Below are 134,231 nucleotides of genomic sequence, written 5' to 3' on the forward strand. Positions count from 1 at the left end.
TGTCACTATGTTAAGGAAGTTAACAAAGGAGTCCAATGGAGGCATTTCAGGCAAGGGGTGGAGTGAATAGGAGAGAAATACCCTCTGGAGGGAACTTTGGGATGTTAGCCTTTTACAGACCATTTACATGCACACAAACAAATTCAGTTAATCAATTTACACATAGCTCTGCTTTAAAAAACATGAGCCCTTAAACTCCAAGACCTATGCCTGGTAGTAAATTTGGTCTCGCTCTGAGGTGCAAGAGGTGAAGAATATAGGCTTTTAAAATCCCAGGATTAACTCTAATTTTAAAGAAACTTGTGTCACTTGAATAGGTTTTTTAGCTAGGAGACAAACATTAAACTGCCCTTTATTTGGTTGTTACTTCTCCTCATAATGTGTCCTACATCTGTAAGGCTGGATAATGTAGTACAATTCCATCATCATTTCCTAATCAAACTGTCATTTAATAGTGGAAGTGTTTTTTTTTTTGTCAATATCGTTGGTCGAGAGAGCACTGCTGCCACAGACCGGGCCAGTAACACTGCCAGACATGCAGTAGCCGGATATCATTAATGTGTGGGTGACATTGAGAGAATCACCTCTGCGTTTATATAATTTGTTTTTTATAATGCGCAGTACATCACTGTTTTAAATCCTTTTCTGATCTTGATCCAGTAAAAATTAAACCAAATCCTAAGACATTAAAAAGCAACTATTTCCAATGATGTCACCCCTCCCTGCAGTCAAACCCCCAAAAAGTCTACAGAGGAATGAGGTCACTGTTGATCAGAGGCGCTGAGTCATTACATAGGATTTTTGCACCGTCTTTTAAATGGTAGCAGAGAAGCAACATGCACTCAGAAAGTGATCTTTTTGTAACAAAGCTGTACCCATTTCCCTCTGGGTCCTATATGTTTACGTTACTTTCCTTTCCTCTTTGGGACCAGTCTAGACCAGATGTTCGGCCCAGCTGAGCTCAATACGCCTAACCTGGTGACCGAGTGAAGTGAAGACATAAGTGTAGTTGGGAGTATTGCTTAAAAGAAAAAAAGAAAGTGAGGAAAAGTGTAAGGAAGTGAGGCACACACGTTTACATGTGTGTTTTAAACTTTTCCTCACATATGTTTGCCTCATTAACTCTCTGCTGCAGCTCACTCTATAGGAATGCAGGACAGCAAACACATGGCCACCTCCTATCCCCCAGTGGCACATAAACACACAAAGACACACACACACACACACACACACACACACACACACACACACACACACACACACACACACACACACACACACACACACACACACACACACACACACACACACACACACACACACACACACACACACACACACACATACATTAACGAGACTCTGGATGGACCTCAGTAATCAGACTGTTTGAGTTAACTGATGCTGGAAGGAGAAAAGAAAATCCTGCATATTCAACTGACAAAAAAGAGATGAGAACGAAGAGATGCTGCTAATAAAAACCACATGGCTCGGTCTGAGTGCAGTTCTCTCAACAATAGCAGGGTGGGTGGGAGGCAGAGGAGAGATGTGGGCTCTGTGGGGCTTTCCCTAACAGGGGTGCAGTGTTCACAGCACTTCTCAAAGACTTCTCATATCGAGACTCGTACAAACAAAAAGGCAAACATGCACATGCACCCTTGTCTATTTGAGACAAACATGCTCAGTCTGCTACAATACAAAAATAATCACACTCTGTGACACAGCTCAGAAACATGAAAGAGCCCGCAGTCTTCCTGAAGGAATTAAGATTAAACCCCACTGGCTCTGAGTGGAGCAGAGGGGGAGAAAGAACCACTGTGACCTTCAGAGGGAAAAAATCCAGGAAACAAAAACCAACAGGCTGACTTGTCCACCCAAAAAGAGAGAGAGAAAGAGAGAGAGGGAGAGAGGGAGAGGGAGAGAGGGAGAGGGAGGGGAGGGGAGGGTTAGGGACAGAGAGAAACAGAGGAAGAGGGAGAGAGAAGCAGAGAAGAAAAGAGACAAAACTTGTGACTTGACAAAGAGGGCAGGTACCAGAGGCAGGTGAGGATTTGTATTTATTGTTTCCAACTGGGGCTACTTTAGATCGGACATAATTATAAGATTAGTATACAGGCAGAAGTGAGTTTGGAGTGAAACAGAGAGAGAGAGAGAGAGAGAGAGAGAGAGAGAGAGAGAGAGAGAGAGAGATCAGTGTGTGTGTGTTTGGGGGTGTGTGTGTTTCTGGACCTAGGAGGAAATCCTGGCACAGCTGAAGCATGCTGGTGTGTTTCTATAGAAACGCTGTGCCATACAAAGTGGTACTCTGTCCTGCAGGGAGCCGCCGCACACTTCGACTCTATTTCTGGTTTTCTCCTCTCCTGTGCACTCACCTTGATTTCAGCTTTTTCCATCAGTGTGAGGACAGCTGCTGCTGCAAAGTTAGAGTTATAAAAGAGGGAACATTACGATTATGAAATTGCACTCTTGCTTGCTTTTGCTGGTGGAGAGAAACCTTGATTTTTGCAGATCATAAGATGGATCCGCAAGATCTTTCTTAAACTAATGTGACCTACTGTGCAGCAAAGTTGTAATTCAAACCATCTTGTTATTTTCTTCCTGGGTTGGCCAAAATAAAAGTGAAATATTTTGGAAATGTGGGATGGATAAATATTCTCTGGCATGTCAAATATTTTTCTAAATCCATGTCTGTGTTGAATCACTGTGTTGTTAGATGGTTGAACTTTCATAAATCTCTCTGAGAAGGTGAAGAATGTAAAAGGGAAACAAAGGATAATCTTGGAGGATTTGGCTGATATTCAACACAAAGAAACAGGAACGATAGCAACCAGTTAGGGGAACAAACAGAAGTCTGACGATTGGCTTTCTGAGCTTTTTCCACTCTAAAATGACTTTAAATTAAGTAAATTAACAGATGAGTGTACCTTCTAACTCATTCACCACACACCCACTGTCATACCTTTAATGCAGATCAAACCTTTGCACAGCCACTGCAGGACTGCCCCACCCACAGGAGATTATTATTTTTGGCAACATTGTGATACAAATGCTCTGCATCTGCTGCTGCCACAACAGGAGGACGGAAGTTTAAGATACATAGAGAAGAACAAACAGTGTCAGAAGATCAATCTATGTTATTTGGAGAGTTTATATTTTAGTTTTTAGCTTTTCCAATATCTAAAGTCACATCTCTGTATTCAGCTGACGTGGCTCTTGTTATTTTATTGGTCTGACTAAACAATGATCAGCGTTTTCAGATCAGGAAGGACAGTGATAGTTCAGCCAACAGAAGAAAAAAATGAATTGGAAATGTTGCTGTTTTATTAATCTCCTGATACACATGGTCTTCTCAAAAGGAAAGGAGCACTAGGGCACTTGTTTATGGGGCTAAATGTAATGAAAAACTTGCTGAAATTAAAATGTACTACTGTTCTGTTACTAATAATAGTATTCATATATTGTTGACTGTTAACAGTCAAATCAAGAACTCTTCAATTATAAGATAATTCTGAGTGACGGTTAGTCTTAATGTTGATTGGAAGTCATTTATGATAAGATACTGAATTGTACACAAGGTTTGAAATGCATTGTTGACCCCGGAAACAGAGAAAACATTTCCACCAATCGGTCCATTTAGCAGCTGTTCTGGAGCTTTTGATCGTGACACATTATCATCAGGAGATAGCGATGGGTAATTTATATTATATATTTAACAGTGTCATTCTACAAGTCTGTGACAGCTGTTTGTACAAATGTAAATATGTGTTCCTGCATTTCCATGACATCTGGATTAACTTCATCTGCTGCACAGCTGTTATATAATAGAAGCTCAAGGACACAGAGGAGGATGCCAAACATGTGACAGAAATGTTGAAGGTTTTAAAGTAAATATTCAATAGCTATTTGTTGTTAGGGATTCATTAATTGAGGTTATCTGTAATTGTAAATGTATGATGAGCTCTTTATCACTGTGTACTTCTCATACTGATCAGATTTGCTTATAGAGATTGTCAAAGGAATGAGTGAGCCATCTCTGACTTCAAGTCTTTATTGTGCCAGAATACTGACCATGACGACAGCAGGGGAAGGAGAGCTGGTTCTGGTTTTGAACGAGGGTCTGAGAGGCTCTGGTTGGCTGAGAGGGATTATGGCTCTGAGCCTCCTTCCTGCCCTGTGATTCATATGTGATGTTTATCTAATTGGCCGGCGGCTTACCGAACTGGAGCAAAGGCATTGGAAACTGATGGTGTATTTGTTGGGAGACAAAATGTATTTAGACAGCCGAGTGCTGATTATTTACAGCAGGCTTATACTGATCGAGAACAATGCACAGTGTAAAGAAACAAATGTGTATATGCATTCCCAAAAATGTAAAACTAGAGGATTAAGAGCATATCGCCCACTTTCAAGGATGAATTTATTTCCAAACATCTCTAAGAGTGTCAGTATCTCGGCCTGAAGATACATAGTACACACACAAGTATGATCGTTTAACCAAGTCACGAAACACCTATACACTGTGTGTCTTATATGTGTCTTGGATGAAAATACAAAATACAAACAAATAGATTTACCCTTTTTTAAGAATATTGAAAACTTGAATCTAAAAAGATACCATTAAAATGCATGTCAGTTCTTAACCTCTTGTAGATCAGCTTGTAACACTTTTGTTTTTTAAATGGTTTAAAAGATAAATATTGCCTCCATCAGAGTCTCATTGGGATTTAGTTTCCTTTGGACCTCTCTTGGGCCAAAGAGCCTTGACCTACCAGACCTGCAGCTTTCCCCTCTGGAAAAGTGCTGACAAAAGAGCCTTTATCCCAAAACCTTTCCATTCCTCTCCCTCATAAGCACTAATTTCCTGTTCGGTGTTTACCCCTCCTCTTGGATTTAATCAAATTAAACAAATCACTGCATACTTTCTTATTGACTCTGTTTCACTTGTATTTTCAAGCCAAAAATCCTCATTCACACATGTATTTAAACTGGAACTAAATATGAATGTATGTGACTTTGACATTATGAAAATAACCAATGATTCACATACTTTTCTTACTCAGGAAACTAGATTGTAGAAGATTGTATGAAAGCAACAAGAATACTCTCTTGTAAACAAATACACAGAAGTCAGAAATAACGTAATTTCCTGTTATGTAAGAGTTTGAAAAAGGTGCAGTAATTCAGTCAGCAGACTGCTGATCATATTGATTTACAGTACAACAGGCTCAACTGGCTTACACTCAGTGTCATGGCTAGGATCCAAAGGAAACTGCTTTATGTAACCTGTTTTTTGTCTAGATACTTGGCCGGCTTACCGCTGAAAAATATCTCAACTCAGGCTGGACAGAAATCTGTTGGACTTTGGAATGTGTTTCTTTCAACTTGCGGCAGAAATATTTAAAAATATGATCTCTCAAAAGACGAATACACAGACTTTCCTGAATACGTTTTCAGAGTAATCAGAGACCTGCAGTGAGCCTCTAAATCTCTGCTAATCAAGGAAGCAAGCTGTGTACCCTTCAGAGGCAGCACTTCCATAGAGCTCGCACACAGAGCAAGTCATAAAAAAAGGAGCGATGAACATGATGTTAAACTTTCTGTGTGGGTGGGATGAGCTGACCGTATTGGCAAACCAACATAACCAACATGACGGCTTCTTTGTGTTGTGGGGTAGCTGTTTTCCATCCCTCTCAACCCATGTCACAGTACATAAAGTTGAGTCAACAAATCAACAACCTCTGTTTCGTGCTCTTTCACAGGACGATGAAGGCCGGCACGGGACTCTTCTCTGCATTGGCTCTGTTCCTCCTTCTGGGGGCAGTGTTAACCGAGAAGCCAAAGAAGACCACCAGGCGCCCGGGCGTCACCAGGAGGCCTTCTGTCCGCAAGCCTGCTGAGCCGGCGCAGCCAGAGCCCCAGGAGCCTACAGACTTCCCCCCTGTGATCCTGGGCCCCCCCTCCATGTACGTCGACTGCCCCCGAGAGTGCTCATGCTCCCCGAGCTATCCTAATGCTCTCAACTGTGAGAACCGCAACATCCGCAACATCCCTGTCATCCCACCTCGAACCCAATATCTGTACCTGCAGAACAACTACATCTCAGAAGTGACAGCAGAGCCGTTCATCAACGCCACGGAGATCCGCTGGGTCAACCTGGCGAATAACCGCATTCATCGAATAGACAAAAATGTCAGAACGTTTCCTTGATTTAACAATTTCATGATTTCAAAACAATAAGAAACCAGCTTAAAATGTGATCTGTTTCTATTTCTATTCAAGGTGTTTGAGAAGGTCCCAGCACTGCTCTACCTCTATGTACAGCGTAACAACCTGAAAGAGGTCCCTGCTGGTCTCCCTGCAAGCCTCGAACAACTCCGCCTCGGTAGGAATCGCATTTCTAAGATCCCTGCAGGCTCTTTCAGCCGAATGGGAAACCTGACTCTGCTTGACCTGTACCACAACCAGGTAAAAACGTACTTTAATAGTACCTTTGATACCATTTTACTGCACTCTGCTGTGAAGGTTTGAGCAGGGTCAACAATGTGATTGCATTTCTGAAGCAAACATGAATGAGTTCTTCTCTTCCAGCTGAGTGACAGTGACATGGGAAAGAACACATTTAAGGACCTGAAGGGCCTCGTGCAGCTTAATCTGGCCCACAACATCCTGAAAAAGATGCCAGCTGGCGTACCTAGTAGCCTCATACAGCTTTTCCTGGACAAGAACCGCATAGATGGCGTACCAAAGCAAGTATACAGTGCACATGATGTCACATGAACACACCTGCATACACATAATGCAGCATTAATGAACACTGGTTGGATGGTTTACATTGGTTCTTCTCATTGTTGTTCAGGGACTACTTTGATGGATTCACCCACCTGGCATTTGTGAGGCTGAACTACAACCAGCTGAGTGATAAAGGACTTCCCAAGACTGTGTTCAACATAACCTCCCTGTTGGACCTGCAACTGTCCCACAACCAGCTCGCTTCTGTTCCTCTCTTCAACGGGCACCTGGAGCATCTGCACCTCGACCACAACAGCATCGAGAGTAAGTTATCACAACAGCAATCTGTGCCATCTTGAAGATTTGTAAGAGGTAGCAGAAATGTGTTTTTGTTATACTGACTTTTAGATAATACATGGCAACAACACTCATCTTTACGAGACCTTTAGTGTACTTACAGCTGCACTGATCAATATGTGTATAACAATGGATCAAAGGGCTACCGACATGCAGTGAAAAACGCTTGTTTTAATACTCATTGTTTTGGTTTAAAGCTTTCACCCTAACATATCATCATCATTTCAAGTGGCATCAGCTGTTTTTAGTCAAATAGGATAAATGGTACCCAATGCAGGTCACTAAAATGCTGACAAAGTCTTGCTGTGGAGAACAGAAGAGCAATTATCAAGACCCAGATTTCTTTTCAGAGTTTGGTGGAAAAAAAACAGGTCCTGAAATAATATGACACATTTTTCATAAAGTGTAAATAGCAGGAGAGTAAATGGCAGCAATAGTTAGTGTTGTTATATACTGTATAATCTCTTTTATTCCATGACTACGACAAGACAATGACAATAAGGCACAACGACTTTGAACACTAACTGTGATGAGAAAAGACCCTATTGACTTAAGTTCAATATGATCTGATGACTTTAAAAAAAAGACAGACAGAAACTAAGAAGAATAAACATAATGACTTCACGTCAACCTTAACATTGAGTTTTTGTCAACTAAATGAAGCATACAAATGACAAAAATGTGATTAAAGTTAAATCTAACATAGCTGGCAAAATTAAAACTGGTAAAAAGGCAACGATTTCAAGAACATCAAGGGGGTGATGTGTGAATCTTGTGTTTACAAAATGCTCTGCTGCCCCCTAGTGGCCAATAATAAATTCAAGGAGCTTTGATTTTGGCTTTTCAAATCGATTTCTATTCAATTGCACTGATACATGCAGAAATGTGTTTTTGCCTATCTAGCATTCTTAAAACTTTATTAGGTGATAATGTGGTTCTGTCAACGTATTTTAGTTGTTCTGCCTCCCAGTGGCCCAATAAATATAATGTAGCTTTGACCTTGTATTTGTCTAATCCTAATGTATTAATCCATAACCTTTCCTGTAGTTTAATCAGTATACAGTCTGTTAGAACATGATGATGGTTGATCATAATGTTTGAGGTAAGATGAACACCAAAACCAAGATCTAATTTATAAAAAGAGTCTCTAATACGGTTACTTTAAACATTTCGGCACACACTGGTTAAAGTTAATATTCCTATTGCACCAAGAAAACTACTTGTTTGGCAGCTTCTAAAGAGTATGTCCCTGTTCAGAGTCAAGTTCATAAGGTTTTTGCTCACATTGCCACAAAGCTTTGCCTCAGGCTGCAGCGTCACTAACAGGTTGGGACTTTTCCGAACTAAATCTTAATGTGAGGCGTTGCATCATTTTAGGTTTTTCTCCTTTTGCTCTTGTCTGTAAGTCATTCATCCTTATTTGTTTTAATAGTGCTATAATGCATGACATCATTGTATTACTTAAGTGATTTATGCTTTTTTATTTATGTTTGTATTATGTTGTTTCTTGTAGCCATTTGGACTTTTAAAAGTGTTGAATAAATTGTCATGATTAGATAGTGTCTAACACAAGATAAATCCTTGTATTCATTGAGCAGTTTGTCTTGGTCTTGCTAAAGGAAACATTTAAAGACTATAAATGTATGATTGTGTTTTCCGCAGGCATCAATGGCACACAGATCTGCCCATACAGCCTGGAGGCCGACTCCAGCGACCACAGCATGGTGCCCAGACTAAGGTACGTCACAACTTGGCATTACGCAACAATAAAATGTTACCAGTGGCACCCTTTGAAAGGAAATATCTAGGAACAACATAATGATGTCAGGAAATAATGAGTTTTAAACACCTGTTGTTGTTGTGTCAGGTACCTGCGATTGGACGGGAATCACCTGAGCCCCCCCATCCCTCTGGATGTCATCATGTGCTTCAGACACCTCCACTCTATTGTCATTTAGGAGAACGCTGCCTCAGGGCTTAGCATGAGTCACTGTGTGCAAACGGAAGTAAAGGCAAAGCATGTTCGGCGGAAACCAGGTATAACCAACTGTGTTTATGGAAGTGGAAGAAATAAATGAAAAACTGTAAAGCTTTGATAGATAAATGTTTTGTTTATAGAAATACAACGTGGAATGAGTAAAGCCTGAAAAGGCAGGTACATTGACAGACATGCTACACAAATAGTTATGTTCACTAGCAAAATAAAGCTACCAAAAGGGTAACAAACAAAACTGCAGTGAATGTCAGAAAAAACAAAGATTAAAACATAACTACCATGTAGTTGAAACTGTCTCAAATGTTCCTGTGATTTTCAAGGTGCTCCATGTAAAAATGTCTTTTTATTCCTTTTTTTTTTTCTTAGTCTCCTGTATATTATTCTTCTGTATAAATAAGCTTTGTACAAATAATGGAAAATAAAAGTTTTTTTCTTTGATCAATTGATCGTGTCTGCTTTTTAGGGATAAAGATCATCTTCCCATTCTGTATAGGAACATTAACATTAAGTTAACTAGCAGTAAAAAAAGTAATAAGCTCCAACTTTATCAATGATGTATATTAGGACATCAATACTTAGAACAGTGATATTAATCTGTAGAGGGCCATTCTGCTTAGAGTACTTTCCTTTTGGTTCTTTAATTATATTGTGTTGCTATTAATGATGTATTTTTACTGTAGAATGTCAAAGTAGTATGCAGGACTTTATCTTGTAACAGAAGATTTAAATACATAAGTATTGCTACTTCGACTAATGTATTGCACAATACATCTTCCACCAATGTGGTCCACGGAAATCTCTCCATCAGAAGAAACCAACATAACCTATGCCACAGTATCTTTGGAAAGTTAGTGATACAAAATGAGTATGTTCTTCTTAATTTTATGGTTAAGGTAAAAGCAGTGGTCGTCAAACCTGGAATAAAGCAGGTAAACACAGAGACTGCATAATTATGGCATACATAATGTTCCTTTTGTATTTTAAAATTGCTCATGTGGAAACCCTAATTGCTATAGATGCCCAATGTGTTTTATTCCCATTTGGGTTAATGGCCAAATGGTGCAGGACACCTACATAATTAACAAATCAATCAATCAAATATATTGAAAAGCATATTATAACTTAGTTAGATGACATTATAAGCTAAACAAAATGGTTCCCAACATTGGGGTCATCATCCAATAAGGGGTGGTAAAAGGATTACTGTACTCTACTGTACTGGAGGAGTTGTTGTTACTTAGTTCAGAGCTTAGTTCAAACATGTTTCTGTTGCTTTTTTATAACAGCAATACATTTGGACTGTGAAGAGCCACTGTGACTCAATCTGAAAGAAATGTAACATGTACTTTGTTTTGAGGTAGTAAAAGTGTATCACAGAAATATCTTAGACCACTAGGTGATGTACTCAACAGCTGTTAAAGCAGTGCTGACACTTGGGACCTGGATAATTAGAAGAGTTTAAAAAAGCTTTGTGTCGACCTCTAGTGGTTAGAAAAAAGCATTAAGCATTCCTGACCGGGGAAGAGCTGGTAGCTATTTTTAACACAAACATTGCACTGACATGCACCTGTCATATGTACACTGGAATTTTTTCACTTCCTTTTGCTATTATATTAATATATTTTCCTTGAACAGTGGTTAGTCCTGTCTTCAATTGGAGTTCCCTGCACATGATTCTTTCCATTGCAAGGAAATTGAACAGGCCTCAGGCAAGCAGGTAAGCAGGTCCGGTAGGTGTTTCTGATCAGGACTTGTCTGACAGGCATGTGCTCCTCAAGGAAAACGAGTAGAAGTATGTCTGACACTGCACTGAAGGAGGTTAAACGTTCAGTAGCGGAACATGTATCTACATTTGAGAGCAGACATGGTGATCAGTCAGAGGTCTATGAGGTCAAAAAAGCTGTTTGGTGCAAATTCCACCCATCTTGCACCCTGCCTTAATTAAAAGATTAACACATTTTAAAAGATTTTAAGATTTACCCAAATGATGCTGTGTGTACTTTTATACAGTCGGATAATTAAAAGCTGCAGAGTAATGACGACACTCGGAAATTCTGAATGGCTCATTCAATCATTGCATCACTTCCAATAATTCCTCTACAATGATCACACATCAGGGAGGAGGAAATGGACCATGTACCTGTCTTCCAAACAGGTTCTGACATCAGTTCCTTTAATTGCAACTTCCTCCTCCTGTAAACCAATTTGTGTGCATGACTCTGTGTGTGTGTTCAACCTGTGCTGTACCTGCTAAGAAATCCCCCTCACTCCACTATAAGAGGAGACAGGATGGAGTCACAGAGGCACCTCACTCCCAGGACTCTTCCTCTGAGAAACACACACACAGGTGAGTCTGAAACACAGGGTGCTGGTGATGGTGTTAGCCGAGGGTACCTGAACACCAAAGGATGAAAGGATGAGAGATTGTATGCTAATACCATGTAACTTTAAGGTGTATTTCACATGCATTTAATGTACACTGAATAGTTACATGCATGCTTTACTAAAGTGCTGAAATATTTGTATCATTTATTTGCTATCATACAACAAAAATGACAATTGTTTTCTTCTTAAATGTGTGGATTTGTAGCGTTTTTATATTTGTTATATATTTTCTTTTTTTAACTGTAAAATCAGCATCAGACAAAACACAAAATAAGAATTATCCATCACCTTGGGCTTAAGGAAGTTGGGTAACACTTTATATTAAGGTACACAAATTAACCATCAACTAGTTGTTAATTAACATGCATATTAGCAGTATATTGGCACTTATTAATGCCTTATTCTACATGACCATATTCTACAAGTAATAAGCCATTAGTAGAGAGTTTTTCCTCAATAACCCTCTAATTGTGTCTAAATAACTCAAAATTAGGTATTTCTATCTAAGAACATGTTCCCTATTTTAAAGTGAAGTCTTGTTCATAACCAATAAGCTAGTAGTTTGACTCTAATTAGGTATTTCTATCTAAGAATATGTTCCATAGTTTAAAGTGAAGTCTTGTTCATAACCAATACGTATGGAGCTAATTTCCTGCCATAACTCCACAAACAAACTAAACAAGTTTTACAAATGCCTTGTGATTAACTAACAAACACTGTGTGGTTTGCAAATACAAAACACCATCTACAAACTAATGCATTTAGTTTTGCAAATAAAAAACGTATCTATCAAACTAACACATTACATTTTTCTAATAAATCATGTTTCAGAGACAAATTCAGCATATGTTTTACAAGTACAAAACCTGTTCTTCTCAAGTCACGGAATATTACATTTGTGAGAAAATCCTAAGCACAACCACGGCGGAATATTACTGCCAAAAGTCACGTGAGTCACGTGACTTTTGGCAGTAATATTCCTAGGGTTGTGCTCAGGACTTTCTCACAAATGTACACATACACATTCCAGGGTTCATACACCTTTTCACCAATGATTTGCAATGACTTTTCCATGACTTCTCCATGACCTTTACCTAATTTCCCATGACCAGAAAAATTACTCTTTCTCAGCGGTACTGAAAATGGTTTATTTTAACATGGAACAGGAAAATAAGGTCTGCATATGAAACATGTTGTGCCTATCTAAAACAAATCCAATAGTAGGCTTACTAGCTTCTACACGCTAAAGCAACTCAAATCTCTCACCAGCAAAATACCTCGACAGTTAAATGCCATTTTACGTTTCATTACTATACGATATAAGGCATTAATAAGTGTATTATAATGACTAATAAAGAGCCAATATACTGCTAATATGCATGTTAATTAATAACTAGTTGATGGTTAATTTGTGTACCTTAATATAAAGTGTTACCGGAAGTTGTGATGAATTTGTTTGCAGATTACTGATTACTTTACTGATGTAAACATTTTGAACAGAATAATCAATTATACATGATCCCCACCAGTAATTGATCTGGAGGTGATTTTAACGAACAAAATGTCTCTGTTAGCTCCCCCTCCAGACAATCAAAATGATGAAGATGCTGCTCGCCCGCTCTCTCTGCCTGCTCCTCCTGCTCAGCTGTCTGAGTGAACCTGTGGAGAGCCGGACCCTCAACCTGAACAGCTGCTCTGTCAGTGTTCACACAACCGAGCTGCGAACCCATTACACTGACATCCGATCTAATGCGGTGAGTTTAATTCACACACACACACACACACCCACCCACTCTTAAAACCACTAGCTCAAAATGAATAATATAAATGAACAGATGCAGCTGATATATGCAGAGAGGCTTTCACTTGACCTCACCAAAACCATATCAGAAATGATTTTTGATGACACCTTTAAGTGGAGAGAGGTTGTCTCTTATTCTTTGTGATATTTGCATTACAGATAGAAGGAGACAGTGAGATCGGAGTAAGACTTCTGAACAAATCGTTGATGAAACAAGTTCAGGTGGGTTTTTAACCGTGCAGTTCTTTCTATCCTAATTTCCGGTTTTACAAGTATTTCTCTGCCCTCAGCCACAGACTGATAAAGGCTTTAGAGACCGTATATGAGTATTAACAGCTGCTGTGATCTGACCTTTTTGTGTCTCTATCAGGACGGTCAGAAGTGCTGTTTGCTGCGTCTCGTGCTGCGTTTCTACGTAGAGAGAGTGTTCAGTAACTACGCCTCTTCTCAGCCCCAGCAGCAGCGCCACACCAGCGCTCTGGCCAACTCCTTTGTCAGCATCAGGAAAGAGATACATAAATGTGTACGTTAGCTTTTCAACAACTTCAATGATGAAATACAATAAAAGGATTGAATTCATTTAATGAATAACAATGATGCTTTGTTTTTTGCAGCACTGCCAATGTGTCGAGGACACGCAGAGAAAAATTGACACTGTGCATGCTGAGTTTATCAAGGTATGTAGTATACTGAAAATATTAAGACACTATTACTATAATATTTGAACAGTGGACTGCAGAGGTTAGACCTAAAGGCTGTGATTGGGTCTCAAATATTCTACCTGGATTATTGTTTTATCTTAAATACATCAAGTATCACTTTTAGTTAAGCTCAAGAGGTTTAAAATGTTATGGCAAGATCTTTTCATTTTTGAAAAAAAGAAATGCAATATCGAGTATATGTAACTCTTTTTAACATATACAGCAGTATCCACCTTAATATGCATTTTCCTTGAAGCATGTCATGGTATACAGCAATAGGTGTGCGAGGAAAAATAAGAAAGGTTCATTTTGCTAAGATGATCACTGCAGATTAATTAATTAAATGAGTTAATATAAAATATGATATGCCTAACTCAATGGGCTGAAAGACCCAACTCCATACAAACAAAATTATTTCTATACATTAATACTTATCACTAAATCCACGGTTCTCTCTCCCCTTTCTCTCTTTCCATTGAACAGCTGGAAATAAGCCAGGCGGCGAAGAAGGCTGTGGGAGAACTGGACACTGTGCTGGAGTGGATGGAGGGACTCGTCCTGAAAACACGAGCATAATCAGACAGAAGCTCAGCAAAATCAACACTGACGTCCCAGAGAGCTGATGAATCCCCACGCTAACACCAAAGTGTGATGTTACAAAATGTAACTCCTGACATTTCTTTTATGCGCTTTTTTTGCCATTGTACATTTCTCTATGTTGTACTTGAATTAACTTAAAGTCTATGTCATCCACTGAGATGTGGACCGTTTTTTATACAATATTTATATTTTACATGAATGTAACATGAACATTAATGTATATGAATTTAAATGTATTTTTTATATAGAGCTGTTAAGGTATTGTATGTGTGCTTCTACTGTACTGCAAGGTTATTATGCATGATTAAGAAATAATGTGCTATTTTTTCATTTAAACATTGGTTTTATTAAGACTTCAATAAAAAAATATAATCGTATCTACTGAGTTATGTTTTCTTTCAAGACAAAGACAAGATGTCTGCTCTGCATTACTAGATGGATAGATAGATAGATAGATAGATAGATAGATAGATAGATAGATAGATAGATAGATAGATAGATAGATAGATAGATAGATAGATAGATAGATAGATAGATAGGTAGGTAGGTAGGTAGGTAGGTAGGTAGGTAGGTAGGTAGGTAGGTAGGTAGGTAGGTAGGTAGGTAGGTAGGTAGGTAGGTAGGTAGGTAGGTAGGTAGGTAGGTAGGTAGATAGATAGATAGATAGATAGATAGATAGATAGATAGATAGATAGATAGATAGATAGATAGATAGATAAATAGATATGGATATAGGGATGGATGGATGGATAGATAAATAGAACATTAACATTAAATTGCATTAAAGTGGACTGCAGAGGGTGCTAGTGAGTCAACAAAAAAGAGCAATTTTTTAAACCTCTGAAGTATTTCGAGCCAAACACTTCAGATACATGTTTTGTGTATAACTGAGAACTATAATATATTGATGAAAAAGAGTATAATAGGGGACCTTTAAATACCTCCAGTCGATCGACAAAGAGCGAATCACAAGTAATGACAGCTCTGCATTACTTGCCTCTAGTGGTAAGAGTGAACAGTACTTTATCCTTTACAGGTGAGTTGATGCAACACTGCTGCAGCATCAGCAGCAGAAGCACGGTGATTCAACTCAATGATTATATCTCCCTTTCTGACCTCTTCATAGCCACTATCTTGTTTCACATCCAACCAAAAATCAATGGAACTGTGAATCATCACTCAAATTGCATTAGGAAACAGTGTTATTTTTTTACTTTCACTAATTCAGCACTTACATGATTGAACACCATGGGAAAATGTGAGCTGTCACAATGAGCAGTGCTTACATAAGTGCGGTTAACACCATTTCAGGTACATATGCAAATAGCCATGTACGCATGTGCTTACGCATTTCCACCCTACTGTGCACAATTACAGTATGGAAAATCGGGTGTCGTACTTTTGGAAGCATCACACTGTAGCCAATCCATCACCGGGTGAATCTGGAGCTTAGGTCGATTAAATCTGATGTACTGAGAATATCCAGGTCAAACTGAATAATGGGTACTGTGGGAATTTCTAAGTTTCATCTCCTCCCAGAAAGAGGCTTGCTCAGCAGGACAGAGCTACTTCAGTTTTAGGTTACAGCAACACATCCACCTAATGTTGCATGCTCAGCTCTGTTGAAATAATACGCTTTCGGAGGAAGTCTGCTGTTGCCTTTTAAGGACGGATAAGGCCCATTTTTGTGCTTCATTTTAATACACAGCTGTTCAGATCCACAGGGTAAAGTAGGTGATTTGCCAACAGGGCGGAAGCTCACATTGCCCATGAGGGTGATTCAATAAGGAAGTCAAAATGACTAAAGAATTCATAGAAAATCCATGAGGGGTCACTCACAAGAAACATAGATGAATCTCCAAGTTTCCTTCCCATTGCACACAATCCTCATAATTGGCACCCGGCCCACCTACATATTAGCTGTCATACAACACCCACTTGTTTGCATTACAATCATTGCTTGACAAAAACAAAAACAGAAACAGACTTCTGAGGGTTGAATGCTACACACACACACAAACACACACAGACGCACACATACAGAGTCGACCAGAGTGAAAGTGAAAGAGTAATGTGGTGAATCTATTTTGTAAAAACTGATAGATTTCCTCTAAATGCACAAATACAAGTTCACTATGCAGGCAACCAATATGCACAGTAAAATAAAATAAATGTGACAAAAACAAAACTACGCTACATTGTGAAGCTCATGTATTGTGCAAAGACTCAAAGCTAAGAGGGCTACAATTTGTATTTATTTCAAATCAATGTAGTCTGGCGTTCCACTGTGATGCATGTTCCATCAGGGGCTGAATTGACTGGATATGATATCAGCACGTTTCAGGTAATGTACAACAGTAATTGCTGACTGCAGATTCAGATCACTGGTTAGTGACAACATCAGAAACTAAGATTAGTAGGTAAGGGGCCATGACAAGATCGTCACCTCACCACACCAGACAATGTTCCTCTGACTGTAACTCAGCAATCGGAAGAGTGAAATATGTAAGATAAGGTTTGAATGATTCAGCTTTTGCCCGACTGATCAGAATCAGCAGTGCAACAAATATTGCTGACTCTTATATATGGTTTGAGTGTACACTGATCATTTACTGGCTGACATGAAGCCTCCAGTGGATCAATACATTTAGTTAAGGATTACCTCAAATGTTATCATTAATTTCAGCATAATTGCCACATTAGAAAAGCATACATTAAAATTAAAATAAAACACACACCTACTTACATTTCATAATCTATTCTTATTCTTTGCAAAGCTGTTGCACCATTCAGTAAAACTCACTCATCCATCTTTCAGTTTATTATTGATTGACTCCCATTGCGGGCAATGATTGGTAATACTGGAAAAATTGCAGCACAAATAAACATGAAATACTTGCACTTTCATGACCCCCTAATTCCGTGGAAAATGAAATGTTTGAGCGTGACGTCGGTTTTATCAGCAGTTTCTCTGGACACCTCATGCTGGGTTTAATTATGAGTTGTGTACAGGGAAGAAGTGCGCTGACTAAAAGCTATACATGAGTTATGCAAAAAAATATGTTTGACTTTATCGCAGACTAGCTCTCACATGCACATCATGTCACAACTGAAGACTGGGCAGAAGCATCTCAACTACTAACCACCAGAAGTCATGAAACACACACACACACACACACACACACACACACACACACACACACACACACACATACACACACACACATACACACACACACACACACACACACACACAATCCACACACAGAGAAGGACACAGAGAAGGACACAGAGTCAGTGCAAAAGCAAGAGGGGTTTCCCAGGTTACCGCTGACTCATGATAATTACACAACTTGACTTTTATATGTTAAATATGTCAATGTATTAGTATTGTTATATATGTATTTAAATATATAAGGTGTACTTGTTGTTTGAAAGAGCTAATTCCTTTTTAGGTGGATAGCATGACATTAAATGTCACATATCGTGTAACAAGCTAGCATTTTTCTGTGGTGCCTCTGTAATTGTATTTGCAAGTACAATAACCACATTTTCTGCATATTTTCGAAATTGTTTTTTTCGGGTGTTACTTGGATTTTGCAATTAATGGAGTTATCTGAAAACGAATTGGACAATTGTTTCCTGACCTTGTTCTTCTTTAAATCCAAAACCTTCCCCATCTCTGTTTGTTTTCAGATTGTATACATCTTTGTCACAAAAGTCTTAGCCTTTTTATGTTTCGTATTCACTTTTGGTTTGATGCTGCCATCCATTCAAAAGTAATTTAGTCTTAATGAGACTTTACCTGGCTGAATTAAGTAAAAAAATATACATTTTTCCAATATATTTATTATTAATTTCTGTAAAAACACCTAATTATTGACTGCCAAGTGTATTTTTAAGGTCAATATGTAGCTTTTTGTCTTTAATAATCAAATGAATTGTATTTCATTGTGACTTTATTATCAAACCCTCCCTCTAAAACTATAATGAGTGTTGGGTGATTTGTCAGTATATTCTAAGCGATGGAAGAAATGTGTGCACCTGAAACGATCATGGATGTTTAAAGATAACCTTCAATACTGTTTGATAACAATTCTCGATATCGCATATCCAGCAGCCGCACAAGCACAGTGTGATCTTTATGACCAATTCCTAACTCTATTCAAAGAACAACAATACCCGGTAAATGACTTTAACTTGAACAGTGACAAATTATTGATAATTGTGTCTCATTGCTTTGCAAAATGCCAATGTTGCCCAACAGAGATGGAGTCAGATAAAGTGTAAAGTGGACAGACAGCGGGAGGTTAGTTATGGATAAATGGGAATTCCGTACAACAGAAAAAGTACTAAAGTAAAGGGAAACACCTCAAAGTGTCCCAAAAGGACTTCTCTATGTAGTTTATATTCTATAATGATATATACATATATGCAAACCTCACCTAAGGGAAATAATTACATGACTTCAGGCAAAAAACTACAATGAGTGACGTCACATGACCTCACTCGTGTATATCATATAAGGCTCATCTGACGAACAGAGGGAATCCACCGCGTCATCAACTTAAACCACAACCTAATATAATTTCCATTTGTAGGGGGATACGTTATTGCGAATACATGAAATAGTATATGATAATCTGATGCCATTTTGACCAGATTTGCTAGCACCTAAGTATCTATATTGATATATGTATATATACTGTATATATACTATATATACACTGATGATGAAACTAATTAGAGTAAATTGAATAAATATAATAATAATAATACAGTTGTGTAAATTAAAATAATATTTAAAAATATAAAATGAATAAGGAAAGCAAAAATATGTGATATCAAATGTCTCAAAATGCTTTGTCAGATTTTTTTCCTTGTATCAATATATCTCATAGGAGGAGTTGCCTATAGATGCATTCTAAGAAAATTTCCCTGCATGCACGTTTAACCTTCTCTTCCAGTCAGTCTCCTCCCCTCCTATTTTGGCTATAAATTCAAACAAGAGATGAACCCAAATATGTGCACCTTACTCTTCAAAAGATTTTTGCATCTTCACTCCATCATCTCTGCCTCCAGAAGCTCCAGCAGCCTGATCCTCACCATGGCTCCTCAGTCTCTCCTGCTGTCCCTCCTGCTCCTCTGGTCCCTCCTCAGCACTGTCTGCTGCAGTTCCATGTGTAACAACCAGTGCTGTCATTTCGTGGAGGGATTTCCAGTCCGGCTAAAGAAGCTCAGAGAGGACTACTCCCAGATCAGAGACTTCTATGTGAGTAGCAGCTCAACATTTACTCTGACATTAGTGAGAGCAGCATGTAGTGCTGACGGTCTGCAGGTGATGCAGCACTCTCTCTCCTCTGTCACTGAACGCAACCTTGTTCTGTTTACAGGAAGCAAACGATGACTTGGACATAGCGCTGCTAGACCAGAGCGTCGAGGACTCTTTCAAAGTAAGTTTCAGCATTAACTCAGCATTTAATATGGTAAAGAGCCGCTGCTTCTCAAGGAAAAGCTATCATAAAATAAACAGAGCCTACAATTTCAAGGCAAGACACGTGCACGCCAGTAAAGAGTTAAGCGGCATAACTTAACGAGAGCTTTTCCTCCCTCCTACAGAGCCCATTTGCCTGCCACGCCATGAACAGCATCCTGGACTTTTACCTGAGCACGGTGCTGCCAGCGGCAATAGCGGGAGTGACCGATGATACCATGGACTTACAGCCTCCCATTGAGTCCATTCAGCTCATCTTCGACCAGCTCAAGAGAGATATCATCACATGTGTGAGTACCTGACTCGCGTGTTATTCCTCCTCCAGGACAAGGTGTTAATATGCACCGAGTGCGGGCTAGGGACGCCTTTGATCCTAGTTAAAGTATTTAGTTCGCCATGCGGAGAAGACTGTTTCAAATGCTTAGTAAGAAACATGTATAGGTTTTAGTTTAAGTATGAAGACCTAACATTATAACTCTAACCGTAAATTATTTTATAAAATGGAAAAATGCATTTCAATTATTGCACTGTGGCTACTCAAGAGTTACATATACACGTGGGTCATTATGGCCATTGTTGCTCTTAAAGTGCCTGTCCCGCCTGTCCAAGTTTCTGTTTCCATTACAAAAGCAACCAAGCTGTAATGTATTCCGGAATACATGTGATTAGCTGTCACTCAACTAGTTAAAAATGTAGTCCATGTCTACAGCCAAACAATCTAAACCATCTTCCTGGTCTGGACTAAATCCAAAAAGCTCCAGAAATATTCCCAGTGTTTTTTGACACAAGGCAAATGGCTGACCATGAAAGAAAGAGGAAGAATGGCCAAGGACAGATCATAATATAGTATTAGTCAGTCATTCCTCAACTGCAGTATCGTGCAAAGCTGTGCATCCTCACATTCTTGAAAAAGGGAAGAGAACTGAAGGCATCATCCTGACGAAAGTGTCATATTCTGTGCGTCTGTTGGAGGGAGGGGGGATGTATTCTGGACATGAGCGTCTAATGAAAGTCGATTATTTTTCCTCTTCCAGAGAAATTACTTTGCCTGCAAGAAACAGTTTGACATCAAAAACCTAAACTCTACTTACACACAGGTGAGTGTTCACTTATCAGGTTGAATTGTGAAAACACATTTCTTAAAAAGACAAAGTTCCTGTTTGTGTGCCTTTCATTTTAACCAACAGAGCCATGTGTTTGTTTGCAGATGAATAGTAAAGGTCCGTATAAAGCCATGGGGGAGCTGGATCTACTGTTCAACTACATTGAGACCTATCTGGCTTCTAAACGGCACAGAAACTGAGCCACTGTTTGAAGAACTGCTGACCCTAAACTTACTGTGAACTTGACAGCCATTGACCCTTGCCCATTTATTGAATGTAATATTGTATTTACAGGGATGCAGATTTTCTTGTTGGCTCTTAAACAGATTTTTTCTTTTTTTTTAGACTTCTTCTTTTGTCCTGAGGACAAGTTTCTGTTTTAAGACCATATTGCGTCATACATTATATGAAGTTACGAACAATACTGTCTGTTATAAACTGTTATATTTATTTTTGTATTTATTATGACTGAGATTGTTTTGCATTGCAGTAGAATAAATGACTTGTTGACAATGTATTACTCTTTTGATTCTTTCTTTAAAAGATAATTCAGCTGCTAATGTGCCATTTATGAGGACTGGGTAAATAGTAGAGCACTGAAAACATCACATCCTGCTGTTCTGCCGTCTATATGTGGGGAACCACTAAAATATGTAAACTCAACAGGCTGATGCACTAACCTCAAACGTGACCCATATACGTCACTTACCAGCAGCAGCCCTGCTGTGTCTTTACTTACCGTAAGTGTAACTAGCCGGCCTTACTCTCAAGCCTCACCCTCATGGTATATGCACCGGTGCACACTCACACACACAAACATGCAAAAGCAATCTCACTCAGACACACACACTTAGTCTAAAACAGAAGTAACACAGGGTTAAAAAGAGCAGCCCTGCATTAACAGTGTTTAGCTTTTATATATGTCAGCTTCTTCACTGGGACAGGGCCAGAGGGGGTATTTTTAGGGTTTCATCTGCTGTACCACAGCGCATTCAGCCTGAGCGATAACATGTTTTCTGTGAGCAATAAATAAAACCAGCCGTAATAACATTTTAATGTATGTACCTGATACTCTAATCTCAAAATCACAAGACTCCTGACTTGACTCAGGCCTCTAAACTGAAACTACTCTAAGACATTTTATCAGCCAGTGGCTTAGTCAACGTGGGATGATCTAAATAGTATCATTCTATCAATGACAGTACTTAATGCAAAGCTATCATTCATAACAACTGTCCGATAGGGCATGACTGTTTTAATGTTACCAGTGTTAATATCCGTTTCTTTAAGGCTTTTAATGTGCTGGTTAAGATCAGGTATGTTATGACTGGATGTGTCTTAACAGAGAGCAACGGTTTCAAGGCATGGTGAGAAACAATGAAAGGGTTTTGATACAAAAAGCTGAATCACTGTTTGGAATGTGCATGAATAAAATAAAAAATTGTTACTTTAATTATCTAAAATATGAATCTACAATGGCATCCTATTTTTCCGTCAAACGTCAAGATATCAGCACAACAAGAAAGTTTAGGATTCAAAGCCTACTCAGTTACTGTTAGGCCTACTTAAACAAACTAAATGCTCAGCAAAGCACTGTCAAGGACTTTAATTACATGGAAGTAGGAACAAAATCTTCGTATTAATGTTTTTAAAAAAGCAAAGCTCTTCCCTCTATTCATAATATTGTCTTTGTAGCCTCCCTGGACTCAATACCTTTCAATACTTAAAGGTGGGGTAGGTAATTTTGGAGAAACCATGCTCGAGTGCGCTAAAATTTGAAAATACACAGCCGGAAAAGATCTGCCACTTCCTTACAGAGCCCCTCCTCCAACACACACGAACGCGCACATGACCAATGAGGGCACGAGATAAGTTTGTGCACAGATGGAAGGCTGACAGGCAGGTAGGCCATCCAGTTATTTTAGCCGGGCCGGCTAAAATGATTGGTCGTGCTTTTTACAGTACTACGGCTTCCACAGATGACATTTTTTTATGGATTTTTTGTCAAAGCACTTAAGATATTCATTGCTATCGGGATGTTAAGAGCATTCCATGGAATATAACAAAAAGTGTATCTCGAGCCGGTTTCTCAAACTTACCTACCCCACCTTTAATATCTCAAAATAACATACTTGGGGTAATAAAAATAAAGACACAATCGCTAGTTTGCTGCATTCACACACAAGCCCACATACACTTGACCTCCAATTTTACCCGTTGACTGTGACTGTCAAAGGGTCAGGATTTATTTGGAACCAGACAAAACAAAGCAAAGATCTGCTGGTAACAACCTTCTCAAATCAGATATTTGAAAGATGTTAGTACAGAAATCATAGAGCCTGTCCAAGTGCATAGTGGCAGTTCAACTCTCTCTATTCCCTCCAATCATTTTCATACAGTCCCTTAGTATGATTTTTTTTTTTTTTATGTCAATTTATTGAACATGTCAGAAACAAAACATACATCAATACTAATAATAATATATATTGCTTCTTCCTTTTCTTCCTTCTCACTCATAATAATAATAATTATACCAAAGTACAATAAAATAAATAATAATGATAATGCAAAAAAAAATAAATAAATAAAAAGAAACAACAACAATAAATCTTAAATTAGTCTCTGTCGTGTTCAACAGGGGCAAGAAGAAGCTTAAAAAACTTTTCTGGTCCTACCCCTTCTAGCGTACATTTTCCTTGCAGTATAAATGAAGTAATTAGGTCATCGTCATCATTTTTTTTTTTTTTTTTTTACAAAAACAATCAGGAAGTAATTACTTTTATAATTACAGGAAATGACAAAAGGAATTTTTACAGGTACTGTTCATAACCACTAATGGTTTGGCTCTTGAATAATACTTTCATTTTATATAAAGTTGTACAATTTTTCAGTGCATCACTACATTTATTCCACAGACTAACACCTTTTGATGAGATGCAATGAAGTTTGGCATTTGTACGTACGGGTGGTTTTTTGAAAATGCAGTTTCCTCTCAACATGTGCATGCCTTCTCTCCGTGTAAAAAGTCCCTGGACACCATGAGGCAAATGATGATTTGCGGCCTTGTACATAATTTGAATGGTTTTATAGTCAACCAGGTCTTGTAGTTTTAGTGTTTTTAGTTTGATAAATAATTTATTTGTTGGTTCTCTGTACGAAGTTTTGTGTATAACTCGTATTGCTCTTTTTTGCAGGATGAAGATAGGATGTGTATTTGTTTTGTATGTGTTCCCCCAAACCTCCACACAATACATCATGTATGGAAGTATGAAGGAGCAGTACAGCATAAACAAGGAAGCTTGATTAACTAGGTATTTGGCTTTATTTAGAATTGCTATTGATTTGGATATTTTGGCTTTGATATAGCTTATATGTGGTTTCCAACTTAATTTATTGTCTATGATTATTCCAAGGAATTTTATTTCCGTTACTCTTTCTAGTTGGACGCCATTTATAGTGAGTTTCTTCTCTGTATTGGTCGACCGATTCCCAAATATTATGAGTTTGGTTTTGCTTGCGTTCAATGTTAATTTATTTTGGTCAAACCAGATCTTCATCCTGCTCAGTTCCTTTTCCATTGTGACCAATAGCTGTTCTAGATTGTCCCCACAGCAGAGTAGACTTGTGTCATCTGCAAAAAGAATGGTTTTAACAGTTTTTGATACTTCACATATGTTGTTAATATACAGAATAAATAATAATGGCCCCAAGACAGAGCCTTGAGGCACCCCGCATGTAACCTGTAGTAGTTGTGATGTATGACTTTGTATTTCAACGTACTGATTCCTGTTATGTAGGTAGCTGGATAGCCATGATAGTGCAACATCTCTAATTCCATATCTCTGTAGTTTTTTTAATAATAGTTCATGGTCAACCGTGTCAAATGCTTTTTTAAGGTCCAGAAATATCCCTATTGCATATTCTTTCTTTTCTATTGCCTTAGTAATGTGTTCCATAAATTCTATAACTGCAAATGATGTGGTTCTGTTTGCTCTGAAACCATATTGTTGTTCATAGAGTATGTTATGTTTGGTGAAGAAGTCATTTAGTCTTACATAGTAGATTTTTTCCAGTATTTTAGAAAACTGTGGGAGCAATGAAATTGGTCTATAGTTTGACAGTACATGTTTATCTCCAGATTTATGTATCGGTATGACTTTAGCAGTTTTCATTTTATTTGGAAATACACCGGTTTGTATTGACTGATTACAGATGTGAGTTAGTGGTTTGGCTATACATTCAATAATGTTTTTAACTGTATACATGTCAATATCATGACAGTCTGTAGACCTTTTACTCTTTAGTTTTTTAACTGTGTCAATAATTTCATTTTCATCAGTCCCTCTTAAGAATATAGTTTCCTTCACATTTATATCTTTACTTTCTACACCTTCACTACTACCAGTATTTGGAATTTCCCCAGCTAGACAAGGACCAACATTAACAAAATACTCATTAAACTGTTCAGCAACTAAGGTCATGTCATAAATGACTGTATTGTCTTTTGACAGAAAACTGTTTGGGTGCTGTGCTTTTCCATTTCCTTTTTTAATAATGGTATTTAATACATTCCATGATGATGTTGACATTTATATTTAAACGTGTAACCATGATACAGAATGCATCTCGTTTACTACATGGGATGACATCAAACTGTTGTTTATTTTCCAACAGTTGTGGCCACATTTAGAGAAGTGTATTTGAGAAAAAGGTGAAATAAAAGCGAGATCTTATGAAAAGAAAAGCAGTGATACAATTTGTGAATATTATCAAAGACATCCGTTCTGATTCATTATTTAAAATCAGTGTTTAGGTGATTTTTGTGATTAGTCAAGATGTTATTTCCAAAACAGAGACTTTAAAGATAGCATAATATTCTGCTGACGCTGCTTAAGAACAAAGTGACACACTGTTTCTATTCCGACTCGAGTCTCTTAGTGTTTGAAATGAATCTATAATAATAGAAAATTAGTGCATTGTGTCGATCATGCCCTGATGATTGGTAATGATGCAAGATGTTTCATTTGCACACCCGTATGAACTTCATGACTGCTCTTCCTTTTCGTCTTTCCTGTTTTTTTTACTGAAAAAGGAAGGACCATTATAGGTTACATTTTCAAATTGGCAGATATGACCTTTCCACATAGGTGCCAGTGGAAAGCCTCTATGTCACTACTGTGAGTTACTAAGCCTAACTTCTCAATGAAACTTTTCTTAGAAAACATTGCATTTTTCTCCTAAAACGGGTTTTTAAAAGTATCAGCAAAAAAATACTGGAAAAAATCAAAGCAACCTCAGTTACCACATGTAGAGCTTCTCTTGACAGTAAAACAATCTGATTCCCAGCACATGTGAAAACTGCTGTTGAACATGTGAAACTGATGAAACTGCTTTCTTATTTGATCATATCTGAAAATCTTTCAAAGCTCCACTTTGACCTCTAGATTTCTTGCTGAGAGGTAAGTGACATCTCACTTTTGCTACTTGTTGTCTGGGGCAGGACAACCTACTCCGTCTTGTCTGAGAGGATGTGTGTTTGTGTGTGAGAATCAGCATGCCACTTCAAAGAAGTGTCTCATCACCTCGGCAGAGAAATATCCACCCTTCCTATTCCCCACAACTTTAAAAAGATGTACACAGTAATTACGTATAGGCACATTTTTGTTTCCAACCTATAACAATATATTCTTATTTTTGAATAAAGTAAAATTGTATCCGATTTTCCTTGATAGAAATCCTGTTAAGGAGTTGAACTGTTTACGGATTACTTGAGAAAGTACACACAGTATGTCCTTTTTATCTTCCTGAGATGTACCAATACACTGTATAGTATTTATTTTAAATACACACTATAAAGACTGACTAAGTTATATAAAATGTCCTCCCTCCATGTTCCAGGATGGTTATGTGTCCTGAAGTTTGTAGCAGGTGGGTTAAAAGGGTAAAACCTCCAGAGGCCTACGATCATGAGGAACTCCCCTGAAGCCCCTCTACCCCCTTTCTTACTTACCTGAGAGCACGAGAGATGACTGTAGGTTTCGTCACAGTCAAAGCTGGAAGCGGCATGCCGTCTGCTGCCTGGCACCTGAGGAGAAATAACCCTGTGTAATAGACAGAAGCTGCTCTAAACACCCCAGTGTTGGCAAATGTCTGGGTTGACTCAATGCCACCAGACTGTTTTGCTACGCAAATGTGTATATTCCCGGAGTCACTCATGCTAGCAAATGTGATACAAGTCTGTCACGAGTTGAGTTTGTGCACTCCGTGTCAAGGCCACAAATCCCAAGCCTACCAGTCAACCTGAGTCATAAATGTGATTGAGAAGAAAATGTATCTTATTGTTGAGACAAAGGTCTAAGATGCAGAACATATTTAAATTTGGTAGATTCATTAATTACAATTAATTCAATAATTTACCAACTGTACCAATAACTCCGGGCAAGACACATGTCACAAGTAGACAAGTTGGCTATCTCTAGCAGGTGTTTGCATAGAGAATCAAACATTTATTATAAAACAAGTTGTTGAGATTATGACTTCTTGGAAGAAAACAATTAAAGGTGGGGTATGTAATTTATTTCAGAAACACTTTTTGTTATATTCCATGGAATGCTCTTAACATCCCGATAGCAATGAATATATTAAATGCTTTGACAATAAATACATTAAAAAATGTCATCTGTGGAAGCCGTAGTACTGTAAAAAGCACGACCAATCATTTTAGCCGGCCGGGCTAAAATAACTGGATGGCCTACCTGCCTGTCAGCCTTCCATCTGTGCACAAACTTATCTCGTGCCCTCATTGGTCATGTGCGCGTTCATGTGTGTTGGAGGAGGGGCTCTGTAAGGAAGTGGCACATTTTTTCCGGTTGCGTATTTTCAAATTCTAGCGCACTCGAGCTGGTTTCTCCAAAATGACCTACCCCATCTACCCCATTTGTCTCAGGAGACAAATATAACAACAATTCTTAAAATTATAGAGGAGTTTCTGCTTTTTGAAGACACATTTTTAACCCATAAGAACCGAGACCCATTTCTACTTTCGGGAAAAATTATGCATAACATTATTTAGACTAAATAGACCACATTTCTGACAAAACCTCCCGCCCTAGTGTCAGAGATCTTATGTTATTTGTTTTATATGAATTTGATCAAGAAATGTCACAAGTTAAATGTAATAGAGGACATGTTATGTAAGCATTATAATTCTTAAATGGCTTGAATCTTACCTTTAGCAACATAAAACAAGCTTTTGAAATGTAGCTAGTTCTGTCACATGTGTTAGCCTGTCACATGGACATCTTGGACATGTTGTTATGGGAACACAAAATCACATGACTTGGCCCATGACCCACCACTGTTCAGTTTGTGTCACATGGATTTCATGTCATAAAATAAAGGCTAAAGCTGTAGTAACTTGAACTCATGTAACATCTGTGTCACCGTGGGTTTTTATGGGTTCATTTTCCAAATGTATGGTCATCCATCAATGTTTTACGTACTACAGTACAATGTGCTTTCGAGGCCTTCGATTGTTTTCCTTTTTAAGAATGTCCTTAAGAATACATTTTTCATACAGACAAAGCATTTCAAATGCAATAAAATGAGATGACACTGCAGTTTTGTGTTTTATGTGTTTTTTTAATCCAAAGCTGAAGCAGACAAAAGTATAGCAGGTGGAGCCGGACAGACTTGATGACAAGAAAAAAAAAAACGACAAACATTTCTGTGCTTCCACTACAAAATAGGTGTTTGGGATGAAAAGAAAAACAAAACATTGTCACAAACATTCAATGAACATTTTTACAGTGAGAGATTTGTATGTGCGATGTGACAGGTAATGTGGATGTGATTTAACAAAGTGAAGTGGACTAAACTGACAACATTAACACAATCATTTCCCATGATCCCAAAGTGAGCTGGAAGCTTCCTGTTGCGTTAACAAGAACATTGAAGAGAAACCAACCATCACACTCGAGTGTGACGACAGCTTGCTGGTGGTATTGTTAGAGATTCTGCCCTGGGACGAGAAGCAGCTCCCAAGTACTTTCTACTTCCTTTCAATCTCCCAGGAAAGTTTGACCAGACTTCGTCATTGAGCCTCCTCAAAGTTAAGCTGGCAAAAGTAAAAAGTGATTTCCCAGTCTGTCTGAACCATGTATTATTCCCTAGAAGAATCGCTACTAATTACATAAACACACACAAACACTCCTTATTGTTTCTCTCTCCAACACTTCTGCAAACAGAAATCCACACTAAGGAAAAGGTCCAAGCAGTACTTCAAGCTGACCGACATATCTGCATAATATTAACCTGATATATCATCTGCAATGTTATAAATTGGGAAGCATAACATTGGTAAAAGCCTGAACCAAATGGTGGGTAGGGGTTAAAAGTAATTTGCTGCTTTAGATAGTAAGGCCTATGCTAATATGTTCATAAAATCCATGAAAAAATACAGTATCGGTTTGCTCCTACTCTCCTATGAGCTACATGTGGCAGAAAAAGTCGGGCCGGTTTCTGTCCTAAACGTTGCGTCCTTCTCTGCCTTATAAACTATGTACCTGAAAAACAAGCGTAGATTAAGGTAGGAGAGCGGGGCCACGAGTGAGGTGCTCTGTCAGAATGGCACACGGCCGTTGTGAGTGCATAGGCCTCATGACATTCACAAAGACAAACTGAACCTGACGGACACTCCCACGTCAAGTCCCAGAAATAAGTGACTATTTCAAGCTAATCTTAACTGTCAGGGACAGAGTCTTTACATTCCACTTCAAAATACATCTGCTAACGTTGCATTTACGATGTAAAAGAAACCTTCCCTTGCTTTTCTTTTTGGGATTTAGCCATTTGATTTAACATTCAAAGGTTTGGGGCAAGAGCTGAACGAGGGCTGCTGGGTAAAAGAGAACTACTGCTAATGCTAAGGCTTCATGTCATATCCCAACATTCAAGCCCCTCCGAGTACACAACCTGATATTTGGGAAAGGAGAGGCGAGAGAACTCACCGATTCCCTCTCCTCTCCTTTTCTATATTTCATAATCTCTTTACTGGTGTCAAAACACAGATAAACATCCTCTCTGCCAGAGCAGAGTGGTGGGTTTGTTAAAATGGAAGAGTAATAAAAACAAACACTCCTACAAAACATTAGAATTTGCCATGAAAAAATAAAACACTGAGAAAATCCATGCAACGCGACTCACATGTCGACAAATTATTGCTTCCTTTTTACAACCTGTGTCTGTATGTGCATGCATGCGTGCATCTTTCAGTGGGCAGCAGACTGGGGGTCCTGCATGGGGTTACTGGCTTTATTCCTCCGTTTCGTTAGCAGTGGGTTTTTCGAGTCCTCAATGGTCTTGATCTTGATTTGCTCGTAGTCAACCCTCATTGTTGCCAAGGCACTGGTCATTTCCTCCTGAAAAATGGATGGAAAAAGCTCATCAGACCTCTTGCTTTGGACAACTAGGGACTGTGGTTTTTGTATAGACATCATTACACTTCACTTTTTTTAAGCTAGCCGCAGAATCATGACATGAATGATGATACACACTTCAATTAGGGAAAAGGGGAAGTGCTAAGGACAAAAGATAAACTACCACCAGCTGCATCCTGTCAAGACTAACACGAACAAACAGAACATACATTAGTAATACATTGATATTTGAAATGTTTATTAAAAGGTATTTTCTGATATATATCAACACCAAGAATTACGTAGCTACAATACAAGAAGCAATGCTGATTCAATGACAACCATCTTACCTTGACATCCTCCCAAGCGTCCTTCTCCTCCTTTAGCACCCGGCTGGTGTGAAGTGGGGTCTGGGGGACTTCCATCGACTGCTTTAGGAAGACACACAGAAACACACCACCATTTTACTTCACTGTTCAATAATGGCAGGAATGTGAGCTGGAAAATGCACAACACAAGTATTTGCTTACATTGATCCACGGGTGATTCATGAACTCTGTGATGGTCATCCTTTGCGTTGGCTCAGTTTTGAGGAGGGTCCTAATCAGCTGTTTAGCTGCAAACACAATCATTGTTTGATATTATTCAAAAAGAAAATTCATATCCAAGGATTAAGTAACTGTTTTAGTGAACTTCAGTAAAACAGTGCATACAATTACAAGGTGACAGATCAACAAACAGGTAGAGTGTCATGGTGGTGCACGATGTTGCCTTACTGGCACATAATATCTGTATACATGACAAATAAACATGATATACTCTTCAGGTTGGGGTCATAGTATCTCTTTTTCTTATGTAGGATGTGTGAAAGTGGGGGAGATTCTCGAGGCAAGGCTGCAGGACATTATGTTCTGATTGAGGGTGTCATCATTCTTTCATGGACTCCGATAACCCCACGCTTTTTTTTGTTAAAAATTGTGTAATCTTGAACAGTACTGAGAAATCCTGCAGTAATGATGATGACTGTGCTTGAGAAGAGTACTACAGTGCAACACGGCAAGTATCCGCAAGTATACCCATACACCCCTCTGTTGGAGGGAGATTTAGGGTCGGTATATGCCAAATCATCACGTTAGCTTCTCTTTTCTTCATAAAAGCTTTCAATTACTCAGAAAATAAGACTTCACTTTCAATTGCAGTGAATGTGACTGGTGGTTGTTGATAGGTGTGTGTGAAACATCTGCATCAGTTTCCATTTCTAGATCAGAAAGTTGACTTCAAAAGCCAGCTGCTTTGTCACATTTAGGTGAAGGCGTAATGCTGGAGGTTTGGCGTCACCTTTGACCTTTTTAACTTTGGTTTGGTTAGGAATAAAGACTTCCTTCGGGAGCTTGTGAAACAATACAATTGTAAAATGAATTGGATGTTATATCAGACTTATATACTATATATATAGACAGTGTTTTAATTTAAGATATATACAGCAGGAGGTCCTCTGTTAATAATCAAAATAAATGTTCTTTGTTGTTATTTCCAGTTTTATGAAAAAGGCCAAGTCAACAGTTTATCACATTTAGTGTAGGTATGCATGTGGACTGACCTTCCTCTGACACATCACACCATTCAGGGTTGGGAAACTCATACTGGCCCATCCTGATCCTCTTCTTCATCCCAGGGGAGATGGCTAGACCATGGTTAGAATAAAAAGGAGGGTATCCACACAAGCTGTTGATAGTTCAAATGCAAATATTAGTTAAAGGTCCCCTATTATAATGTTTTTCATCAATATATTCAGATATATACAAAACATGTCTCTGAAGTGTTTGGCTTCAAATACCAAACAGATCATTGTAGCATCCCATAATCCCCTCTGTTTCAGCCCTGTTTCAAAAGTGCTGATTCTGTGTCTGTTACTTTAGATGAAAATAAGGAGCCACTCCCCACGCCCCTCTGAGAGATATTTGGTTAAAAAGAACACAATGGTGCTCTAGGAGGAGATGCAGGTGATAAGGTGGGGGGGGGGGGGGGGGGTGTTACCTTGGTTGGTTATTGGCCAATGGTTGCACAAGCCAAAAAGTCGTTATGACATCATAAAGTGGCCAAAATCTGATCAGCTCATTTTCAGACAGGTTTTTATATAAATGGATCAGGACAAAAAGTGAGCGGATCTTTTTTTCTGAAACTTTCAGAATCTCTTTACAAAGAGGGGACACACGTTTATGTATAAAAGACGTGAAAAAGTGGATTTTGCATAATAGGTCCTCTTTAAAGCAACAAGTAAATGATAGTCTAATGTGATGAAAGGGTTCAGACTTACAGGATATACATAATCACACCCAACGACCACATGTCACAGGACTTGTCATATTTCTCTGGGCCCAGAACTTCTGGAGCTGCAGATAGAAAGACATGAATAAAGGGTAAAGCAAGTGTAAATGTGTCCCGAATCATTGGAACTCTTTGTTAATAAGCAACAAGTGGAGCAAGAATGAGAGTTCAAACAGAAGCAGATGCTTACCAACATAGTAGGGTGTGTAGCAGGGAGTAGCTAAAGAGTTGTGTGAAGTGGTTTCCTTGGCAAAGCCAAAATCTGTGAGTTTGAGCAGGGCATTGGGCCTCTTGGTAGAATACAGCAGATTCTCTGGCTGCAGGGAGGATACAGGAAGCAGGCCAGAAGAAAAACAAGTTATTTAGTTACTATAGCTATGGAAATCAGTCTAAGCCCCGAGCCTGTTTTTCAGGCCTCGGGCTCGAAAATGACATTCCCAGAACAAATGACTATAGCTTCACTTCTAAAAGGGGTAAATTAATAATCTTTTTTCTCAAAGCAAGGTTACATCTGTGAGTTGGATGTAGAAAAGTCAGAATCAATATCGATTTTTTTTTAATTTTAAAGTAAATTCAGATTGAACATAGTAAAAGAACGTAAATTATAGTGTCCGTCCAAAAAGAAAACATTACTTATAGTGAAAACCACCCTTGAATGATGGGATAGTAGACTAAAAGCTCTAGGAATCCGCACTATAACATACAATAAGTACCCTGTATCAAGATTGATGCAAAACAAGTGACATTTGACCTTTTTAGACATTAAAAAACCCACTTCTGGGGTCATTTGGGTGCATTTTCCATATCTCTGGCCCCCCTCGTTCGATTTTGATGATTGACATCTCTTTTTAACCGTTAGAGCCAATAGAATCGAGGCGAAGTTCCTCAAATCCATCTAAACATTACCCATTGGTGAATGAGTGATGCGCAGCCAGAATGCCCTGGAACCGGAAGCTGTCATACACTCTCGTAGCTATCGTAGCAGCTAATATGAAATCTCCGTTATTGACATAAAAATGGAATGATGGATTATCAGTAATCATTTCAAAGTGACACAGACACATTGGATTAACCTTCAGCAGCATTTTTATCGTTTTAATGCCATTGAACACAACTTTTGATCAGAAAACCACAAAGTTAAGAAGTTTTTAGACGTTTTGGCTCCGTAAAGCTAATTTTGTTGTTGTTGTTGTTGTTGTTGTTGTTGTTGTTGTTTCGCAGCGAGTTCTGATCGCTCAGTGATGATACTTATATTTCTGGAATCTGTGGAATCTCAGCTTGCTAATCAATGTCTTGTGTGTGCAGATACGATAAGTAATCAGGGTATTTTAACGTGAGTTCTGTGCTAAGAGTGTTAGCATTTTTTCGCTCAGGGCTAATTCAGAGCCTTTGTTATTACCCTTATGTTTCGTTTTGCTAAAAATGGTTAATATTGTCTGATAGTGGAGTTTCTTCCCATTCAGTGGATATGACACATTCATAGTTTATTAAATGTTAAGAAGCCCTTCAGACGCTGTTTCTTGCAAAATGTTGCGTTTTGCCCCCGGCCGTGGGGTTTAACTGGTTAAAGCCCCTCTCAGATTTCTTGAATTGGTCATAAAAAAAAGCATGGATATTCTTTATTAAGCAACATGATATTACAAAGTTATAATACAAACCTTGACATCTCTGTGGGCAATGTTGATTGCATGCAGGAACTGGATGGCCTCTCCTATGCTCTTCATGATGTCAGATGCCTCTAAAATGAAGAGATAAACAGCCATTTTAACACAGAGATAACAAGTGACTTGAGTGATAGAATACAAAGGGGTTGCATTATGTCAGGGGGTTGAAAAAAACTACTTTATATTTAGCAGGTGTCCGAAGGGGCCTCTTTTATGCCTCTGTTATGTAGTCATGTCATAAGACACAGCAGTATAGTAATAAACGTTTGATCGTTTTAAGTCCACATATGCTGACTTCTTACCTCTCTCTGTGAAGGCCTGGTCTCCTCTGTCCTGGATTCGACTGAAAAGCTCACCACCATCCATGCTGCAAAAAAACAAAAATCAGGGTCTTTCTAAATAAGTTGATTCACTTCCTATGTACTCATTACCAACTTCAACCTCGGTTTTATTTAATTTTCTTATTTAAATATACAAATGGTGATTTTAGGGCTGAAATATCATTGATCAACATGCACTGAATCATGCTTGGACTACATGGGAGGTCATCATATGTGGGTGGAGCGGCATTATAGAGTAGTGAAGTAAAAACAGGGCAGAAAAAGGCTCTAGGGTTAAGAGCATATTGCAACATTTGCAAACCGAAACTATTGCATAATAAAAGATGTTAGGAGAAATACTAGCAAGACATGATGAAAGCTTTCTTCTCATTGTGCACTGGCTGAATGAAACGTAGCCCACTCTGCCAGCGGTGCAGTTATTGTCATTCATCCTCCGACTGGTTTGCAGGTAGAGGTGGTCTGTGGTTGACCAACGAAAGAGATCTGAAACCAACTGAATGACTGCTCACACCAGACCAGTTCAGCATTCTGCAGGCTATTCAAAACTCTGCACAGCATCATTACAATCAAGAAGACATGACTGTATGAAGTCTTGAGTTATGGCATGTTGTGTGAGTTCAAAGTGACCGTGACCACTAAATTCTGAATCTGTTCAGCTATGATACCAAGTGCTGAACAGAGAGTTATGGTTTCTAAACTTGCATGACATGTGCTGTGTGTCTTGATTAAGCAGATTTCAAGGTAGTTACTTTTTTTAATTCCACAAAACCACACAAGCTGTTATAATGTTGTTTAATAAAGCCATATTTTTATAGAATACTACAGACAACAGTATGGCTCCCTTATGTAATACCAGGATAATTGCTATTCCCTGATCCACTTGAAGATCACGCACAAATTAATACAATAGAGGTGTTTAGGTGAAACGTACAAGACTAAGAATGACAGAAAACGTTACTGGCGCTGTCAAATACGAGACTAATGGTTGTTAACCCTGAATTCAATATGCATGAGACCGAGTGTGAGAGAATCCAACTCAAAGCATTTAATGATAAGTTTCATTTAATCTTTTTGCTCAGTTTGACTGTGCGAGTTTCAGGTTGCACAGTCGTGTGTGTGTGTGTGTGTGTTTGTCTCTACATGTGCAAAACCACATAAACGTATTCTCAAGGTATACTTGTGTTAAAGGAGAGAACGGCATCCAAAGACTAAAGCGCTGTGGGACAGCCCTGCAAAACCACAACACGCTTTTAACTTCCCAAAATCAATCACATTTGCCATACAAATAGTATTTCAGTTTGCAATGTGAAAATTGTCTCAGTGGTTTGACATTACTCAAGTGGTCAAAGGCAGAGAAAACTTGAAGTCTCCTGACTACACCCTGTGTTTCTGAAAATGTCTGGTGGTGAAGTGTGAATTCTCAGCAGAATAGATACTTATATCAATGCGTTCTTAAGAGCGCACATCTTGACACCATCACAGCAGAAACCAGTAACACCCTAAAGTTTCAGTCTACATCATGTCGCATCTCGTGTACTGTGTGAGGACACTGCGTCAGTAAGACTGATGAAATTTGCTAATAAGATATCTTAACGGTTTAGAAAAAGCCCCAATACACATCAGCTATTTTTTTTCAAATCTTTTTGAGATCGATATCATATGAGACACGTACTTTCCATTTCGTAAGTTCTCCCCTCCCCCATATTCTGATCGAGTAAGGTCGTGTGTTAGCTATTTAGTCTGCTGGTGGACAACAGAAGCATCTGGTAGCACTGGGATGAAGCCATCACTGAAGAGATCTGGACACCAATGGACAAGCCTTTTTTGCTAAAGATGACCTACATTATCTACCTAGGGAAAAGGTCAGAGTGCTGAAGAAAATGTGTTTCAAGATTTCCTTTCTAATCTGCTAAAGCACTGGTCCATCTATTACCACAGTAAAAGGATATAATACCTTCCACCAATTGCTTGCAGAAGCAACATAAAAAGTGGTGTACCATCAGGCAACCAATAACATCTTCAGCCATTGTTTAATTGTACAGTATGGATACATTCAAAACATCCTTCTTAGGAGGAATAGACACTTCTCTTTGTCTTTTCATATGTCCTTATCACTTCTCTCCGAGGTGCGCTTGAGCAAGGCACCTAACCTGGAAACTGCTCCCTGGCGCCGGCTAACTGGCAGCCTCTCTGCTCTGCCACCTCTCTTATCGGCATGTGGTTGCGTTGGTGCATGTATATCCTCCCTGTGTGTGTAATGTTTGTAAACACAACAGAGTCAAGAAATAAATGTCCCTGTGAGGGATTCATAAAGTATGGCTTCTTCTCCCCTTGACCTTATGACATTTTCCAGGTACAGGAAAAGACATGAGACTTATTTATTTTTTCACTATTGTAACAGAGCCCTGACAAAAGTCCCTCCTGGGGACATTTTGAACCCGTGAAAGAAAATGGCAATGTCACAGAAGTTGCACATGGCTTTCTGCAGTCCTCCACAAAGAGAAGAGTTTGCAATGACATGGACTAGAGTGAAAAGGAATTAGATACTCAAAATAAGGAATTACAGCAACCACAGAGTTAAGTGTGTTGTAATGTTAAGTTAACATATCCAACCTGTGGTCGTCTCAACTAAATCTGAATATGATACATGTCATTAATTGCAGCACTGCATGATTGGGTTATGCAAACTATCATTAAAGGCTGAAGAGAACCATTATAATTAAAAGACAAAAAACAACTACGTGCAACATCCCATATCAATACTTCGACTTCCAATGCCTGTCTGTGGCTCTCAGCCCCAATCCAAATGTGGTACTTGAGTGTGCTCTTGAGCACTGCACATTGTTATAGTAACGAAGGACCATCACTGAAATATCAAACTAATATCAGACTCAACATAGTGTCATTGGGACCCGTTTCACAACATGGAAGAATACTTAGATATCAGAATATAGGTGACCAGAACGACTCAATGTGTGCAGTGTCAGGAGACAATCACACTGAATACCTCAGTCTTTAAGTTACGTCTCTGTGATATTCAAGGAAATGTTTTTGTTTCATCAGAATTACTTTTCATTATTGACATGTCATGCTATACATCTTCTTAAGGAAATCATCAGTCATCATTTGCCGCATTTTGCTTGAATGTGTAGGCGGACAAGTCCACTCCCTCCGCACTGTAGTAACCACAGCCCTAATTGCACGTGTCACAAGTGGATGCGGGTTTAGTGGTTTAAAGAACATCTAAAGGCAAAGAAAAGACACCCATCTCATTTAGAAGAAATGGTTCATTTTCTTCTAAAGGCCATACGCTACAGATTTACAATAATGTATGTGACTGCTGATAACAACTAAGATGGGTATTGCTTCACCTTTAGGCTTTCTTGCTCATGAGTCCCAAGTCTGGAAATAGTTGTACTTCTCGGATGTATAGAAGTCATCAGATGGATGTATATGGATGGATGTTATTTTTAAATTAATCTTTTTTTAAATAATTATTTTAATAATAATAATTATTTTATTGGTTTTTCAGTTGAATTATACTTAAAGTTAAGGGTAATCAACTGTTAAAAACATACTGTTCACATTTTTTTTTCAATAAATGGATGTTTTCAAAGTAAATGGATAATCATTTTTAATAATCGTGGTATCAATTATTGACCCAAATAATCGAGATTATGATTTTTGCCATAATCGAGCAGCCCTACTTTTAATGCAATCAGACAAACAGTGGGGTCTGTATTTTAATTCATAATTGTTTTGAAAAGTTCTTACTGCCAAAGAAGCAATATGTCCAGAACATCCGAAGGAGCCTTGATCATATCTAAGTCGTAGGCTAGTGACAATGAAACATTAAACATCAATTGTCCACTTTGAATAGAAGGTCATCTTCCCATGCAAACCACTAAAGCCACTGATGAGATGCTCCAACACAACTTTACAATTCTCCATCAAATCCTCCCATTTACATGTTGTCTTATCAGGAATGCACCACTACAGACATGTGTGATGGCTGAAGTCTTATATGTTACTTTCCACATTCACATGGGGTATATATATATATATCGGTCAGGTGGATCATCGCTGCCCAAATATATCTGCTAAAGTGCACTTTAAAGTGTTTTGACAGAGGGATAAGGAGCTGCATTTACATGTGGTCATTTGATTAACCACTACACATGGATATGTATTATATTGTTTGTGTCACTGAGACTGTGCACTCACCACTCCATGACAATAAGCAGGCACTTCCTGGCCTGATAGAGGTTCTCGTAGACATCAATGATGCGCACGATGTTGGCACAAGGTGACGCCCTCCAGTGGAGCTCCACTTCCCTGCGGGCCTTGGCACAATCCTGCAGCATCTGGACAGGGGACATGAAAGGAGGCTGGTTAACATCAAATCAAAACAAAACAGTTCAATTATAAAACACATTTTATAAGTACAAAGTACTGTTTAATTGCCTATTTCCTTTACATATATTCACTGGTCAATGTGACAGAACTGGACACCAGGTCTCATTGTTTGGGTGTGAGGTGTAAATAGGGTTGCAAAATTCCGGGAATTTTCAAAGATGGAAACTTTCCTTGGGAATTAACGGGAATAAACTGGGAATTTTCTAAATTGAAGGTTGGCTCTTCATAGGGAACTTAAATATAGTTGGGGAAAGTATATTTTAGCATAATCTTGACTAAAACAAACAGATGCCATTCAAGTACACTTGAATATCCATGCCATAGCACACTGCTTACTGCATGGCTATTGAGACCACACAAAGGTTCGCAACAGGCTCACAAATGTGAGAGTGGAAAAACTGGTTGGCATTCGGGCAAACCTAAGGCTCTTTGAGCCTGACACAGAGCCATCCTCAACAAGGCTGGACAGTGACACTGAAGAGGAAGAGGAAGAGTTGGATGTTGATGAGGCCCAGGAAGAGCCCGTTGACTGAAAGGGTTTAGCAAAAATGCAGAGGATCGCTTGAAGGAAGATTTGCATGTTTAAATGGGACTTTTTGGAGGGAGAAGGGCTCTTTTCATTTAACATTTTGAATGGGACTTTGTGGGGATTTTTGGATGGGGGGTGCATTTTTGTTAATTTTTTAATGAGTAATATTTAACATTCCTGTTTTCGTTCTTCAATGAAACAAATAATTGTTCAATAAAATAATTAAAACTTGTTCTGTTCTACTTAAAAAAACAAAACAAAAAACTGTTGAAATGTCATGTTTTTTGTTTAATTTTGCATCGAATATTTCCAAAATTCCCCAGCTTAACTTCCCATGGAAACTTTCCAGAAATGTACCGGAAATGTTCTGCCCCTTTGCAACCCTAGGTGTAAATGATGTATTGTACTAAGTGACATGAAACCAATTGCGGACAAACAGGTTGCCACTACTGCTTCCCATCAGTAGGAAACATTGAAGAACATTAAATACCAGGTCCAGTGCTGCCATCATCTGGCAAAATGTTTTAAAGAAGGTGTCAAGTTTTTCAAACTTGGTCTCGTGTGAATGTAGCACCCTCTTTGTGTGTCACTAGGTCATTGCACCACTTTAAACAATTGTATCATTACACAGATATGTATCCATTTGTACATTAATACTGAGTTAAAGTGTCATTTTACTCTAGACACCCGATACCAGGAAGTCAAACATGAGCTTCAGTTGCAGAGAAGTACGTCTGAAACACTCTGATATTCAGCATGCCGCTCAAGGGCACTCAGGAACCCTGGCCTTATGATTCCTGCCATGATTCGAGCCTTATTGCCAGGTTGCATTCAGTATTGCAATGCATCAAACAACACTGCTGCAAAACAAAGTTACCCAGTATGACATTTTTATTAAAAAAAAGGATCGGACATAGGATCATGTGTTATGACCTTGCCAGTTGTGAATCACATGTCAAATGCTGCAGAGATGTCACAGGAAACTAACCCTTTCCTTTAGAGTAGTAAAGAGATGCTGGGTCGAATATAGGCCTGAACTTCTGACCTATGAGATCTAGCCAAGCGCAAAGAGTAAATATAAGATAATTTAAAGTTTATGAGTAAATAAAGAAGAAGACCATATTGACTACACAGCTAAAAAGAGTGTAATGTTAACTTTTACGTAGAAATGCATACAAATGTTGAATGCAAAATCTAAAATGTGGTGTTAGATGAAAAGCAGGTCACACTTCTCAAATAAATAATTCAGGTTTAAAGTCATAGTAGTATTTTCCCACGTTCTACTAGTACAACTGGATATAAGTTATGAATAAGTGATGTAGGAATGTCAAGTGCAAGTGATTGTTTATAGATGAATAATAAACAATAAAATACCACAAGTAAAACCCTAAAATATCCTTGCCAGTCATTGGACAAATCCAGCCTTGCAGCTTTGACAATGAGCCATGGTCTGTGTTTCTGCTGTCTCACATTCCAGCGCTGCCCACGGTCACAACACGGCAGCGGGCCGCGGTCCAGAGGGCAGCGAGTGCAGGGACAGCAGAGTGCAGGGACAGCAGAGTGAAGCGTCTGCAAAACGTACTGCCAGTATGAGCACATGCACATGAAAGGGGCCAGGTGACCGTGATGGAGGTGAATGTCTGGCTCTGCTGAAGTGACTGTTCTGACAGGCAGCAAAAAAGCCATAAACATGTTCATGCGGTTGGTTTGAAAACATCCATGTAAGTTTATGACAGAAAATGTTAGTTTGCAGAAAAGTGGAACTGATACCGTGTCCACCCTCTGCATGTGACTGTCTTCTTTTATACATAATGTTGGCAAGGGAAGGCAATAAATAACTGCAACATATAAAATGTCACTTTTTGATTTTAAGATACTAATCAGGAGAAAAAAGAAACTCCCCAAGAAAGATAAGACAATGTCTAACAGACAAGTCATCAAAGATAACATGCTGTCTGAGTATTGCCACTGACGTCATTTTATATTTCCAACACAATAAGGCTTGTTTTATATACTTGCATCTTACAACAAGCATGTACGTACTACGTTGGAGTGTTGGGTGACTAACTAATAACAGATGATTATTTATGTTCCCTGGGAGAGTTGGTATAGCATAATGTTGTAATACTCTCTGCTTTATCAGTGAGCGCAGTTCAACCACCCTTTGGGACTGAACAAATAGAGGTGGGTCTGACGTTAGGCATAGGACAGAACTGACGCACTGTGCTCCTGCATACTTTCACCTTTCACCCATAATCTATATCAATGGCTAACGTGTACAAAACATGTGGTAAATATAACAATCCATTTATAAGCAGATAATATTGTTTTATTACTTGGAACAACAGTTCTTTCTGCATAATAATATGTTAAAGGTTTTCAAATAGTTATATTACAGCACAAATAGCTTGATTAAGTCCCATCCCGAAAAAAACATGACCAAAAATATAAAGTACTGTAAGACATTGAATGATTTCTCTTGTTGTATCATCAGTGTGCTACATGTTAAGGTCGAAGAAACCTCAATCACACAGACGTTAATAATTGATTGCCAAAACTGACAAATAGGTTGAAAATGAGCTACTCTTTTTATAAACTGAGCAGTTAGTTTGTGTAGTTTTCCCAAATATTGTTCAATCTGGAGTATCGCTGTTAAACCATTACACTGACCCACACTCAAGCACATGTATATATGAAATGGTTTGATTAGGAAAGGTTCAGTCATATGATCCAACATAAGACATCATAGACATCCGTGACCATTGTTTCATTTTTGACCCAATTTGGAGGTAGGCCAAAGAGATCCTTGTCAACTCTACTGTTGACATTGGGACAGATGGACATTTGATATCGGAGACACGTGTGTTGCCAGCAGCTTCTTTTCAACTGCCAGCCAGGAGCTTAGCCGGAAGGGCGTGAAGGTCAGGATATCCTCCCAGATCCCCCAAACATTCATTTGAGTCTGGCCTATTAGGGTTGAATTTTTCTGTGGGTTGTTTTGTGATGAAGGGGTCTTTTTTGGGAATAAGTTTCATTCTAGAGAAGCAACATTAATGTTAGCAACAGAAAAGCCCCCAATATTAACCGATTATCTCACCAGAAACCGGAATCTAAAATGTCAATAAAACAAATAACATTCGTGACGTCAAAATATTGAGTGATGTTGGAAATAATAAAGAACACAGATGTTATTCAGCGTCAGTCATCCATCCTGCCCTCTCCTGATGTGAGTCACTGCCTGCAGGTAGCACTGCAGGCAGTGACTCACATCACTGACGACTGTCTCCACTTCTCTACTTCTGTGGGAAGCAGCCTGATAATAAATATAACATGGTTTCTTCTCGTTGCCATTTGTTTAGATACATGTATTTACTCCATTTAAGGCAGTCTTTTGCGATGCTTTTATGGCTGATGTTCATATTTAATTCCTCCCGTTATGAGACTTTTCATAAATGTTACCCCGCTGTCCAACTATTATTGCCCTGAGTCCTAACGGTCATGAGGAACTCAAAGATGCATATATGCATGTTCTGGAAACAAGAACCATGTGCTGAAACTAACATTAGCACATCTAAATATAGCAGACTTCCATTCACAAACAAAGACTTCACACCGTCCCACATGCGCAATCTATACGCATACGAGATCACACCCCCGTCACCTCTCTGCTGGTGTTTGTGTGACAGCAAAGCCCCCCCATCTGCTGTTGGCTTTTTGAGGGTAAACACTGAAGCTCGTGGAGAAAGAGGGAGATGAGGGGGGGGGCAGATGGGCACACAATACATTTCCTCCAGCCAACACAAAAGCTCCCCAGCCCAGGGCAGGACAGTGGGAGGCGGGATGGGTGAAGGAGCATCCATCCTCCACCTGCCGTCTACTCGTAAGCCAAGGAGAAGTTCAGGAATCATATGGTGGTCTGAGAAAAATATACATGACATGTGGATGGGGCAGTGAAATGTGGAAAGATTATTGAGGGGTGACAGGCTAAGCTTGGCTCAATAGGAAAGCCTCTTAACCTGACAAAAAGGGTTAAACAACAATACACCAGAAGGGGTGTGTGTGTGGGTGTGTGTGTGTGTGTGTGTGTGTGTGTCTTGTTCATTGTGCGCTTAGTGAAGCAGCAAACATGTTTGTGTCAATGTGACATGATCTGATTAAAGGCATCTGCTAGGCCTCACAAAACCATCAGATATACGCTTGTGGTGGGTGTGTGTGTGCGTGCGTGCGTGTGTGTACACTAGTATCATCTGTTTGGTGAGTCTGTGTGTTAAATGCATAAAAACAACCACACTATTTTTTGGGACTAAAAAGGGGAAGTATTCATGTTAGCATGTTCAAGTAATAAAGGTGTAAAACTGTAGGTGAAGGGAATTTAAAATTGTAAAACAGCAATCAATCTATAGACACAAGAGGACACAAAAAGCCTAAATTCGCACAGGGCTGCACAAAGTAGGCGTGAACACCACCAATGCATTCAAACTAGTTTTAAATGTTTCTACTTTACTGAAAAACTCCTGCTGTATAAAAATATTGACTCTACTCACAGACTCTGTATTAAAAAAAGCATAGACTCCACATAGTTTGTGCACATGAACCATAGATAATATCGCAGTACAAAAGTACATAGGGGTTAAAAACATTCCAGCTGTCAATCATGCCACTGACAAATATGTTTCACAATCAGCTTGGACACACCTTTAAAAAAGAAAATGTCTTCTTAAAAATGACTGCTCCATGTTTGAAGATCTCACCAGTCGGAATAAAACTACCAGTAGTGCGAGAAATAGACACATCCAGCTCTCAAGACAGATAGCTAGCTTGTAGATTAGTACCTTTAGCCAGCAGGTGTCCTAGTACACAAAGCATTCATTAAAACATTGGGTGGCTGACAGGGGGAAAAGAAGTGAGAGAGTGTGACATCTGTACGACCGACCGAAACAGCTGTCTCACTTCCTGATACAGACGTCAGGGCACAAAGAAGGAGATTGAGGAGAGTCTTTAAAGAACAACAGTAGGGTTTCTAGAGACAAAGACAGATAGGAATAATGAACAGTTCACTGTAACTAAAGAAGTGAAACAGGGAAAAAGTAATTTGGTATATTTTAGAAGTTCACCTGACGATTCATGGTGTGAATTCCCCACGGTGTCTGATGAAACGGATGATACTTGTGTTTCAGCTGAATGAATACAAACTGACTGGTGTGTAATCAGCTGATTTCAAATAGCAGGGGGTTCACGCTGCCATTCATATTTTTTTTACTGCACCACGGTGCAGTGAGTCACTGACAGAGCCGGCTAAAAAACGTTTTTCCTTCGAACACTTGATCAATGGATTTGAAAAAGGTAGCAGGCAGATGCTTTTATGGCTTTATGGCTTTATGACTGTATTTAACAGCTACAAGGAGAAGAGTTTTTAAAGTGCTATTTTAAAGGCAGCCCTAATTTAACATACAAATATTTACCTATTATATTTCCCCCTAGAATCTTAAGACACCACTGTTATAGCAAACCGCCGATAATTAATGTGATTGAGCAACTTTCTATGCACCAAAACCGGATTGTCTACAAATTAGTGTTTTCAGTGTCGGCCAACGTTTATAGAAGTGCAACAGAGAACATGTGTTTAAAGTTAAATGAATGAATTCTGGAAGTGCGACAAACATTCACTTCCCCTAAACGTTAAAACCATTCAGCATAACTCAACCATTTTGCTTCCTTATTTGAAATCTGATCATAAGACCAAAGCAGAACAAACTAAAAATACTGAGAATAGTTTGTGGAGAGTGAGTCCGGCATCAATAAAGTAATAAAAAACAAAGTTATATCTCAAGGGTCAATTGAGAAAGTACCCACAGCCACTTTTTGTTTCAGTATGACAGGATGCTGAATCTGCTTGGAAATTACTCTGCATCAGATACAGTTGGTTACCTTCTGAGTCCATCCATCACAACTACAACACCACATCCTTCCAAATACACTTCCCCCAACAGAGAAGTTCAAGGTGTGGGGGTTGGTAAATACTGCACACAATCACAGGCCATATAAATTGCATTTCAGTTAATCATATTATGTTAAAAGAGCTTACAAAAACCAAGATGAATGTTGACCAAAGGAGCTTTAATTTAAGATAATCTGTTTGTTTTTGACCGATGTCTAACAAATATTTTTACAATAATCTGATAGGAGAAATAAGATGTTACAGCAGTATACACCAGTCACAGTTTTGCCATAATAAGAATGTAAAATATCACAAACGTATAGCCCGTCCTGTTTATCCATAAGCACTTGTCTGGACAATGGAAGAAGCATCGAACAAAGAAAACAAAATGTCTTCTCAATCACTAGATCACTTAACAGTCCATAAGTCTGTCTAGCTGTAACTACTGGCCAAACAGATACAGAACAATCTCCCTGAAGATAAGGTACACACACACACACACAGCTAATCAATGTGGGTCTCGAAGTCCAGACATTCACAAATGCAATCAGTGAGCCTTATATAGGCTTGGGCGTTATGACGAGATTATCGTTTTATACGATACTGATTGGTGATGATAATGGTCCTCATGACTTTACAGGACGACTCAGACATACATTTTTTTTTTTTTACTTCACACAAAAAACAAGTTCCAGTTGAGCAATGTGCCAGTTTGTAAAATCAAATTCAGTAGTGTCTGATTCAAAATAAAACTTTAATTAAAGGTCCCATGTCATGGCCATTTCTACCGATCATAATTCCATTGTTGAGGTATACTAGAATAGATTTATATTGTGCAATTTTCCAAACTCACATTGGTTTCTCATACAGCATCTCTGTATAGTATGTGTATTCACTCTCTGTCCTAAACGGCTTGTTGGAGCCTGCATAAAAACCTTCATAACACACAAGGGGACGGGTAATAACCGGAAAAGCATGACATGGGATCTTTAAGAACATGGTTATCCAAACTACCAATATATCGACCAATTCATATGTTGGATTGTGTTCGTAAACATTAGCTCTGTCAGTAAATTAGCAATTAGTTATAATTTTCTGCAGCAGCAAATCTTGTGAAAGTGTAATTTGCACAAATAGCGAAGATGACCAGTAAAGTAATAAAGATCAAACTGTTGATTTTCAACAACAGAGAACAATAAATTATTTATTAATTGTATGTTGACAGCAGTAGATCAGTTGTATAGTGGAATAATGAAGAGGCACTCTAATAGCAATGATCAAAAGACATCTTCTAGATGCCACTCTTCTAATGGAACAGTTATTGAGAAACAGAGGAGCAACCAGAGAACCTCTTCCTTCCTCCCTCCCTCCTTTTCCTTCCTTCCTCTCACCATCTCATGATTGAAGCATGGGCATGGCTCTTCCTCTCCGAGCTAACCTGTAATCCGACACGCTGACACTGTCAATGCTACACTCAGATGTATATTGTGTACTAGAAATCATTTGTTTTAGGACACCATTTAAATCAAGTTTGGATTTTTCTGTTCAGTAGAAATCCAAGAGAACCTTTCAGAAATCAAAACCACATAAAGAAAAGAGAAAACGCTGCCATTTCAAACTGGCCAGTGTTTCCAGTTCCTCTTTTCTTACCCAACCCTGGACAGGTGTGTTTATTTCACCACGTTGACTTCCACATCCATATTTCCAACGTCAACCACTCTCAAAATGTGGCTCAACATTTAGTCCTTCTGTCTCTGATTACATCACCTTAACGACAGTCGCCTAGTTTCTTACCAAAAACGTTTACACATACAAGGAATTTTCTTTGGTATCTGGTGGAGCAAACATAAACAATCTAAGAATATAAGTTGCAATATTAGGTCAAAAATATAAAGATAATACAAATACATATTTTAAAGAAACTATTAAGCATTAAATAGAATAAAGACCAGTATTAACTCCAAATGTTATGGAGCTTAAAGACGAGAATCTGTTTTCAAAAAATGTGCTTGTCCTTGTTTGCCCCTCCCCCTCTAGTTCATAGTTTGTGGAAGAGGCTATTACCTTGAACATTGAAAAAAGATTGTAATGTTTCGCAATATACCTCCGCAGCCTATAACATACCGAGGCGGCTCGCCCAAATGAAGTCTGTGTGGGAAACGCTTGAATGCATAAGGAACAGCCAGGCTTTCTCCTCTAAATATAATCAATAGATACAGAACAAACGTCAGAGGCGCAGCAGCCTAAAGGAGGACATACCATATGTCACTAAGCTAATCCCAATGAGTGCATGTTTAGTGTCAATAATTGTACACAAATTGAAGCCAACTACAAACACTTTGGCAACTCAAGAAAATGAACATTGTGAGTCATCATCAAGAGGAAATCTGCTAGAAAATCTTTCCATTTACTGCAATCTAAGCACTGCATTGGCACGGTGGGAGGTCCGTACACAAGAAAATGCAGTGCTTTCTGGGAAAAACACACCGCTCAAATTTGACCACAACCAAATGCAACAGTATTCAGTAAGACCCTGTGTTGGGTTCAAGTGCAGATTAAAAGGTAGAATTCTTTGGTAATGCAAACTGCATAACTGTGCAGTGTTTTGGCACCGAGTGGATGTATTATTCAAACTGAACTTTCCTTTTTTACCAATATGCTGTATCAGCCAAGGCCACAGAAACACACTTCTATGTGTTTTTTTAACAGTACTATTTTACTTTAACCTGATTGCTCTCAATAAACTGTTTTGTTGTGTGAATATAATTGTAGTCACTGTAAGATAGATGCCTCTACCCCTTTAAAAGTGTGTGTGGCAGGACACAGATCAATCAGCACAGAAGGGCAGATACTGTAGCTTCGTCACTGACAAAAGCAACAAAGTCAAAAAGGATTAATTATAAATTAAATGTGCATTTCCAGGAATTTCAAAACGTTAGTCTCCTTTGGACTCCATGTCGCTGCCACAGTGTCTCTCCCACAACCACAGAACATCTGAGAGACACACATTATTCAGTTGCACTTTAAGCACAAACAGTTCAACAGACAAATAAAAGTTTTACAAGGTAGTTTCACCTTGGGCCAATCTGGCTGATTCCCTTGTCCTGGCATCTACTGCAAACCTAATGAATACAATAAATGAGAAGGGGGCCGACTCAGCTGACGTCAGCGAAGGGAACAACAAGGACAGTTACATTCAGTTGAGGTATCAATCTACTTGCAGTCTTACAGCAGCAAGACAATATATTAGAGAAGTCAGCACACTACATGCCAATAGTGTAACAAGGGAACAAAATAATAAGTGAAGGGTTTCAAGGAAGTAAAAAGAAGCCACAAATATAAGAGGCAGAAGCAACAACTGGTTGGTGCCGTGTCGACAGAAAAAACTAAAGCGGGTCCTGTCATACTTTTGTTATTACTTTTTTAATTATATCTCCACTAGCTTTTATCAAATCTTTATCTCTTCAGGAAATGTATCGTATGAGCTGTAGTGTACATTTCCCTTTCTGCAATTTTAAAATTCCTTTGAAATGTTAAACTCACCAATCCTCATCATCGGCTTATAAATAGGTTCATAATCTGCACAAAGGGATACCATAGCCCTAGAAATTAAGCGAATGCAGGGTGAAATCATAAACAAGTATCAAGTCTCAAGTATCCCCATATTTCCTGATCTGACACTGCCTTTGAGACCAAAATCAAAGTTTCTAAAAGCAGCACTGATTCTCACAAAACATACTCAGTTCCACAAATACTGAGCACATAGCTTTGTACACATAGTTTTAAGCCACAACAGAAAGTGATACGACAAATCACATATATCAAAATTAGCCAAATATTATAAGACAGTTTTGAGTGCAGAGTTAAACCCAGCGCTTTATTCTATCAGCCAAATAATTAAAGCCATTAAAACACTGTACATGTATGATGCAAGGACGTTTGGGGATTTATTTTTCTAAATTGTAGCGTGTAATATGATAATTTAGCCAAAATATGAATACCAAAGAATTGCTATATCATCCACACTCTTCTCCATGTTAATTGTTTCTCCTGTTTTCTAGGGAGTCAGTGAAGACACTTTTAAACTTCTCTATCACAGAGTTATCACCGTAGCCAGATAGTATCAAACCAACGTCTAATACAGGTTGAGCAGGAGGGAGATTATATCAGTTAATACAAAAACAGTATCCCGCGTTGACCCATTTATTTTGTCACTGTTCTTACGGTCATGGTTCACTGTAATTATAATTTATGGATGATATGTTAAATGTTTTACTCCTCGTATATTCTTTGGGCCTTGAAGAGTCCGGACATTTAAGCCGGGCTGAAATGGAAGATATGTCTAAGGTGTGTGGCTACCTGCAAAGGAATTTAAAAAGATGTGTAGGGTGTTCAATCCTTGCTTTAAAAGACCCTGAAGGTAAAATGTTTGCATCACTAAAAAATGTGGGCACTTATAATAATAGCTCACAATTCAGTGAGAGTGCTTTGGATTTGTACCAAACCTTTGTTGGCGTTGATGTGCGGTTGGAGAGCTCTTTAGTTGCAATATCCATGTCTACCAGAAATAATAGCATGTTACACTAGATGGAATAAAAGCTGTACCAAACACAACTTTCTAAAACGACAACACATCAACAACTGACAGGTTTGTGTGTGGGATCATGTTTAGAACAAACACAAACAGAAAGCGGTGACCTGGTTATTTAGAGTGAATTTCTATTTGAACCACAGCACAGGATGTTCCCATGGTGTGTGCGGTTCACTTGGGGGAGATTTTGTGTAACACCTATAACAACCTTTATAAAATAATCCCTTCTATCATAATAAAGAAAGTTAATTGGGCTATAGTAATAAACGTCTTCATTGGGTCATATTTTGGTAACCAGTGTGTGTATAGCTGTTGTGACGTTTGTCCTTTATCAATCATTGACCGATACAGAGGTTTAACTCCAGTTGTAGTTCCTGACGATGCAGGGTGACATTACAACCCGCCCTAAGCTGTTTGTAATAAACAGGACACAGGAGAGTACCTACATGTAAATCCAGGGATGAAACTACAAAACTATATTTGTTTATCACTGGGTTAAATCATCACACTCAATGGTGGATGATCAAAACAACTACAATTGAAAAGCTTGAGAAACTGTTTCAAAATCACATATCCGGCTCTGGACTCCACTGATCACAACACACTTTGACACATGATAAGATTTAACAAATCACTGCTTAGAAGGTGAAATAAATACTCAACTTAGACTATGAAAATCCATTTAATCCTATATAAGGGGTTTAAATCACAGACGACTTCATTAACAAAAAAATCACTTTCTGAGCAGAGGGTGATTATATCAGTTGAGAGAAAATAATACCATTAAAAACTGCATTCTGCTTTGACCCATTAAGACAAGACCCTGAACTATTTTGTTTCCATTCATACAGTCATGGTTCACTGTCAATATCATTTGTGTATGACAGTTAAAGTTATCAAACAGGGATGATAAAAAGATGGGGAGAACAATACTATCACGACCCATAAGGACAACAAAAACATCACAAAGAAATGTTATCCTAATCTGCAAATAATGTTCTCCAGTCAGTATATAAAAACGTAAGAAAAGGGTTGTAGGATGACTTCAAGTTGTGTCTTCAACCAATAATGTGAATGTATTCAGTAAAATATCACAAAAAAACAGGAAAACTAGCAACTATAAAGCAGCTAAAATCAGTGACTTTATGGCAATGTTGCATTTAAAAAATGATTTAATCAGCTATTAAAATAGTTGTTGCCAATACATGTTTTGTCAATGGTCTAATTGATCAATCAATATTTCCAGGTCTTATTAACTCTTTCGTGAAACTCAACATTAATGTGTGTAGCTGGGGACATTTGGATTAGACCCACATTTGGACAACAAACTTGCTGTATTTCAACTTGCTGTCCCTCAGTTTTACACACTTAACATTATAGCTTTCTGACCCATATTTTTCTCAAATATAACTCACCTTCAGCGCATACTTGTCTCCAGTCTTCTTTTGGAAGATTTCAAGCACCTTGCCATTGATGCCCAGCCCCAGCACCTGGCTGGTCACCTTGTAGTCGTCTGTGATGGCATTCTTCTTGATCTGTAAGGAGGGTCTCGCGTTGAAGGGGAGGAACTGGCCCGGGTTCTGTGCGTTGGATAGCATGCTTTTGGTTTGGGCTGAGAGGCGAACAACAGCCACTTCTTAACAACACTTCTGTCTTTTTCCTTAAAATTACAGACCGAGTCTTCTTCCTGGGTTAGCTGGCCTCCGGTGTTCACAGTGTAGCAGCCAGGCCCGAGATACAACAGACAGTAGTTCTGACGTTACAGGTTAACAAAGTCACTTGGTTAGCCGATTAAATGCTAAGTTAGCTAGCTGTTAGCATGCTAGCTTGATCCTATTCTTGACCTGTGATTCTCGGCTAACAACTCAGCTATCGGTTAGCTTATCCATCTCCGGTGGTGTCCGCCGTCCACCGGTTCCTCAAAGAGCACTTCAGGAACTTTTCTAAAACAGCCCATAAATCGGCGACAGGACTGGGTTTCTAAATTAGAAAGGTACAAGCTTACGAGTGAAGTAAAAAAACGACGAAAACACTTAACGAAAGACAGACAACAGGGGAAAACTCCGACAGTAGCAGTAGCACGCCAAACACACAGTTCACTTTCCGACCGACAGACACCCAGCAGGTTTTACTGCTGACGTCATGGCTGGGGCTTTTTCGGCGCTTAAAGGAGAAGTACGACAGAGGAAGTGTTTATAACAGAGCCACTCACCGAGGCACCAAGACAGGGAGCTAGTTAAACATGACAACAAGTTATGAGCTGATTGAGGCAATGCAGCCAAAAGTAACCAGCACTAAGTCACCTTTATATTATTTCAAGAAAACGAAATGTTGTCCTAAATCAGATCTCACTTACCATTGTTTTTCAGTCAAGGAGCCCTTCACAAGACACCAGCCCCCTGATCAATGACCTTTGTTCTGTGAAATAATTTATTTGACAGATACATTAAAATAATAACACCAGAGATATGAATTACAAATATATGTTTCTTCCAAATACATCTAAACACATAATAGCCTACAAATAATGCAACTTACATTAATTGAATAAGCTTAGTAACTCTTTACCTAAAAATAAGTATTAAAGGCAAGACAAGGGTGAAGTGAAAAGTTCTTTACAGAAGCTAAATTAAACATGGATAATGGCAGTATAAATTAATACACAGTGTGTGGAATAGAACATGATCTATGAAGTCAATTATTTTTTTCTTTAAATTGAAATGATATTTGTTAATCTATGAAGTAAAAAAAAAGGTTATTAAATCATGATAATTTAAATGAATGAATCTGAAAATGTACCCCACAGACCCCTTGGTAGAGTGTCATGGATTCATTGGGGTCCACAGACCTCATTTTGGGAATCAATGTCTTAAATTAGCACTTTAACCCTCTGCGGTTTTGAAGAGAGCCACTTGGCAATGTTTTGATAGTAAAAGAGACGGACACAAATAGATCCTGTACTCTGACTAGAGCAGGTCACCCCAAGGTTAGAGAGCTGTGGTATTTTTCAGCCTGCTGTTGATAATCTGAAGATAATTCACTATAAAAAATATTGAATTTGATTAGTTTTACTATACCGTACTGTGGCTTTACTGATGACAGCCCAGAATGTGACACTGTAGATAAGGTGAAACACAAATATCGGCCTCAAAACATTATAATAACGATACTATTGTTAATCTCCTTTAACATTTTAAATATGTGCATTTAGTTTTTTTAATAAAATTCTTAGTTAGCTATTTCCTGTAACTTTTGATCCCAAATATGAAGGTCAATGGCAGTGTGGAAAGGTATGTTTCAAATATTCTTGCTGCCAAAATACAATCCAATTATATACAAAAATGTTAACTTGTTGGTCTAAAAAAAGTCTAAAAATACTAACATTAACCTATTAAACAACCGCTTTACTTTTAACTGTGTAATGGAAACTTCCACTAGGTTGTTGAAGCCACCACAATTAGGAAAACCACAAAGACATGAAATGAGTAGTCATGGCCCTGACCTTCAGTGAATATGTTAATTCAATCATGGCCTGTTCACAGTGTTGCAAAAACCTAAACCCTCTTATCTAACCTTTAGGCTCATCCTCACTCTGTAAGTCAGCATGTAAATTAAAGGTCTGTAGGCAAATCATAATAAATAATATTGAGAAATACAAATTAATCAAACATTATTATTTTACTATGGTAGTGTCTATGACCCATGCCTAATCATAGTTGGATTGGACATCAGAAAGCCTTATACAGATTGAACTATAGCATACAAATTAACCATTGGCAACAAATCAGTACACTGACTTCAAGAACAGTAGCTTATTTTCTACAATTATGTTTAAATACAAATGTGTTTAGGGGGCTATCAGGCAATGTAGGCTTTCATTTATTTTAGTCACACAATCATCCAGGGTGGCAGGAATCCCAGTTATACCTTGCTCTTTTATTTGTCGAATTCTATTTTATCTCATCTCACATTAATATGCCCTCAAAACTGATATTCTGTGTTGGTTGCTCTGAACATTTTCACTGCCTCTAGTCTAAGTGTATGTCTTGAGCTCATTGGCTGTGGTCCATTTGGAACTTATATGCAGCACTTTGTGTCACCACTAGATGGCAGACCAGTCTAAGGTTTAATTAGAACAAATACGTGCCTTTAATGATAGCAGAGCCTAACTCAGGACTTGCACTTGAAGTGATTGTGAAAAAAGCAAATGAATTGGGTTTGTGACATATGACTGTGCATTGTAGGTCACATAATCACTTTTTGATGTATTCAGAAGTAGGTTTCTTTATAAGCATTGAGTATTTATCTTACACTTCACTAAAATGGAATTGTCCTTCTGGAGAAACACTCCAAACACCTTGTTCTCAAAACAAAACACTGACATTGACGTGAAAAACTCTCAGCTATGAAGGCCAATAATTCATTTTTTAAATGCCTCAGGATGTCAGGTAACTATGTACACGTTTGTGTATGTAGGCCGAGCTGTGACTGAACAAAAATGTTGAAAATGTCTGCAAACAGAATTTCCCAACAATGCTTTTATTGAGGTTTCTTTTACTGTCAGCTAAGCATGAACACAGTAAACTTTTGTGTGTTTTGTCCTCAATCACATTGGCCTTTTTTTTTTTTTTTAAAGGACTTTAGATCAGCTGAATTATTATTAGATATAACACCATTTATAAGACAAGAAAATGTTTACTGAATTCAGAGAATAAACATATGTGTGATGACATTGTTCTGGGCCATCATGTGCTTCCACAGTATTCACTAGTCTTGTAGGATGCAATGTATAAATAGGATGAAGGGGCCAAGACTAAGCTTCCCTATACTCCCAGTGCTTCTGCTTGACTGCATTAGGTTAAAATGTATTCTCAAAAGCTTAAAAAAAGATATTGCTAAAATAAATTGAAGTTGTCAATCCAAGATGTATAGATTAATCCAAAGTTTCGCTACTTTACAAGAAAGCTTTTAGTATGTGGTGTAATTGGAAATCAACACAACTGTCAAAGTTAGAGAGGGGTTCCAGTGATTGCTTGCATCTTCATCCACATTTGGTATTTATATCTTATCTGGCCATTATTATGTAGCCTTGAAGGCCAATGTGTTTGTATATAAGTACACTGTGACCTTGTTTTATTAATGAAGGGGCGCTCTAGCAATTTAGTACTGCACTTCCATAAAGTTCACAGACTCACAAGCCTCGTGTTTAAAAACAAAATGTTCACATTGGAAGCTGCATAGAGAGAGACATTTTCAGTTGTATTCTTGACTATGGGTCTTGCAATGGGTCATGACTTCCCATGACGAGTAAACTGATCTTGATGAGTAAAATCGGTGACGTGATCCTTCCATAACTTTGCACTTCATACCTGTTATGTTAGATTGCAGAGTTGACTGTCAAAAACTGTTTTCATTTACATACTTCGCCAGAAAGAGTATGATGGATTAAAAACTATTCATGAAATACTGCTTGTCGAGCTGCCTGTTGATTGGCAGCTAGACAGACTGTACATTATGTCTTTGATAAAGTTGGTTCGTAACAACGCAGTTAGCTTCTTTGAAAACAATATTCGTTATGTACACATAACCTTAGGCTAAGATGATCTGATAACTCCCTAATTCAAGATTCCTAACTTTGCAAGTGACACTATACTTGTGCATAGTTCATCTCATACATTTCACTCTTATTATTCTCTGTTGTGTTGGAGAAGCACATCACATGTCCTTATGGATCCCATATATATGCTCAGAACACACCTTTAAAAACACACCTGTGCTCGAGTACACACACATTCACATAATATGCACCTAGGGCTATGTAAGAGAGGGCTCTGAAATTGGAAACTGTTGCCTGAGCTTTGACAGCTTTGTGCTGATGAATTAATACACGCTCCTGAGTTACGGTTACATTGCATAGCTGCAGGTTCACTTATAGCTGCTCCCCAGACACTCGGGACAGCCTGTTCGTTACATCGTCCTCCCAGGGAAAAGTGCCATGGCTCCAATCTCTATCCTCTTTTCTCATTATCAAAGAGACAAGAAAGCTCACATCACTCTGTACACTGATTATGCATGAATATCCCAAAGTTCACCCCTGGTTTACAAGCATCAGGAATGCAAGGCCTATACAAGGAAGATCTGGCGTGCTGACATTTCCCTTTTCTCCACTGCTTCCCAGAATTCTCCCCTGACACGCTCTCCCGTTTCACACCACTTCTTTTAACTTCCTGACAGGAATGGGCAGGAGGTGCATCTCACGTCGCCTTTCCCTCTTCTCCTCCCACTGTTCTTCATTAGTGCACGAAAGTCAGAGCAAGTTTGGATCAGTTATTTCAGGCTGGCCAGAACCCGTCTTTGTCAAAATAATCCTCCATCGCCGCCTGGGGCTGAAACCCTAGCCGGCTCTTGATATAGACCCATGGTCAGCACTGGCTCTGATATAGGATTCTAGCACCTGAACACTGGCAAGCCTCCCAACATGGGACCTGTTGAACCTGCTCACCCCTCTTATGCCTGCAGACACACACAGACACCCACACAGACACCCCCACACACACGCACACGCACGCACACGCACACGCACACGATCCCCTTGTGTATGCTCTCTCGCTCACTCTTTTTCTCTTTGTTCGTCCAATCTCTCTAATTGCTATGTAGAGCAGCAAGGGTCCACATTTACACATGATCTCATTCTATCCCTGCTTTATCTGCGTCTTTTAGCCACTGCAATGCATTTGTTTACACATAGCCTGTCTTAGCAGAGCCTTAAAAGAGACTCTGCAGAAACTAGAACTAGAGACTTTGTCTATCACTCAGTCTGTCTGTCTGTCAGCCTGTTTACTTGTGCGTCTATTTGTGTCGTGATACGCTCCCGGCCTGGCCTCATTCACCTCAGGGAAGCATGATCAAAAACGCTCTGAGGACAGAAGAGGTGGTTTCCGTGTTCTTCTTGCTTTGAAGACGGATGTCCAGATCCCCAGGGACTACATACCTCCCTTTTCTTTCTTGCGCTCTCTCTCTCTCTTTTTGCTTTTTCGCACACATATTTAAGGTCGTAAAACTTTTTTTACAGACGAGTCACAGACTTTATCAGCTACAAGGCAAACCGGTCTTGTGGTGGAACAATACAGAGGGTGCAAAGTCACTTCCAATCACAATTCTGCTTATCAGGCCTCTCGAGGTGCAAGTGAAGCACGGCCTGCAGGGGAGGATTGTGGTTTGTGTGTGTTTGTGTGTGTCTGCAGAAGTCTTTTGATTATGATGTATTCATAAAGCTCATTCATATTCAAGTATATCTTCAATAGTGGTTCATTCACATTATTCTCCTGGAACACCTTTGCCTGCTAGTGCATTCCACTTACAAGCCTTGAGGACCAAGCACACACAAGAATATGTATTTATCTTTTCTCTCTCTATCGCTCCCTCACACACACAACACACACACACACACACATACCTGCACATGTGAAACCAAACATGAAAAGGCATTCTTCCTGTACAGGTTGCCTGTAACAGAAGAGTTGCACAATGCCATAGAAATGTGCACATGCGTCTAGACAAAAGAAACCATGTATGGCTCGTCATCCATGAAATGGTCGGCCTCCTCTATAGCCCTGCAGGGAGCATGTGACCATTGCTGGAATCCCCCTTTCATCTAGGAACAGAGCCTGGACAACACGGGTCCCAGCAGAGACATGAAGGACTTCAGAGGTAGCACGTGCCGGCCTTTTTCAAACTGACATCAAGCTTGCTCTGAAATGACGGAGAAAGGGACAGTTTTGGGTGAGATGCAAAGAGGGAAATGTGATTGAAAATCTAGGAAACTTTGAAAATATACTTAAAGATTTAGTACAGAATCATGAGTTATGACCTGCTCATTCCTTCTCTTTCTCAAGGATAGTGGGAAAACAACTTGTTGCCCTCACGTTTTATTCACATGGACATTCCTGTTCTCCCTCTTGCCCCCAAATAAACAAGAGACCCCATGATGATAGGAGATGATAATTCAGCCTGCTTTTGTTGACAGCTCATCTTCTGAGCTACTCTTCTGTGTAGAATGCCTGAAGTCCATCACCTAACAAACAGCCTTTCACCCACACTCTTTCCACTCATCGGCTTGTCTATTTTCTCACATTTGCCCGTATACACAGATCTGATTCTGCTGACCTGTTGACGTGGGGCGTCAAGATGCTCCATTCCTCTTTCACAGAGATAGTGTCTGCAATTTGCAAGGCTTTGGCACAATGCTGACCTCCTCACAGACACAACAGTGTCATGCTGCATTTTTTCTCTTTGTGATTCCCTCAAGGCCACAGCCTCAGAGAAAAGATTCAAAGTCACGCTCACACACTCACACAAGCACTTGAATGTGTCTGTTCAGGCACTCGGGCTGACACAAACACAAGTCCTGTCTGAGGGCGGCCATGATGTCCTAGAATATCATGGGGCTTGTAAGGGGCCTTTCATAAATATATTTATAGTGAATAGTTACACTGTCGATATGAGTTTCTTTTTAGTTGTGTGTGAGCGTGTGTGTGTGTAAAATGAGTGTACATAATGCTGCTATGTTTGTCCTTGACAGACATAAAGGTTACACTGAAGGTTTATGTTTATGTTCAAGTCAACTTCCTGTGTCTGTGAGAGGAGAACAGACAGCCATGATCACAGGCTGCTACTTTCTGTGCAATCCTTAATTTCTGATACGTTTCCTGCCTTAATGTCATTTTTTAGCTGACACTACTGTTCATACTACAGCCAGCAGCCGGTCAGTTTAGATAAGTGTCTTGCTTTTGCAGAAACATGTCATTTTTGTAGCGATGAAACAAAAAATATATAACCTTTTAATTTGTGAGCTTTGTAAACAATTAGGCAGATTGTGTTGTCTATGGACCGTGCCAGGCCAGATAAGGTAACTGCTGCCAGCTGTAGCTTCATATTTATCATACAAACGTAAGAATTGGATCAATCTTCGTGTCTCACACTATGCAAGAAAGCGTATTTCCCAAATAAATCTAACTATTCCTTTACAAGATACAAGGAGAACCCTTGAAATACAAGAAATTGGTTGTCATGATCTTGCACAGAAGAAACATCCATAAGCACAGGGAACATACTGTAAATCCACAAAAATATGTATATGTAATTATACATTTTCCCTATATGCTTCAAGCGTTAGCTTTCCATCTTTTTTTGTCTGTGTCTGTCTCCCCCCTATTGCGAGTCCCTTGTAATCCAATAATCCATCTTAATCCAAACTGAGATTACATGAGGTGAAAGAGCCACTTTGTGCATGAGATTATCCTCCAATTGAAATCACTCCTACACTTTATGTTGGTGTATGTTGCATGAATGCACACATGTTTTTAAGTATATGTGTGCACATGTGTTACATTATTTGCATGTATAGTTGGGGGTGGAGGGTGTTTAATGTGCTGGTCTTTCTGTAATGAGCAGCTGTTCCTGCATCCTCCCCCTCAGTTCTCTATCCTCTCTCTCTGTTCTGTGTATTGGAAGAGGTCAGTCTAGTGCTCTTTAATCCTGCCAGTCTGATCCCCATCACCTCCCTCACTCAGCCTACTGCCCCACTGCCAGTGCGTGTCTGCTTGGCTTGCTTCGACACTGACTCCACTTCTTACCTTACCTGCCTTGAAACACCTGTAACACAGCCACACCTGACATTCCTCTAACATAAGAGCACACTCACTCTGCTCCTACCAGTCTCCTATGAATAAAACCAGACAGCCCAGATAGGACCCTTTTAGATAACTCGGTTTAATCATCGTCCTCTCTTGTCTCGTCAGTCATCACAAAGCTGAGAGAAATCCACTGTGAATTACTATTAGACGGACGGTCATGTGTTCCCAGAGTCCTGTGCGGTTGCAATGCTCCACTCCGCACTATTTTTAAGCTGCCCAGCTGGCACTACCACCCTGCCACTCCCCTCCCTCCCCTCTGCAGCCACAGATGCACACTCCCACCTAGATGTGTGTGCATGTGCAGGCCAGTACAGCGGTCCTCTGCCTCCACTATGCCCTTGTACGGTGGTCTGACCCGCAGACCAGCATGTCCCACTGGTGTAGATTTCCATTCCTGGAGCTCACTCCTCAAACATATATTCCCCTCAGCCAATATCATGTCCCGTCCCAGCCTCATGCCAGCTAGCTGTCCTACTCCTGACATACATATACAGAATGTCCACGTGGATATGCAGCACCCACACACCTGTTCACTATAAGACGTGAACCTGTGCCATTTTCACATAAGTGACATAAATACATGTCATTATGCCCCCTCAGTCTGTACTGGCTGTACAGAGGCATAATACTGCGCTGCCTGCCTCACGTTTTTAAGTGTACATTACACCAATTGACTGGATTAGTAACTTTAAGCCCTGAACCCTTGACCTCTGGACTTAACAGAGGATGGACTCCCACTGTTTGATTTTTTGTTCATCTGTGTATGTTTAAGTTTAAACAGTGTTTTGACTCTGACCTTGACTTGTGTGCACCATGCAACCCCCATGAGCCAGTTTCACCCTTCTAATCCATGTGTACACATCCATGATACCCAGGCACACGTGGGCCAATGAGGGGAGTTAAAGTTATAGTTAAAATGTTTGGAAATAGGGTTGTACAAATTACATAATAATAGTCAGTGTATTACACACCCAAAGTTTGGAGAAACCGACTGAAATCCTGTCACAGAAGCAAAGCAAATGTATTGCTGAGGACGGGGGAAGCAGCAAAATGTATTTTAGCCACCTAAAAGAAAGACCCAACTTAAAAAAAATGAATGTTAGTTTAAGAGAAGGCTGTATACCGAAACATTTTTCCCACTTTACCTTGCAGGCATACCATAGCCCTTTCTGTCAGGGAAATTAAGGTATGCTCTCTTCAATGCCACCAGACTCCACTGACAAAAACAGTCATTTTACCTCACAGTTTACAAAGTTGCTTGACTATCGATGCCTCAGTCGGTTGGTTAGTTAGTGTTATCGTGTGGCTTTGGTTAAGTTTTGAGTGGGGATTTAACAAAGAAGATAGAACGTGTTAATTTGATCAGAGGCAGGCTAGCTGTTTCCCTGTTTTTCAGGCTGTTCCAAACTATGTTGATCAGCTGGCTGTAGCCTAGTATTGACTGGACACAAACGAGAGTGGAATCAATCTTTTCATCGTACTATACAACTACCAAGTAAACAAGGATATTTCAAACTACTGCCTTATCTCTGGAGGCCTGTACATAAAAAGCTTTGCATCAGTTATTGTAACAGCAGTTTCAAAATGTTTCTGCATGAAACCTTCTCATTAATATTGTTTCCCTCTCAACACCAAGCTCCAGCTCTTAATATAGCACAGAGTTCCTGTGTTCAGCCAGTAGTGAAACATAAACATTAACGCAGTGCAGAATGACTGAATTATTGATGGCCAGCTGATGGGCTGTGTTCAAACATTTCCTCGGTCTCTCTTGGAGGAAAAGGACGGATAAAGGAAAAGGAGAATCCACCATGCAGATTGGGCTTTGTCTTCCCAGGGAAAATGTCCTCTCTTCTCTGCTGGTCAAAGTGTTTTCTGTCAGAAGCAGACGGAAAATGGCTCTCCACACTATGGAAAAAGCTCTTAGGACGACAATTCACCCAGCAGCTGCTCTAAAGGAGAAAGAGCGATGGATGAGAGAAAGAGGGCATTTAAGAGAATGAGGCCACCTCTCCACCCCCCACACACACAAACTATATTCCAGATAGATAAATATATATAGATAACTGCTTGTTACACTGGTGGTTGGTCCTGGTTCTGTCTCCTTGTGACAAAGTAATGCAGTGTGTCTGTCAAACTCGATTAACTGTAATCGGCGTTAAATTGACTTACAAGTATCCCTTGGTGAAGAATTACTGGCTCTTATGAAAGCATTCAAAGTATTCAAATAACAGATGACCTTACTAAAGCACACTAAATTGTTGTTCTTGTAAAGCACAGCATGGACATTTCACAGAATTCGTTCTTCACTTTGAATAACACACATATTGCATGTTGTACTTGGAAAACAGTTGCAGTAAAAGTATAAACAAGACAAAGCATGTGACAGAAACTGATGATGCTGTATTTCCCCATGCATCCGTGAGCTTGTGTCATATACACACACACACACACACACACACACACACACAACAAACGTTGAGGTCATAAAAGTATCAGACATAAGGGTATTCTTTAGCTTGTCCATTTCTGCTTCAAACATTTCCCCGGGTTTAAAAATGCCCCGAGTCAATTATGCTTCAAGGTTCCTGAATGTCAGTATGGACCTGGGCCCTGAGGCAGGAGAGGTACACTGAGGTATCTTAGCAACAAGGCCAAGGTTCACACCAGCAGATGAGTGTCTCTCCAAACTCCAAAAAATCCCCGCTAAATGTTATCCTGTTTTCTCTGTGAACCCTGAAACTAACCATAAATATCCCATTTACTTCACAGCAACAGAGAGGTTGTGACAACAGATAGCAGGTCCCTGACCAGAAAATAGGAGCCAACAGCTTCATCACAGATAACCTACATTGTTTTAGTTGCATCCACAGAACATAAACACAATGTGAATCGCAGCCGGAGAGCTTGCTGTCGCATCACAGTGACATCTTGGAAGCCTTGGGTCACTCTGCTCATCAGAACATCTCTTGGTAGTTGTGAGGGTAGACGTATGCGGGGAATAACATGTAGGGTTAAGATCATCATGAACTGAGTGAACTGTCCCTTTATAACGCCCTTTACTCCAATGTTTTTGTTTTTTTCTGCATCCAGTTTTGATCTGTTGTCAATTGTAACTGATAGCTGGTGTGTTCAGTTTCATCTGTTTACATTGCTTATTTATTATCGTTGCTGCTGTTGTGTTTTACTGTATGTTAAGCATTTTATAAACCTTATTTTTAAGTGCTGCACAAATATATAATCGTTTTATTATGTTTCAAAAATAATTAAAAACGGTCCAAATGGCTGGTTATCTTTGTACAGTATAGTAGGATTTTAACGCATGCAATAATGCAGTTCAAGTCATTGGTTATTGTGAAGAAAAAATCACAATAATACCTCTGAACTGCATGTTTTATGATAAATCTATTCATCCACCTCCTTATTTTATACAGTGAAAGAAGAGCAGACTGTGGAAAATAACCTCCGCAGAGATTTTAAGTAGGTGGGCTATCAGATATTGTGGAATGAAAGCTTTGATGTGTCCTTGGAGCTTCTTCCCAGAGTGTTGTTAAGCAGACATGCTACCTTCAGGCTATAAGAGAGTTGGGGAGACATAACCATAAAAACAGATGAAACCTTATCACATACAAACACTCGGACATATAGAGAAGCAGACAGTGAGATTCATCTCTGTAGACAGGGGATGACTCATCTTCTATTCCAGGCCCAACTGTGACCCAGCCAGATCATGTAAACAAGACTGAAAACCTAAATATGGAGTCTTGCATATGCAAGTGACAAATACAGTAACCACTGATGAGCAGATTAGGTTTCCACCAGTAAGATGAAGTTAAAGGTCCCAACAGAATGCAACAAAAAACCCGAGGCAGCGCATGCTCACAGATCCTCTACGCTGCAGTCTGTGTGGAATGTAGATTGGTGGGTTGGGTGGGCATTTGTTCCTGGAGCACAACCCCACCTATCCCAACGATCTGCATCTGTTCAGCCTGTGTGGACATGTGCTCAGCTGTGCATTTGTGTGTATACGACTAGTGTGCTCTCAGCTGTGAGTGTGTCATTGTGTGTGTGTATGAGCAAGGAACAGTAGGCTGGATTCTGCCTTTGTGCATGTGGGGACATGTGTTGTCTCTCTTTCTGTGTGTGTTGGGGTGGGTTTGCAGGGTGGGGGGGGGGAGTAATGTGGAATTCTCCTGCTGCTGCCATCGCAAAGCCAGGCGACACACATAGCTCTGGTGTGTGTCTGCACTCTGTGACCCAGGACTGTGTGTGTTTATAGTTCTGTGTGAGAGACTTTTTTTGTCCCTTCCAATATCAAGCAAGAACAAGTATTGTATAAATGGAGGAGTGAAGTAAAGAGGAACCTGCGTTGGAGCGCTGTGGAGCGGTGAGTCATTCTGGTTGAAGTTTGGGTCCAGACAGCACGAGTTCCTCTGGTGGATCACGACAGAGCTCACATAAAGAATGTTTTATAATGTGCAAATATGTGAACAAACAGAACACCATATAATAATAGGCGGTGGCAGCCCTCAGGGGAATCCTTCAAGGTTTGGTCATTCTGCCATTTCGCTAAATACAGGTTGGGTGTCCGGTCACAATAAATCTACTGGAAGAACAAAGGGAAGTACAAAGGGAAGTGCAAATGTAAAGTTCAGAGCCTTTATGGTAGCAGCAAAAATATACGATAACATCATCAAAACTATATAGGTAACAACCCTGCAAATTGATGATGAAAGCTTCGGTTTGCTTTTGGTTCCACCGTCCATTAAATAAGCTTGCACAAAACATAACAAGTAGACGTGCTTTGAAAAAAATGATCAGTTAGTTACCAGCTGCGTCACTGTCCGGCTTGTTTACACACTGGTCTGTGCGCCTGTGTGTGTGTGTTTGAATTTTAATCATATCATTTGTCTGTTTGTCACTTTGATAGCATATCAACATGCATTCGCAAAACCGTACAGGTGTGCTTTTCAGAAATTATTCAGTCTGAAGATGGGTTTTGTTCAAGCAAGCAGGGGGGGTAGGAAACAGGGAAGGGGACACTGGCCTCCCCACTATACAGTATATTAGCACAATTTGGAGTTTTCAACTGGTGTAATCCCTCTAGTTTTCATGTTTTTGGACCAATTTTAAACTCCCAATAACTACATTTACAGCCGGCAGTTTATGTCAAACACTAAAAACATTGAATTAAAAGGTTGGCTCGCAGTAATAACAAAAATCTATTTTCACATTTGCCTTGCTTGACTCTATGCAACTATATTTGAATGGGCTAGAGGCATATTTCAAAACAGGATGGATAACACCAAAGCAAATCTGCGTAGTTAGCAAGTATGTGAGAATAAAGATTGCCCCTCAAACTAAACATAAAGATTCAAGCCTTTGATTCGTCTCAAAGTGTATTGACAACAACCGACTGCCGGAACGGAATAGATTGATTCCATTTGATCACAGGAATACACATGACACCAACGAGGACATAAAGAGGATAGAGAGATGTTTACACTTTGAGCCAAACATGATGCAACAAGTAGGTCAGGATTTCTTAACCTTGGTGGTAATCACAGAGCTGTCAACAGTCCCCGTCCACACGAACTCCTGCTGCCGCTCCACATGGTCTGAAGGCTCATCCTCACAGAGAGGAGAGAGGGAAGACACCATCTAACGTGTGTGGATCACAGAATAGAAGTCAGTGTGCCAAGGGGATGTAAGGATGTGAGCTTTAGAACATATGCTCAGAAGCTGACGGGATTGGAGTCTAATGGGATTGATCTAATCTGCTTTTACATTAATAGAAAGAGAAGAGAGAAAGAGAGAAACAACTATTTAGATCAAACTCACTGTTATGTTATGCACTTGGCTTGATGATGTGAAGAATACATATTTAAGCATCAAAACACAACACCTTCCTGTTGGACAGAATGAGCCACGCCAAGACGGTAACGATACCCACGTCATTTTAGCCTGAAGCAACTTCGCTCCTGTTGAAGATCAGCTGGCATTGGCTCAAAATTCTCCTAAACATACTCAGCCACCCTCTCACCAAACACCAACTCGTGCACGTATTATTCAGTAGGCGATGTTGCTCAACCAGTTCCTCCTCCTGTTACGTGTGTACCTGACTTTTTCCTACCTCAGGGCACCAGGCTGTGAGTGTAAACACACATGAATCATCAGCGTCTCCGACGATCAGTTTACCGTCATCATCAAATAGTCGTCAATCTTTTCCCACTCTTGTCTTCACAGGAGAACTTGTGATGGTGTTGTGCATCTGTTCTGTTAACCCTACAGATGGGACACATGACACACTGGGTGGTATGAGAGGCAGGAGCAAAGCAGAGGCACATTATGAGGAGGTGTTACAGTTTCACATATAGATACAAAATAATCTTGGAACAGGTAAACATGGCTAAACTATGTGATTTTGAAAAATGTCCATACCATTTTTTCTTTTTGTCTTGTATTGTTAGTCTAAAACCCACATGTACAGTTTAATATGATATAAAAAAGCAAAGAAAAACAAAATAATCTCAATTTACAGTCTTAAAAATGGCCTTTTTAAAATGTTTACATTACTTCAAAAGGTAAATGGATTATCAAAAAAGTTGACAATTAATTTTCTGTTGACTAATCATGACAGATTCCTTTCATGCGTCACAGCAGGGAAGAAGCAGCTGCAGCTATAAATGAACAATAATACCAATTATTTTCCACACAAGCTCATTATCTCCCTGTAAACAAACCTGTGCATGTCATACATTTTATTAGCTGCAGCTGTGTCTACCCGGCTCCGACACCTCGCTTCAACCACAATCTGATGTTTTGTCATACCCTATTAATCAACATTTAGATGCGTTACATTATTAGAAAGCAAATGCAGCCTTTGACTTAGCCTAGACACAGTCTTCACTCGTATATGTATATATATATATATATATCACGCTTTGTTCTACTTATTCTGTGATCTTCATGACTTTCACGGTAGTGTATAATAACAAGTGGGTGTCAGTATCATACGCTGCCTCTAAGTTGTGTCACAGGCTGCTGACTCATCAGAGTCCCCAGTGTTCACTGGATCTGTAATCTAATCACAGACAGAAATCCAGCTCACTTTATGGTGATTCACCGTACAGAGTGAACCGGGGGACGTCTGGAGACACTTGTTTCACAACACGGGCCCCAGGTGTCACATAGCAAAGAATAACACCGTAACTGCTGGTTACAAAAGCGTCAGCTTAGGCGACAAATGAGGAATTGATTGACGTTTTGTTTCATTTATTGTCACACTATCTTGACTCCAAGGTTTCCTCAGAACTGAGCTTTAGGATGTTTTGAAATCTTTCATTTTCTGTGGCAATCTTATCCGACACTGAACTTCTCAAACTGGACTTGGCCAAACTTAAAAAGGGAATGTTTGTGTCACCCTTCGTGGAATCTAGGTCGTTTTTATAATATCAAAATATGCATTTTTCTCATACTAGAAATCACCCCAGAGTAGCACATTTCAGTTAATAATCATTTTTTATTTTCTTTAGAAAAAGAAACTATCACAACTTCATTTGGTTACTGTACAGTTTCTCTTCTCATAGTCACTCATTCTGATAACAGTTTGTGATTTCATGCTGGAACACCAAACACCCTCCTACTAACGCACACCACTAGTTACAACATGACAGTATACTTTCCTCTTTTTCCACATTTTAAATCCTGTGATATTCTGGACTGAATAGCAAATAGAATTCACTTCTATAAAAAAAGAAAAAAACTGAGACAGAGTAGAAATCCCTGACAGATTCACTGAGGAAACGAGGGACAAGAGAAGGGACTCTGAGCGGTGTGGTCCATACAACCTGCACCTGACGATTGTGTGTTTTGGAGAGCACCATGGTTCACTGTCTGTGTGTGAGTTTAAGAGGTTCCCTGCCCTACATGAGACAAGAGTGGGAGAGAAAGAGTCGGTGGGGGGAGGAGAGTATCTAGGTCAGATTGTGGAGCATGCAGACCCCCTTTGCAGACACACTCATGTACGCATTCTCTCGCTCTCTGCGGACAAAACTACATGCATGTTCATCAACAGTCGGGACAGAGGACTGTAAGTGGAACACAGTTAATATAAGATTAAGGGATGTATCAAGTATGTCTCCCTGAGAAACACTTCTTTCTTCAGTACCATAAAAACCCCCCGTCACTGGCCCGTCCTATCAACCCATCTACACCTCATCCTGAAATAAAACAAATGTGGCTCATTGTTTTACATACCCTCTTCCTTTTTTCCTACAATTGAACGCACCTATTGTTCCATTAGGATTAGTGCACCGCTGCCAATGATCCCAGCAGCCGATAAGGGGGCAAGGGCTTGTGACATTCAAACAACTTTTAACTTTCCACAGCCAACTTTACACCCCGCAGGTGTATGTGTGCAGTGACTTGCATCTCCCCTTCTCTCTCATATATATATATATATACTGGTTTATGGGAGCCAGCCTCACATTGCAGGCTCAGTTTGTGAAGTGTGATGGTGACACCTTTGTGACAGTTTGAGTGGAGCTACTGTCCTCCCAACCCCCCCACTCTTTACACTAAAATGGGGGAGTTGGGAGGCGGAGGGGGGGGGGGGGGGGGGGGCTGTAAATAGGTTGTCCGACAGCCTCTCGACAACTCCCACAGTAGCACCACAGGGCTAAAGCACACACACATACTAACGTCACATTTTGAGCTGACATGCAAGCACCAGGGACCGGGAAAAGTAGAAAAAGAGCACAATTAGAACAGACAAAGAAGTGAAGACTTATTGCTAAAAAATGTATTCCTCATTCTTCACCATATAATGCCAGTCCCTCTTTACCTGTGGAAAGGCATTTATTGTGTATTCAAGGGGACATTTGTGTGCAGGGGCTCGAACATTAGCGCATGATTATTTTCTTCTATTAAATCACGTTGGATCAGACAAATCTTTGCTTGCTAATAACTCGTGTGATAAGAGTAATCTCTGTAGCCCTTTTCAAGTTTCACTCATATGAACACTCTCCCAGGAAAGGGATGGCGTCCTCTGCGAGTTAAGAAAGAGTGTGAAGTGAGGCAAGTGACAGTGCAGGTGTGCTTGAGTGTGTTTTGACTAAAAACACACCATGACGCGAGAACACACGCAGGTTAAAAACATTTGCTCATTTACGAAGCCGTCCACTCATACGAGGACGTTTTTAAAAAGCATTATCTAAAAATCAAACCTCATCAGTGGCTGTATAGAGAAATTCCACAGCCGCTCAAGAAAATCCTCTGTATAAAAACATCTTTTTTGAGTGTTTCATTTATTGTCTCTTGCTCTGCTCAGCTAATATTAAAAACCAGGAACTGGTGGTGTCGACACCTCTCAGTAGAAAACAAATAAAAGAACAACCAAACGAGTTTCAAAACCTAGTCTCCATGTTCTCCTGTGCTCCGACTCCTCCTGAGGAGTGCAGAGGTGGAGAAGAGAGGAGATGACAGCACTCTCTCTAAGAGACAAGTTTGGGTAGGACCGTGCGAAGAGGTAAGGTCTCTCCTGAGTCTCCCATCATGTGGCCCCGCAGTTTGTTGTTGGCAGCTGTGGTGCCTAAGCCAGGCCCCCCTTTGGCCAGGATGGAAGGGAAAGAGGTGCTGTGGGGCTCGGGGAGCCGTTTCATTGTGGCCCCTTGGCTCTTCTCGGTCCCTGGTAGGGGCTTGGGTAGGCGGCGATACAGCCAAGGGTGTCTGAGGGCCTGACTAGGGGTGAGACGTGACGAGGGGTCCCAGTCCAAACACTTCTTTATGAAGTCAGTAAAGGTGGGGTCCTCGCAGCCCTTGAGCGCGGCACTCCACTCCTTGCTACCTGGGGGGCCTCTCATCTTGCCGCGGCGAGAGCGAGACCCTGTCAGCACGGTGGCCCCTGTGGGCAGGGTGTTGGCCCCGCAGTAACGAGGGTGGCCCTTGGAGTTGATAAAGTTCTTTGCGCGTTTGGCCTGCTCCACCACCTTCTGGGGGGGCATGCCCAGCAGCTCCATGACACAGGCCAGCTGGTCGCCCTCGTCCTCGCCGGGGAACAGCGGGTAACCGGTCAGCAGCTCGGCCAGGATGCAGCCGAAGCTCCACATGTCGATCGGAAGGCCGTAGCGGGAACCTAGGATCACCTCTGGAGCTCGGTAGAAACGAGACTGGATGTAGGTGTACACCCGCTGGTGTTCAAAACAGCTGGAACCAAAGTCAATAACCTGGTGGAGACAAGAGAGGAGAGAGTCAATGTAGGAAACCACTTATCGCTCTGCAGGGGCCACAGGTGAACGTGCCAGGGGTCTCACCTTGATGCCGCTGCGGCCCTGCTGCTTCAGCAGGATGTTCTCCGGCTTGAGGTCACAGTGAATGATTCTGTGCCGGCTCAGGGCCTCCAGGCACTGCAGAATGGAGTGTGCAAACTTCCTGACCAGAGGCAGACTGAAGCCCTGGAATTTGTTGCGCTTGATAAGCTCATACAGGTTCATGCTCAGAAGCTCGAAGGTCATGCAGATGTGGTTGCGGAAGGTGAAGTTTTCGAGCATGTGCACCACGTTCATGGTGCCGTTGCGATCCTGCTTGCGCAGGTGCTCCAGGATGCGGATCTCCTCCTGCGCCTGCCGGTGGAAACGCTTCTCGTTGCGCACCATCTTCAGAGCCAGGTGCTGCTGCAGCTTGTGGTCGTACACCTTCGCCACCTGGCCAAAGCTGCCCTTACCAATGATCTGAGGAGAGCCCGAGAAAAGACTGAGTTAGCTTCACATCAGAGAGAGACTATAGTAGTTCTACGGTGTCATTGTGATAGCCCAAACACTTGACACACTGAAGAAAATCAAATCTCACAATATTTTTGTAACAAATAACAGGATATCAGTTTCATGACAATATTGTAGGCTTTAACATTGATGCTTTCACCAAATATTTACACAATGAGAGTTATCATAAATGATCATCTGTAGCCAGGAAGATTTCAATACCTTGAGGAACTCGTAGCGGTAAGCCAGGTGGTCATGGGCGACATTAATGTATCCGCCCTGCTCATCGTCGTAGCCACAGTTGTTGTTGCCGCCGGCGACGGCAGGCCTCTTCTTGGCATTGGGTCCCACGAAGTAGATGTCTGGGTAGGAGTGGATCTCCGTCTGCTCCAGGGTGGTCAGCTGAGATCGGTACAGCCTCAGAGCCTGGTCGGGGGTGAGGGGGCCGCACAGCTTCCCGCTGTTCCCCCCACTTCCAACGCCCAGCGTGCCGGAGGATTCACTGGAGCCCTTACTGGATTCAGTGCTGCGGCAAGCAAGCATGACAGAAACATGCTGTGAAGGGGGGTTCCTCCTGCTTGTGAATGTGTTTTTGGCAACTTTAGAATACTTTACTAGGATGTTTTTAAGTTATAGTGGCGTGTCCTTGTGTGTTTGTTTCTTACCTGTCTACACTGGGCTCCTTCGACAGGCTGGAGACCGCGGCGGGTTTACTGGGCGACTGTCCCGTGGTCCCACTGTTCAGAGGGGCGGCCGTTGTTATGGCGTTGACCTTTCGATTGTTGGTGGTGTCTTCATACAGGTACTTGACCTTCAGCTGGCCACCTCGCACACTCACCGGTTCCCTCATTACAGTCTTGTTACTGACAACCTGTGAGAGGAAGAAGAGACAAACCACTGACAAAAAGGCCACGAGCAGGGTGAACACGATTCATTTTGTCAAAGACGTTTTGATCATTGCGTTGTATGAATGTGTTCAATAGAGGACCACTCTGTTTTTGTCAGACTAGAGAGACTACTAGCCTGTAAAGGCCGCTACACACCAACCTGAGACCAAAGAACGCGTACCGAAGGTGTCCCGACTTTTACGTCTGCTACGCCGCCCGCCTACGAACACAACGCAAAGACTTCAGTTGACGAGTGGCAATAACTGTCCTTACCAGCAGGCAGCGGTAGTGTGTATTCGTCATTCAAAAGAGGCAACAACCGGAAGACAGACTATACACCGAGAGAAGAAGAACAGGCTGCGTGATATAAACAAACAACAAATAGCGTCTGGGTTCCATTTTCACTCTCTCTCGTCGATCGAAAACATGTAAACATAAAAAAGAAACTCTTGCGTCCGGGTGAGATGAAAATGAAAAGATGAACCGTCTGCGTGTGCCTTCTTAATCGTTTGTTTTGGTCCCTCACTTCCGCTTTGCTTCTCATGCACTGACTCGCTAAGCTGAACAGCCAATCAGAGTGATTTCTTTGTCCCGACTTTCTTTGGCCTCCCGCGGCCGATTCAACATGTGTGAAAATGTGCTGTAAAGAGACGACGGTGCGGGACACACCAACTTGAGTAGGGCGCCGCGAATGCCCCCCAAAATCGGGTTGTGTGTCAGGGGCTTAAGGGAAACAGAGACAACTGAACATAGTCAGGGTCACAATATTTCTTTGTTGACCTGAATCACGTTACTATTTATTAATATATAGAGTGAACTAATCTGTCAAACTAGTTTTGCCAGAACAGTAGGGTGACTAAAAATAGCATTGGGATAGTTGTATGTGTGTTGTATTTGATATTTATTTATTTAATAAGTTTAATGTTATAAGTGTTTAAGTTATAAGTGTTAACTTTTTCCTACTCCTTTCCACACATTTAATATTTACAGTCTTTGTTATAATATTGTTTAAGAAAACGTGCATTATGTTACTTAGAGTTTGCTATACGTTTACTGTTTGACTTATATGTTGCATGTTTTAAATAAAAGAATGTAAAACTAACAAAGCGGAATTAGCTAGTGAGCAGATCTATCACAGGTTTCGTTTGATAAGAGCCTTAATATCAACAGCTAACCACAGAGCAGAGAGTCACTAGCAGAGATACAGAAGGCAGCAGGTGAACCAGCGCAACTGGATTTAGATCCAGTTTGGCAACAAATTCAAACGCAGGCCCACCCCAACCCATGCAAAATGACCAACATGGTTCCCATTTGATTTGTTTGCAAGCTGTTGGGTAAAGGGTATTGCTATTGTTTAGCTGCGTATTTTAATGATCTTTTAATTTGTTTGGGCTCAATACGACTGCACAACGCACAGACATCCAATTTGAGTGACAGGGACTGAATTGTCCTCTGGTCTAAACAATCACAAACACTGTAATCTATTTTTGGACAAATGTGCAGACAAACTTTTCAAAGTGACGAATCCACCATTGCCTAATACAACTGTAAGGTCAGAAGAGTTTCAGGAACGCTCGAGTGTCCTGCCCTTGCTTTAGGTTTCAGCAACCCCAGGAATTCATTCCTCCTCTCTCTGCGTCTCCCTCCCTTCTCTCTCTCTTACCAGCGGAAAGAGCCCTCCACAAGATTATGGAGCTCAAGGGAAATGACAGTCATTAAAGTTAGATTATACTCTTAAACTGTAGAAGCAGTGAGGATGTTAATAAGACACGCCAACATAAACCCAGCGTGGCCTTCCTATATACAGACACATTTACTGAGTGTGTCTAGCTGTCTCTCTTTCACGAGCTCCTGTATTTAATGTCAGTGCCGTTTCACCCATTTGAGGGAAACTAGATCTTTGGACATGATGTCTTCTCTTCTGTGATTAAATAACTTTGCTCCCCTGTGGAGCTTCTGGCTGCGGCTTATACACACACACAGCTGAGCAGGTTGGCTATGGCTGAAACAGTGTCCCCCGATTAACACAACAAGGAAATGTACATTAAAAGTGTTGACATGTTCCACTGAAAGAGGACTCAGCCTCGGAGTGTGTTTGTGTTGTATGATTGAGTCCTAAAATAGAGGTGGTATGCAGGAGGGGTTTGCATACATGTAACCATATAGTCTTAACTCATTACAACAGCCCTGCTGCTGACCCAGGGTCCGGTGCAGCTGTTGTCCCAAAGCTGTACTATGAACATAGTGAATGTCATCGATTGAGCCCACTCACCCCGCCACAAACACTGGCCTTAAAAATCAAAGCTTTCAGCATGTGGAGCACTATCTGTGATGGATTATTGATTGGAATGGGCAAGGGGCGCATTAGAAAAAATTTGTTTTTTTTAAGTTATGAAAATGACAAGCACTCCGGGAGCGAAAATCTTCTCCAACACTAATGAATACCGAGTGTTCTTTGTGCAAATCTGCACGCTGCAACAGATGGAGAAGGGCTAATCTCTTTTTCTGTCAGAGAAACACCCAAGTACGCTTTCCTCCTCTCAAGCACACAGTCTGAGCGTTGCAACAACTCGACACATCAGCAAATCGTGGTCAAGCGGAGATATGGGTCATAGACATAACAAAACTGATTAATGTTGCATTATGACCCAGAACTAAGCACTACTACAATGTATTGTAATCATTCTTGCCTTACTCTTACAAAGAAGCGGGAGTACATCAGTTGACTTTAATAGAGCATGAGGCAACTGGGCTGTACAAAACGCTGAACTGAATATTACCTCGGAGAGTTTGACAGAAAATACAAAGGAAGAAGGACAAGGCTAAAGAGAAAACTAGGACTAACCTATGCACAAGCAACACTGATGGGAGGATTACATGAGATAGTGAAAGGGGAGGGAGGGGGGAGAATGTGGATTGTTGATTTTGTTTGTGGGTCACATTTTCAAGCCCAATAAATCTTAACAATATATCACACCAGCCTTTTTTCCCCCCTCTGCTGGTGTGGGGGGCGGTGAAGTATCATTGTTTGTGTGTGTGCATTTTCTGCCAAAGGGGCTTTTCAGAGGCAAACAAAGCTTACAGATACCCCACCAGGACAATTAGGGAAAATGCATTACTTAATGTCCTAAGGACTGGTGTTGTCTGACCACTAAATGTACTCAAAGAAGTCAACCAAAAAAATGAACAAACATATATTTACTTATCAGCAATAAAAAGTCATTTATATTTAACTACATGTAAAGTCTATGGAAATCTATGACCTACATTCTATCAATAAAAAGGGACTGATATAACTCTGAATATGCACAGCTACACTGCATTACACATTCTTTTTTAGAAAGACTTTTCTCTTAGCTTATGCAAATGGGGACATACAGTATGCTCTGTGCTTTGGTAAATGTACTTCCAATGAACTGTAAAATGCACATTAAAACTACAAAAGTTCCCAAGACTGGTAACTGCTGTTGGTCACATTAACTTTGGCTAGAGACACAAAATGGCCTCTTCACTTCAACTGATCTGACACGGTCATGCAAAAATTGTACTCTGTAACATCACTTTTCCCCTCGGGCAGTGAATCAATATTGATCACACGTTACTCTCTTGAAGGCTATTAACACGTGACTGAATTACACAGGTTGGAGGTAGCAGATAAGACCAGCGATAAGCCTGCAAATCAAGACTAAAGGGAGAAGGAGGAGGGTTGTAAATGTGATGAATGGGGAATACATCTCAGAGGAACAGGATGTCTGGAGACAGAGTGTGCTCCGGCACAGGAAATACAGATTTGTGCATATACGTATGTGTGTTTGGGTGTGTGCACTTACTGTGTGTTTGGGCATGGGGGGCAGCCCAGACGGACTGTTTGTATCTGCGTCGTCTTTAAGGATGTGGTCTGTCCTCATGTACGAGTCATAGAGACCATCCCCATGGCGTGCTGAAGGAACAGAGCGGAACAAATAAGTCAGCGTGATAATGCGGAATCATCAGATCTGCGACAGAGATGCACTCAGGGATAAAGGCTGACGTTCAGAGGCGATGTCTATGGAAAACCATCTAATCTCCCTTGCTTGTTTAAACCAAGCAAAGTCCCATTGATTGGTTTAAGCAACCTACCAGTACTGACTACTTTGAGCCTGAAACAATTGATTTTGTAACAAATCCAGTGAACTACTCAGCAGGAGAGCCCCACACTGCTCCTCTCTGCAGACCAGCGGAGCACATTGTCTGCCACAAAAACTAAACCCACATTTTCGGTGATAAGCGGCCATTATTCGCAAATACATCCATTGTATCTATTGTGTCAAATACATTGTATCCAAAGCCAGAGCTCCGACCTGACCAGCTTAGATAGGGCTTATGGTCCGAGATCGCTAGCGCTGCAAGTGGTATTATTGGCCTAATGGCAGTAACAGATGCCTCTGTGACGACAGCATCTTTCCGTCTGTCCATCTGTCCATTCAGACCAAGTCATGTATTGCACACACCAGGTGTGCTCAGAAATAGAGCCCTATGGATGGATGCTGGTGCTTGTCATTCAATAGTGTGTTCGCTCACCTCTGTGGCACTGAGCCAAACACCTTTATGTGAGATGACAGAGTAGATGGAGGAGGGGGGTGAGGACTGTAGGAGGAAGCCAGGTACTCAAATGACAAACCTCCACCAGCCGGCTGTTCATCATCTCAACAGTCCTGTAGTCCACACTGCAAAAGACATAACAACCTCTAATGGCTTGAAATAAGGATAAGCAGCCTGTTAGCCTAAGCCAATTATAGAGCTATTGTGTTTGGTTAGCTCATTAACAAACAGACCGAAACTGTTGCGGATTTGAATATTTCTCTAGCCCTTGAGAGTGTTGTAACCATGTGCAGGTGCGTCAAAGCCTGTGTCCCTTGCGTGAGCTCACAAACAGGACAGTTTATACCTGCTGCCTGGAAACAGACGCATTAGACCTGCACAGCACAGTAAACAGGGGCATTAGGGCTCCACGCACAATATAAGGCAAGAACAGGCCTCATTAGCCCTTTGCCTACTGCTTATTACCCAGTGGGGGTCTGCACTTTCTGTAAAGCATCTGACTTTGTTTTCCAACTAAACTTTCTCAGGGGGGGGGGCACACACACAGAGCCCAAACGTCTATAACCCCTAACATCTAGTCTACTACTGCAGCTGGCTCTACACATTGTGAAATAAACCCTCTGCACAGCAAAGGCTAGAGAACAAGGTTCGAGCAAAGAGACCTACTGCAGATCATGTGTCATATAACGTGGTGTGGAGGGGTTAAGTCATAGCTTTTTGTCTCCTCCTCTTCCTTGTGTCCTGGACAAAGTGTCTCTTTGCAGACAATGCGTCCAATGTACACTATCTGGAAAGCAATGTCACAAAGTGTTCTAACTTTTTCTAGATTGCTAACTTAAACATTGCCAAAAGCCTAAACACACCACAGAAAGATTAGGCAAGTGCCCATAAGTCTACATATTAAACAATAACAACTATGACGGCCATGGAACAAATTCCGAAACAGTTGTTTAAAAGTATCAAGGCTTATCAAACACTGATAACAAAATAAATGGCTTACGAACAAGGTGTAAAAACAACGCGGAGCTTCCTGGGCTGTCTTCCAAAACATTCACAGACAGAAGTCTCGTTATCGATATCAAAGCAAAAGAAAACATGTTTACAACCGAAGACTTGTGAAAGGCCCTCAACATCTGTCCGTTCTCTGCACACCCAGACACGACGTGCCATTTAAACCCAGTCAAAGGTTTTTTTCAAAAGTGAATTAAAGCCATTTCAGGAACATTACATTATTGTAAATAGTTACTTTAGAAAGTGTCGCCACGCCATGCTGGCAGCTAGTCTTTGTTCCACATTAACGCCGAATCTGCATTAAACAACAATTAAGAAACAAAACACATTTTAAGTACTGCAATCTGTTTGTTGTAGTTACCTGTTGCTATTGGACCCTCTGGTTTCCTGCTTATTATCATCATGATTGCAATTAAAATGTGATGCCAGCATCCGAAGCGAAGAAAAAATTCCGAATAAAAAAAGAGAAAAACAAAGATTCACGAAGCAAACTTTTCTAACAGCGAGTGTTACTCTGCTTCACTGGAGTGTTTGCTAGCACCTTATCAGAACCAACTCAAGTTATTCTTTTCTTTGGGATTAGCTAGCTGTTTTCTTGGCTCTAAATGTAATTTATCATTGTTTGATTAAACCACAGAGTTTTGTCTTCAGCGTGCTGGCTAACATTAGCTACAGTTGGAAAAACCTAAGCAGGCGGTGGGGGTCGTTTTCCTTCAGCTAGCTAGCCCGCTAGCTCGCACTGCTACAAAAACACTCGTCCGCCGGAGAACCGCTCCCTCTGGTAAAAATAGTTTTGAGTCCAAATATTGCAGCTCGGTGGTCTGACCCGTGTGCCCCTCGCCTTTCTCTGTCGGTACAAGGAGTCAATACAGAGCACCATTCCCGTGCTTATTCCCGGTTAGCTGACTTTGTAGTGAGCTAGCTGCGGAGCTACCACTCGGTGAACCCCCACGATTTTGTCCTCCTTCGGGACAGCTTGGGGCCGCTCGTCTTCTAGGGATGGCTAGCCAGAGTAGGCTAGCTGTACTCTAAGCCCCATGTTAACCGCAAACACACCCGGAGCATCACCTTCGCAGAATCACCTGTACTCAGTGCAATAAAGCAGCGATGTTTAATCCTTCTTCTCCGCGGTAGGAGTATCTTATTCGACGCAGCTGTGTGTTGTTGCTAAGGGCGTCTTCAGTGCGCCCGGAGTCAGCAGGCAGACAGAGGGAGGAGCGGGGCGGGGCTTAGTGAGCCCCACAGCCGGCAGGAGGGCGCCCCGCAGCGGACTCCTGGTGCTCTGCACACCGCCCAATGCGAGAGTGTTTCAGAAATACTGTGTTACTGTACATTTGCTCTTTTAAAATACTGTCCACTCGGTGGTACAAACATGGGCGGTTCTGGAGTGGGGAAGAATAGGAAAAATGTGTCTATGTTAAACCATTTGGGATTAGTGTTGCACTGATGGTTGTGCTCTGTAACTTGAGCTAAGAAGTGTTTTGTTTTTAAATTGCAATTTAATAAAAAATTAAACCAAGTTATGAACACAAATGCTGTAACTGAAAAAAATACCAATCATGTGTTTGCATGGGTTTTTATGTGCACTTTCATTTTTAAGCTGAACTATAAATGTCTATTTCGTCCCACATTAACTATGCCTCTCTCATAAAATAACTGGCCCCAGCATTGCCCCCCCCCCAGTACAAATTGACCTAGAACTGCAACCGAGAACAATGGGTTAATTGATATAGTAGTTATCCAAGTCAAAACATCAATGCATTAATAAAACATCTTTAACGTTGATAAATGTATAGTGAATAAAGGATAAAGTCATAAATCAGTTATAAATCTTAAAAAGTCATTATTATTTATAAACATATTCAAAGAAGTGTGTGTAAACCTTAATAATTTGTTTAGACACTAATTTTGGTCCAACCTGAATATCACTTTCACAAAAGGTCAGAGGTCAAATAATACATGAAAGATAAACCTAAAAACACAAATAGAATATAAAAGGTTGTGCTTGATAATGGCTAATAACTGCTTTTTAAACCATTAGCAAATGTTTAGTAAACTTATTAATTAACCCTCTACAAAGTGTGACCTTTTGTATGAATTAAAATGTACCAGAAGTTTTTACAGATGCATGTTTGACAGTCAGGGGCGAGTAGAGTAGAGTTGCTCTTTTCATCAATCTTCTATCAAAAGAAAAGTAGGTTCTGGAACTTATGACATTAGGGAAGTGACTGATGCTCTATGGAGTCTCGGTCAGACAACATAGGGAATTGTAAGACGTCAGCTTGGCCACTGTGATGGGTATTTTATTATCCAAATAACATGTTGATAAACAATGAACAGATGCATTGCATTGACAAACCAGTAGTTGCAGACCAAGGGCTCTGAAGACCTTTCCTCAGGTCCACAGTGCATCTGGCCATGGAAAGCTGAACCATGGACTGAAACTGGAGAAGTCATGGAGATCCATACAGAGCTCGATATAGCAAGAGGCAGGGCAGAGGACAGACGGAGTGAGACTGGGCCGGCATGAGAAGGGGAACAGGCTAAATTCAGACAGTGATACATGTTTGGCAGAGGGTGATGCTAATCTTAGCTCTTTCTCAGAGGTGAGAAGAGGGGTCTGTCTATATTTGCTGCCATAAATAAGCATACTGACACAGTTTTAGGTGGCCCTCTGGGCAGCAGCCAACCCTTAAGGCCAGCTTGGCCGTGCTGATTATTCTTGGACGGTGGTGTATAAGAGAGTAGGGTGACAATGCCTATAAATTGATCTGCTTATTGCACTTTCCTCTTAAAGGGTTCAAGGTGTAAGTTTGTAAATGAAGAGGCACTCTAATCACAGCTGGTGAATTTACAACCCCAGCAAGAGATGGGACCAGGTGCAAAGCTACCTATAGGTCCTTGTGGGGGTTGTGGGTGGCTGTATTTGGTCTCAGAGCCTGTGACAGACACTGACACCTGCAGGTTTATTGGTCTAACACCTTTTGAATGCCCTTTGAATGAAAACAGACCATATCAGGGAAAGTATTGTTTAAAAGTGTCACAAGAACACCTGAAGGTTTTATCATATCAAGCATATCATAACACATGCAAACCAGATCACACTTTATACACACTGCCTGACAGTTTACATTTTGCATGTTAAGATAGTACCTGCAGTGTAGAGGAGGTACTGCCACCTGTTGGTGATTACAACGCAATACAGCTGGCTTCGGGTGAAGAAAACTAGATGAAAAGCTCAGCACTTTCTACTTGGGGCATGTCTGGACATCACATTTGGCTAAAAGAGATGAACCACCTCACAATGTATTTAGTGTCCCTCTTATGAGATGTGAAATCAATCAGTATATACAATCCTCAGGCACTTATTTATTAAATATGCTGTCTACAATATGAACATGATATGCACATGATTTAAGAAAAAACATCAAATTCTTGATCCCTTTTCTAGAACTTTCACTCCATTGGTTGGTCGGAATTCAGTTATATGTATCTCATTGAAACAGATCAGCTTGAAAAAGGGGACAAAGTGGGAGTTCTCTTTGTTTTTGTTGTAACCCAACCCTGTACTTAAGAACTATGAGAAATGCATTTGCAATTCAAAAAACTAAGTTGTAACTCTCCTGGATTCATTCTAGAATTACACCCTGTAGTTCAACACTTTTCCAAATGTTTTTACGTGATGTGATAAAGGTATACATTATTCGATTTTTCTTCAAGTAAGGGTTGAAGACCCATTCACAGGAAACCATTTTGGGCCTCATGATGTAGAGACAGACTTAACATGCAAAAGAGTATGTTTTAAACTTTGCATGTCCTTCAGTGAAACCACACGGAAGCCAGAGAAATTAGGATATGAGAACATTTCCATAAAGGGATGACCTTTTTATTTCATTGTGATATTCTGTACAGTTCTACTGCTATATTTAAACACACTTCTTCAAATAAAACAAAAATAAATTGCAAAAAAAGCATTAAGTCTCAACATCCCTTGACACAATATCATATGGATGAGGTGGACCATGAAATAAATAACTCGCGCCACACAGAGGGTTTTGGTTGGAAAGACAAATGTGTTAAGGGAAGGGAAAGAAAATAAATGTGATACACCACCCAAGAAACAGATTTGCACACATGCAAAAGCACCCACACAAACACAGGCACCTGTGTGCTGAAACACACCTTACATAGATCCACAGGGGGCACGTGAAACAAAAGGCACTGCCAGCAGGAACAGCTTGGGCTTTGGGTGGTGGCTTTAAAAAAAAAGAAGACAGGTCTACTGAGAAACATGTGCTTATGGACAACGAGCCTCATTTATCAATGATTTTATGGTATTAAATAACAAAAATGTTTGTCTGTGAAATGTTTATAGTAAATAAGCTTTGGTTTAATGTATTCAATTTATGATACATGCACGCCAAATATTTGTATCATTTTTACATCACATGTGTACTTGATAAGTGAGGCCCAATGAGGAAGCAATGGTGACACAAAGACACTCATTATAAGACATAATTCACATTATCCTCACTGCCCAAGATGAACACACACACACACACACACACACACACACACACACACACACACACACACACACACACACACACACACACACACACACACACACACACACACACACACACACACACACACACACACACACACACACACACACACACACACACACACACACACACACACACACACACACACACACACACACACACACACACCAGTAGGAATGATACCAAAAGAATATCAATATTTACCGTAATAGCAACAAAGTTAAACCTTCTCACTCTTTTTCCAGTGTCTACATTATACATATGCATTGCAAACACGTCATTGGTACATCATAGCCTTTATCTTGAACTCTACTTATTTTTTGTTTCCTTTTTTGAGTAGATGTTAGGGGGGTAAAAAGAAAAGAGAAGCAGAAATGCATGCCCAGCCCTAGAGTCATGAGCTCTTCAGTGACTGCATCTAAATGTGCAAAAACAGAAGCTGGTTTAATCTTTTTACATACACCACCTTTAAATTAAATACACTTCTGAATGTCTCTCTTCCCTTTAACATCCTCTCGATACATGTCTCCCTCTAAACTTTGGTGTAAAATAAATCCTCTCTCATTCAAATGCAACCCATAAATGAACAGTCTAAAATCACTTTTACAATAAAGTGTAAAATCTGTAACGGTTTGTGGATTTCCTCGCTCAGCGTTCATGCAGGGGTCAGGATTTAGAAAGGGAAAATGATATCACAGTTATCATCTGGGAAGAGTTGGGGCTTGTGCGTGAGGAGGGGATTGCTAACTAGGTTGGATTAATTTCTGATTCTGTTTAAGAAGTACAAATAAACTGATCAAAGATCATTTTAATAATGAGATTTGGACAAAGTGGGATAAAGTGTGATGTTATAGGGTTGAATTCTGTTTCTTTCCGTCTTAAGGTTTTCTCTTTGCTCAACGCATGCTCCCTGAGAAAAATCAAAGAATGATCTCGCCTTCTTATAACGTTCTATTCCTTCTTGTTCTCGCATCCAAACTCTTATACCAAACAACTCCCTCACACGTCTTGTACTCCAGCACAAAAATATACACCTGATGATAACCCTATACATCAATTCCAATTCAATAAAAAGAAGACACAGTATGATTGTCCTTCCATCAAAAGAAACATGCCTTCTGTGTGCAGGGGGATGAGCTGAGAGAGACTCATGCATAAGTAACACTTGCAGTAGCAGCAGCAGCAGCAGCAGTAGCAGAACAAGAGGGAACCTTTTAAAAACACCACTGATTCATAATACGCCCCAAATGAGGTCTCAAGCTAGAGTTTTAGATGTTGAGTTGATGGGATCTTTCTATGTGTGTGTCCTTGGCAACACTGCTTGTCCAATCAGAAAATGGACCACACAACCTGTTGCCTTGCACTTTGCTTTCCACCCATGATGTGTAGGTGGTGGGGGGGCTTGAATGCGTCCTGAGAAAGGGTATGCATCAGTTTGTGGATGTACTGTATGTTTGGGTGCATGGGTTGGAGGGTGAGGACAAGTTCAGCTCCGGCTCCAGTCTGGGAATAGATCAGGGGTCTTGAGGGGGGGGGGGGGGGTTCAGAGGGTCAGTCTCTCCCTGGATTGAGGTCGTAAGGTAGCAGGTGAAGGGGTCAGGGGTCATGTTGTTGTAGGGCTCGTTGTAGTTTCTGTCGGTAAGCGGTGTATTTTTGCTCCACTGTCCGGACGCGCTCCGCCTCCTCGTTCCCCAGGATCACCAGGAAGTTTTGAAGCTCAGGGACAGAGAACGCATACCACTGTCAGAGAATAACAGAAACAGATTAATACACCATGGCAGCACGTTTTTACTCATAGCCTTCTATGATTCTCAATCAAAAAGTAAAATGTATTCCCTCTATAATTCCCCTTAATGTTACAAAATAAAACAATTGTGAGAAACAATACAAAGCGCAGAAGTGTCTGCCTCGAGACCAAGAGTGTGTGTATGTACCACTTATTTGGAGCAGTGAAATAAATGTATTATTTTGAGGATCATAATTGAACGAAAGGGAAGGATTCAGCCCTTAAGGGTCCATTTCTTTTCTTGTATATTTGTGTAGGTATGTTCAGATGTATGTTTGTATGTATACTGTGTGTATCCCACTGATGTTATCTTGTGTGTGTGTGTTTTTTCTCACCTCCACCTCTCCAGTCTCATTTTCTTTAAGGACAAAGCTGAGCTGCTCTGGGTCGGGTCCTGTTATCAGCCTCAGGAGAAGAGGACGCTCATACAGAGGAAGCTTCTGGAGCAGATCTGAACGGGACAGAAACATATCATTTATTGTTGTCATTTACACGTGTTTCCTGCAAATGAGAAATTGAAGCTTTGTATACGAACAATGTAATTCTTACGAAGCTCTTTTTATGTTTGTACAAAAATTACACTTCCGATCATGGACCAACACCCCTTTTACTTGTATATGTGTCATATTTCCCCTTTTTTATTCTAAAACTTAAAATGTGTATGAAATAGTATGGACCTTTTGCTCCAAGTATTATAATTCTTTAAAATGTTCTTATGTGAAGTGTTTTCCAGATATTTTTGTATCCATCTTTTTGCACATTATAATTGTATCATGCCTGATATTAAGTGTTAAATGCATTAGGTGCATTAACTGTCTTCAAGGCTAAAGGTACTCTATTTACAAACACATTTCATTCAGAGGGTACAGTATGTTCGAAATATTACATTTACAGAAAAAGTAAAGGGATATGGCGCCACCTTGTGTAATGTTAAAGGTGGGGTAGGTAAGTTTGAGAAACCGGCTCGAGATACACTTTTTGTTATATTCCATGGAATGCTCTTAACATCCCGATAGCAATGAATATCTTAAGTGCTTTGACAAAAAATCCATAAAAAAATGTCATCTGTGGAAGCCGTAATACTGTAAAAAGCACGACCAATCATTTTAGCCGGCCCGGCTAAAATAACTGGATGGCCTACCTGCCTGTCAGCCTTCCATCTGGTCACAAACTTATCTCGTGCCCTCATTGGTCATGTGCGCGTTCGTGTGTGTTGGAGGAGGGGCTCTGTAAGGAAGTGGCAGATTTTCTCCGGTTGTGTATTTTCAAATTCTAGCGATCTCGAGCCGGTTTCTCAAACTTACCTACCCCACCTTTAATATTCAGATTTGTTATCATTACCAGTAAATTAAAGTTGTTTAACCTTTCACCCAAATGAAACTATATTGATTGAATTATAATTAGATCCAAGTGTAATTCCTGTGATTCTTTTGCAGAATGACATAGCATCTCCCGCCCACTGAATAAAGAATGATGAACCGCTCTCGGAAAAGAACAGAGCCATAAAAAAACAGCTCCATTCACAGAGATGTAATCCCCATCACTGTAATGAGTTAGCATCCACCAGTGTTCTCTCCTCACCCTGTCCGTCGCGGTGCGTCTGCCTGTACAGTGCAAACTTGCGGGGATTATCCAGCACCATGAACTTCTTCAGCAGGCCCTGGATGACCTCGCTGACGGTGGTCAGAGAGCAGATGTGGATCTGCTTCACACAGTCGCTCGGTAGGTAGAAGGATGTTCTCTTTTCGCTCTGCCCACAGTCCGACACATCCTGGCCCTCTGACGGTTGAGTGCGGCCCCCCGCCTGCCTGGACGCCCCCTCCGAGTCCCCCGCCTCTACAGCGGGGACTGTGACCGGTCGACTGAGCCTCAGGTTGACCTTAATGAAGCCTGTGTAGGATCCGTCTGAAGCCTGCAACGCACAGAGAGGAAGAGGAAGACATGAGAGAGTGGAGGCACAATTTAGTGTTGAAATGTGCACTGATAATCAAGACTGGAAACAATTGTATGTGGTTCTTTTAAACATTTTGGGAAATACAGTTATTCGTTTTTTTAAGGTCTAAACCGATCTCATGCCTGTACTAGTTTAACATAAAGACTGGGCTGGAGGAAGAAAGCTAATCTGGATCCGTTTAATCCAACACATTTTACAAATATGATATATGGTGTTGACTCATGAGTTTTGAGGGGCTGGTGGGATAATTAAGCACGAGTCTTCTCCTCTCACTCTTGGCAAATAAGCAAATGTACCATACACTCTATGTATGAAGACAACGTGACATCACCTGTTGGTTTGAGGAATATAGTTTTGAAGCATTGGGTTTGGTATTTTGGCCATTGCTATCTTGGTTATTTGGAAACAGATGTGACACTAGAGGGTGGAGCTAAATACACCAAAGCTTAACATTATTAGGCCACTAAAACAATACAATAATCATCTTTTGTGAACTGAAATCAATATGTCATTGTTGGGCCCTGTCAATCACAAGTTATCCCTGCTTTTTTAGTGTATTTTAATCGAAATGGGCCAACAATTTACAAAATGGACACCATGCTGTAGTAAAGAAGACTCAAAACTAGTGATTAACTACATAAAGTTACGTTCACAATGTTTATACGGTTAATAAATCAAGTAAAAGCTTTATTTTCTCATAGAATTCACACAGCATTTAGATGTATCTCCTCTTGTGTTTAAAAGTTTCCCTTACGCTTGAATAACATTATGGCCCAGCTCAGTTTCCTGTTTCTATTCATCAGATGAAAGAGAGGAAGTTATAATAATCTAGTTTCATTGTTAGTTTGACCTTATACAGTACGGTGCATTCACCATCTACAACAAGTGCTGAGAACTTACCAGATTCATGCCATTTTCAGAGACTTGAGCATTATACTCCTTTATCCTTTTCGACACCTCCTCTTCTGATAGGTCCTTTGTTCCTCTCGTCTCTTCCTCCTTTGCTTCCTTCTGCTGTGAGGCAAAGAGAGAAATGTCAATATACAAATATTGATTCGTTCTTATTTCTTTAAACCAGCAGATGGTGCTGCTTCATTAACAAGTCTATGAACACATTCTCCATCTAGCCTTGCTCAAGTTGATGAATACATATTGGAAAACACCAGAATCAAGAGAAACCATCCCATCCTACAAGCCTTTCAGGCAGAAAATGTGTCATATGTTGTTGAATAAACCAAATCTAGCCCTGTTCCTGCACTACTTGTGGGAAAACACCTCCTTCTCATGTCCTCCATCTTTATCAGCTGCTTCTGTGACTGACGCTGATGGGTGACACTATCTCTTCCTCCTCAGTGTGGTTGCACAACTCTGCAGCTCTCCATGGGGACAGGAAATGTGAATGGAGCACATCTCGCATTCAGCATCACAGCAGGAGAATATTGAGAGCACAGCATCCCCCTTACTCATTTCCCTGTGACTAGGAATGAAAAAAGGAGAGCGAAAGACAGAAAGGGAGGGAGGAAAGAAGCTATGAAAGATGGGAGCACCCTCCCAGCAGGCAGAGAAAGAAAGGGGTGAGGACTGATGAAAGAGCGGCTACTGAGCCAGCCTTAGCAACACAGAGTTTGACTGGGTTATTTATAGTACAGAGGGATGCATCCTCTATCTCATAATTGTACTTTTTTTCCCTTCTCTTGTACGTTTGCATTTTCTGGGCCAGAGAGAGTGAGAGACAGAGTGTGTTTGAGAGAGAGAATGCAGGGCAGCAATCTGTAGGGGAGTCCTCGGGTTGTGATGAAGTCACTGTTTCCTTCAACACAGATACAGTGTGTAAGTGCATGAGTGTGTCTCTGTGAGTGCACACCTTGTGGTAATAAATAACACACAAACAACACGAGTGTAACTGAGCTCATCCTTGCAGACATTCAGCATAAGAGGTGAAAGAAATGTAACGTGTGTGTGTGTGTGTGTGTGTGTGTGTGTGTGTGTGTGTGTGTGTGTGTGTGTGTGTGTGTGTGTGTGTGTGTGTGTGTGTGTGTGTGTGTGTGAATAGGAACAGTGAGAACATAGATTTTTGTTGCTGCTGTTATCTCTTACACATTATTATCAGCCTCTCCTCTGTCATCATGGTCCTTCTATCATAGTAATTGTCCGTGTTGCGATGAAACAACAGAGCTATTATGCTCACAGCATGTCACAAATGCAAAGATTACAACCGGTATCAGTTCGGACACAAACACATCAAAATGCATATAAGAATTTACACTCTGACCAGTTAACACTGGTTTTGTATCTCTGCATCATGAATATATAAATACAAATAATAAAAACCCACACAACTCTGGTGGTAAAATCGAGGCTGAAAATAATAATCCGAGGGGATATAGAGGAGTTGACTTGTTGACTTGACTTGGCAAACAATTTTTAATGACAGTAGTCAAATGTTTTCTCTTAACTGAAAGAATAGGAAAACAAAATGTTCGTTTTACCCCCCAAAAAATCAGCCTCTGGTAAAGTGTCCACTGAGTATTCGGTAATTATCTGATGATAACAATATTACAGGTGACAGCACAGGACCAGGCCAGTTAATCCAGTTTAATGATATATGTTAAGATAGATAGATGCAAAGCAGCTTAAGTGTGTAAGATATCTAGGACTGTTACATAAGGGTCACACACACTCCCACACACACACATACACATGCCATGCAGACACACACACCCCTCAGGAAGACATGAGTAAGTGTTGATGCTGTCACTCTGATGAGATCAGACAAGAGAGGTCATGACTCGCTGAAATGTCGCTGCAAATAGTCAGCATTAAACCGTGTGCTGAACCCTGCTGTGTGTCTGCAGGCTTTTTGTTAACCTGACCAAACTCTTGACTGCAAAACCTCCAAGTGTGTGTTAGTGTGTGTGTCTGCAGGGTTGACATCATGATCTTCAGGTAAGACTAAACTCTAGGATCTGTTACAACTGGCCAAGATTGAGGACATGGAAAACACTCACATACAACACACACACATGTATGTTCACATATACACACACACTTCAGCAAAAGTGAAAATGCTCTGACACTATGCTTATTTAAAAACGAGTATAGTACCATACACTATATATTATATAAACAACATATTGTTTCTTTAAATCGTCATTGTGCAAGTCAACTTGTGCTATTAACACATTGTGAAAGACTATTACATTACACTCAGCTATAGTTTTTTTTGTAAGTTGAAATTGAGCATCAGTAGAAAGCAGCATTTTCTTTCATTGGTGCAATTAGTTGTATCTAGGCAGAATTCTGAAAGCAGCAAGAAGGCAGAACTGAACCTTCGTACCTGATTATATATCGCCAGGGATATTGTTACATGATATCATGCAATCCTTTGATGCTTTTTCGTGTCCTTATGGTGCTAATGCAAGTACTTTTCAAAGCATTGTAATGTGAAGTTATGCAAAAATATTTAAAAGTTTAACATCTAAAAACATAAAAAATTTCCCTCTGAAATGTTGTTGAGTGTAGGAGTCGTTGTAGCAACAACACTCTACACGTGATGTGTGCAATAAAATACATTCTGCAGAGGTGTACATGTAAATGTGTATGTGTGTGTATCTGCTTTTTATATAACAGTGATATAACTCATTCATTCACATTCACTACATTAAAAAGGACAAACTGAACAGGCCCCCTGCTTATCACTCCACCACACACACACACACACACACACACACACACACACACACACACACACACACACACACACACACACACACACACACACACACACACACACACACACACACACACACACACACACACACACACACACACACACACACACACACACACACACACACACATTACAGCTGGCTGGCTAAACTGGAGCAAAAGGCTCAGCTCTGGAAATAATTCATAAAGAAAAGAAGGTCTGAGCTCCCCTTCCGCTGTTTTGATGAACGTAAGGATCTCCCTGAGCATGCATGGAGGACGACTTAACACAGTGACACATTTAGAATTATTTAAAAACAAAATATATGATTATGTCTATTATGTTATTCCACTCTGATATTTTCATCACTCTTTCATACTCAGACAGAAAAATGACACTTTCGCTGCATGTCTACTTTGAATGCTCTACCAGTGGATGCATTCAAGAACCAGCCCCTCCTATGTTATTTCTCTTACTGTACTGGTATAGCTACTAATATGTCCAATCATTTGTCTTTGGTTGCGTGTTGCCGTAGAAATCAGGCACCATCAGCTGGCAGCTTCTGTGCCGGCAGCCTAGACAAGCTAACCCCAATACCCTCGTGGCAGCAACCCTAACTCCTCATGCTGACAACACAGCTGGTCAATTATTCAGGGATTATACCTTCTCCAAGTCAGACACCAAAGGCACCGCCAGGACGAGGACAGCAGGAAGAGGGCTGAGCGTGTTTTACATTAATGCAAATGTCTGTGTAGTTTAAAGAATTTGTATCTCCAGGGTTGTTCTTGCATCCAGGAACACTTCTCTATCTGTCACACTTTTCTATCCTTCAAAATATTCACCTGCTGTGCATCCTGGGACCCTGCAGTGTGATTAACACTGTCTGTCCCAGAGTTACAGTATCTGACAGAATGTGTGAGGTAACACAATGTACAGTAGACCAAACACAAGTATCAGGAAGTGTGTGCCAACAAACCCACGAGTTGCTATGGTAACAAGGAAAATGGTTTTTCTACAGTTAAGTAGTTGCCCCTCACAAACACACACAAATACACACACTCACAGATCTAGTGCAAAGGTGCCAGCTTTGTTTCTACGGAAACCTTTCCCACGCAATGTAGAGATAAGGACTCTGGAATCTGTAGGTTAACGTCATTATCTCAGTTTCTCTGTTAAAACACTGCACACATATTGTTTCTGTGACTGATGCTAAATCCTTTAGCCCCTCACATGATAAATGAGCTGCCTAAAGGCATCAAGGCTGCTGAACAAGGCCGGCAGATCAATGGTTCACAACAGAGGTTTGACAGTAACCCCTTCCTACACTCTCACACATCTACAGGCCTGCTTACGAGTGACACACATCACAACTTCCTCTACACACTTCTGCTTTCTGGTAGCATGTTTTTGATATAAATGGCTGTTTGGTTCCCAGCACATCTGAAAAAGCCGTAATCTGAGTTTGTCTCACTCACACAGTTTGATCTATCAGAGTGAGTGCTGCCCTGATTCTGTACCTTAGGTGCATGATTGGGCTTGCGGAAGAACGAGGTCTTGGCTGTGAAGAAAGAGAAGTCTTCACTCTCGTCATCCAGGCTGCAGTACCCGCTGCTCATGCTGTTACTGCTGGTCATTGAGGGGGTCAGCACTGCATTGACAGTCATGGAGAGGTCCAGAGATGGCCCCCGGCACCGGTACAGCACGTTGACAGCTTGAGGAAGTCCTTTTTGATCTCGAAAAAACACAGCAGTGACGTGACACTCAGCCACGATCAGAGTCCACCCGCTTCCAACTGGCCTCTACACATCCAGAAAAAGTCAGTGCTCCTCTGCTGATGCATCCAGGAGAGTTTAAGTCCCGCCTGTGAGGGCGAGACAGGTGAACTCGGCTCAGATTCGGTGCTTTGCGTGCTACCAGAGAGGGGACCAGGAAATCCGAGAGCGAGACTTGTCACTTCCTCCTGACGCGGTTGTGTGTGCTCTGACGCCGGTGTCACAAACAGACCATAGAGTATATGCACCTGGTCATTTGCAGCTGAACATGCTAAAACTCATACAGAGTATGTAACCATCTCTGAAACACACACACATATTTAGGTGTGTGCTGGGGTCATGGAGTCAGCTTACAGGTTGGTTTCAAGTTCTGCTCACCTGAAAGCCCCTGTCATACCAGCAAACCGACGCTAATAGAGGCATGCATGCAATACCACATCCTGCTCTCTTGTGTCTCTGAAAGCACCGGCTGTGAGGAAACAAAGAGAGGTTCAATTCAACTCCGACATTCATGTGCTTGAGCATCCATCCGTCCCCGGTCCGAAGTAAACAGCCGCAGAAGATCTCTTGGCTGCAGCAACAATACGTCCATAGACCCGAGCTACCTCTTCTCGTACGTTGCTTTGGCAATACTACCAAAGAGGCAGATGCCTCCCACTCATCCTCTCTTTTTTTCCTCTCTCGCTCCCTACCTCTCCTCTCTTCTCCTCTCCTTACTCTTTCTGCCCGTCTTTGCTCCCGTTGCTCCCTCACTCTAGCAGCCTCGCTCAACCATTTGTGGTCGAGTGTTATCAGCCAGCATGCACCCTCCCCCTCCTCTCTCTACTCTCTCTCTCTCTCTCTTCCTGCAAGCTACTGCACCCCGCAGAGCATAGCCACTTCCTCTTACAGAGAGAAAGAGGCATGGGTATGTAGAAAGGGAAATGCTGATGAGTGAGAGATATGATGCCTCACAGCTCCTGTTTTGCATACGTTAGAGCAGCAGCGACAGGAGGCAGCAGAGAGGCCGCATGGGGAAGATGGCTGCTTTTCTGGTGACAATCTGCAGCAGGATGCAACGGTTTATTAGAAGCCATCTCAACCCCTCTAAGCATGTGGCTTTTATGATGGACACAGACTTAATTAGGGCAATTGTATGACACCTTGTCCAAACAGGGGACAGATGCTGTCAGGGAACAGAACATAGCTTCCACCGCATGGCTTCTTGGTGGAGGGAAGGGCTCAAGGTGAGATTAAGGAAATAAGGAATGATTGCCCTCAGGATAGAGATTGCGTTGACTTCTAACCTCACACTGACCCTGCAATCTGCCCTCTGACTCTGGCACTGACCCTTTTGTCACAAAGCAGATAAAGCCCCCTGTCATTGCCGAGATTGATGCCGCAACTGTCTGCACCTGCTGTTGTATGATTTTAAAATCTACTCAGGCATGATTAAAGGTAAACCTATATGTTAGTGGAGGGCTGCAGCATGGAGGGGCAGAGTGTCGCCCTTTCATCGGGTGTCTTTCTGTCAGGTTTGAGGCAGCCGAAGACTGATTACCTGCGGCTCTGCGCCTCCCTTCCATCAGTGTAATCACTTAGGGACCAGACAGCATGCAGGGGATGGGACACACACACACACACACATACATACATACATACATGCATACTGAACAACACTGGCTTCAGGTCGATGAAGCCTGGTCAGACTGTAACAGTGTATATGTGCTTATAAGGGGGTAAAAGGGGATCAATTTCTGCTGATGCACACACAAAAAGGGCCTGTATAGATGGAAGGGACATAAAACACAACCACACACACACATAGAGCTGCAGCTATAAAACAGAGCAAGAGGAGAGAAAGAGGAGAAAGAGGACTGCAGGAAATGAACTGTCATATCTCCTCTTGTCTGCAGTACTGGAACACAACACAAGTGCAGAGAGAGAGAGGCCTTAGTCACAGAGTTCACATACCTCCGAGACACAAATCATCAACGCTCACTTAAATCTGACTTTCAGCTCATTATATTTAACCACAGTCATTACACTCGGAAAGAACAAGTGGCAGTTAAGCTAACAAATAAAATACAGAAAGTGTATGCCATAGTTTTGATGCAGTAGATGTGGAATATTGTAAGAAATTGGCAAATTGTGGATAAATGGCCTGAGATGAGAAAGTTACTGACAGTAAAAGACATTTGGTACTCAATTTATCCGCCTGCTTGCTTGCTCCAGTTCTTGCCATTTCCATCAACGTGTTTCAGAGCAGAATTATTGCGTGTATTTGTTCACAGAGTACTACCTGGCACTCTACCAGGGTCTTATTTTGTGTTATCTGCCCCCTAGGCATAGAGTGGCTGCCAACAATCTGCTGAAGGCCTGTGGGGTTATCCAGCTTGTCTCGTGCATGTTATGAGTGTGTATGTTATGAGTGTGTATGTTATGAGTGTATGTGTGTGTGTGTGTGTGTGTGTGTGTGTGTGTGTGTGTGTGTATGAACTTCATTGCGTGGGTGACTGAGGATAGGATGCCAAGAGCAGCATGCACGCTCCCACTCTCTCAGGTTCCTGTACACACACTCATATGCTTACACAAGAGTGGGAAAAAGCCTATTCTGATGATGAATCTTACATCATTGTAATACATAATAACTGTACCATGTGGCTTGTATTGTATGAGAGGGTATGAGAGTATGAAAGAGTTTTAGTTTAAATGCACAATATGTAGTTGTCTGTCGCAATGGGGTCTCTCAATCAAAACATGAAGGAGACAGAGTTTGGGGAGTCATGAAGAAACTTTGGATCATTAGTGTGCAGTCTGCTCTTCCTGGTTAGGAAAACATCATTGTGAGGTTTTTAACTGGAGCCGAATTATCTGCAGAGGTTTCCTCCTCTCCAAAAAAAAAAGATTGGTAAAAAATGGTAATACAATTCTGAATCAAGCAGTTTTGCTTAAAACTTATTTTTTAACCCTGCTGAGAAGACAACTATGTCCCTTGGTGCTGATGGACAAGCTACTGCTAACGTTAGCTTAGCTTGTTTAGCTGATAACTTAACATCCAGACATCCAATGATTAATACCTTTTATCTGGTGAAATTATATAGTTAACATAACTAAGACTATTTTAACTATAAGTGTATCTCAAAACGAGCAAACAACTACAATGCTAAGCAAAGGGAAAACAACGCCATTAAAAGAAGCGAACAAATGACCGACCGTAAGCATGACGGATTTGTCTAGGTTTGAACGTTGTTGGAAACATTTATGATAATGCGAGAGCACAACTCAACAACATGTATTACATACATGTAACCGTTTTAAGACATGTAAGAACTGGAAATGTTACATATTATACCTATAAATAGTGGATGACTAAATATTTACCACATACATAACATCTGAGAATAGATTTAGCAAAACACAGCTATGCCATGTTGGAGGTCCCTGCGGAGAACAGTGATTAACCTAATTAGTTTGCGGTCTTATTAGAGAAGCTGATTGAACAAATCAAACACATTCTAAAAGAATAGGAGAGATCCGAGGAGTCCCAGAGGAGGATAAGGAGGGAGACTATGAGAGCGAGAGAGCAGGTGAAGGGGGGAGGAAGGCACATCAGATGTGACAGAGCAGATTCTGTGCTGGGAACATACTGTGACCGAAAAAGGAAATTAGCGAATATATAAATTCACAAGTAGACAACCGGGGAGGAGAAGGGACAGCATGTTGTGAAAGAGGAGGATGGTTATGTAAGAGTGTAGGCTTGGAGAGATGCTACAGTATGAACTCTGCCATTACTCAATGTTGACTCATGAAGAGTTCAGCACACTACATTTTAAATTAATGTGTTTGCCTTTCTGAGTGCCTCTTAAAATGCCACATATAGGCCGCCTTATCTAGTATGTTTTCTATTTAATTTGAAATGCTCACCCTATACTGAGGGGCAGCGGAGGAGCAGCGTCTTCTGGGAGATGGAGTTTCTTCTTCTCTGTCCTTTCGGTTGCAGTCCAGCTGGACCCGGCTCTCACACTCCAGGTGACAGGTGTAGCTACAGTCTGGGGAACAGAGAAACATGCTGTCAGAGAAAAGAGCACACACAGTAGGAGGAACCAAATAATAATGAATAAAACATTACTAAACATTGACCCAACACTGTGATCAATAAGCCTCTGGAAATTCATGTTGGAGAGTGTAGTGCTCAATTGTCACTTAAGTGAATTTAAAATGAAGTTTTAATCAAACAGGTACAGTCATATAACTTCTCCCTTTACAGAGAATTTGCTCCATCTAGTGGCCAATGCTAGACTCACACATACAAGGCACCAGACTGCAGAGCGACAATGCATCAACAAAACAAACCTAAATACACCTTTGTTTGTAGAGTGAGACCTGCACACACAATACTTAAAGGTGGGGTAGGTAAGTTTGAGAAACCGGCTCTTAACATCCCGATAGCAATGAATATCTTAAGTGCTTTGACAAAAAATCCATAAAAAAATGTCATCTGTGGAAGCCGTAGTACTGTAAAAAGCACGACCAATCATTTTAGCCAGCCCAGCTAAAATAACTGGATGGCCTACCTGCCTGTCAGCCTTCCATCTTTGCACAAACTTATCTCGTGCCCTCATTGGTCATGTGCGCGTTCGTGTGTGTTGGTGGAGGGGCTCTGTAAGGAAGTGTCAGATTTTTTCCGATTGTGTATTTTCAAATTCGAGCGATCTCGAGCCGGTTTCTCCAAAATTACCTACCCCACCTTTAATGTTATAACTTGTATCATTAGCAAAGTAATAACCTTATGATAACAACTCCTTTAAGATCCACTTTTATACCTTCAACAGATGGCAGGAGTAGTCTTCTGGTATATACTCAATATATAATGGATATACTGCACAAAGTCAAGCTAAGAAAATAAAGTAAACAAATACAGAAAGTAGTATAGGCATACTGTATGCAAACAATAGAGCAGCTTTTGAACGGCCAACTCCCATCTTACTGCTAAGCAAGAAAAGAATAGATTTAGGTGCTTCCCCCAAGGTTTCCTGAAATAGTCCACTGCTCTGTTAATCTGTCGCTGGTCCCACATGTGACAGCCTCGGCTTGTTTATGTCTGGCAGACTTTATTGCGGCCAGAGGTTTTCCCACTGAGACGCATAGCCTCACATCTGACTTCTCCGCTGTCGGTGAGATAATCCTTGCTAAAGAAAGAGACATTTTTTAAAAACCACATGAGCAGAGAGCGAGAACAGGGGGGGTTAAACTGTGAGTCAGATCCTTTTTGTGGTCCTCACGCAGGAACGTTCCGTGAATTCAACTCAGGCTATATAGATTTGATAAAAACATTATAATATTTCAACAATGTTCAGTTTTAGAAGCCGAAGCTTGATTATTTTCTTCAGAACAACACATTGTTTTCTGGTGCGCCTCTCCATGGCTGCTGTCAAAGAGCTGAGATCTGCCCGGTTGTTTTTCTGTCTGCTGATATTAGCGTCTCTGTCTGTGTCCTGCTGAGAGAGGGACACCACTGCGTCTCGCACGTTCATCAGCATCAGCACCGTAGCCATGGCAACAAGCTTCTTGATGACCATTGTAGAAAGGGAAGAGCTCAGCTTACATAAGGGCCCCAGTAAACAGCCATGTGTAGAGGGTTTTCTGTTATGTATTAGCAAAACAATTCACTTTTATGCCTGGGATTAAGGTATTTTCAGTATATCTTGTTTGGGGGAAAGAAATGCTTTATGTAATGGCAGGTAAAGTAGTAGAGCTGATTATAGAAGCAGCAACAAGGAGGATAGAGTAAAGGGAGACATGACAGGGCGTACTGACTGGAGGAAATTGTGTAGCAAAAAAAGGAAAGTTCAGATAGAGGATGCTTTGCTCCTGACAGTTTGAAGGTCAGTGCGTTGAGAGAGGGAGACAGACGTAAGTATGTGTGTGTGACAGAGACCGGTTGGCAGTGAGAGACAGAGGGTGAGAGGATAGGGCTGCAACGCCTCGCTGACAGGAGGGATGTGAGGAGGAAAGTGTAGAGTTCAGATAAGGGATGCTCTGCTCATGATAGTTTAGAGGTCAGTGCAGAAAGAGAGAAAGAGAGGAAGAAAGGAAGCACAGGGGAGGGGAAGAGAGAAACTCCTTTCCTGTCCTACTTACTTTATTTACTCCATCCAACCTCACTCTGGATCACAGACTGTGCCTCTACTTCTATATATTGAAATAATATAATATATGGGAGATAATCCTTGCTTTGTTGCAGTTGGATGAGAATATTGACACTACTCTCGTATCTGTATAGTTTGAAGCTGCCATCATCACAAATACTGCAACATTGTGACAGAGCTTGCCTGGCTTTATTCAAAAGTGCCAAGATTCATGATGCCTATGAAACAGTTCATAACAAATGGGCATTTAGAGGAGCTGGTACGTTGATAAACTAAGCTGGCCACATACTGTAGGTCAATTTTTTTTGTTGCCCTAATGATACTCTGTATTAAGAGTTATTATGCTTATTTCACAAAATGTCAAACTTGACCTTAAAAAATGCCCTGTTTTCTTTAAGCAACATTTTATGTTAATAATGTTTACATCAGAGTTACTTGTTAAGGTATAATGGGTTTATTTTTGTACCATGTGCATAAATAATACATGGTACAAAGAAACATGGAAACTAATGGAAAATAGTGGCCAGTGGCCAAGGACTGCAAAGATTAATTAAAGAGTCCCTTTGTTGTCATCCTCAACACTGAGTGGTGGTTACATAGAGAGCATTTAGCCCTCTCCTGATAATTGATTAAGAAGACAGGAATTACTGCTGGGCGTATCGCAAGGAATATGGGCGGAACCCCGTTCCACACCCACAGTGAGATACACCACTGTCAGCAAGTCACGGTCCACCTAGGATCCTGAATATTCCCACACTGATAAGACAAACTGCCTCTGTCTCTCACTCACACACATATACTGTATTTACACACGAGAAATTGACATTTGAAACCAGTCCTGCCTGATTCTAAAACCACAAACATACACATAAATAAACAGAAATTTGTGGTAATTATTTTGTGATAGCGCAGTGTTAGTTTTTGCTGACTTCCTTGTGAAAATATATGATCCACACCCTTAAAAAACCCTAGAGTTTTGATCAAAGTTATTACAAGGTTTTGGACCAACCTAAATTAGGTGGGTCAGACTTTTTCTTGTATGCATACGATGTGGACATTGACAGGCTCGCATTATGCTGGACCTCCTTAAGATGCTGCCTATGTGAGCGCTAATGAGCGGTTTTAAAAACTGCAGCAGCAGTCCAGTGGCCCAGAAGGACTCTGAAGGTTATGCAGGCTTGCTGACACCAACATAATCACAGAGAATCAGGAGACGAATGTGAAAAGAGAAAGCAAGAGCGTCAGCAAAAAGTACAATTTTTCTGATGTGACCTTCTTTGTTGGTTGAATTCCTGACACACAACTTCTCTGCTAGACTCTATGTTTGTGCTTATAGGGGTTTTCCTGGTTGCTCTTCTATGGAAAGTACACAACTATTGAATGGGGAAGTGGCTTTAACTTAAAGATGGCGATAGGCCGGTTCTGCTTTTTTCGATTTTTAGGAGAAGTTGTGTTTAAGTCAACTGATAGGAATGCCACTAAAGGTTTTGTAGAGAAGAACCTCTGACGTTGGATTTTGCACAAGAAGAAGTCATCCAGTCCTGCTTCCTTCCTATCCTAACGCCAGAACAATACGCACACAAATCAACATTAAAGCAGAAAATAATGAGGGAATGTTTTGGTGTATTTCATATATTAAGCTGTTACTCAAACACACTTCATTCTTTCAAATAGAACTGGAAAGTACCTTGTACTTTTTTACTTTGATTCTTTAAAGTCTGTACTGAACCAGGAAAAGTAGCCTTCATGCAGTCTGCTCCCTTTGAGTGAAAATTGCTTTACACATTAACTTCAAGAACCTGTTCCAACAGACTCTTTTAAGAGTATTTATGATTTAAAGGCAAGCTATTCCAGCTGTCAGTACTATACTATATGAACTATATGTTTGGTAAATTCTACATGTGGCTGTTATGTTAGCGAGGACGCCCCAGTAAAATATACTTAATCACAGCGAGGTATTTCCTGGTTAAATAGAGCTATTAAAAAAAAGTAGACACTAATCATGAACGTGCAATAACACCTGCATGCTGCCCCAAGGATGACTGTAATGAAGTTGAGCCATAAACACTCATTAGCATGTGGTCCTCCCGCACAAAGACCAGAGTCTCCAGTCTGTGTTGTCTCAACAAGAAGAAGGGCCGTGGTGTTGTGTGTCTCCACGGTAGACCGGCCTCGGCTGCTCGTCTTCATCAGGAGGATCGTGCACAGACTCCCTCTTTTCCAGTCTGATTGCTTTCAAAATGACAACGCCTCCAGACAGAGTTGGACGATGATGCAAATGGATGGAGATGGAAAGAGAGAGAGTGCTAGGAAACTCCATCAGTGCAGTGTAAAGTGATGAAGGAGCTTTAATGTGGAGTATGTAAAGATCTATATGTTGTGGCTGTGTTAACTTCAACTGCTGCTCTTGGGTCGATAAGTGTGAAGGGAGCCAGGAAAAGGAGGAGCTCGATAGCAGAGCCTAAAAGGACAATATTGTTCTAAAACAAGAGGACATTCGGAGCGGAAATATTTCGACTGTTTTCTTTCTGTCTCCTAGAATCTATGATGTTGTCTGTCCACTCCTATTATTCTCATTTCTGCACCATCTCCTTTAACGTCTTAGAAGATAGGGGATATGGGTGGTTGTTGTTTTTGTGGGAGACAGGGGGTGTGGGACAGACATGGGAGGGTAAAGACGCAGATTAGCAGAGTTTCTCAGGTCATGGAGGATGTCTGTACGGCTCCAGATAGAGACATTGGGAGGGGGGGAGGATAAATAGGGGTAAGTTAGCTATAAGGCAGTGTCGATGATATTAACACGGTCTGTAATGAACCTAAAGGGGGCTCTGCAGGTCTTAGGCGGGAATTAAGAGCAGCTTTGGGGGGCTTTAGCCAGTCTGATCCCATCACAGCTCATTTGGAGCAGTTATCCATGTTCTCCTACTGGGAGGCTCATACACCATGTACTAGTACTGCTCATCATTATACAAATATCAAAATAACACACTCAATGAGCTCCCAGGAGACTCACACTCCATATGCTGACCCACCAGTTCAAATCTCTATTAACCTAAATAAAGTCTGCCCCAGTTCCTCTCTGACATCTGTGAGTGTTTGTGCACAAACAGTAACTTCATTTGATTTGACTGACATTCTTTATCTTCATCAACCCTGCATCTTTGTCTTCCCTTCCTTTAATTCCTCCATCTGTTGAGCCACAGACGCTCCCAGAATCAAACAAACAAGAGAAGATTCACTGCTTATTCTGTCCAGTGAGCTGCAAATGTACACAGCCATGAATGTTTCATTTGATATCATTACTTAGCGTGTGGGTTTGGGGGGATTTGATGCTATAATTAGGTCTGTCAATAATTATAATTACGTTATTGACTTATTGTACAATATATTGACATGACCTCAATATTGACCTTGTGTTTAAATGCATGTCGTGTGTACAAAAGTATGTCACCAGCCAACACGATGCCAGAATAAGAAACACGGTTTGCCATCCCATGATAAGACGTTTGTTTATTGTTTTGGTTGCGTGGTTTCATTTGATTTATGTTTCATATATTTTATGTAATGTATTTTTCACATTTCTTTTCCAATGTCTGAAGATTCATTGTAAATAACAAATGAAATGCTCTTTAAAAGAGTGAACCTGCTTTGTTATGCTTTTATCAATTTGAATGAAATGGCCTTAAAATGGCAATGATAAAGTTTATCGCCGTATTTCCGGGACAATTAGTCTAGCAGGAAGGGCCCTCAGATTTTGAGATACCCCTACCCGAGGTAGAACAAATGACAACAATGATTTTTCTTATCTTTAGGGTCTCCCATTAATGAAATTGATTGTTGTCAAGTTTTATTTTGGGGGAAAAAATGTTTTTTTGGTTGTTCTTTAGAACTACCCCAATCCCTGAAAAAGAGCCAAATTAGACCAGGCCGAATATGGGAAAGGTGACAAAAAAGCCCATAACTTGAGAATGATCACTCTTTTCCTCTTCAGATTTGCTGAGGTATGAACCAGGTGGCTCTTCTACATCACCAAATAGTCAGACCATTTTTTAACTAAAGAAATACTGAATTATAGTCCTGTAAACTTAGCTTTAGTTTAGACGGAAATTGTACTTTTGGTGATAGGAACATAGGACTCAATCACTTTTCTCTCATTTATCAGAAAAACAGAAATCCCTAAAAAATATACCATTACTGAATTGTCTAGGGTGCTATTGAACACTAACCAGTAGTTGTATGGAAATATCTGGTACAGTTCTATTGCAAATTAGATTTCTTTAGACATAGGCCTACCTCTTCTCTGATACAGTCAAATGTTCTGGTCCATTTGGAAAACACAGACTCTCTGTAAAAAGGTTTTTAAGACCAAGCACAGAGATTGGCATCATCAGGTTGATCAGACTCTAGAAAGTTACCCCAAAGGCACACAATACATCACACAACTGTTTTCAAAGACTGAGTGATGAGTAAACTGACCTTTACGTGTCAAATCGGTGGAGTGCCCCAGCATTATGTATTTCCTTGTAAAAACGATTACACAATATCATGATGTTAGCACATTTGAATTCCCCAACATGTTACTGTATTTGTAGCTGTTCAGATTATTTGGAAATGTCCAGACAGCATCATCCGTGATTATGATGTAGACAGACGATAATAATAGATAGAAGAAGCATAAAAACAGGAACTGAAGAATCTGGGTTGGGCCAGTTAAGGATTAATAACTAGGTTTCCCTACAGGGAACACAATCTAAAAATACCCATGATACTGTCTGCGGTAATCGTACTGTTGATGCTGTTTCTGGAGCTTTTTGAGGCTGCAGCATAACGTCACTCAGGTGACCCATTGAGGAGCATCTCGCTGAGTCATGTTGGGTCAGGGTCTTATCAGGCTTACACAGGAGGAAACATACGCACATACAAAAAAGAGCTGAAGTAACATCTTTTGTCAGTCTCTTGCTGACAATGAATCAATAATTCTGCAGCATCCGGCCATTTTTTACCCAACCACTTTTTACCCATGCCACATTGTGTGCTAATGTTACATTATGTATTCATCGCCCTCTAAAAAAACTGCATTAGCCGGTTCTGTATTTGGAGGAAACATGGGAAAAATCGATACATTGCAGCCTCCAGCAGGCTCACCCTTATATCAAATTCCTGCTACATATATGAAAGTCAATATGTTAATCCATTTACAGAGGATCTTCTTGACAGATTGTGAAATTGTGCAAGTCTTTTCAGTTTGTGTGTGTGTTGGTGTGAAGCAAAGAGTAAACTGCAGATCCTATAATGCTTTAATTTGACCTGTTTACTGGACTATTCTGCCATTTACAACCCGATCTGCAGCCTGTGTCCTCACTGATCACACACAATCTTACTCACACATGGGTTTTTACACAAAAGCGAGTGGAATAGATCAGCCGATAGAGAAAAAGGGGGGGGGGGGGGGGGGGGGGGGACAGCCTGATGCACACCATACCCAAATATTTTGGCACAAAGCCGATCGCTGAGGCCAACCCTGCTCAACTTGCCTACTCATCATGTTTCCCTTTTTTTCAAAATACTGACCCCGATCACCAGCAGCCTCTGGACCTCATATAGAACTTTGAAATCCCAGTTTTAACCACTTGTACCACAGATGAAGGATACATCATTTATTAATCCTCCTAATTTTCTCTCATGGGATGAATAAAATATGTCTGTTTCTTGACACACTCTCCGGTCCGTACCTGAGGGGGTGAGCAGGGACCCGTTAGAGGAGGAGCGTCGGAGGATCCTCAGGCTGTCGCTCCAGGAGCGGGACTTGGGCAGCCTCTTCAGCAGCCGCCCCAGCCGGCGGGACACCTGTCCAAAGCAGGCACTTCCCACTTCCCCCTCCGAATCGCCCCTGACCTCATCCAGACGCAGGGACACCTGGCCCAGTAACATTCTGCCCGCCCCGACGCCTTCACCTCCCTCTGACCCGACCCCCTCCCCTTCCTCCTCCTCCTCCTCCTCCTCCTGCCCCGGGACGAGAGGTGCTATCTGTGCCATGGATGGCGCATGGTGACACCATCCGGCAGGCACCGACCTGTGCGCGTAGCCCTCGGTGGTCCTCGTGTCCTGCGCCCGGCCGCCCCTCTGAGGACTGCCCCAGCCCCAGCGCCAGCCCCCCCAGTTCCCCCCTCTGCCATCCCAGCGCAGCCACTCTGCCACCGGTGCCACGCTCCGTATAAACAGCCCCCTCTCCACCCGCTCTGCCACCCCTCCACCTGGACTCCTCGCACACTCCCTAATGCTCTCAACTTGCCTCACACTTTCCCCCCCTCTCTCGTCTGTACCCCCCTCACACCTCAGCGTGCGGATATGAGCCCTAAATCTCTGCTGTACCACTTGTTCCTCTCTATCATCTCTCTGTTATCAATGCACCCTCATCCTCTCTCCCCTCGTTCTCTCTCCCTCTCTCTACTGCAGCACCCACACACTCTGCAGCAACAAACAGCCAGCTTAAAGAGACAGAGACCCCCTCACAATCCTAGCTTCTCTTTCCCCCCGTCTCGTCTCTTTCCAGCAACAGGAGCCTTTTTCCTTTCCGATTCCTCAGTGATGGATTGTTCAAACTCCGTTGAGTAGCGGACACCAGGGTGGGATCTCCATACAGAAGGGGAGAAGCGTCACAGACCACTGCAGAGGGAGTTATTGACGCTGCGTCCTCTCTTCTCCCTCTCCTCGGTGTGACACCCTACAGCACTGGTTGAGGAGAAGTGAGTCAGCCGTCCTGTCTAACCCCTCAACGGTGACATATCTTGTCAGGAAGAAAGCATCACCTCAAATGAGTGTGCATGGGTGCTGGTGAGTGTGGGTTGAGGTGATGCGCAGTCCGGAGGTTATTAATATGCACTGTGAAATAGAAAGAGAGACAGAGAGCTACTGGGAGTTCAAATGCCCTACTTTCAAAAAGAAAGAGTTTGTGAGGAACATGATGTGCTCCCCAGCTTCACTCAAAAGCATATGACATAATCACGAGCATCGGCATATGAAGGTTATGCTCTGATCTTATGCCACAGTTTTTTAAATGCAGTACTGAGTATGACGTTATGCTTTTATTGTAAAAAATCCCTCACAAGAATCGCTCTTAAGAATGTCCTTGTCCTGTCCTTTCTGCCCTCTTCCTCTGCAGTTCTCCGATAACTATCCACCAAGGGCGACCTAAATATAGCCTGGTTGAAAATCCCCACTGTTCTGTCATACATACTGCTTAGCAGCGATGCACGGTGAGGAGAGCACAGAACACCATGCAGGTCTATCTGCCCAAACAACAACAAAAACCCATCTTGTCTCTTTCTCTATTTTTATCAAGGTCAAACAATGCTAAGTGGTGGGCGACCTGACTCTTTCCTCGTTTGGTTAAAAAAACGGAATGTAATGTGTAGTGTAAAACAAGTTTCATGTAACAGTTTGACATCATGTGATATAAGAGTGAGAGTCAATGCAGCCTTGTATTGAGCTTGTGTTTGTTTTTGAGACATATGAGCTCTGAATGAATATTTTGGTTGAAGTTAAAACTATCACACGTCTGGTGAAGCGGCAGCAGTGGTATGCCGGGACAAGAAGGTTACGAGCCATTTAACACAACCTATGTTTTCTTCCTCAACTGTGAATGGATCTCAGAGAGGACTGATGAGAAACAGCCAAAAGGGTTCCTAAGACAAGCTCTGTATTGTGTAGACCCTGGGAAGGGGTAAAATAAGAATGAAATAGAGTTTAAGGAAAACGTACATCCTCTAGAGGAATGCCATTGGGCAGAGAAGGCACTGGGGAGGGTCACTGTTAAGGTCTGTGGGAAATGTGTGTGTGTGTGTGTGTGTGTGTGTGTGTGTGTGTGTGTGTGTGTGTGTGTGTGTGTGTGTGTGTGATCATGTGGGGGCTTTCTGGAAGCCATGTGTCAAAAGCAGTATCCCTCGTTGTCTCTGCAGTGGCCAGCACATGACCTCACATCTGCTGGTGTAAATGCACTGTAAAAACAACAGTCTCCACTCTGCTTGCAAATATTCAATCACAAGTATTTCACAAATGTTTTTTGTTGTTGTTGTGAAATCCAAGTTTTTAGGGGCTTTGATCTCTGGGGCATTCACCTCTTCCTACAGTACTCTGACACAACGAGCAGAGATAACAGGCTGTCTTGCAGAATAAATAAACAGTTAGGGTGAAAATGTAAAAGTCACAGCAATCCGTCAAATGATAGGGAATTAATTGCACAAAAACAGTTGAGGTGTTTATAATGTGTTTGTTTACAATGACTACTCCTACAATGGAGCATTTATGACTGTTATAAATTGAATAACAAAGAATAACATAGCTTTAAATATATAGTCATATTGGACTGCACATGAACCAACCCTTATAGATATTCATTACCCTCTTTAAATGATGTACAACACATTCAGGTGTTGTATTTACAAATACCAAAAATGCCCTCACATTTGCTTACATCTATATTGTCTTGTGTTATAAAGCAACAATTGGTCATATGTTGCTTGTGCTACTCCAATTAGGTTTGAATGACAAGCATGTAAGTGTACATAGAGTAAGCATGTGTTTTTTCAAGACAGACAAACCCCAGTGTGCCACAACAGCATGGTTCCCTGGAAGCTTTAATTAAATATTAATCTGACGTCTGACTGTCTGCCAGTCTGTAATCCCAACCTCTCCATCTCTCCAGAGACATAATCTCAGGCAGGAGACACCCAGAGCTAGGATTAAGGAGGCTGCCATTGCCATTGCCATTGCCCTCACTCACTCCCTAACTCCCTCACTCCCTGCTTCCTTCCTGCCATCCCCGTCATAGCAAATGGCAAATCAAATCACTATAACACAGATCAGCCACTAACAGCATACCACCTAATCTACTGTACAGATTTATATACATGGTACACATTGGATTTATCTGATCTTTTTTTAAAACATGTTTAAAATAGTTTTTCCTTTTATAGTAACTCTCTTTTGTGCAATACACTTTGCTTCTCTGTGCACATAGCAAAAGTGTTTTTTGTTACAAAGAGAGTGAAAATGGAGTTCCCCAAAAACACCAGATTAGTGTTAGTAAAGCCGACATATGTGGCTTATATGTCTAGATCATCATTTATCAGACATGTTTGTCATATGCATCATTATTTGTTGCCCTATTAATGCCTGATGCCACATATGGCTCTAATCTTTGTGTGTATTTATGCATAAAATAGTGTGGGGGGTTGCGGGACAGCATAGACATGCTACAAATCAACCTCCAATTTTACTCCCATGAGAAGCATTCAAGTTGTTTTTTTAAAGCACAAACTCAGACTAAAGCTATAGCAGTAGGAATGAATTCAGAGGATCACAAAACATCTGAGCACGATGAGACTGGGAGCTCTGGCGGGATCGACAGATTTCACTTTGGGGTAAGGCCACATCACAACGATCCCACAAGCACTCGACGGTCCCGGGGGGGGGAGAAATAGCTGCATTACTGTTTCTATAAACTGCATATGCAACAAAGCCAGCACAGCTACAGGGAGGGTGATAAATTGAAGACAGACAGAGGGAGCGAGGCATACAACAAGACAAAGAGACTGAATGATGGTTGTTTATGGTCGCAAGGCCTCCGTCTCTCACTCCCTGTCATTTGCTGGGTGTAGTTCAAACAGAGCATGGCTGCATGTGCGTGCGTGTGTGTGTTGTTTCTATTTTGGCAGTTTTGGTTGCACAAAAATACCCTGAAATTCCTACATTTGTATTGCACGTCATAAATGATCTGGTGACCCCCTGTGACTGTAAACCGCATTTACCTCTGATGTTTTTCCGAGAAAACGGGGAGCAGAAAGGACCGTTTGATCTTGGGTGCAGCTGCTGGCAGGAGAAAGCTAGAGTTAATTAGCTTGATCCATAAAGACAGACTAGTGGAGACAAAAAGTTCTCGGGTTGTTAAGAAACTCATGACTGTGCATGTGTGTGTTTCTCAGGGTATGTGTGTGTGAATAGTGCTCCAGTAATCTGCTCTCGCTCCACTGAGCTCTTGCTGATAGCACACTAAATCAGACAGCTCTGCAGTGCTGGACAAACCCTCGCTCTTTTCCTCCATCCCTCACTCACATTGGCTCTTTTTCTTCCCCATCGTTCCTGTTCTGGCTCTGCGTCTCTCCTCATTCCAATCACCCGGCCTCCCTCCACCTCTCCTCTGACTATTTCCACTATTTTTGACTTCCCTTTTTCCAACCACTTGTAATTCTTTCCCTATCCCTTTCTTCCTTCACTTCTTTCAACCCTTTCTTCAATTGCGTTATCTCACACTGTTCTGCAGCAGCAGCCTCACAGTGACAAAGCGCTGCTGACAACATGCCAAGTCAGCAGCCGCATACACTCACACACCCATTGACAGCATGCATGTACAGTATGTAAGGAAAAGCCAACACATACACACACACCAAATAACTCTCCAGGTTAGACTTTCAGCAGGTGTGTTTGTGTGTCAAAGTGAACACTATATCCGGATTAAATATACGGTATATCTGCCAGGTCAAATTGGCTTGGCCCAAACTGTCTGCGTCCCAGAGCTGTGCAGGTAGGAGTGTTCTCCTCTCAGCAGTACAGTAAAGTATACAGTCAGGTATAGGAATGTGTAGATATAACAGGTACAATACATTTAAAATATTTTGGTTTGTCCTTACATACACACTCAACTGCTACTAGTGTCCCTATAACATAATAGCCTCCTGGTATAAACACATTCTAGTCAAACACATCATTTCATCCCGATTACAATTAAGCTTTTCCAGAAATTTCCTTTTTTTATTTTTGGATCCAGCCCAATGCACCACTATTAATTCTACTATCTTTCCCTCACTCTTTGAGCTGAGGCTGCAAATCCCAGAGTTAGAGCTCTGGGAGGTGAAGCTGGAAGGACAAGATAATGGGATTTCCATGGAAGATTTTTGGCTGGCTCTATGGATTTTGGAAATGTCCTTCCTTTTTATACTGGTTCAGTCACAAAGGCACACTCACACATTTTCCTTTCACACAACCACCAGTATTGGAAGAATGTACCACTCGGCTACTTGTGCCCTTCATAGAATAATCCAATATTGTACCAGAAACAAGATACAGGCCAGACAATCAAAACCTCCAAAAAAGTATTTCTGTTTCATTCAGGGAGAATATAATGAACTGATCACACAAACTGAAAACAGTGTGCTTTTTCAAGAGGTAAAGTTAGTGCTCAATGGCAATGGATGACTATTATCATGTAACTCCAATTGTTATGCAGAAAAAACACTCACAGGAGAGATGAAAACATGATTTGACTCCTTACTACTTACTTTCACACTTGAGTGCCTGCGCAGTGATCTGGCGGCTACAGGCGTCACACCAGTCCTGCGTGCAGGGCTTGGACTCGAACCGGTGTCCTTCACCTTTCTCGGTCCTCACCCGAGGGTCCACTCCCCGGGGGAAGATGGACCAGGCCTCTCTGCGGGGAACCTCGGTGCGGGCCAGCTTGACGACCCCCGTCCTGCCCTGTGTGAGCCGCTCCAGAGAGAGACTGCCGCTGAGCCCCGGTGCCGGCCCGGGGGGGGAGACGCTCGGCTGTCCGCTGTCTCTGCTCCGACTGTCCCGCCTCCCGTCTGCCGCAACCCGGTGCCGGTGCAAGCCTTTGTGTCCGTTCGTGTCCGCTCCGTTTGCCATGACATTGATGCCCGACCTCTTGAGAGAAGACCCCCTCCGGCTACCTGTGTTACGGTTTGTGTAACAGTCGGTGTTGCTGTTGCAGTCACTGTTGATGTTCCCGGTTTGACTTCCGTGAAGCCCGGCTGCGGTGCGGCTGTCCATGCTGCCCTCCTCTCTGTCCCGGTCCGGGCTACGTGGCGCAGCAGAGCCGGTAGGAGCTCCGCATCCCTCCCCGGGCAGCGGTCCTCCTTTCACCGCCGTTGTTCCAGCCGGTCCCGGAGAAAGGGGATGAGTTCCCGGTTGTCCTTCAGTAGTGGCCGCCCCGCAGTCCCCGCCGCTGCCCGAGCTCCTCCTGAACATCATCTTCTCCCAGGAAGATATCCTCGGCAGGGTGATTTTCTTCCTGGCTCCGGCCAGTTTGAAGAGCAGCGGTTCCGAGTCCAGCCTGTGCGGACCCGGGTGCTGCCCCACCACACTCATAGACGCCATTATCCCGTCCCCTGTAATGCTTGTGTGTTGGCTGTTTGGTGTGTGTGTGTGTGTTTTTGAGCGTGTTTTCACTCCGTGCCCGGAATGTAAACTCAGCTCACGCCCGCGACAGCGTGGAGTAGTGACGCGAGGGACCCGACTGCTTTAAATGCCATGGGCGCGCTCCCTTTTTGAACGCCGGGGGCGCGCACTAATCCCTGGTTCACACTGGAGGTCTGATGTACCATTACTAGATTAATTATTAAGCAGTTATTTAATGGATATACTTATCTTAACTTCCTGAAGACTCGTTGTTAATTTAAGCGTTTAACCACATTGCCACAAGGAATTTACTCTATGTAGCCTAATCATGTTAAAATCTTATGGAGTGACCTGTATTAAAGACAGAAAATAGAATGGAATAATCAAGAAACCAAAACCACAAATGAAGACTTTGTGGAGTGATACCAGAGACTGAATTAGGAAGTATGACATACAACACTTATAATAATGCTGATATAGTTTTAGGGAAATATATTTAACCTGTTAAACCCGAGAGGACCCTAATCCGGGTCTGGCGGGTCGTTTTTTCATGAAACTGTGTCTCAGGGCTTCTTGATATTTAAAAACCTATTAATGTGTCATACCAGATTAACGGGAAGAAACTCAGATACGAACCATTTCTACCAAAACACAACACAAGTCTCATAAGAAGCATCTAAATGACCCCTGAGCGAAAAAATGCTAACGCACTTGGCACAGAACACAAGGTAAAGATACCCTTATTACTTATCGTAACTGCACATACAAGATAACCGATTTAAACTGAGATTCCACAGATTATATAGGTATTAGTATCATCACTGAGCGATCAGAACTCGCGACAGGGGAAGCAAACACAGACATCACAACACGTAGCATTACGGAGCAAACACGGGAGATCGGCTCACCTTAGCTGTTATTCTGATCAAAAGTCGTGTTCAATGGCATTTAAACGATAAAAACGCTGCTGAGGGTTAATCCATAGGTTAATCCAATGTGTGTGTCACTTTGAAAAAATTATTGATAATCCATAATTCAATTTTTATGTAAAAATCGGAGAAATAATATTAGCTGCTAATGGTAGCCACCAGACTGATCGCAGCTTCCGGTTTTGGCTACGCGTCACTCTCACTCCTTATTTGGTAACGTGTGTGTATGTGGAACCTCCCCTCGATTCCATTGGCACTAGTGGTTAAAAAGAGATGTCAAACATCAGGGACGTGCACAGACATTTGGAGGGGCTATTGCTCTAAACTGGAAAAAGGGCCTCCCCCCGAAAAAAAATATAAGACCTTTTGAAAATTGTAACGTGTTTTTAATGTAAAAAAAACCAAACGATTATTACATCAACTAAATTGAACAGTAATTCACATCTCATAACAAAATAAGCTAAGGCGACTACTTGCATTCGGTGACTTGATTTTAAAAATGAAAACCAGGGACATTTTTTGTTTTGCGGTCCATATCTCATTAAAATATCTAATGTTAGTAACTATTAAAGACAAAATGGGGACAATTCAATGTAGTTTGACCATTGTAACTGCTGTGCAGACATACTGATAAAATAGGGCCTCTAACTAATTACCTTAAATAAACTCACTAATTAATGAAACCAGTTCAATACGCATTATTCTTATCATTCTTTATGAGCGCAGTAACGGTACGGTATCTAATTACTTATTTATTTAGTATTCGATAACTTCATAACAGAGATGGTCAAACTAAAGTGGTAGAGACATGGCAGAAATCCTACAATGAAGCGGGACAGTGAACTGTTCACCCGTGAAAGGGCGATCAAGAAAAGAGAGCGAGCGGCCCCGTTGAGGGAGTTTACAGATGAAAAGACACAGAAAGACAGAAGCACAATAACAAGTAGGCTATATTTAGGTGTTTTTTTGTAAATAACCGACAGTATCAAGAGGAAGTAAAGTCCCCTGGTTTGTCCCTTATACCCTAACTGCCATGAGACAACTCAAAATCAAGTTTCCAAAATCCGACACCGAGGTGGTCTTAACGCACCGGCAGATGACAGCGCTGACGAAGTGTGTTTCCCGCAGCGAGACCCTACAATACTAATTTTGGGCTTATGTTGATTCGGCCACAACAGAAAAAAGAAAAACAAACTCTCGCTCTCTCCAGAGGGGCAGGTCAGCCAGAAAGGCCAAACGGGCCGTTGCCCGGGCAACATTAGCCCGTACCTGTGCACGTCCCTGTCAAACATCAAAATCGACCAAGGGGGGCCAGAGATAGGTCAAATTCACCCAAATGACCCCAGAAGTGTTTTTATTTAGCAAAATCTCTCTAAAAAGGTCAAATTTCACTTGTTTTGCATCAATCTTGATACAGGGTACTTATGTTATAGTTTGGATTCCTAAAGCTTTTAGTCTACCATCCCATCATTCAAGGGTGGTTTTCACTATAATTAGCCTATTTTCTTTTTTTGGACGGACACTATAATTTACATTTTTTTTACTGTGTTCAATCTGAATTTACTTTAAAATAAAAACATCTATATTGATTCTGACACTTCTACATCCAACTCACAGATGTAACCTTGCTTTGCGAAAAAAAATTATTAAATTTACCCCTTTTATAAGGGAAGATATGGTCATTTGTTCTGGGAATGTCATTTTCGAGCCTGAGACCTGAAAAACAGGCTCAGGGCGAGCATTGTCTTACGACAACTACATTTGAAATAGTAAAGTCAGCTATTGTATGTAGTCAATCATTTATTTTGGAGGTGAATAGAGGGCTCACACAACTACTTAATTAATTTGATGTGTAGGTTCAAAACTGGACTTATTTTTAGGTGGGGCCTACAGCTTGTCTTTAGTATTGCCTTGATGTTGATAAGTCAGGTGATAAAAACACAAAGTAAGACTTGTTTGTGTAGGCTAGTAGCAGGAAAGTTATCAAAGTTTCCACTTTGATAACTGCCAAGAGCTGCATAAAACCACAAAAGCTGCATGAGTCCCCTTAACTCAACCTAGAAAGCCCCAGGCACGAGGACACCCACATCCGTCCCACACAGACCGAGCGGAGAACTTTCAATTTCATTATTGTACTTTGCAGTGTCACAACAGCTCACTTCTTTTCTGTTTTGTTAGAGACCTTATATTTTCCAGGTTTAGCTAATCACATCAAATGTATTGTGAAAGTAAGTTGACTGTGAACTGTATATGAGACCGTTATCACACAGTCATTTGGGACCTTATTTAATTGTTTACGTTGCCACTGTAAGCTCACAAGAGGGAACTTGAAAATATTTTACTTTCACTTTTCAGCCTGCATTACTTCATCAAGTGAGATAACATTCTTTCTACATACAGAATACAAAAAAACAAACATGAGTTTTAAAAGTACAGTAAAAGTTTATTTTCTCGATTTGTGTACCTGTGACCCCTTTATAAACAAATAACAAACCCTGGGACTTCCCCATCGTGTTGCCCACGCTGCTTATGTCATTTCATACACTTAATATGCTGTACTATCACTGGACTTTGTATACTTCTGTTAAAAAGGACACAATGTGGTGAGTGTAGTTTCCCTGGTTTTGTTTCTTCTCTTTTGCAGTGAAACCTACGATAAAATATAAAATAATAACTTATGATACAAGAAACATCCACAGAAAGAGAGACAAATGTCACATCAAAAATACAGTGCTGAGTGCTTGGAGAAGCTGGCCATCAAGGGTGTAATTATAGGTCACATGAAACAATTTGAATGATCAACCATTAGGAAAAAGACAGAAAACGTCTCAAGCCTTCTAAGTACAGAGACAGAGAGATATAGTGTCAGTTTGGGTATATTAACACAAAGATGAAACATGGCCTTAGAAAAATACTAAGCTGCCTTTGCATTCACTTTGCTTTATCCTGATGGCCCATCGCTGTGGTAGCGTATTAGAAATACAATAACACTAAAGGCATTAATGAGGTTTGTATTGAGCTGCTGTACTCAGCCACCAGCCACACACACACACATGAACACAACCACACACACACACACACACTAAAAACCCATCAGTGGCATTTCCTCCTCATCCATTCTGTGCATCTTATCTCTAAATTGAGATTCACATTTTATCGATTGTCTTCGCCTGCTTCCTCTCCATACAGAATGACCTTGAAAGAAGATTCAATGCATTGTCCATAACTGCTGATGAGTGGGCGTTTAAATGCAGTGCTTGCCAGAGAGTGTGTGTGTGTGTGTGTTTGTTAAGATGAGGCACTTTTGTCACAGTGTAGACGGTCTGGCCAAGCTCGACTCTGCAGGGTTCCCTGCTGCCAGACTACAGGAGAAGACAAATGCAAACCATCAACATCATCCTTTCTCACTTGGGGTATATGGGACTGTGAGTTTCCATAGAGACAGGATGTTGCTCAACTCACCTCTCAATAATGCTGTTGTTATGATGTAGTTCCCTGACCAAAATCTCCATGTCCTGCTTTAGATGGTGCATCCTAGAAAAAGAAGGAAGATATTTTTATTAGGACAAGCGTCTCAATCTTGCAAACACACACACATTCACAAAAGCACACACCTATTAACCATCTGGTCCTTGTCTCTAGGTGCAATTTCAGGCTGTGGTCCTGTTCCAGTGGACTGCAGAGTGGAAAGGATTCTGTCCAGAGCCTGCGGAGGACAGATGAGACATCATCACCGAGATGCTACATGAGTTAAATCACTAACATGACCACTGAACTGATAATGATAAACATCAGGTAACCATTTTGTGTTATGTTACAATATTTGATATTAGTTGCATAGAAGGCGAAATATTGACCTTATTTTGCCGCTGCTCACTCATCTCCAGGTCTGCCAACAAGCCAGTGGAGAAAGAGCAGAAGTCCTGGAGTCGAGTCTGCATTTCCAGCAACACACTGCAAATACAGAAGGGACACACTTCAGTTAGTCAACTCAACATATTTGCAACGGGTTAAAGGCCAAAGCAGAAGAGAAATCCAATGTGAAGGTATTTTGTAGTGTCGAAATGTGATGTGTAGAAGATAAACTGGAAAATAAATACAAATATAATTTCGAAACAAAGGAGAAAAACTAGAAATGGTCACTCAGTGGTGCATCCCTCCCTCTTCCCCTAAACAAAGACGCGTTGGAAGTCCCTCAATCATTCCTTTCATGTCCCTTACAGTCAAGGTGGCAGCAAAGATAACAGAAATGTGCTTTTATTCATCACATATCGTACCTTACTTTAGAGCTTTGTAACATTACGAGTATCATATCATCTGCAGATGCTCCAGTTCAAAATAAGACCAAACCTTTCTATGGACGTCAGTTTGGATTGGTTTATCCGAACAAAATCAAAAAGTAATTAAATAATGATAGCGTAAAGTCATTCATAATGTTAATATCACTTCCTAAACAAGTGTATTGTGAAGATTTACAATGAAGACTACCAATTTACTCAGTTTGAGACGAAATTATGAATAGCAATGCCCTACAGTCCTGTGCTTATCTCCATATAAGCTTCCATCATAACATCTAACAAACAGTTATCTCATTGTGAATAAATAGTTGTAGTGGTTGGGAGCTGAGGTGAATCTGAAGATTGTTTGACGTGTGAAAAGGACTCGAGAGGCGGCTCTGACCTGCTCCATGTCCTTGTTGAGGCCAAAAGCTCTTTGTATCTCTGTACGCAGTCGTCTTTAAGGAGAGATTTCACTCGCTTAATGTGGGCCGACAGGTGGAGTCTGGGATGGAAGAGTGACAAGCAGATTACAGGAGAGCTCAGAATGACATCCTTCACAGGCAGGGTGAGCAGGACATCACATACTCACTTCTCAAACTTGTGGATTTGCTCGTCATTGTACGCCAACTCTGTGGAGAGATACAGAAAACAGGAAGGTATTGTCAATTTGAACATGTACAAAAAGAGTAATAAAGTATATACCATAAAAGGTAAACACATACTGCCAGTCATTCTGTCTTTGCGGTAATGCTGATGAATTGCCATTATCTTCTGCAGCAGCATCTCCATCTTCTGACAGCTGTGGGAGGTAAGAGGTCAGAGGTCAAACACCACAAACTCATGAGGCCACTGTAAGGCTTTGTGCTTGCTCCCCCAAGCTAACAAAAATGATTTAATGGTAACATTTACAAAAAATAAAAAACAGTTCTGCTTTTTATCAAGGTTAACTGCTGCAACAATCAAACAGGTACATTAACATCTTGCTTTAAAAATACAATGGAAAAAAAAGTGACAGAATAGTCGTGGCATTGAAAGGAAGTGCAAAATTAAAACAGCCATTTGTGTTGGAGAGCAATTAGTTACTGAAGGGAGGGAGTACCTCTTGTCACTGGCCAGCGTCTCTGCTAACTTGGCCTGTTCGATCTGCAGATGGTCCAGTCGGTTCTGAAACTCTTGGATACCGCCAGCGTAAATAGGCAAGTGCTCACGGACCTGGAGAGACGGCAGCCACATAACAACAAATCACAATTGGTATACAATCCAAAACACTGGAGTTTACATTTGGAGCGTTCCGAAAAAAAGTGATTTGAGTCCAGTAATGTTGCATCTCAGTCTTCCCAGTCCTACTCAATAGGATATTTATCCCTACAAATGATGTGCAATTCTCCATTACACGTTGATTATTAAAAGGAATAATGGCATAAAAATAAGGGGGAAAAACCCATTGGCAACAGAATGTCCATCTGCCAGTAAAGCTGTAATATCTGACAGTACTTACCAGATGCAGCTTTTGCCTGCCATCAGCTGAACCCTGGTTTTCAGAATCATAATGGCCTCTTAGAAAAACAAAGACGCAATGGATATGGGGAGAGAGTGGGAGAAAAAAGAACGAGGTTGTAGGTTAAATATCAAATATGTGATTTGTCAATCTACAACATCTATTGATAGCAGTTACATTAACAGAGTAGTCAGACACCTACATCTCAATGACTAGTTATATTTGCCTCTGCTGCTTTGTATCATAATACATGTCATTTAAACACACAGTTGGACATTTCAACCCTCTAAGTGAGAGATCTCAGATGTATTTTATTTGCTCAAAAAGTGTTTATAAACTCACAGTGTGTGAGTCCTGTGTTCTACATTGAGACAAGACTGCAGTCTGACGGTGATCATGGCGATACTGTGCATCGCTTCTTCACACTCTCTTCGCAGCCTCATCCTGAGAAACAATGGATGTGAGAAGAGTTTGATAAGGGTCATTACCTACAGCCAGCACATAACCACAGAGGCACATCAAGCAGTGCATTTAAGAGTGTGTGTGTCTCACATGTAGCTGTAGTATCCTTGCAGCAGCAGCTCTTGGTGTGTGTGCAGCAACTTTATTATCCTCAGATACTGGTGGACCACTCCCACCATTACCTACAGAGAAGGGAGGGAGTAGAGGAGATCATAAATAATGTGTTGGGTGCTTTTATTACATAAAATACAAATATTAGTAAGGCATTTGGATGGCAAATAAAAACGATGAATCAGCAGTACCTTGGAGAAATTGTAGTCTGCCACAACGTCAAACCTGGACGGGATGATTGGAGTCTCTGCTACAGAATGAATGAAAACACACCAGATATAAAATACACGACACACTGTAATATATGAGTGTGCCTGGGCATGCAGACGTTATTTTTAAATGTGATTACTTGACATTTTAACCAACATTCATCTTTTCAAATATAATGTCCCTTTATCTGGGATTGGCATTCACATAAATATTACTAAACACATTTCGCTTAAAAAAGCTCATTCACAAAGATGTGTGTGTGTCGTCTGAGTCACTGTGATACTGGAAAAACACCTCGTATCAAAGCTCTTTCATATCTCCCTCGGGGGATATCAAAGAATAAAGAAAGCCGAGGCTTGAGGAAACGTATTGTTTGTTGTCTCACGTTCTCTGAAGGGCAGGCTGGCGTTTGCTTCATGCCCGTAGCTGAGCAGGATGAGGGGCCGGGCAGGTGTGGTAGGTGGGAGGTTGACCACCTTCATGTTGCCTTCCAGAGGGAGGTCGTGACCCAGGTAAAGCAGGTGTTGCAGCTGAACTGCGATACCAGTCTGAGCCGCCACTTCCTCAAAGAATACAGACACCCTGAGAGAACCGAGGGGGGAGGGGGCATTGTTTTTCATGTATTATAGTGTACTCATAATCCTGCATTTGATCCACATGTTTTGCTTGTTGGTGGTATCATCAACTGATGAATCATATATTACAATAACCGTAACTTTTGACCAAAATACCAACATTTTTGATCATCCCACATTGCAGTACCTCATCTATATCGATCCTTAAAACCCGACCTACTAAGTAAACAAAAACACCAAATAAGCAGTGAGGCACATTTCAAATATATAATTTGCATAGCGCTGCAGCAATAATCTTTGGGCAGTCTTGAAAATAAATACCTGTGGCACCAATAACACTACCACCATAATTACAAAATTAAAGTTGGGAAAAAATATTGACACAAATCAGCAGTTTAAAACTCAAGTTTAGTTTTGAACAAATAAATGACGTGCGAAAGTTGTGGCATCCTTGCTATCTTTACTTCAGGTATCACTCACTCTTATCTGACAGTTAGCAAATTAGCTTTGCATCGAAGTATTCTATGTAGTAAACAGTCCCGTGACTGATTACTCTGTGTTTTATCAGATGAATGTGTGTGGAGATAGTGATACACCTGTGCAGTCTTACGTGCTGTAGTGGTGTATGTAGATACAATGTTCCATGGCCTGTTGCAGAGAGAAGAGGTGAACTGGCTGCCGCTGCAGGATGTCCGTGGTGGCTTTGAAGAACTGCTCAAAACCCCAACACCTGTCCTGGTCAGCCTCCACTATACCAGCTAGAACTGGAACCAGCTGTGCCGTCAGACCCCTACTCACAGAGAGGGACAGAAAGAGGTTAAATCAAGACAAAGTAAGCAGTGTGTTGTCATTAAAGACAGAGATGCATGATTACAAGCTCTTTATTTGGTGACATACTGTGAGAGTTGGCAGCTGTGAGGGAGGTGGTAGCCCCACTCTATAGGCCCGCCATCCATCCGCTGTACTCCAGCTATTGCTCCTGTGGGCTTCTCTGTAGTTATTTTGAACCTACAAAATAAAACACACATGTAATGCTGGTGATTGATAAATATTCATGTTCTCGCAGATATTCCAGGATTCCTGAAGAAACACCATGCAGATAATCTTTTTTTCTAAGCAGCAATCTAAGCGTTTGGAACAAATCAAATGGATGGTGGGGTTTTATTCAGACTGAGAAAATATAGGTTACTGGTAGGATGAGAAGGAGCTTTAGATATTTAAGACCTAACTCACTATCAACATAATGTCCCACTCATATTAAAAAAAGAAAAAGAAAATAGAAAACTGGCAATATAATTAAAATATAGAGTAGAGTTAGAAATTCAGTGTTTCCATCAGAAATGTGTGGTCTGTGATTTAATGTATTAACTCACATGGTGGGCTTGTTCCTACGGGGTCCTCCGTACGGTGTGAAGGGAAGACTCCCAGTGGCAGCGTGGTAAAATGTCACACCAATACTCCACAGGTCTACGCTCACACCATAGGACTTCTGTTGAGGCTTACGCAGCACAGCACGTTCATACATGTCTGGGTGCTACACACACACACACAAACACACACACATGCAGGGTAAGAAGAGAGGATACAAGCAAGTCATATGTTGATATGAGTTTATTTTTAGATTTATTTAAGTGTCAAGTTAATGCAGTGTTCTGCCTTAACATGTATTCTATCCACAATTTAGTAGCAGGCACAAGTGTATCAGTGCTTTTATGAATGGCCTTACACCCATTTGTCCACTAGAGGGATACCAAGTCTTGAAAATAAAAGTTTTTTGTTGTATCAAGTTCTAAGATCATTATAAAACAGTCACTATCACATTTTATTGACACAGGGTGATTTTCACATCAAGCTAGGAGGGGATTTAAATGCAATGGTGGAGATTGTAACAAAACACTTTGAAATGGGGCTTTTTTAGCAGTAAAAGTAATATGACTTTAATTTAAAAAAGGAACAGTGATATACTATAATATTGATTGCGTCCTTGATTTTGAAAATGAATTACTAACTATATACAGTCTTTTCACAATAACAAGCTATTACTACAGCAGTTAAAAGAGATGCCGTTTCTGCAACCAAACTGCACTGATTGATCTTCATACATATATGTATTTATATGAATACAGTCTATAGATAGATGCAATATTCTTGTGACTGACCTATAACAGAGTGCAGCGAGCTGACTTATCCCATTGATACAAAAGTATTTATTATTTCATCACATTTGATCAATTCACTTTTTTATCCAGGGCTTTAGCTGAGCAGGAATGAACTTCCTCAGCAACGCCCCCCTCCACTGAGGCAGTAAAACACATTTCTGTTAATAACGTCCCCCCAACTCTTAAAGGCAAAAGTAGTGAAATATGAGTGAATCTAATGATATAAGGGAACTCTGAACACCACATGGTGGAGACAAATCTCCATAACAGAACTGCTACATCAAACAGGTTTATGAAAATGTCTTGTGGGCTGTTCAGGGTATACTGTAGGAAAAACAATCTTCAAAGAATTTTGGTTTTCTTGATCTGAGACTTAAAGGCCAACATTTAGGTCAAACGATTTTCCCACATTCTGAAAATACCTTTTTACCTACTATTTATATCGTCATTGTAATTAATCTTTACTATCTGTACATTTTATATTTGGGTGAATCAAACATTTTGTATTCTAGGCATTGTGCGGCATAGACGAATGCATGAGCTCATCTAGTCTCTTTCAAAGTAATGATGATTATTACCAGATAGCACTTAACATAGGATTAATACGTTTATAATGTGACTGTCATCTTACCAGATACTCTTCAGTCCCGTAAATAGACACAAACTTCTCATCATCTTCCAGGTCTCTTGCTGCTCCAAAGTCAGTCAGCTTGTAAATCGACTTGCCGTCCTCCGCAACCTGCCGCATGATGTTGCCCGGCTTAATGTCTCGGTGTACCACCCCCTTTTCCCGCAGGTGGTTCATCCCCTGCACTGCAGAAAGGAAAGGGAGGAATACTTCAGCTTAAATGTATGAAATTATTGGGAAATACAAAGATATATACCCACCTACACACTGCAAAACTGTGAGGAACTCTGCTTCAGGCAGGCCAAAGGCGTTTTCTGACTCCTCGAGCAGGCTGAGCAGACTTCCTCCTGAACAATACTCCATCACCAGCACCTTCTGTGTAGAGGGCAGCTGGAGAAAGAGATAGACAGAGAGACGCAGAGAGAGAAGAGTGCTTTCCTTTAAGATTGTAAATATTAGGAAAACTTAAGTTACCAGAGGTACTAAATGCTTTCCTATCCCATGTTCCAATTTAATTTGGAACAAAACTGAAGCCTTGGATGTGTTTTCTTTTGTCTTTCCTCCACACAGTAGCCTTACCTCTTCCACAGCAAATAGCCTGACAATATTGCTGTGGTTGAGCTTCCTCAGCATCTCAAACTCTCTCATCTGGACCTCATGGGGACGGTTGTAGCTCACCATGTTAAACACCTTGACAGCCACCAGCTCGCCTGATTTCTGCACACACACACAGTCCTGTTAACATCAGTTTAATATGTCACAACACCATAAAAGACCAGCAAAGCACTGCAACCACAACCTTTTCTTATCGCACATCCTGGTGATGCTTTCTAGGCCAACAAGTAGGCTGAAACATCAGAGATATTGGCAGCAGTGATGTGAATGAGCTGCTCAGGGGGAAAACAACTTGACAGTGTAGGTTAGGATCATAAAAAAGCATTCACAGCGTGTGGCTACCTTGTTGCGTGCTTTGAAGACACTGGCAGTAGCTCCTTGGCCAAGGACATCCTGTAAAGACCACAGGTAGTTTGGTGTACTGGCCGTCATCCCCGACATGCTGGGGGTATGAGACAGAGACAGTGTCTTTTAAATATTAACAGAGACAAGACCTGCTTGTCTTTGCATTCTTAGGGAGATAAAAACCCTTACAAATGTGTTATTAGTATACAGAACTAAGTATACACATACTATCTGTTAATAAGCTAAGTGGGTAAGCATAACAATACATTGTCAAATAAATCCATATTCCTCACCTTATATAGATATGAACTAACCAGTGGTGGAGGAAGTATTCAGGTAACACCAAACTTTACAATCTAATCTTTGCTATCTAAAACTTAACAGAGAGCCTTCATTGTATACGAAATGTTAAAAGTTAACCAGTGGGGGAGGAAGTATTCAGTAATACCATACTTCAAGCATTTAAAGACTAACTTAGCATGAATTAGCATCAGAATACACTCAACGTTTAAAAAAGTAGCATACTGAATAATGCAGAAGTTTATATATTGTTTATAAATACTGAACTACAGTACAAGTACCTCAAAGTTGTAGTAAAGTACTTTGATACATGTATGTACATTTCACAGCTGCAGTTTACTTCATTTAGTTACATTATGCTCTGATGACTTTTGTTAGCTAATTTAACCGACAGCCAGCCTACGTTGGTTGTCTGTGTATTAACAACAATTCAGTAATAACAACATTATTTGGGAATTACGTATATGCTGGTAAGAATTAAGCAGTTCAGTAAACTATTGTGCAAGTTAATTTATAAAAGTTAGCAGCATTGTTAGCTTACCTGGACAGCTGCAGTTGGCTGTGCTTCAATCCGACCTGAAATCGGTGAAAACTGAGTCGCTGATTTAATCTACCAGCAAACCCTTTCCGTGAAATGTAGCGTCAAAATAATTGCCAGTCTTGTAAATATCAGCTCAAACTGGTTTGTGAATGTACGGTAAATCCAATTTGCTTGACAAACGAAACACGCCTTCATGTGAAACTTCTTCCGTAATGTGACACAGCTGCTGTCTGTCTGAGCAGGTAGTTTAGAGCAGCTGCACGAGAGTTTCCTGTTGTTTCCTTCTTACGTGGATCCAAAGATTTCATGAGATCCTTCAAAGTCTGGCAGCCTTTGTGACTGATTTAGGAATTGTTAGACTTCACACCGGATATGTCTATTCATAAATGGTGGCGGTCTGGCGGATATACATTGCAGACTTGACAGTTTCGCTCTCTATGGCTGACCCTTCCGTCTGTGACAGTCAATGAGAGATTATATTGAGTAAAATGTTTTAAAAAAACACTCTGTGGGACATTAGGCGTATACAATAATTGTTTCCTCAACTTGTGACAATGTTTTTTCCCGAAAAAAGAGACGACAGAGCAGCATGGAGCTCCCTTCATGTTGTACACATTCATGTTAAAGGGAAACATCGGAATTTCCACCGTGCTATTTCCAATTATCTGCAGAAGTGGGAAGTAGCCTACATTTACTCAAGTAGCCTACTGTGCTTAAGTACAATTTTGAGATACTCACTTTACTTGAGTGTTTCCATTTAAGTTACTTTGTAATTCTACTCTACTACAATTCAGAGGTAAATCATGTATATGTACTCCACTATTTATTTAATACCTTTAGTTACTTTACAGATTGGGATTAATGATGTGAAATATAATCAACACTTAAAGACTTAAATTACACCTGGAGTACATTCTCAAAATACCCTGCAGTATACGAAGTCATTAAAACTAGCTGCACATTTATCAGCTTTGATAAACACATTAAGGCAACTTAAGAAGTATTGTTAATTACAGTTAGTACAATAACAATGTAGATGAATGTTATTTGGTTTGGTGTATGACCAACCTTTTCCATGTTCAGTGTTGTCAGGTACTGCAGTACAGGGGCGCCATAAGGGGGTAAAAAGTTAGGACGATTCTAAGGGCCCGTGACTGACAGGGGCCCAAACAATTTTAGAACATTATGAAAAAAATGTTTAAGTAACCAATGTGATATATTTTCATGGGGCCCAAAATCCCTGGCGGCGCCCCTGAGTACTGTACAGTATGTGACTGTTTGTTCTGTTAGAGGGGAATTCCACCAAGTTCAGCTACTTTATTAATGTTTTTAATGGAAGATTTTCTGAAATGAAACGTGTCATAGGTTTTCTTTATTGTTACAGACATCAAATAATTCAAAGCTCTTTATAGCAAGCAATGTTTATTAAAAAACAGATCTACTACAAGAACTACACATATAATTATATAAGGCCTATTTGATTAAACTACTATTGCTATTACTGTACAATATTGTACCAAAAAAGAGTGTACCTCTGTAATGTACAACATTGTATATACAAAGTACATCTGAACACAGGATTCTCCAGTAATACAGAGACAACTATAAATAGATTTGACATTACAGTCGTTTTTTTAGTTCTGCTGTTTTCAAATGGACACAAAAATGCATATTTAACAATATTCAATTCTGACAAATCATCCCCACACAGTTAATCCACACGCAAGCCAAGTTGTTCAAGTGCACCATGATTGATTTAAGATCGAAGAGGGTCCCAGCTCCCCGTAACGGCACAGCCAGGACAAAACACACCAACCAACCACATGCATATCTGTATGTGTGAGAGTGTGTGTGCTGGTAGGGCAAACACACACAGTCACAGTCCCTCCAGTTGTTCTGATGAGGTAAGAGCAACACGAATACACCAGGTATTACACGAACAGTATACAGATATAAAAAATAAACCTTAACAAGTATAATTCATTACCTGGTAGAGGGGGAACGGGTGTGCTAGAGGGGAATATGTGGAAGCCTCTGCAAAATGAGCTCAATACTGTGTCAAAAACAGGTCTTATGTTTAGCCATTTGTCCAAGTCAGTGTTTACAAAAGTATTCATGTATTCTTTAATTCATCATCAGATCTAATTTGGCAAAGGGTACATTTTAGCAGATAATATATTTATTTAAAAAAAAAAGATTTCATTCTTGGATTCTGATGTTCTTGTCCTGATTCTTCCAGGCAAGACAACATATTTTTCTCTAAACACATGTACATAGTGATTATTTTTTAAGGACTAAGGCTGCTTGTACTCCATAATATGGGAGAGGCATTTTCAAACAGATGCTGTTGGGAGGCATCCATATGTAATGCATGAGGCAAGGGGTGGGGGGTGAGGTCAGGTGCATACATACCAATACACATCCACGCATGCTCACACAGGCACACACCCAGACAGATACACAATTCAACATTTTTTTTTTCATTACAGATTCTGAGCATTAATTAACAACTGGGAACAAAAAGTAATAACAAAACATTTTTGCTTAAGAGCCCATTGGATGAGGTGGTTGGTTGTGCTTCTATCTCAAAACACACTCAAGAGGATCCTCAGCTCCATGCTTCCAGTTATCATCATGATTAATTAAAACATACATACACACCATTAGAATAATATAACCCTTTTTACTGTTAAGTATATAGTTAAAGGAGCAAGCTGTGTTTGAAGTCGTCCCATGGCTGGTACTGCAGATATATAAGCTGCCAGCTCGCCATAGTGGCTGCCCTCTATGGCCCCAGCATGCAAGGAAAACCTGAAAGGTTTTTTTTAGCTGCCACAAAACACCAACACACACACATTTGGAGGGAATGTGTGTGTATGTGTACAGTCCAACATTATCTATAAAAATGCTGTGTTTCAGTGGTCCCCTACACACATAATAGAGCTGCAGGAGAGAAGCAGCGTAATGCCTCAAACTACCAGCTTTTATCATCTGTATTGCTATATGTGTATTTAGAATTACTAGTGGCCATGTTAGGCTTTGGAGAACACTGCTCCTGTTGTGACGAGTACTGAACAGTAATAAAAAAAAATCACCAACATATCGAACACTTGAGGAAGAGATCAAATAAAGCCCTGGATCACATGACTTACACTGATATTTGGCCCAGTTTTCTTTCCTTTCATCATTTCAAAAGACCACCTTCATCTCCAGTCTTCCACTCCTGACGCAGCAGGTCAGTGTGTTTGATTTCTACACAGAGCGAGAGCTTAGCATTTCACAGTCTATTCTCGGGAATCAAACGTTCCCTTCCAGTCCGCTAGTCATGGGTCAATAAAATGAAAAGAAAAAAATGTCTACTATACAAAAATCAAACAGTGCTTTTTGTTCCTCACTTGATCTGTGTGTAAAGGCAAGTAACACTCCTGCACGCCCACTCAAACACAATTTTCAAACATCACAAACTAGTGTATGTAATCTGTAGGTGTCCGTCCTGAGTCCTGTTCCCTTGTGAATAATGTTTTAAATCCAGTGATGCCTGGGATCTCTGCGATGGCAGAGTATTAACACCCTCTGATAGTTGAACTGCAATAAGCAGAGCTGCCAGGAAAGGGCTGAAAAAACTCTTGACATCCAAAGGGAATAAGGCGTCTTAGAAACTCGCCTGGACACCAGGAAGTGAATGCTACACATGAGTAGTGGGTTAGGTCTTGTGTCAATCAAATGAAGTGCTTTCTGCATCTGCTTGTAGAAGAGCTGTAAGAAATCTAAGAGTTTGTGAGAATCATTATCGTGGGTCAGATTGGGAAGTCCTAAACTGGGCAGGATTTGTCATTAGACTGGGGTGAGGGTGGAGGAGGAGGGGTGTGAGGGAGCGAGTGGCTTGTAAGTGGAGGAGGAGGAGTAGGGGGCACAGTGGAGGTCGGGGAACCCATGGCTGGACTGCCGCTCCCATTCTTTGGGAACACCACCGGCTTGGGCCTCGTTGCTGGGGGGCGCAGCTCTCTGAAGGAAGGTACAGATGAGGAGAGGGAGGAAGAGGAGAGAGAGGGGGAGGTGGCGGAGGGCAGGGGGCTCCGCGGCTGGCTCTTGGCAGGGCGGAAGGAGGAGGGCACGTCGCTGGCCGAGGAGGCGCTGCGCTGAAGCGGGTGTGCATGTGAGGAAGCCCCCTCGCTGTCCCGTAGCAGACGGGAGTGGAGAGGACTGGAGGGCTCCGAGGCTCCTCCCCCTCCTCCTCCTCCTCCACACACACCTTTCAGCTGCTCCAGTGTGTCCAGCACCACATCCGGGGTGTGTGTGTGTTTCGATGTGCTCTGCCTCTCCAATTTACTGAGCTCACTCAGCGCAGAGGTCATCGTAGCCTCAATGTCCTGAGAGAGAGAGAGAGAGAGAGGAAAATACTTATTATCTTGTGCATTCAAACACCCAAAGTGGCAGCTGTGGATGAAGGTGATCTGAAGCGGTACCTGTGAGCTGTGCTCCACCTGGGAGAACACCTCAGGGTCCAGCGGTCTGTGGTTGCTGAAGCTTTTGGAGCGGCCTGCTGAAGATGCCTTGCGTAGCTGTGGACTCTCCACCTAAATGTTCATAATGTCCACAATTAAATGCTGGCCAAAATTAAAAAGTACATTCACTACAATGACATTCCCTTGAGTTCTTAAAGGGACAGAGAAAATAATTGATGAAACAAAAGACAACTGGATCAAAAATCATTTTATATCTCTCACACAATTTTTAATCCAGGTGTCATTTAATCAGTCCTATGCTGTCTACTAATGATCTTGCGGCACTCCAAGATTTTAAAGACATTTTGAAACTTTAATACTTTTTAATGCATGTAACATATGTAACATTAAGCTGTCTGTGGCTCTTTTTCTGCTGTAACAATGTAAATGTCCCCTCTGTGGGACTAATAAAGGTATTCTGATTCTGATTCAACAACAGATCTGTAAATATCCAATACATGCTGGAGTTTTGCTGAATCCCTTTCACTCAGGTCAAAGTTTTTAATATAAAAGGAAGTCACTCTAACAATTACATTCGAATAACACGTATGGTTTACAAGTTATTGACTCAATGGAAAAGATCAAAACATTATTCAATAAACGCTGTGATGTAATGAGTCGCTTTTCACACAGGGGGGTGCTGTTGGTTTGGTCTCTGCTGTTTATGTCATGAACGTTCAAAAGGCATATTGTAATAGGAGTCATAGCATCAGCATAGGTTTGTTTAGCAGGTCCACACTCTTTTTTACTGCACAGACGTGTCAATATGGAAAGTAGGACACAGACAGTGGACAGAAAGGGATTATACTATAGGTTTTTAAATGGCTGTATAATGTCTTCTTCCTCTGTTCGCATCTAAAAATGCAATGGTCAAAAATATAGGGGGTATAAGGGTTTTATAAACCTGGCCTGACACACTAGTTATTTATTTTTATTTTTTATCTTACCGCTTGAAACTTAAATAGTAATATAAACAGTTTCATGCATACACAGGTGCACTAAATAGTTACGTTTAAGCAGAATGGTTTTAGCAAGAAGTGAGCATATACATAGATAAATGAGATCGAGTTATACTGCACAAGTTGATTATTTTTAAACTGATGTTTTTGATATAGTTTTGTTGTTGTTTAAAGTCGACACCCATTTACTTTAATTCATCAAGGTTTTCTCCATTCTTTGTTTACCGTGAAGACATGAGAGGAAAACAAAGTTCTTTTTTTTAAGAATTCAAAGTAACACAGGGCGAGTAATTGATATACAAATAGTCATTTTAAGATGAAGTGTTTCTTTAATGTGTTGAAGGAAAGCTGGAACAGTACCTTGGTCTTGAGAGAGGAGTGGCGAGTGACTGAGTTGAGGATGCTGTGAGCGCTGACAGGTCGTTTGTCTCCGCTCTCTTTCACCAGAGCCCCACCAACAGGGAGGGAAGCGGTTCTCACCCCTCCTCCCCCTCCGCTGGGTCCTGGACTTACTGGACTTCCTGGACTTTCGCTCTCTGAGCCGCGGAACGATCGACGGATGCTGCCGGACTCCGGACGTTTCCTCAACCTGAATGAGACAAATATTTTAGTTATATTTTTGTATTTACGATGTTCACTGTGGAAAGTCCAAAAACGACAGCAAAAATCTTTAATCATAAGTCATCTAAGATAAGAGATAAGACAGGACTTTATTTATCCCGAAGGAAATTGTTGTGCCAGAGTTACAAAGATACAATAAACACAGCAGCATAATAATAATACTGAACACTCTCAGTGCAGTAAAAAGAGCAATTAAATAACTACAAGTAACATAGACGGTCAAATAATTAATGTAAAAAACTTCACAGTGACGAGCAGTATTGAGTAGTGCAAAAAAACGTAGTGGCAGATACGTAATTGCACATTATTAATAATATTGCACATGTTATATAGCACAGAGTGTTTTGTAATGATCGTAATGGTATTTATATTGCACATAGTGGGGGTGTGGAAGTTCCCTTTACTGAAGGGTGAGGAGTTATAGAGTTTGGTGGTCTTCGGTGGTCTACAGCTGAAAGAGGTAAATAAGAGATCTCATGGTCCTTACTTCCATATGATTTATGAACAGTCTGAGACTCACTTGTTGAGGTTGGCCAGGTAGATGTCGGCCACATGAGCTCCAGTAGGAGAGGCAGCGCTGACTCTGGTGGAAACTCTCTCCTCCAGCAGCTCCTTGCTGTCCATATCAGGCTTTGGACTTCCCCTGCCCCCGTCAGGCCTGAAACAATAGTTTATAATCACTTACTTATGACTCGTATCCAGACAGACCACGGGAAAATGTCGTAAGGAAACACAAGTAGTGATCAAAACTGTTCTGCAAAAACTGTTCTAAATGAATAATGAACACTGATCCTAATAAACTCTTTTGTAACCTAGTCAATGGTAACCCAAAGTGAAAAGGCATATTTGTTATCCTGTGTATTAATCACTATAATTGTTGTCTAAAAAGCTAATCTAGATGACTTTTTACTTACTCCCTCTACGTTTGGTAACCATGAACGTTGACAGGAATGTGTATTTTGTAAATTGTGTAATTTTTCTTTTAATTTTGTATCTTTAATATGTTTTAATTCATGCTTCTTGGGTAATATTAAGCTGTCTTTTGCTCTTTTCGTGCTGTAACAAATGCAAATGTCCCCTCTGTAGGACGAATAAAGGTATTCTGATTCTGTTTCTAAATATAATAAATGTTACCGTCAAACACTTGTAATTCTTTTTTGTTGCATGCATTCAAAAAAAGTACGCACTTTTAAAACCCTGTAGCCCTAGAAGTGAAACAAAAGGTGGACTGGAACAAATCTTACATGTCTTGCACCACGATGTACTGATGCGGCACCAGGCCCACCACTCCGTTATGTCGCCCCTCCCACCAGTCGTCAGAGGCTCGCTGGTAGAGAAGCAGAGACGCGCCCTTCTTGAACGACAGCTCCCGACTAGTCCGGCCGGAGTAGTCAAACCGAGCGATGGCTTCGAAGGCGTCCGACTCTGAAACGGCCAAGGAGCCTGAGATTCAGAGAGGGGTGGACAGACACAGGGCGTGGACAGAGAAGCAGGAGGCAGCAACGAATGAAGAGAGGAAAAGAGAGGTGGACGAGAACGGGAGCCAGATTAGTGCATAGCAGATTAGTGCAGCTGTATTTAGTGACCGCACAAATGTTAAAAGTTACAAAGCAGAATAATAAACGAGTTGCTGGGAGAAAGATGTGAGCTGGTTTAAACGGTTAGAGCCACAACTGGTAAGCAAAGCAGGATGAGATTTCATAAACTGGTGCAAAAGTAACATTATGTACAGTATATAAACGACATGTATTGCACGTATTCCTGTGTGTGTGTGTGTGTGTTACACGCACCATCCTCGCTGTTGCGGCTGACAGAGACGGTTTCAGGCGCAGGCTCTTCCACAAGGGGGGGCTCACAGTGTGGACTATCACTGAGGAGGACACAGACAGCAGACAAGTTAGAAAATACAGAAGTCTCGGATTGGACAACATGTGTTGATGACTCACAGTCTGACCTCATACTCTTTATAATCACATAACATCATACGGCATGCACCACACCACTGCTTAGTGTCGAGATTATAGCCAGGTTGCAAACCTCTACACTCCCTGAAAAACATTATTTATTTAAAATGTGCCTTCTTTCTCTGCTTGGATTTAAAATAAGGTCAAAGACAGGATTTGACTGAGGTCCTGAGTCTAAGGCTAAAGGCACTCTTCATTCTCCCACAGAAAGCTGACTTAACATAAAAAAATAAAGTCTTCCAATATATGTGAATATATATATGCTTTGTAATATTTTCTGTAAATTGTAATTCTATATATAGTCACACTGCCATGGATTTAGAGTTATCAATGTACTGTACAAAAATAAATGTGGTTGTGGATACATTTTATTGTTGTAAAGATAACTGTACACCGCGATGAGTGCAATTCTATTAGAATAACTGTACTTGCTTTATTAATTTATCTTGTTGGCTTGAATGTTGACAAATTCTGCTTTAATGAATCAATATTGAGTCTGAAATCCACAAATTAAAAACACCCACTATATGTCCTTTACATTTGTCAATGTGGACCTTCTCTAAATGGCCTAAATGGCCTAGAAGTACAGTATTGATCACAGGAAGTAAATGCTAGCAATGGTGCAATGAAGCCCTGCCAGTGTTACAGTGTTTTCCTGTCTACACTCTCTGCAGTACAGACTGAGAGCTGCTCCTCCAGCATGACTAACAGCCTGAGCCACCGCACTGACTGGCAGCGATCATAATAACTGGTGCAGAGGCTAGTCATTAGTGTCAAATTGACCCTCGTATGCATTGTGGTGTGTGGTGTGTGTGTGTGTGTGTGTGTGTGTGTGTGCATGCTGATGTGGTCAGGCGCTCCTAAGCAAGCTGTGTGATGGAGGGTAAGCTGATCCCCGGGGCCCCCCCTAGCCCTAAGTGGAGCAGACAAGCTGAGCCCTTCCATCACTCTACGACAGTCCCTAAATCAACCACCTGCCCCCCTCCCTTTTTTTATTTTAACCTTTTACATTTATATTTTTGATTTGCCTCAGAACATATTTCTACATTTCTACAATACAACCCGTTTAAATTGTTTTCTACATTTGATGAATTTACCCTAAATTGGTTTTTGACTAGCTTTAATGTTGCCTCTATTCATCTACATGACCAAATATGTATATATGTTCATTTTAAAGTTATTTAAGTTACTTTGATTTTATCCTAATTTTATTAATCTGTGTGAATCTGTGCTGTCCTGTTTTTCAATCTTACCCTGTTGCTGTTCAACTACTGAATTTCCAAATTCAATATTATCGATTTTTTTATGTATGCTGTATATTAAAGGTGGGGTAGGTAAGTTTAAGAAACCGGCTCGAGATCGCTAGAATTTGAAAATACACAACCGGAGAAAATCTGCCACTTCCTTACAGAGCCCCTCCTCCAACACACACGAACGCGCACATGACCAATGAGGGCACGAGATAAGTTTGTGCACAGATGGAAGGCTGACAGGCAGGTAGGCCATCCAGTTATTTTAGCCGGGCCGGCTAAAATGATTGGTCGTGCTTTTTACAGTATTACGGCTTCCACAGATGACATTTTTTTATGGATTTTTTGTCAAAGCACTTAAGATATTCATTGCTATCGGGATGTTAAGAGCATTCCATGGAATATAACAAAAAGTGTATCTCGAGCCGGTTTCTCAAACTTACCTACCCCACCTTTAATCCCTGATTTAGGTTATCTATTTCAGTTTTTAAACTAGACACACCTTCTTCTACCCTTTTAGTTTTTACCATAATCTGTTTTAAATTAATATACTGTTTTCCTCGCCTCATCATCTCCAACCCCCCTGTAGTTAGACAACACTCGAAGGACACTCCCTGAAGTCCTTAAAGTCTTAGCTATTCAACTTCCTGTCCTCACCAGAAGTCATCTCCAGCTCCAGGGACGATGTAGATGGCGCCCTGCACTTCCTGTGGCCCGGGGAAGATGGTGTCGTGGTGGATGATGATAGTTTTGATGAGCTCGTTGACGTGAGCTTGGCAGGAGACCTGGTCGTTGCCCTCGGGGACGGACATCAGGGTGGGGCCGAAGCAGATGGCCAGGTTGTAGGGGTCCATCATGTTTTCATCGCTGTACTGAGACAGGCTGGGAGGAAAGGGGGGAAAGAGTCATTACCTCACCTTTATTTCTTTAACATATACTATATACAAAACCCACTATGCACACAAACAACCATGACATGTCATCTATAGCCTGCATCTGCCCCCTACTTGTGCATAAGCTGTGAACATGTTGAATTGCACAAGGTCAAACAGTAAACAGTACCTCAGCCTGCTTCAATATATCACTTCATTTTGAGGCTCTGATGATGTGTGTGTGTTTCAGTGTGTGAGAAGAAGCAGGAGCATTGTGGTGACTGTAAATCACTTGTGGAAAAGAAGAAGCTCCCCCCGTCTGTCTCCGCTTGGTTTACTCAGGAGTCTCGAATTTCAGATCTCCCACATCAACTTTCTTTTTGTGTTTCACTCCCTCTGCTACCTCCCTACCACTGAAAGGCTTCGTTGTTGTTTTTCAAAGATGGATTTGATAGTGTGGAATTTACGTCTCTGTTTGTTTGTTTGGCAAACATTCAAAACATTCTGCATCAAACAGAGTACTACTACAATAAGCGTTTTATATATAGCACCTTTCAAAAAAACAAAATGAAAGAAAATCAGACAATTAGAACACTCTGAAAGGAAATAAACTACCCAGAAGTCATCTGAACATATTAACTATGACACAAGCCCTTCCATAGCTCCTATTGAATCCACGAATGTCAGACGAGAATGTCTTTGTTTTAATTGGCCGATGCTTTTTCACAGAGTTTCTTTTCGTCCTTTTAGAGAGCCTGGGTTTGTGGCTTTTGTGAGCCCATTGAGACTGCAATGTGGTATTGGGATATACAAATACACTTGAGGGAAATTCCTTGAGTAATGAATAGCAGAACAATTTTTTGCACTCAGAACATTTGATCAGGGTCTGTACTTTACCCAAAAAGGTAAAAAGGATGTTTAGATGTTTGTGCAAGAAAGCGAAATGAAGGTCTTTTGTAGTTGTTTATGAAACTAATGAATGTCTGTGTATGGTAATGTGCTGAATATTCTGAAATCTTTATATAAAAAATGGCTATAGATCCCGTGAATATAAACAATAGCTTCAAAATGTTTTATTAAATGATGTACAGCTCCAAGTATCCATTTAATAAGGAAGCCAAAGCTTGTTTTCTTGATATTCCTCAGATCTCAGAAGAGTTTAAGACCTAACAAGAAGCTCACTTGACATTAAACAAGTTGTCAGAGGCAATGGAGGCTTTAAAGGCCAGCCAAACAGCTGGACCAGATGGGATACCGTGTATACTGTTTTGCCTTTGGAGGTCAATTATATTACAGCAATAACTTAGAATAAATGTCTGTTTGAATTTAGTATCTGTGTGTGTGTATGTGTATGTGTATGTGTATGTGTATGTGTATGTGTATGTGTATGTGTATGTGTATGTGTGTGTGTGTGTGTTCTGCTACTCACTGGTTGAGGAAGGCGAACAGGTATCTCATGATGATGAGGGTTTTGTTCGGCAGAGATTTCAGAACTTTCTTAACGTGGATTGCTCGCTCCTGGAGGCTCTCCATCGCTGGAAAAGAACACAACCACAACACCCAGGAGATTACTCACACAATCAAGCACATAAACACACACTCACACACACAGAGAAGAGGAGGAGAGACTTACAGACACAGGATATGATGTCATGGAAGACTTCCTTGGGGAAGAGGGCATGGTCCAGTCCTCTGAAGTAGAGCTTCAGGACGCCAGCGATGGAGTCCATGTCGTGGTCATTCTGGTCCCCTGCCAGCGGGTCCTCACCTATATCCGGACAAGAAGACAGAGGGAGCAGGAAGTGGGGGAGAAAAGATAATAAAAGCACTGTTTGTTGTTAAATGCTCAGGTGTCCTAATGGATGATAGTCTTACCTCTCTCAAACGCATTCTTGATGTCATTGACTTCCACCTGAGAGCCCGACACTCTGAAGATGCCCTCATGCTGCAGACCTACGTAGACATGAACATATTGTAT

General features: G+C 40.9%; 8 protein-coding genes across 19 annotated transcripts in view; 3 read left to right on the top strand and 5 right to left on the bottom strand.

The window, feature by feature from the left end:
• The first annotated feature begins 1,954 nt into the window (after positions 1 to 1,954).
• prelp (proline/arginine-rich end leucine-rich repeat protein) lies at positions 1,955 to 9,517 on the top strand. Its single transcript, XM_034134897.1, has 7 exons — positions 1,955 to 2,040; positions 5,757 to 6,186; positions 6,277 to 6,462; positions 6,586 to 6,743; positions 6,854 to 7,050; positions 8,746 to 8,821; positions 8,951 to 9,517. Exons 2-7 carry the CDS (start codon positions 5,761 to 5,763, stop codon positions 9,039 to 9,041), a joined length of 1,134 nt encoding a protein of 377 aa, XP_033990788.1. The 5' UTR covers positions 1,955 to 2,040; positions 5,757 to 5,760; the 3' UTR covers positions 9,042 to 9,517.
• Positions 9,518 to 9,586: 69 nt separating this feature from the next.
• On the top strand, positions 9,587 to 14,943 carry il19l (interleukin 19 like). Its single transcript, XM_034134898.1, is given in 7 exon segments — positions 9,587 to 11,426; positions 13,039 to 13,052; positions 13,055 to 13,218; positions 13,425 to 13,487; positions 13,636 to 13,788; positions 13,880 to 13,942; positions 14,450 to 14,943. Coding segments are annotated over 7 exon segments (684 nt in total). The 5' UTR covers positions 9,587 to 11,292; the 3' UTR covers positions 14,543 to 14,943.
• Positions 14,944 to 19,602: 4,659 nt separating this feature from the next.
• il10 (interleukin 10) lies at positions 19,603 to 21,680 on the top strand. Its single transcript, XM_034134899.1, is given in 6 exon segments — positions 19,603 to 19,838; positions 19,960 to 20,019; positions 20,186 to 20,350; positions 21,095 to 21,157; positions 21,268 to 21,333; positions 21,335 to 21,680. Coding segments are annotated over 6 exon segments (588 nt in total). The 5' UTR covers positions 19,603 to 19,673; the 3' UTR covers positions 21,404 to 21,680.
• Positions 21,681 to 28,783: 7,103 nt separating this feature from the next.
• On the bottom strand, positions 28,784 to 52,510 carry mapkapk2a (MAPK activated protein kinase 2a). 2 transcript variants are annotated; one of them, XM_034134902.1, is made up of 10 exons: positions 51,802 to 52,510; positions 39,137 to 39,276; positions 34,874 to 34,938; positions 34,566 to 34,645; positions 33,098 to 33,224; positions 32,897 to 32,972; positions 32,180 to 32,304; positions 31,110 to 31,195; positions 30,930 to 31,007; positions 28,784 to 30,582 (listed from the first exon to the last, which is right to left on the bottom strand). In XM_034134902.1, the coding sequence occupies exons 1-10, from the start codon at positions 51,982 to 51,984 to the stop codon at positions 30,433 to 30,435; spliced, it is 1,110 nt and encodes a 369-aa protein (XP_033990793.1). In that variant the 5' UTR covers positions 51,985 to 52,510; the 3' UTR covers positions 28,784 to 30,432. The 2 variants fall into 2 exon arrangements, with proteins under 2 accessions (XP_033990793.1, XP_033990792.1); XM_034134901.1 differs by having other exon boundaries at positions 30,930 to 31,010; positions 51,802 to 52,509.
• Positions 52,511 to 67,580: 15,070 nt separating this feature from the next.
• dyrk3 (dual specificity tyrosine phosphorylation regulated kinase 3) lies at positions 67,581 to 78,478 on the bottom strand. 4 transcript variants are annotated; one of them, XM_034135006.1, is made up of 6 exons: positions 77,679 to 78,478; positions 75,556 to 75,665; positions 71,504 to 71,709; positions 71,061 to 71,364; positions 70,392 to 70,808; positions 67,581 to 70,304 (listed from the first exon to the last, which is right to left on the bottom strand). In XM_034135006.1, exons 1-6 carry the CDS (start codon positions 77,719 to 77,721, stop codon positions 69,573 to 69,575), a joined length of 1,812 nt encoding a protein of 603 aa, XP_033990897.1. In that variant the 5' UTR covers positions 77,722 to 78,478; the 3' UTR covers positions 67,581 to 69,572. The 4 variants fall into 4 exon arrangements, with proteins under 4 accessions (XP_033990897.1, XP_033990896.1, XP_033990895.1 ...); XM_034135005.1 differs by having other exon boundaries at positions 71,061 to 71,412; XM_034135004.1 differs by having other exon boundaries at positions 71,061 to 71,415.
• Positions 78,479 to 81,985: 3,507 nt separating this feature from the next.
• On the bottom strand, positions 81,986 to 109,527 carry rassf5 (Ras association domain family member 5). 3 transcript variants are annotated; one of them, XM_034134909.1, is made up of 6 exons: positions 108,574 to 109,527; positions 95,013 to 95,137; positions 86,526 to 86,639; positions 85,253 to 85,583; positions 84,007 to 84,122; positions 81,986 to 83,625 (listed from the first exon to the last, which is right to left on the bottom strand). In XM_034134909.1, the coding sequence occupies exons 1-6, from the start codon at positions 109,406 to 109,408 to the stop codon at positions 83,482 to 83,484; spliced, it is 1,665 nt and encodes a 554-aa protein (XP_033990800.1). In that variant the 5' UTR covers positions 109,409 to 109,527; the 3' UTR covers positions 81,986 to 83,481. The 3 variants fall into 3 exon arrangements, with proteins under 3 accessions (XP_033990800.1, XP_033990801.1, XP_033990802.1); XM_034134910.1 differs by lacking the exon at positions 108,574 to 109,527 and adding an exon at positions 102,970 to 104,006; XM_034134911.1 differs by lacking the exons at positions 95,013 to 95,137; positions 108,574 to 109,527 and adding an exon at positions 90,852 to 91,931.
• Positions 109,528 to 112,776: 3,249 nt separating this feature from the next.
• On the bottom strand, positions 112,777 to 122,438 carry ikbke (inhibitor of nuclear factor kappa B kinase subunit epsilon). Of its 2 annotated transcripts, none has more exons than XM_034134914.1 (21): positions 122,083 to 122,438; positions 121,239 to 121,338; positions 120,861 to 120,998; positions 120,542 to 120,671; positions 120,285 to 120,466; positions 118,868 to 119,028; positions 118,392 to 118,502; positions 118,105 to 118,284; positions 117,305 to 117,501; positions 116,901 to 116,959; positions 116,689 to 116,780; positions 116,479 to 116,580; positions 116,137 to 116,194; positions 115,738 to 115,850; positions 115,361 to 115,437; positions 115,228 to 115,267; positions 115,039 to 115,140; positions 114,216 to 114,312; positions 113,973 to 114,064; positions 113,821 to 113,892; positions 112,777 to 113,720 (listed from the first exon to the last, which is right to left on the bottom strand). In XM_034134914.1, the coding sequence occupies exons 2-21, from the start codon at positions 121,335 to 121,337 to the stop codon at positions 113,666 to 113,668; spliced, it is 2,157 nt and encodes a 718-aa protein (XP_033990805.1). In that variant the 5' UTR covers position 121,338; positions 122,083 to 122,438; the 3' UTR covers positions 112,777 to 113,665. The 2 variants fall into 2 exon arrangements, with proteins under 2 accessions (XP_033990805.1, XP_033990804.1); XM_034134913.1 differs by having other exon boundaries at positions 120,861 to 121,016.
• Positions 122,439 to 123,434: 996 nt separating this feature from the next.
• The window catches only part of srgap2 (SLIT-ROBO Rho GTPase activating protein 2), a 54,423-nt gene continuing 43,626 nt past the window's right edge, over positions 123,435 to 134,231 (bottom strand). For 2 of the 5 annotated variants that reach the window (XM_034134889.1, XM_034134891.1), the window contains exons 14-23: positions 134,129 to 134,206; positions 133,887 to 134,021; positions 133,683 to 133,788; positions 132,039 to 132,263; positions 129,958 to 130,037; positions 129,412 to 129,610; positions 128,688 to 128,825; positions 127,907 to 128,135; positions 126,549 to 126,659; positions 123,435 to 126,452 (exon numbers count right to left, since the gene is read on the bottom strand). In XM_034134889.1, the coding sequence (XP_033990780.1) occupies positions 125,895 to 126,452; positions 126,549 to 126,659; positions 127,907 to 128,135; positions 128,688 to 128,825; positions 129,412 to 129,610; positions 129,958 to 130,037; positions 132,039 to 132,263; positions 133,683 to 133,788; positions 133,887 to 134,021; positions 134,129 to 134,206 (1,859 nt within the window). In that variant the 3' untranslated portion in view covers positions 123,435 to 125,894. Of the gene's footprint in view, positions 126,453 to 126,548; positions 126,660 to 127,906; positions 128,136 to 128,687; positions 128,826 to 129,411; positions 129,841 to 129,957; positions 130,038 to 132,038; positions 132,264 to 133,682; positions 133,789 to 133,886; positions 134,050 to 134,128; positions 134,207 to 134,231 lie in introns of those variants that run through there. The other 3 variants (XM_034134890.1, XM_034134892.1, XM_034134893.1) reach the window with 3 other exon arrangements.

This window comes from Trematomus bernacchii, unplaced genomic scaffold (genome assembly GCF_902827165.1).
Source record: "Trematomus bernacchii unplaced genomic scaffold, fTreBer1.1, whole genome shotgun sequence".
Lineage (NCBI taxonomy): Eukaryota > Metazoa > Chordata > Actinopteri > Perciformes > Nototheniidae > Trematomus > Trematomus bernacchii.

Excerpts from the sequence above, each read along its gene's own strand:
- ikbke (XM_034134913.1), bottom strand. The coding sequence starts at position 121,337 with ATGTCGGGGATGACGGCCAGTACACCAAACTACCTGTGGTCTTTACAG. Across the intron at positions 116,960-117,304 it reads CAGCCTGCCCTTCAGAGAAC|CAGAGACTCCAATCATCCCG; the intron begins GTGAGACAACAA and ends TTCATTCTGTAG. Across the intron at positions 115,438-115,737 it reads ACGCTGGCCAGTGACAAGAG|CTGTCAGAAGATGGAGATGC; the intron begins GTACTCCCTCCC and ends TACCTCCCACAG.
- rassf5 (XM_034134909.1), bottom strand. The coding sequence starts at position 109,408 with ATGGCGTCTATGAGTGTGGTGGGGCAGCACCCGGGTCCGCACAGGCTG. Across the intron at positions 85,584-86,525 it reads CTGAAAATGGCATGAATCTG|GCTTCAGACGGATCCTACAC; the intron begins GTAAGTTCTCAG and ends TGTGCGTTGCAG. Across the intron at positions 84,123-85,252 it reads GACGCACCGCGACGGACAGG|ATCTGCTCCAGAAGCTTCCT; the intron begins GTGAGGAGAGAA and ends TGTCCCGTTCAG.
- dyrk3 (XM_034135004.1), bottom strand. The coding sequence starts at position 77,721 with ATGATGATAATAAGCAGGAAACCAGAGGGTCCAATAGCAACAG. Across the intron at positions 71,710-75,555 it reads CCCCCATGCCCAAACACACA|GTTGTCAGTAACAAGACTGT; the intron begins GTAAGTGCACAC and ends TTCCTCTCACAG. Across the intron at positions 70,305-70,391 it reads AGGGCCGCAGCGGCATCAAG|GTTATTGACTTTGGTTCCAG; the intron begins GTGAGACCCCTG and ends TGTCTCCACCAG.
- prelp (XM_034134897.1), top strand. The coding sequence starts at position 5,761 with ATGAAGGCCGGCACGGGACTCTTCTCTGCATTGGCTCTGTTCCTCCTT. Across the intron at positions 6,463-6,585 it reads TTGACCTGTACCACAACCAG|CTGAGTGACAGTGACATGGG; the intron begins GTAAAAACGTAC and ends CTTCTCTTCCAG. Across the intron at positions 6,744-6,853 it reads CGCATAGATGGCGTACCAAA|GGACTACTTTGATGGATTCA; the intron begins GCAAGTATACAG and ends ATTGTTGTTCAG.
- mapkapk2a (XM_034134901.1), bottom strand. The coding sequence starts at position 51,984 with ATGCTATCCAACGCACAGAACCCGGGCCAGTTCCTCCCCTTCAACGCG. Across the intron at positions 34,939-39,136 it reads CTGCTTATTGTCATGGAGTG|CATGGATGGTGGTGAGCTTT; the intron begins GTGAGTGCACAG and ends GTTTTTTTGCAG. Across the intron at positions 30,583-30,929 it reads ACGCTTGGGAGGATGTCAAG|GAGGAAATGACCAGTGCCTT; the intron begins GTAAGATGGTTG and ends TCCATTTTTCAG.